This window comes from Rhamphochromis longiceps, linkage group LG16 (assembly GCF_057381845.1).
Source record: "Rhamphochromis longiceps isolate RC_006_pf linkage group LG16, R_longiceps_female_GT1.1, whole genome shotgun sequence".
Classification (NCBI taxonomy): domain Eukaryota; kingdom Metazoa; phylum Chordata; class Actinopteri; order Cichliformes; family Cichlidae; genus Rhamphochromis; species Rhamphochromis longiceps.
This window is the reverse complement of record NC_140572.1, coordinates 30,470,326-30,613,966: the sequence shown is the minus strand read 5'-3', so window position 1 is coordinate 30,613,966 and position 143,641 is coordinate 30,470,326. Positions and strand designations below refer to the sequence as shown.

General features: G+C 41.3%; 2 protein-coding genes across 3 annotated transcripts; one reads left to right on the top strand and one right to left on the bottom strand.

Moving 5' to 3' along the window:
• The first annotated feature begins 25,166 nt into the window (after positions 1-25,166).
• gli2a (GLI family zinc finger 2a) lies at positions 25,167-108,426 on the top strand. Its single transcript, XM_085385578.1, has 14 exons — positions 25,167-25,676; positions 43,659-43,798; positions 72,044-72,149; positions 79,546-79,751; positions 83,439-83,636; positions 93,687-93,888; positions 94,594-94,789; positions 97,038-97,148; positions 97,455-97,595; positions 99,931-100,080; positions 101,482-101,646; positions 101,742-102,023; positions 102,815-103,181; positions 103,789-108,426. Exons 2-14 carry the CDS (start codon positions 43,684-43,686, stop codon positions 106,101-106,103), a joined length of 4,554 nt encoding a protein of 1,517 aa, XP_085241704.1. The 5' UTR covers positions 25,167-25,676; positions 43,659-43,683; the 3' UTR covers positions 106,104-108,426.
• An 18,616-nt stretch (positions 108,427-127,042) lies between these two features.
• Positions 127,043-137,423, bottom strand: LOC146651421 (sterile alpha motif domain-containing protein 9). 2 transcript variants are annotated; one of them, XM_085384960.1, is made up of 4 exons: positions 136,782-137,423; positions 132,460-132,517; positions 132,308-132,372; positions 127,043-132,128 (listed from the first exon to the last, which is right to left on the bottom strand). In XM_085384960.1, the coding sequence occupies exons 3-4, from the start codon at positions 132,329-132,331 to the stop codon at positions 127,656-127,658; spliced, it is 4,497 nt and encodes a 1,498-aa protein (XP_085241086.1). In that variant the 5' UTR covers positions 132,332-132,372; positions 132,460-132,517; positions 136,782-137,423; the 3' UTR covers positions 127,043-127,655. The 2 variants fall into 2 exon arrangements, with proteins under 2 accessions (XP_085241086.1, XP_085241085.1); XM_085384959.1 differs by having other exon boundaries at positions 136,796-137,423.
• Between the last annotated feature and the right edge of the window lie 6,218 nt (positions 137,424-143,641).

The window sequence follows — 143,641 nt, the reverse complement described above, 5'->3', positions numbered from 1 at the left end:
TACATTTTTGTCCCTCAGAGAGATTTAATCACACTTATGATGTCTCTCCCCCAGAAGGACAGATGTTGGATCTCTTCCCACTGTGCATCTTTAGGAACCACATTTAAATTAATAAAACCCAGCAGGAAAACATCTTCTGACTCTGGTCAATAAAATATGATGTGCAGCTGTTTACACTGAAACAAGTACTGTTCAGGTTCAGTAGAAAGCAATAGCAATAATCAGCTGCAACTGGGCATCTGTCACAGACGTTTTAACAAAGTAAACTTTTGTTTGCAACTTGAAATCTTCTGCCCGGTTTGTGTAAATGTAGTTAGTAACATACTCAAAAAGTCAGACTTCACAGAAGTTTTAGATTTTTCTTCTATTAAACATTTTTTTATGTTTAAATTGGTTAGAATGTATCTAAATGTTAACCAGATGTTAATGTGAACGACTCAAGATGAATTAATTAAAAAGAAAAAAGAAAGAAAGCAAAGAAATCAAAGAATGTGAAGTTGGTGCGCCAAATGCTTCAGTGTCTCCTATCAAGAAAACCGCCAGTATGTCACAAACTACACATACAGACAAATAAGGAAGACTGATATGGCTTCACATATGATTTAAATAGAGACCACATTAGAGAGAAAGCAAAACAAATAATGTGTCTCAATTCGCATGCTTCCGTTGGTATGCTTTCATGTTGTACAGTACATGGCTTTTGGTAGTGTTGCCTTTCATCCAACATTGTCAAGACGACCTGCTGAAGTTCAAAGCAAGCATCAGAATGGGGAATAATGGCGATTTAAGTTACTTTGAACATAGCATGGTTGTTGGAGCCAGATGGACTGGTTTGAGTATTTCAGAAACTGCTGATCTGCTGTGATTTTCCCACACAATCATTTCTACATACATACCTTCTGATGGCTGCTTCCACCAGGATAACATATTTGCTTGGTCTCCCCTGTCTTTCTGCTATGTAGTTAAGATGGCAACCACTGGGAGTGCAAAACGTGTACAGTACTACAGTGTCAGCGTTTTGAGTACACAATCTGGGTGCTTGTAGATCACTTCATGTTATCTTATTTAATAGTGTGAATGTACAGGGTGGGCCATTTATATGGATACACCGTAATAAAATGGGAATGTTTGGTGATATTAAAGTCCTGTTTGTGGCACATTAGTATATGTGAGGGGGCAAACTCCTCAAAATGGGTGGTGACCATGGTGGCCATTTAGAAGTTGGCCATCTTGGATACAACTTTTGTTTTTTCAATAGGAAGAGGGCCATGTGACACATCAAACTTATTGGTAATGTCACAAGAAAAACAATGGTGTGCTTGGTTTCAACGTAACTTTATTCTTTCATGAGTTATTTACAAGTTTCTGACCACTTATAAAATGTGTTCAATGTGCTGCCCATTGTGTTGGATTGTCAATGCAACCCTTTTCTCCCACTCTTCACACACTGATAGCAACACCGCAGGAGAAATGCCAGCACAGGCATCCAGTATCCGTAATTTCAGGTGCTGCACATCTCGTATCGTCACACCATAGACAATTGCCTTCAGATGACCCCAAAGATAAAAGTCTAAGGGGGTCAGATCGGGAGACCTTGGGGGCCATTCAACTGGCCCATGATGACCAATCCACTTTCCAGGAAACTGTTCATCTAGGAATGCTCAAACCTGGCACCCATAATGTGGTGGTCCACCATCTTGCTAGAAAAACTCAGGGAACATGCCAGCTTCAGTGCATAAAGAGGGAAACACATCATCATGTAGCAATTTCAAATATCCAGTGGCCTTGAGGTTTCCATTGATGAAGAATGGACCCACTATCGTTGTACACCATATACCACACCAAACCATCACTTTTGTTGTTCCAACAGTCTTGGAGGGATCCATCCAATGTGGGTTAGTGTCAGACCAATAGCGGTGGTTTTGTTTGTTAACTTCACCATTCACATAAAAGTTTGCCTCGTCACTGAACAAAATCTTGTGCGTGAACTGAGGGTCCTGTTCCAATTTTTGTTTTGCTCATTCTGCAAATTCTGTGCGCTGATCTGGGTCATCCTCATTGAGATGCTGCAGTAGCTGGAGTTTGTAAGGGTGCCATTTGTGAGTAGCTAATATCCGCCGAAGGGATGTTCGACTAATGCCACTCTCCAGTGACATGCGGCGAGTGCTACGCTGTGGGCTCTTGCTACGCTGTGGGCTCTTGCTACGCTGTGGGCTCTTGCTGAATGATGCTAGGACAGCCACTGATGTTTCTTCATTAGTGACAGTTTTCTTGTGTCCACATTTTGGCAAATCCAACACTGAACCAGTTTCACGAAACTTAGCAAGCAGTTTGCTAACTGTAGTATGGGAGATGGGTGGTCTCGTAGAGTGTCTTGCATTGAAATCTGCTGCAATGACCCGGTTACTGCATTCACCAGATATCAACACAATTTCGATCCGCTCCTCACGTGTTAATCTCTTCGATATGTCAATGGCTGTGAACAAAGAGAAACTTGTAAATAACTCATGAAAGAATAAAGTTACGTTGAAACCAAGCACACCATTGTTTTTCTTGTGACATTACCAATAAGTTTGATGTGTCACATGGCCCTCTTCCTATTGAAAAAACAAAAGTTGTATCCAAGATGGCCAACTTCTAAATGGCCACCATGGTCACCACCCATCTTGAGGAGTTTGCCCCCTCACATATACTAATGTGCCACAAACAGGACTTTAATATCACCAGCCATTCCCATTTTATTACGGTGTATCCATATAAATGGCCCACCCTGTATTTATGCTTTCAAATAAGCAAGTATGCAAACTGAGACACAGGAGATGGTTAGCTAGCGAGCTAGCAGCTTTGCTGGATGGCCAGCAACTGGTCTGCATTAAGGATGAGTACCGGTATCGGTTCTGACATAAACGGTAGTAACCAGACCGAAAAGCAGCACACATTTTGGTGCTTTATTTCTGTGCTTTTTTTTTCTTGAGACGTCATACACTTTGGATTCTAGCCAATCATTTTACCTTTCCAAGGATAGTAGGCAGGCCCAGGTACGTACGTTCTTTTAGAGCAGAGCTAAAGATTAAAAATGCCCAAGGCGAAGCAGTCAAAAGTCTGGCTGTACTTCACAGCAAAAGATGTAAACTCAGCAGCCTGCAACAAGTGCTTAAATGTGATACTGTGCAAAGGAGGTAACACCTCAAATTTGATTAAACACCTGGCGACGCATAGTGTTTTTTTAAAAGCCGAGGAATGCACTGTATTTGATAGCTTGCTGCAAGAGCTCATACCGAGCACATCTACTGCAGGTGTGGTGCCTGTTATCGGACCCGGAGTTAGCAACATACCCCAAGAACCCGAAGAGGAGAGTCTTGGCCCCTAGCCCTGCCAGTGTAGCAGAAATGATGACGGATAATGATGGCAGCAGCAGCCGTTCTTCTCGGTGTGAATAGCTTAATGTTGTTCGTGTGTAATTTACATTGAGTAGGCTAACCACATTATTAAATTAAAGAATATTTTTTAATCACAGCCCGAGTGATTTTTTTATTAACCTGAGGACGACAAACTCAATTTTATCTAGTCTGGGCAAACATTAGGTTGACCGATGTTGCAAGTGTAAAACTAGTGTTAAGATTAGCATTCAGGGACCTTTGTTTGGTTTGGGGATCTTATACGAGGTACCACAATTTCATCCTAACCTCTAAACTCTAATTAAATCCGAACCTCTATGAGACAACGAGAAAATAGACACTTATAAAGTTATAGTGTGTGTGTGTGTGTGTGTGTGTGTGCATGAGTGCATGTGACCATCCATAAATGTAGTTATATGTGTTTGTACATAATAAAAGTGTGCATGGACTCTCCGTGTGACTGTGTGTGAAAGCTTACACCTGCTGGTCCTCAGGGGGGTAATAAACACTACCATGACACATGAGGAGTTACTGTGTATTGAAATCTGAAATATGTGTCACATCATAACCAAAACACAGAACAATGCCTTTATAATTCACATGTTATGGATACTACAGGGACACAAAGGAACAAGAAGCCAAATAATCACAATATAGGCGATATAAGCTGAGTTCCATTTCACAGCAAGGACCTCTCTGGCCTCTCACACGATTGGAACAAAGAGACAGAATGTATTAAATGAAAAGCACTGTACTCCAAAAAAGGCTGAAAAAATAAGGCCTACATTCATGTTGGATGACATACGTATTTTATTTTTATCAGAGGTGTCACTGACTGTGGAAAGATTAAGAAATTACTGTATAATCTGTAACTACAACAAGTGAGTTTTTCCATGACACCACTGATACCGGGAGGGCCCCCACTCTAATTTTCAACTAAACATCCCAAGGTCCAACACAGTGAAACCAGCCCCAGGCAAAAATGACTGTAGGAGAAACTATTTTCTGTTGCCCTGGTATCACCAGCACAGAGCTAATAGATAGCAGGTGAAGGATGAGAATGAGCAATGTCAACACTGCAATCGGAGCTCCCCTTTGGCATGCCTCCAGACCTGCTTAGCTCTTTAAATCAAGTGGTACTTTAGGGCTCAGCAATGCCAACATGTGCACGTGGGGAGGGACCACTGCAAGATATCCAACTCCATCATTTAGTTTTCATTTAAGCCTCCTCATGTGGAACAGATTGTCTTTACAAATCCTACCATGTGAATTCATGGATTCTTTTTTCACATTCTGTCTCTCACAGTTGAAGTGTACCTCTGGTGCAAATTACTGACCTCTGTCATCATTTTAAGTGGGGGAACTTGCACAATCGGTGGCTGACTAAATACTTTTTTGCCCCACTGTACACCAAACTCAGCTCAGCAAAGATTGAAGAGTGCGGACCATACTGGATTAGCTGGATGCTGGGACGCTGCTGGAGGTTAAACAGCAGAAACAGAGCACAAGTGATTATGAGAGAATTTATGCATTAGTGAATGTTACACTGCAGGCATGCTTGAAAATGACCCATGTCTTTTCCTAATCACTTTTTCCCTATCTCAGTTGAAAACAAAGTGAAGAAAAAGTAGGAAGGAGTATCGGACTTCATTTCATTCAGCTATTTAATGACGCAGGAGCAGATGTATTTGACGTGAGTCTGTCGTGACTAAATTACAATGCTCCAAAGACTGACTACATTTGGGCTAATGCATGAAGAGTCTAGCTCCATGTTTGAAGAGTCTTTCAGATACATACAAAGGCAAGCCAGTGATAAAGTCACTGGGAGCATGGTGAATGGTAACATTAATTACCACACTGTATGTCCTAGAGTATTTAAAAATAGAATAGGAGGGAGAGCCTTCAGTTTTCAGGCCCCTCTTCTGTGGAACCAGCTTCCAGTTTGGATTCGGGAGACAGACACTATCTCTACTTTTAAGATTAGGCTTAAAACTTTCCTTTTTAGTTAGGGCTGGATCAGGTGACCCTGAATCCTCACTTAGTTATGCTGCAATAGACGTAGGCTGCCGGGGGATTCCCATGATGCATTGAGTTTTTCCTTTGCAGTCACCTTCCTCACTCACTATGTGTTAATAGACCTCTCTGCATTGAATCGTACCTGTTATTAACTTCTGTCTGTCTTCCACAGCATGTCTTTGTCCTGTTTTCCTTCTCTCACCCCAACCGGTTGCAGCAGATGGCCCCACCCCTCCCTGAGCCTGGTTCTGCCGGAGGTTTCTTACTGTCAAAAGGGAGTTTTTCCTTCCCACTGTCGCCAAAGTGCTTGCTCATAGAGGGTCATATGATTGTTGGGTTTTTCTCTGTATCTATTATTATAGGATATACGGTACAATATAAAGCGCCTTGAGGCGACTGTTGTTGTGATTTGGCGCTATATAAATAAAATTGAATTCAAGTCAATTCAATTGAAATTGAATATCTACATTTGGACAACTGGCCTGTTTATAAACAAAACACACCATGACATGAAATCTAATTATTTGCAGATATTAAATATTTCACAGTTAAGTAGCTAAGGTGCTGCTTCATGCTGCCTGAAGGCTATTTACATGTGGAAACATAGCCTGCTGCAGAGTCTGCACTTAGTAAAAAAAAAAAAACATTCCACTTCATTATCAGTGCTGGAATAAAAAAAACAATACAGCAGTTATGCTCCAACCTTCACTTAACTTTGGTGATTTTATTATAGGTTATTATCTTTTTTGTAGTATTTCTGAATCCAAGTTAAAAGCATGTATAAGGTATAAAAGACAGTCATTTTTTCATGATCTGAGAAGTGAAGGCGACGTGGAAGTGCCCAAAGCTTGTATTCTTTTTAACAGCCACCAGGGGGTGACTCCAGGCGTACAGAAGTCCAGGGTTACTTGTACAGAAGTCTATTTTGTAAACTATCCTCAGCTCACTTGCTCTGTGACCACACTCAATACTTTACTGATGAATTTACAGCCTCAGCTGCTAGTTTCAGTTCATAATGATTAAAAGATGAAGTTGATTTTCTAAATTATTATCCAGAAGATGCACATGAGCATGCACATTGTGGTGGTTTTTGTGGAGCCATTTCCCACTGTGCTGCGTTTTGCAGATTTGAATTTTGTGAAGGAGACACTCTCATGACTCATCAATTGACGCCAATGACTAGTCAACTGAAACATTTTCGGATCGACTCAGATCGCTTGAAACCCCGGTCAAGTAGGTCTTATAAAAGTACCTGGAATCAGGTCCTCCCACCTACTGGCAAACCCTAAAAACTGAGTCGAGCCAAGCCAAACCAAACCAAGTAGATACTAAAGGAAAAGGGCTAAAAGATGGTCTCCATGCTCACACTGAAGTTTCATAACAGGACTTCAATAATTCATTAGCCAATGGGTGATGTCACAGTGGCCACATCCACCCCCTACTCTGTCAGCAGCAAAAAAAAAAAGTAGTTATGAGAAGAAAGTGTTACAAAGTAATGCTTGTGAACTTTACAAACTATTTAACATTCAGATCAGGATGTTCTAGTGCAGCGGTCCCCAACCTTTTTTGCACCACGGACCGGTTTATGCCCGACAATATTTTCATGGACCGGCCTTTAAGGTGTCGCGGATAAATACAACAAAATAAAACTAGTACCGGTACCGAAAAAAAGAAAATTTATTCATAACACATGTGAAAAGACCCAGGAAAACCGAGTAAACGATACAAACGATAACAAAATAACGCTGAAAAACAATAAAAACCCTGAAATCTATACATTTCACACCTGAGCCTCAACTCTCGCGGCCCGGTACCAAACGACTCACGGACCGGTACCGGTCCAAGGCCCGGGGGTTGGGGACCGCTGTTCTAGTGTATCCCAGATTTAAGGAGTTAATAAGGGCACCACTGAAGCACTTTCATGTAGTGTAACAGATTTCAACCAGCTCCAGCTATGGCTGCAGATACCTATGGGTCACTCCATTCAGTTTTCAGTCAACTGTAACCCTAGTGTTTGTTAAAGGACTTTCAAAAATACAAAGGATGCCAAGAAGTATCATTATGCGGCATTCAGGGAAGCATTCAAAAGATCTTGGCATATGACACGAATCCAAATAGTTTAGACTTTAAAAAGCTCTCAAATTTCTTAGAGTTGAAGCTAGTGTAATCTGAAAACATGCCAAGGAGACTAGAATGAATAAGAATCACTAAGGAAAGATTTTATATAATAAAAGGCCCTCTAGCAGAGGCATAAATATTCATGCTGGCTCAAACAGATGATTTAGAGGAACAAAAAGCCTCTTCTGCAGAAGGCTCATGACTGACCTTTAACATCCAGCTTTAGCAAAAAGCAGCTTTGTAGAAAGACTGCAGTTATGACAAGGTGTTTGTTCTGAGTAATATATCACTGTAGCGTGTGATATAAGCTGGATCTTCTCCAATATGTCAAAACTGATAACTGATACTTCAGTTTGAATTTCATTTTAGGGAAAAAAGAAGGGAAGCACAGGCAGCCCAGTGTGGAGGGTTGAACAGGTGATGAACAACAAACGTGCTTGTGTGTTCTGTAAACTACTAATTAATAATTAATATTCATATAATATCCAGTATTCACTAATTAGAGGTATGTCTTGTGGATTTTTTTTTTAAATAGTAGCAGCTACACAGATTGTCTTGCAAAGTTTTTGCAAAGATGCAAGTTTGGTCTTGTTTATTTGAATTAAGGTGCAGAGATGACAATGTTTCAGTTAAGCAGCAATTTGTTTTATCCAATAACTGAAGAAAGACAAAGCAACAGACACGAACTCCTGGAATTAGTCATAAGGTGATATAAGAAACAAAACAAAACATCCATTTAATTATACTTAATTGGTAGTGTGAGCTTGTTGTTAGTCCAGTGTTTCTGGTACAGCTGGCATGATGAACATGACAGGATCGCCAGTGGCGACAAGCAGACAAAGAGAGAGACACACACATTAAGACTAAGCAAGCTTGCATGTAGAAAGAAACGTAGAAGTGAAACTGAGACGTGAGTTTATTTTGGATGATGAGTGATTGGGTTTTTTTTCGTTTTTTTTTAATATAACATCAGAAGTGATAGCAGTCAGGAGATCACCTGATCAAATTTCATGGAGCCGGGCCACACTGTGCAGGCAGGCTCATGTGTTTCCTACATCTTCCATTCATTTCTGTCCAAGACCTCCCTCATAATAAGCGGTCCATAATCACCGGGCATAAAGTCACACTGTGAGACAATAAGACTGTGCTATACGTGCTTGCTACACTACACTACACTGCTGCCTGTATTTAGCAAGGGATTATTAATTTTCTTTAAATTCCTCAAGCTTCAGACTGCTCTAAGTGCTGGGTTGGGGTTTTTGTTTGTTTGTTTGTTTGTTTTACTCTGGCTTAACATGATGTCAAAGAGATGGGATGACCCAAGTTTGGTGATCTCAGGCACAGAAACTCCACCCACTGCTTTGACAATGAAGGGCAGCTAGCCAGGAGAAAGTTGCCTAAAAGTGGAAGGAGGTTCCTTCAAACAGGATGAACAGGATAATAGATGGCATCAAGATCTAAAATAAATTATCATTATTTTTGAGCTGTGAATCATACAAAGTTAGAGTTCTAGAATAAAAATATGGAAAGAATAGTGAGCAGTAAAAGTCTGTTTCAAATGTTGTGTTTAACAGTGTCCACTAAGCTTATCTTAGATTTGTTCCAGATGAACACCTGATGAATTTCACTCACCAAATTAAAATACAGATTTCAATAAAAAGTTGTAATCTTCAAAAATAGAAACTGGCTGCTACGTTTAGCTAGAATCACAAACCTTGGTGTTCTTTTCCATCCACTATCAGGGCTTCACATCTAAATTTTCATTTCCATCTTAAAATATGGCTGCTGCACTGCCATTCCTCTCTCTGAGCACAGTTAGACCCAAGTATGTGATACACTGAACATTCCAAGATGAAACAATTTGCTTTAGTGCGTTACATGATGCATATTAAGGACTGGAATAGTTAACACTTGTTTCTCATGGAGTTTCGAATGTGGGAGAGGTGGTTTAAAGACCTGAACTACCTGAAGCAAAACCCGGCAAACAAGACTGCTGACTCAGAGCCTTTCTGATCTGGACTGGTGCAGCATCTGCAGTGATGTGGGTGCTGTACTGATCTGTGGAAGCTGTGGATTATGGTCCATCTATTGCCCTGCTGTATGTCTTTTCCTATGACCACGAGCTAGTGGCTGAAAGAATACATTTGTGTATCTAAGTAGTTGAAATCAGCTTCTCCGGATCCAGACAAGAGGCAAAAAAATTGATGGATGTGTGGATAACTGGAATGGTTAAATCTGAATGGGAGTGTGACTAGGCCAAAGTGTTTGCCGGATGCATTTTTTGACCTTATGACATCACCTGAATTACTATGGATTAGGGATCAACACAGACATTCAATCTGCAGTATTACAGCAGCATTATAAAAGAGTAGCTGAGTCCTGAAATGGACTTAGTCAGATCACATATTTGAACTTCCTTCTGAGGACATTCAACACTCATCATCGTCAGGGTGGTGATGCCCTCAATATAAGAACAGCATCACCGTCATCATCATCATCATCATTAGTGAAAACAGAAGGCCGTGTTCATGAGGACAGTTAACTTCAGCTCGGCGGAGGAAATCCAAAACAACATTTCCATCTGCCTGTGCTCGGGTTACAATGTGTCCTTGTGCTCTCTAATCCACGTGTTTGTCTGGAACATGTCCCGCCTCATAAATCAGACTGTTCAGGCACAATCATTCTACTTTGCTGAAAAAAACAGAAAGCAAAGTGAGAGAAGATGGAAGGTGAAAAGCTGAAGAAAGAAAACAGAGTTGGCAAAATGAAGGCAAAGCATGATCACAGACAAAAGTATAATACAGCTTAGTGCGATGGATTCCCCTCATTCAGCTCAATATTTTTAGAAAGACTGTAAATCCTCTGTCCCTTCTGAATGATATCAGGCAGGGTTACTCTGCAGTTTGATTTAGGTGGATTACTGGACTGGGAGTTGGCGGTGGGTGTGCTGATGGAGGGCCGTCTGTTTGGAAGTGTGTGAGAGATGGTACAGTATTCACTGATGCCATTATGACTGCAGAGTTTAGGACACTGCAGAGATCATGCTGTCTAGACTGGTAGTGCTATAATGGGATTCAGGCAGATTACTGTGATTACACTTGTAGTTGTAAAGCAGGGCAGCTTTCTGGGTAGCCAGAAGGTTCCAGTTTCATTCACTGATGAGCCAGGTTGAATTCCTCAATGGCGAAGGCACATGCTACAAGGAGGACTTCCCTTAAACAATGAAAAAGGTGTTTCTTCAGATAATCAGACTTGTTAGAAAACATTTGATGCATCTTGGCATCTGGTGCCAATGTTTACAGCCTGCTACATAAAACTGTTGTAGCCCCCTATAGCTAATCTGCCCCTTCATAATAATTGTACAGTGGGAGAGTATTTTTATTACTCACCTGTATAAACTGTGTTAACACTTTTTGTTAACACATTTGTATGTTACTTACCAAGTATCTTTGTCTACATGATGCTCTCATACAGTGAATGGATGCACCTTGAAAAATTCATCCAGTTTGCAATTCTAAAATTGTCTATCTTTGATATCATTTATGGTTGCTCCACTTGTGAAAAAATATCAGAATGTCTTCGAAATTGAACTTCTTTAAGCTTCAAATTGTGCTTGTTAAACTTTAATCTTTTTCCTGCATCCTCTATTAGCTGCACATGAATTTTAAGTTCCATGATTGGATCCATAACCACGCCTCCAATATGTTTGAATGTAGATGTTCATTTTTAATACTGCGGTGACCCCTCCCACTCTGTCTACCTTTAATCTTACACCACTGTTTGTTTTCCAGGCACTAGAACTTGAGTTGGAGCTGTGAGGGTCCTCTGCTCACACATCTGAGCAGGGTTCCATAAAGGCATGAAGGACTAAATCTCTGTCTCTGTCTCTCTCAGCCAGGCCTCCTGGATTCCCCTCATTTTATTTTCCATGGTTTGGTTTCCTGCCACAGTCAACGAGCAGCTTGAGGTGGCTCGTGTTTAGATGAATATTCCTACGCAACTAATATTAAGTCAATGTGTTGACATTTTGACTTGCCTCTACGTGTTCTACTGTAACACAATATTCAGTTCCAGCCGGAAAACACAGTGGAAAATATGAGCTCTGGTGAAATATGCTAAGTGTCAATCCAGTCTTCTAAAGCTGTAGGGAAAAAAGTGTCATATAGTTACTTAGGAAACATTTAACAAAGCAATGCAAAAACTTCTTCAGATTATCCACAAAACTTGCTATCAATACCCATTTCATTTGAAATTGTTTCAAAGAGCACCACAGAGGTCCAGTTCCTCAGCGACCCTGAGTCGTTGAGAGGAAGCCTAGCAAACAGCTAGACGCTATAGCTGCCTCTGCCATCATCCAGCTGTTAGCTAAACTTTAAGCTTTAGCAATATCCACAAATAAACTGAGCTGTTATGTCCATAAGCACTAGGTCACTTCTGGACACTGGAGTAATGTCACTGAATTTTCCAGCCCTGGAGGTTGCTGCTTGGATACCATAAGAGGTAAGTGAAATACCCTCTGACCCTTTAAGGCTAAAGTAAACGCAACAGCTAAAGCTAGCGTGAAGCCACTTTCTCACAAACACACACAGACACATGACACTCAGGTGAGCGACTTACAGTGACTCTTGCCAAGCAACGGTCTTAAGATTCCTAAATGAGGTCGTCCAGCTTCCCGTGGCCCTCGTGCATGCTGATTGGACAGCCTGTCGGCAACTACGGCGATGAGGTAAATAGGGTTAGGACAGTGGAAACAGTTAAGTCAGAAATTACATGAAGTTCCAGACGATGCCCCAGACAATGCTCCTGGTCTTAAAGATGTCTGCGGCCCACATGTCAAGTTGTTTGAGGATTTCAAAACTGCCCCTTCACTCTGGCTTCTTGCTTTAAGGGGAATAACTTGCTTGCTTCAAAGCAACTAATTTCTCACTATAAAAGATCTTTTGTTAAAAGAAATACCTGGTAACACACAAAATGCCACATGTAGGTAATGTGATCAGGGGCTTGTGTTTGCTTTGTGTATTCGTATCAGACACCAATACCGCGTGCTTAAGTCACTGCAGGCTGATCTCTCTGCCATCACTCAAAATAATCCCTCAAGATATTTTTTCACCTACATACTTCAAATGGAAATGTTCCCCAAACATCATTAGTTGAATGGCTGTCTGCACAGGTGTACATAAGACTCAAAGCATGGTCATTTGGGCTTTGACTCAGGAGGTTTTAAGTGCGCTCTTGAAGCAAATCCCATTTGTTACTCCATCAGATGCTAAAGGGTGTTTTTACAGTAGACCTGCAACTGTTGACAATACAAGGCCTGTTGTCTGTCATCATCACTCGCCCGTCTGAGAATGATACCAGTCACCCAATACTCTGTCACTTTTAAGCTCATCTAATGGTACTTCAAAGCACCTTTACTTAATCACCAAACCTAAAGCGAGAGCCCACAACAAAAGCAGGAAACAGTGGGGAAACTCCCCAACCTCTGACCTTTTTCCTTATGAGACTCCATATGAGGAATTAAAGCTCTCAGATGTGGCACACATGAACCCCTTATTTCTGTCCCCATCCCCCAAACCCAAGCCTGTGAGCTTTTCTTGAATTTAACTGTAACCTCCCTATATGACAAGGGCTGCAGATGGAACCAAGGAGGGGGCAGTCATGGCAACTGGATCATATCTGAGAGAGAACAAGTGGACCTCTGGAGACCACAAGGCACAGATTTCAGAGAGAAGTCAAAGGCATTAAGTCCAAGTCCAATTTCCTTGTCTGTCTGGACACTCGAGGTTCCCAGACGGTTTGGTCATATGGAAAAAACACACGGGTCTTTGATTTGAGAGGAAGCACCAAGCTAGCTACTCATAGAGGTTTACTATGTAATATATCACAAGCTGGTTATAATAAAGGGGGAAAGACATGTCAAAAAGAATAGCCTTGATCATACGTCTGCAGAGTGTTTAGGTACCGCCATTCGGACAGGTGTCTGAGAGCTCTTGCATGAAGTTCAGATTGGAAAAGTAGAAAACTAACAGCACAACTACAGTTTAATGTCAAAGGCTAGCAGTCCCTGTAACAGGAAGATTTTTCTGTAATATGCACAACTCACAAAACAAATTGAAAATATTATCATGAATGTTGTGTAAAGATACTGTTTAACATTTTCTAATATAAATATAATTGATTACAGAGGCCTTTCCAGCAGTGTGTGATGCTTCTATTGCATCAGAAGTGGCTAGTGTCACAGAGATACAGACAAGGTGTGTGTAGGTATCAGTGCTTCGAAATACTGGGCACAATAATTTTCAGTGCCTAGGTCCTGCCTAGGTTCCACTAGAAGTTGCCTAATTCAACAGACATATGGACATGAATCACCACAGTACTCTCACTTATGGTGAACCTTTGTTATAACAGATTATAACAGATTCTTCACCATTTAAGGACGCCAAGAGCAATTTGAAGTGCTTGGCATCTCCTCAGCCAACAGAATGAATTGGATGACTAAAAAAACAATCTATTTTTAAGTAGTCAAAATATGAAATATCTGGGACAAATCATAAAGATGGGCAGAAGAAGAAAAGTCACGAGGCAACCAGAGAACTGAAAGAGTTACAAAAAGGAAGTCAAAAAGCGGCCGATATGGGAGAGCGATGTAGAGATGAGGGAGAGTTTATTCCTCTCCCCTCCTCTGCTGTCCTTTTATTCTCTGATGCTCAGACCACAGATGTGTATCTGGATCTGATCTGCATCTTTTTGGACTGATCCCTCGCCGGAGTTCCTCAAACCAACCCTCTGTGTTTGGGCAAGCTTGAAAGAGCGCTGATAGTATTCAAAGTGTCATGACAAGAGAGTGACGCACACAGCCACAGAGCGTTATCTCGTCATCGGCAGCTGCAAGTGGAGTCCCAACGCATGCCCGCCGTCTCACATTTCTTCAGCAGCGATCCCAAATGCAAGACAGACCATGAAAGGCCCTTCATAGGTCAATGGCTAGGTGATTTATGAGACAGTGAAGTACTGCACAATGACAACACAGTGTGCCATGTCAGCTGAACAGATGCCTTAGAGATCCTGAAATATTATCAGTTGCATCTCAGTCATACCCCTGAGCCATGGATACATAGAGAGATAAAATCCCCAAGTCTTGCAGAAAGCCTTAAGAAGCAACCAGCTGATAAATTCATTATGCTAATGTGCCCGTGTGGTTGGTCTAATTTCAAGCAGACTGCTCTAGTCGGAGAACAACAGGATGCAAGTTTAGACCAACCAGGACGTTTTCCTGCTTTATTGTTAGCACAACTATCACCACACAGAATGGAAAAACTCAGCGGATATCTCTGAAAAAAAGGCCTCTGGTAAAGATGTGCCTCACTCATATCAGCACCACAGATCAGTAAGAACTGCGGGGAGGTCTTTCACATACAAGGCAGATGATTGTTCCTTTTACTGCAGTTTTTCTAAGCAGTGTTTGCGCTGGTTAGATACGCACAGAAGTGATTCAGCAATATTATCATTTATTTTGTAATGTTCTATATGTTACTTCTACTTGTTTCTACTTGTATTCTTGGTCATTGTGTATTTTTTAATTCGTTTTGATTCCCTTTTTAATCATTTTTAATTTATCACATTTTAATCACTTTGAATCACTTGGACACTGTTTGTTTTTGGCTTTTTTTGTTTGGTTGGGGTTTTTTTGTTATTTCATGTATTTTTAGTCACTCGATGTGATCATTTTCCATCTCTGCACTTGTTTATTGTCTCTTTGAGCTTATTTTCATCCCCTTTGGGCTGAAAGTGAAGCTGAGCGATCATGTAAGCATTTAGAAATCCATCCATATTAACTTGGGTGCACTCAAAACTAACTTGTTCATACATGTGTAGTCTGACCGTCCCTTAAGGGGGTCAGTGCTGATACCTGTTATGAACAGATGAACAGCCACACTTGACCTCTGTGAGATCAAAGCCATCATTGGTAATAGCTCTTACCCAAACCTAACACTGAAAAAAGACAAGGATCTTTTTGGAAAAACTGTAAAAAGTCATTCAGGGATGTCAGTTACAATTATCATTATGATTAATGCAATCTATCCATCTTTTTTGGCTTATCCAATTCCAGCTGTCCTAAGTCAAGAGGCAGGGTGCATCCTGGACAGGTCACCAGTCAGATGAAGAGAGACATGCTATCCTTCACTGTCATATTCACACCTATACCCACTTTAAACCTAACATGCATGTCTTTAGACTGTGGGAGGAAGTTCAAGTGCCTGCGGAGAACCTACACAGGCACAGGGAGAACATACAAACTCCACAAAGAAAGACCCCAGGGGACACTTGGACTCAAACCCAAGATCTTCTTGTTGTGAGGCACCAATATTATTATATTTTTTTGTCCCTGGGATAGCATGTCTTAGGGGAACAATTTCTAAAGATGAAAAAATACATATTTTTTTATTTAGACAATTTTTATTTTCATTTTTTATAGCTAATTTATTATTTTTGTAATTTTAATACATTTGTCTGACACAGATTTCTCTTGTAAACTAGACATTGAGTCTCAATGGGAGTAGCTGTATAAGTAAAAGTTAAATAAATAAATAAATATTCTGTATAACACAGGGTTAGGGTTAGATCTCACAGAGGTAAAATCAACCAGGTTATTGATGCCCATCTGAGTTAGGGTTGGGTTTAGTTTTAGCTATCTAATGAATGGGCCAATTTTTCAAAACTAGGACATTTTAAATGAAATCTAATAAAGTTTGGCATTACAGTTATGCTGATAAAAGCTTTTTAATTTACAAAGTATGGAAAAATTCTATAAAAAGGGGGAAAAGTTCAAACTACAGAGGCATGCTGGTCTGGTTGTGGATCTTGGAGAGTTGCAGCAGTGCGTCTCAAACTTTCCATGTACGCCCCACTTCAGAACCTAAAAGATGTCAACCACCCACACCTCATTAATAACAAAAAAGGAGCAAATACCTTCCAAAAATAAAAAATTTTTACTTCATATTTCTCTCCCGATTGTCTACAGCCAAAATTTTGGCAATGACTGAGAATAAAAACACTTATGTGTGTGCATAGAGCAGCAACACAGTTCCAAGATTGGAAAAACAGAAAGTTTTCACACATTCAGAGATGGTGTATAAAAATACTTTTTTAGTAGTTTTATAATTATCTGTTAAAAACCAATAGCATGTTTTTTATGGCCTACAACCATCAAAACATAAAAATCAACTGGCAGATAATTTTCTGAATCAGTGACTGAAACAGCTATTGCAAAAACTGATCACCGATGCCTCCTTGTGTTGACCGCTCATAGTGCAGCTCACACTTGAACACAACCCTTAAGTGAGAACCTAAACCAAGCTACAGCAGTAAAATGACGTTTATTACTTCTATAAAAAACTCTGGCTCCAGCTGTAAACCCTCCTCTAATGTGTGATTTTCCTCTTTACCGTAACAGCAGTGGGACTTTTTACTGGATCATTTGGCGACATCACAGAACTCCCTCACCGATTCCTCCCATGAGAGTGACTGTTCATGTGTGATTAGTGGTCAGCGTGTATGTTGGTGCTCTTTCACAGGCTCTGCACTGCACGCTACCGTGACTCGGGTGGCCAGACCGGGTCGTGATTCACAGAATTAGCTCCACTTACAGTTACAGCTACTGTATCAGCGGCAATCTGTGGTTACCGGTCTGGACCTCAAGTGGCCAGAACTACTTTCTCATGGTGCTCAAAGGGGATGTGAAGGAAAGTCCCAGACAGAGTCATATCCGAAAGTGATTGTTCCTGTGGCAGCTCGCTTAGCATTTGAAGTCTTAAAACATAAAGATGACTTGTCTCCACCTGCTGAACTTGCATGGCCTCAAACAATGACATCTTCTTCACCACTTCTCCCAGTTGAGCCAACAAAATGCCTGGGCCGGATGTTAGAGACCGGGTCCTTTGAGGTTGACCGTGACTCACTGAAATGGGGCAACACCCTCCCTCCCCCGTCTCTCGCTCCCCTCCCACAGCTTTGAAGTGGTGGCAGATTGTGCACAAACAACATAAACCTCCCTGCGACAAACCCTGCGATTTACCACCCAAGGCAAGGAAATGGCCACTAAGACAGATCCATTCAGTTTATAGGGTTGTTTTGTAGCTTTCGTACCTCCGGACGGACTCTCCTTTGTCACAGCCACTTTGAGATCTGTGGTAATGAGGATTCCCAAAGAGGGACTGCGAGAAATGACCTCTCCAGGTGCCTCAATGTAGCTTTGGGACAGTTTTGTCACAGATAAATACACACACTCTCACTGCTGTGCTTGACACCTCCAAAATACTGCAGTTAACTGCTGCTTCTTCAGGTTCAAGGTTCACCCACATGTGAAATCCAGAGCTGATTTACTAACAGTCCCGATAAAGGCTGCAAAGAACTAGATATATTTTCACACCACAATTTTCACTTAAAATTGAGTCAGAAGTATAAACAATTGTGTACCTCTATCAGAAGTATAAGGTGTACTTTGTACTCCACAACAGTTAGTTAACTAACTAAACACTATGGAGTACACCCAAAATAACAAGGACAACATAAACGCTCTAAACTTTACTTCAGCGAAGGAACTGAGTACAGGTAGCGCGTTCCGTCGATCATGCTGTGGCACTGGAAGATTACCAGGTCCGATCCAGCTGTACCTGCGGGTGGGCAATCATTAAGCTCCTGTCTATGCATTCAGGTTTGTGCTTATTGGTTTTTTAAAACAAAAGGAAGAAACACTGACTCGCAAAACTGAAAACATCAGATTTACTTCAAATTTTACAGTGATGATGTATCTCCTGTGCTGGATGACGCACTTGTCTTTTCAGTGTGTTACAGTTCTTTGTTTCTTGTATCTTGCCATGATTCTCAGACCCACTTTTTAACTGCTCTGTTCATGTGCAGCAAGTCTTCAAGCTCAGGTTTTAGAAACCCTCAGTTTAACTACAGCCCATGGGCTCACAAAATATATCAACAATTAGGAAAAGACTATTTTCAGTCTGAATCAGTTGAGACATAGGTTTTGTTTCCAATCTGATGTCAGATTCTACTGATTTTTAACCGAAAACATTGCAACACTTTGGAGGACCACTAGAGGGAAGCACTTTCCTAATTATTCAAGGCACAGTTTCCCTACATATATTGTGACTCACTGAATGCATTACACATTGTGTGTGTGTGTGTGTGTGTGTGTGTGTGTGTGTGTGTGTGTGTGTGTGTGTGTGTGTGTGTGTGTGTGTGTGTGTGTGTGTGTGTGTGATACTGGCCAGCTCTTTTTGCTTCTAAAAACCCATCATCAAATGTTCCAGTAAAAGAAAGAAAACTAAACATCCACATTAAGGGCTGAATATTTAAACATAGGTCAAAAGGTCAAGGTCATGTGATACTGTGTTATATGGTTTTAAAACAGTATTATTTTAATTTAGTCCTACTAATCTAATCTAATTTCTTCTATCATAAGCAAAATGATCAGAGTAAGAAACTATTTTAAAATACATGTTAAATATGTGTTATTTTTAATTTCTTTTTCTCAGCTTATTTGCATCATTAGTGTGTTTATAATAACCTGAATCTTCCGACTGTGCACAGATGACGCTGGAGGAGGTCCAGTGACTGAAGGAGGAGCTCAGCAATGGCAGATAAGAGGACAAAGCAGCCCCTGTACTCCAGCAGAGGGCTGCCTCACTTAAAGCCAGTACCTCATGAAGTCCACCTTGTTTTATGGAGCTGGGAGGATTGAACATGTCACATGTTGCACAGATTTTAATGCCCTCTCTGTTAGTGAAGGCAATAAACTGATTTTAAATGCAACATTAAACTCTGTTCAAAGCAAACCTTTCTATTTGCTTTCATTTTCGTGAACTATGCTGAATATTCTGTACAGATGTGTCTGTTGAAAATGGGCTTCAGTGATAGCAGAAAAGAGAGGAGACCACACTTTAAATATCTGAACAATTACACTTTTTCTGTTCTTCAGATTGCATGTAACACACTTAGTTTGGATGAGACAAATAAGAGACACTTTTGTTATCCCGAAATTTGATAAATTCATTGTTAAAGGAGACAAAACCCCATGTGAAACAGGATAAAGTAGAAGAGTTAAATAAATTAAAACACAATATGACAAAACAAAAGAGCTCATTAACGTAAAATGACTCATTTTATTCTAAAATAAAAGGTGAACAACAAATAAATGCAATAAAATGATTCAGAATAATGTAATATAAAACAATATAGTCTAGCCCTATAGGGATTAGATTTTTTAGTATTTTGCCCATGAACTAAAACCAGTTTAGCTCATTGGTTCAGCTACCAGTTTTATCAACTATCAATAAGAAGAGACAACACGTATGATGTTATGTAAAGGTAAGATTTGTGCATTTGGGCTGAATTCAGCCCACAAAACAAGAAACAGACATAAAAAGTGAGTCTATTTGTTCATGTTCAGTGACACAAATTGTCCGTGGACAGATACTTTCTAACTGATGCATTTCAACAACGTATAATGTGCTGTCCAGAGAAAGCACCATGGTTCACGTAACCACGGTAGCCAAGAAAACAGACCTTTAAAAGGAGTGGCAACTGTGATGAATCTCTAAACCTAACCACATTGTTACAGCGCGTAATCCGAACCAAGTAATTTTTAAAGGCTACACCAAGCAACATATGTTTACCATTAAAAAAGTTATTCATCTTTCAAAATTAATAACATATTAAAAAAAATAATAATGATGAAAGGATGAATGAAAATCGGTCAAATGTGTGACTCAACCCCCTACGAACTTTTGGCCATTAAAAAGTGAAAAATATTTTGGGCACATAAACACAAAATAGTTCATATGTGACTGAATAGATGAGAAGTCATGTTCAGGGAGATGAAAAAATGTATGTTCAGAGATACAAATCAATAGATTTAACTATAACTATTTGAAAACTGCTGTGAGACTGCGCTGGTTTGTTGTGTTGCAGAGATGTACTCCCTGTGTAATGCCACTTGGAACCACAGGGTGGTGCAGTGAGTCATGGCAGTGTTAGTCAAGCATCCTTTAACTCAGCACTGGGACAGAATTTATGCTGCTTTAATACTGAGCTGACGGGTAACCATTAGAAACCTTCTTTCAAATAATAATTTTAAAACAATTATTATTATTCTTTAATAATGAAATTTTAACTTTGATACGACATAGATTTCTAAATATTTGTATATTTATCAGACAATGTGTTTTAGCCACAACCTTTACTGTGTATTTAAAAAACATTAACTTGACTTGTTTCACAGATCTTAGGCTTATTACTTCATTATGTAAAACAATGCAGAAAAGTTGACGTAATGATGAATAATCTTAAATATATAATGCTGCAAAACATCTCGGAGTGATTTTTTTCTAACAGTGAAATCAAAATAGCAGCATGATTGAGCAATGGATCACCGACCTGCCAAGTTATCAGTAAGAAGTATGCTATAAAGACAAACGCTGAGTTTCTATTACGCAGACACTGACCGTCAGATCAAACTGAAATCCACCAGATTGGCCAACAATTTCATTTAAAGCAACATGTGACCTATAAACACGGGCAAATAATAAGCTGCACCATCACGGGCTGCAGGGGTCATCACTAAAGAATGCATGAGCTAATACGATCAAACTATGATCTTGTGGTCAGACTTTGAATCCTTTGCATGTCTTCACCTCACCTCCTTCCTTTTATACTTGTTCCCTCTTTGATTCTCTGTCCAAAAGCTTTGGTGTTCGATCTCTGCCGTTACATTCTTCTGCTGTAATCAGGGGAAAAAAACACTCATTAAAATTCCTGCCTGTGAGAGTGTAGTAGCACAGGAGAGAGGCCTGACACTGGCATTCACCCTCTTTTGAGGACACATACAGGCACAGAGGACGCTCATGTGCACAGGCTGGTTTTCACAGTGGCCACTCAGGCATGATGCAGGCGCAAAGAGAGAATGCCACAAAAGGTGGCACCTTGAGCCCCAAAACTAGCTAGGCCTGACAGCCCTCCTGTGACTCCGTCTCTCCTGGTTCTCTTTGCTCTGGAGCTGAACATGTGCGGCCAGGGTTACCTGGGATGTCCATGTTAGTGCTTGTTTCTCTCACACATGAATGGCAGGGCAGGATCACGAAAACATGCTAAAAGGCCTCTTTTATGGACTGTGTGTGTGTGTGTGTGTGTGTGTGTGTGTGTGTGTGTGTGTGTGTGTGTGTGTGTGTGTGTGTGTGTGTGTGTGTGTGTGTGTGTGTGTGTGTGAGTGTGAGGGGGCTCTGTGATTGACAGGTCCTCAAAAAACAAGAAATCCTCGCAGGGATGAAAAGCCGATGAAGAATGAATGCATCTGTGAGTCGGTGTCTAACATCACCAGTCATTCAGCTTTGAGTCTCTGTTTACTCAACTGCTATATAGTTATAAAACTGAGTTTGTGGCTTATTGTTGGGCAGCACTGCAAGTTTCAGTCATTATGCAGCTGTACTGTTTATAAGGCTGCAGAAACCTGCAGTCAGCTCACAGTCAAGAAGTCACCACGATGAGTGATTGCATCCTGGTATTTAGTTGTTTTTTAATACACAGCAATGGCGGCTCAAAAATCTTGCAATGGCTCCCAGAAGTTAGCACCATATGCAACCCATGCCATAGAGATAGTGACACAGAAGTTTAAAATGCACTTTTAAAAAATGTTTAATGTTAATGTTTAATTAATGAAATCAAATTCACTTGTAGATTTTGGGCATGATAGTTGATGCCAGATTAGGTTAGCAAACATAATAATAACCAGGAGCATATAATTAATTGTGAATTAATTTATGTTAATATTATTTCATCTAACATTTTGGAATCAGTAAAAAAAAAGCTTCAAAATCTGACCTTGTTTTGTTGACCAAGTTAAATATTCGCTTGTAGACACACTTATCATCATGTTAGTTATCACGGGATTACTTAAACCACCATGAAAAAAACTGGCAGGTAGGTAATAAATCATTTTTAAATATTTATTCTGTTATATTAATGAAAGCAGCCGGATTTCTCACTGTAATGATCAGCTCAACTATGTCAAAACTGCAGTTAAAGGTTTGTTAACACTTGCAGTTAATGTTAGAGCTTTAATATTTTATTAATTTATATACAGAGATCTAACTACATGCACTTCACTTTGGCATTACCAACTATTGTATTGCAATGTTTTTATTCACGACTAATTCCTGAAAGAAGAGCTCTGCCTCCCTATATTCACATATTCCAAATCCCTGCACAGCACTTCCGGGAACTATCTGAAATCTATATGAACCACATGACAATCCCGCATTCTGGACCCCACTGAAGCAACTCTTCTCATTTGAGGGTCTCTGTGTGGAACCATTTTGACAGAAAACAGAATAAAAGATAGTCAACAGTGAGATAAAATCGCTTTAGATTTTCTTCGAGAAAACTAGACAACCATTCCTGAAGACCACTTACAGAAATTGCAAGAAAGCTACCTAAGAGAGTTCAGGCTGTGTTGTAAAGGCGGTCATACTAAATATTGACTTTCAGGCTCATTAGGATTGTACACACTCTGTTTTTGCCTCGTATGCTGTGTTTGCACACGTTTCAAAGTGGAAACATATACAAACATATAAGCATGCGATAAACTGCTGGACTTATTTTCCATTTTCTGAGTGAAATATGAAGAAATGAGTGACAGCTCAAGACATTTGTGCAGTGTTGTATGTGACTGTGTCATGAGTGGGGACAGCTCATTGGTAAACTGGTATTTATGTAACACTTTTCTACTCTTACTATCCACTCAGACTTCACACACGCGCTGCACTTCAAGTACTTTTTAACTGCCACTCACATTCTGACGCAAAGCATGCATCAGGAGCTTTGGGGTTCAGTATCTTGCTTGGGGACATTTCCAAATGCAGACTGGTGGAGACAGGGAACAACTCACTTGATGGTCTGCACAGACTGCAGAGAGGACATGAAAACTCAGTTATTATTATATTTTATTTGAAAGGGGAAACTGATGAGTTTATATATATAATTTCTGTTTTCTGTTTTCACACATTCACTGCAACACCCAGCTTTTTAAAAACAGGACTTTTAGTAATGTTGACAAGGCCGATGCTGATGGATCGAGTGTTCTTCAGACTTTAACCTGCAAGATACCTGGTATAAAGTCTGTGCACTGATGTGTGAATAAAGCAGCTAATAACCTGTTTCATTAAGCGCTCCATCAGGCAGCTTCACCTAAACCACACAGGCACTTACTGTAGTAAGACTATGTCCTGCCTGTGAAAAAGGACTACTGATTCTCCTGAAATTTTCCATGCTCCATGTGTGAAAGAGTCAGAATGCACAGAGCTCTGCAGCTTCTGGTAAGCCTGTGTTAAACGCAAATTCACTTAAGACCGGAAGGTGAGGAGGCGAGCTGGAGCACGGTTCTCATTTTCTTTTGCATTATGTTGATGGTCAGGTGCTGCATGGTGTGAACTTGGGGAAAGGATGCCACGTTGGCATCCTTTCCCCAAGTTCCCACTGGGAAGTTCCACTGGGAAGCACTAGGTCCTGCATTCATGTTTCTGTAAATCTAAAATTTTTAGAGACCTTGTGACACCTGCATGGGAGCCATGTTCCTCTTTTTTTAACAAATAAGATGCTGCCTTGGCATTTTGTGGCTGATAAAGTCAGTAAATCAGCTTCACCATGAGGCACTTCAGCATTAAAGTGGTGCTCACATGGAAAAACATCTGCTGGGGTATATATTCTATAAGATTGAGGCCTTCAACTTTGGTTACTATGGGTATTTTTTATTTATTTATTTTATCATGAATCTGTACTTAAGCAGGATTTAGAGTTCAGTCTTTTTACTCTTCAGCTAAATTCAGATTTGATTAAAAGTAAACTTCGCGCACTTGTGCAGAGTGGACCTGGCTTCCCTCAGTTTCTGTCTCCTCTTTCCACATCGTCACTTTCCTTAAAAAAGAACATCTAATATTTTGAAAAAAGAACCACAAAATGAGCCTTTGAACGCTCTGCCACTGCCTGGGTTATGTGAGGTGAAATCTACTGTACATGCATCACATCATAAATGCCGTTTGTCCGCACCGTGCTGCCCCCGCTGCACCGCTCAATAAAAGGTTCCAACCAAGATGAAAAAGCCTACATGGAAGTAAACAAAGCATGAATTATGAAGATTGCCTGTTGTCTACTTTTTAAATCAACAAGCTGTGACTGGAACTACAGGCTGTGGATGTATCTGTTGCTGAATGCGCGTTTGGTTTGTTCATGATAAAAGAGCGCTTTGATAATGTGTCCACCCACTCAAAGAAATCACTGCTCCCAAAAGGGAAAATTACCAGGCGCTTATTTCTTTTCCAACATCAGCGCTTCAGCTGATGCAGATTTGCGCATTTTAAGCGTGAAGTCTAAACCCGGCTCAGATAGACACGCTTAAAGATGAAGCCTGTGAAAAACCGGGCAATAACTGAAACTTAAGCTAACTTTTTCCCCCTGCTTTCTGCAACTGCTGGATTGAGTTAGCCCGGCCCATCTGGTGCAGCAAATGGCCCAACTCACCAGGGAGCACGGGGAGTGAGAGGAGGGATGGTGAGGGGGGGAAGAGAGACAGAGAGAGAGAGAAGGAGGGGGGTCGGATTGAAAACAGATCAGCAGTCTGAAGATCTCAACAGCACCGCATGTCTCTGCAACAACTGCCGTGAGACGCACACAAACCGCGTTTGCTTCCAAACTTTTACGCGCATCAAGGAAGAAACTTAAGCATGAGGTTAGTTAGCTGAGAGCGCGCACAGCACAGCACGCACGCACAAGCGCACCTCTTCAGGAAGATGGATTGTAAGAAAAAGTTAGACACTGCGCTCTGAATCGGGAGACGAAAGAGAGAGAGCGATCGAGAGAGAGAGAGGAGTGTAATGTCGCGCAAACTTTGCGGCTTTCCAAACTTTTCTTAACTCGGTTCATGGAGTTTTGCGTCCAGCCTGGAGAGCGTCGCTCAGTGCTGGTGCCAGCTCGGTTCTAGTTTACGGGAATCTCGACTCCTGGCACAGTCCTCAACCCCCCACCCCCGGCAAAAACACGGAGCTGGAAGAGCTTCGAGGAGAAAAAGAGACGTCAGTGAAGGTAGGAGAAGTTCGTGCAGATGCTAACTGGAGTCGCTTTAATGTTGCTGGGTTTTTTTTCCCTCTCTTGTGTTAGAAAGTGTTTCACTGCTGTTCCTCCTCCTCCTCCTCTTCTTCCTCTGTTTCGGCTGCCTTGCGTGTCAGCGGCAGATGAAGCTTTTAGGGCAGCTTCACATCTCATTTGCACTTTGAACTTATCTGACACAGGAATCCAAAAAATTTTTGCTCCTGCAACTTGATCCATATGGGAAGAGATGTGATCAGAATACCCGGCGCCAATCCTCCTGCTTCACTTTTCACAGTTTAGCACTAACGTACCCAAAGTCGACTGTATTTTTATCTTCTTTTCATTTGTTTCATTTCAAGCAAAAATAACCTTTGATATATATTTTTTTCCTGCTTCATTGTAGTTATTCTGATGTCAGCCACACGCTCCACTTTTTTAATCCTGTAATGGTACAAAGGAGCAAAAATCAAACAGTGAGCTGAGGAATGGTGGACACATCAGTGCCTTGGACTGTGGGAGATGTGTACTTATTGTTGAAAGATTCAAAGTTTACTGTTTGCTCTGCAGCCTGAGCAGTCAACAAACACTTCACGCCTTTGTGGGGCCCTTTAGCAGCTATATTTGCTGTTGGCTTTCCCTCCTATCTAACAGGCGCTGCTAATGATCTCCAAAGTCATGGGTGGACTTTTATGAGTCCCCCTTTTTTCTTACTTGCTTTGGCCTAAATGTTAGTGGGAAAGAAGCCCCGTCTTTGGTGGGAATTTTTCTAAGTCACATTTGAAAATCTGCTTTATTATTATTATTTATTTATTTGTATGTTAATGAGACACAGATTTAGGAAAATTGGGATTTTTTTGGACTTTAAGGCCAAAATGAAGCTTTTTCTAAAGAATTTTTTGATTTTTTTAAAGGTTCAGATGATGGCAGCATTTGTGATCCTTTTTTAAAAACTGAGAAGGTTCATGTGTGTTTTTTTGCTGCACATGATGACACTGGCGGTCAGGGCTGAGGTGATTTGCATGAGAAGAAAAAAGAAAAAGTTTTAGTGCGTTTGGCCATTGTGAGGAATGAAGAGTTCCAACAGTTCAGGCCTATGGAGAGTGAAAGGAGGGAAGAATGGATGAGCCTATTCAGCTCATTCAGCCTCAGTTTGGGGGCTCCGCTCTGTGCCGTTCATAGACCCTATAGTGGCCATGTCACTTTCATCTCTGCAGCCCCCGTGTGCTGCTGAAGCCCCCCATTTCACACAGGCCCTATTTTATTGATCTGCTTCTTGTTTTTTGTTTTGTTTTGTTTTGTTTTGTGTGTGTATGTGTGTGTGTGTGTGTGATATCTCCCCCACAGCACATCTATCTAAACACGTGTGTGTGTGTGTGTGTGTGTGTGTGTGTGTGTGTGTGTGTGTGTGTGTGTGTGTGTGTGTGTGTGTGTGTGTGTGTGTGTGTGTGTCTTTTTTGGAAGTCTGCAGAAAATTTAATGAACCACATACTGGTAAAGGAGTCAATGTGTGTGTGTGTGTGTGTGTGTGCGTAGGTGTGTGTGTTGGAAGAAGAAGAAGAGGAGGAGGGGGTACTTTTCTTTTTTCTTTTTTCTTTTTTTTAAAGCAAATACCGATGAAGTCTAGCGTACAGGGGCAGAAAGGAGGGTTTGGAGGGTGAAGTGACCCTGAGGAGGGGGAGGAGCACCCCTATACCACCACCACCCTCCTCCTCCTCCTTCTCCAACACCACAACCGCTCACTCCTGCTGAGTAAACTCAAAAGTTGAAAGACAGAGAGAGAATGCCTCTCACAGTCTGCACTGTACCAATGAAGCCATTCAGCGGCCTGTCACCTCGTGATGGCATAAAGTGCAGCCAGCGTCGGGATGCAGTAGCTGTGGGGGGGGGGGGCTTCTGAGGCCTCTGTGGTTGAGCGGAAAAATGTTTGCACTGGAATTTAGCTGCTGTGGATGAAGGATAGCTGCTGCTTGCTCCCTTAAGTGCCGTGTAAACCCCTGAACTGCTGCAGGGAGCGTCAGACAACACTTTGCAGACATACTGATGAGCACTTGGCCATCAAATCTTTGAATATGTGCCTTCAATCACTTCAGTTAGTTGATTGTAATCCAGATTATAATCCAGAAAGTGTACAGAACCTCCAGAAGATGAATGCGTGGATGCTTGGCTGTTGGTGGTAGATCGGCAGAAGAAAAATAAATAATGAAAAAGCAATTTAGGCTGACAATCTGACTCCATTTAGGCTACAATTTTTAGAATAGCCATGGGAATTGGGACATGGAAAAAAAAATAGGTGTCCAATTCATCTTTATGTTTATTATGCCTTTTGTCCCCCCCGATCTGCACTGAAAAAAAACAAGTGCAGGGAGTTCCAGGGAAAGGCTGTATTGTGAGTGTTAATAAATCAATACTTCAATACATGTCACATTTTCTAAAATGACAATATTTCAAAAATGTTGTTTTTCGCTGTTACAGCATATGATATGTAATAACAGTATGCTGATCAAACAGGCACTAGACACCTCTTTTGGAAAGTTATGTGGATTAGAAAACTCAATTCCAAGGCTGTGGAGGCACCAATAAAAAGAGTCAAGAGGAATCTGGCGATATTAGCTAATCGACACAAAACAATTACTTGATTTTATTTTATTTTTAAAAGCAGATGAAAATACAAAAGTGAGCTAAATGATTATATTAAAGGATTATGAAAAATAGTTGAGAACGACAGAGTGTGTGTGTGTTTTTGCTCCTGTTTTCACTGAGCTGGCCTCAGACTGTCATTTCAGTCTGTAACTGCATCTTTGGGCCTTTTTCATCTTCTTCTTCTTCTTTCCTCTCTCTCCTCCTCCTCCCTTCATTTTCTTTTGAAAAACTTAAACATTACTGGCAGAGGAGCAGAAGCATGTGCACGCCTGAGCGTCGTGGACATGGTAGTGAGAGAGTCTGTGTGCGAGAGCGGGAGTCGATCTTGATGAGTCGGTCGTGAAAGGCCTGTTAACTCCTGCCTGCCTGTTGCTTTATTACCGTTCGAGTTTGTAGCGAGCCAAAATGAGCCTCGGGCTACCGGGAAATGTCCTCCAGGCTCCTGACAGGCAGTCCGTCACCAGCTGCAGCTCTTTTCCCTGACTGATGAACTAAATGTAAATAGAAAACCGTGAGTCATGTTGTCCCTGCTCAGCTTTGCAAAGTTGTTTTTCAGACATTAATTTTGGACCGAGTCAGGGTGAGATAGTTTCAGTTCAAGTTCAAATTTTTAAATTGAACTTTAGGCCCAAGAACCTAAAATTTAAGAGCTGAAGCTAAAACCTAATCTGCTGCAGACAACATCCTTCCTTCTAAAACTTTTATTTCTTGTTGATCTCATTGACCAAAGGGTGTTTTAAACCATCTTGGCTTGAGCTGAACTAAACAGTGATTAGATTTAAGCTTTTAGGGAGAGGTGAAAGCACACTACTGTAGGTGCGCTAAGGTGCACAAAAAAGATTGAATCTTTAAAGAGAAAATTGATTTGATTGATTGATTTTCATTATGATTGGAAGACAAATCTAAGTGAAATTTTAATATTTGAATAATCGACCAGTCTGAGCGTAAAGCAGGAAATACTCAGCTTCAGATGCATTCACACTCCATGTGCTTTAGGTGAGTGATCTGCCTGAACAGAGCGTGGAGGAGGCAGCACGCATGATGCTCTGTAAGGTTCTGGAGAAGCTCGGTTTGAAACCAGCTTTTAGTTATCCTGCTAAAATCTTCTCTGAGCACGCCTTAAAACCTGAAGCGACCGTCTCTGTGAGAGTCCCATAACTGACAACTTAAGATTACTTTCTGTTTTAATTTGTTTTCACTTCAGGCTGTGGTGTCTCAGGATTTTTGTCCATTCTGAGTCTTTAATGGGGTTTTTTTATGCCATTTCTACTTATATATTTTCTTTGAGTTCTTCTGCTTATCATATCGACGTGGCTGTTATGGTTTTATTTCTCCCTCTTTTTCACGCTGTGTGGTGTGCTTTTTAAAAAAAGGGTTTTGACTTGAAATTTGAGGGGTCAAAAAGATCAGGAAACTCACAATTCTGTCTTCACGTCTGTCACGGCCATTGTGCTTTTTTAAAAATATAGAAAACGTGATATCATCAGTTTCATTATCAGTTTCTCTTTCTCTTTTAAAAGACAAAAAAACATAATTGTTAAATATTCACATTATTGAGGGGATGATAAGTGCGATCACACACCCCTTACAGAGCAAGATGTGTGTTTGTGTGTTAGTATAGGTTTGTATGCAGGGATTAAATATATAACGACTGATTTTCACCATCACAAAAAAATGCTGTAAAATAATTAATTTGGTTTGTTTTATTTCAATTTGCTGAACCCGAAGTTAATGATTATGATTTAGAAAATAAAACATAATGAAATGTGTAGCTCAAAGCTGACATGTGGACCAAGTGAGAAATATCTGATATTGTATTAATGAAATCTGTTAGACACTCTGATTTGGTGATGATGAGACTCACTGTGAGACCCGCAGCACACAGACAGACGGGGTGGGGAGGTGTGCTGAGGACTAAAATGTGCAGGGATGAATTGATGAGACTTTAATGGGCGTTTAGAGCGGCAGTAAAAGGCGGCGTGCAACCGCCATCTTTCACAGTCAGCCTGCACTTCAGACGGAGGGGAAAGTGTGCGAGCGAAAGAGAGAGATGGCCGCTTACATTCATGTGTAGAGCCCTTCACTCAATCCCGTCTCCTTTGCTTCTGGCATGGCGGGCGGCGCAGGACAATCCCCGCTTGTTTTAACACTTGTTGTTTCTCTCCCCTCGAGGCGTCCCGTTCAATTCTGACTCAAGTGCGTGAGGTTAAAGAGGCTCACATCATATCCGGGCTGGGCTTCGTCCTCTTTACACTAGAGCGGGTACGAGTGGCCACTCGAATCCCGGCACAGAAACAGAGGTCACGCCACATTCAAAAGGAGCACACATGGCCTGTGAGAACACATGTGAAAATGCAGGATAATGTAGTTTTAACAAGCCGTTTTAAGGGCTGTGCAGTAAAATAACTGACAAGCTCATTACAGGCCGATTGACCTCGTCAGTCACTGCAGCCTTTCTCCTTCATCTTCAACACGATTGCGGCGGAAATAAGTTGTTTCAGGGAAACTGAGCCAAACTGAGGGTCTAACGATCGCCTTCCTCTGTCATGTAATTCTACCTCAGCCAGCTCGAGACTCTCCAAAGAGGGAGGAAAACTTAAACACATCCACTCTTGTATACACTGTACTTGGTGTGATGCACGATGTGTCATCAGCAGCAGCGGTGGACAAACACACAGCCCGGTCAAACTCTTCACAGACGCTTCTCCACTGACTCATCTCAAGCCTGGTTTCCCAAAAGTGTTTCAGGTCTAACATCATCATTGTCTATCAGCTTACAAAGGAACAATGGTGGTCACAGAGCGGGGGTCTTGCGGGGAAACCCTACCCAGGTCACCACAGGTCAGTTCATTTGCAGGAAGGGAGGGAGGGGGGGTGGGGTGGTGAAACTTATTCTATTATCTCACCGCAAGATAAACTCTGTGGACAAAGGAAAGTGACAGGTTGGATGTTTTTTTTAAGCCGAACACTGAATATTTTTAATTTAGTCCTGTGACTAAGTGATGAAGTGTTTGTCTCTGGCTTGGACCGTTAGAAAAATGGTAGATTACCAGACATTATTAGCCTGTATCAGCTACAAGCAGTAACCTCAAGAGCTGAAAAATAAAACCAACATGGAAACAGCAACAGGTGCAGTTCCTTTAACATCCACTTGAGGCTCCAGCAGTCTGTTAGTGCCCATAGACGTCCATGTGATGTCCAACTTCACATGAGAGCAACAAATTATTTTCCGTCTCTATAGCTAATTTTCCCCTTCGCAACAGCTTTAATTGTGTGATATTTTTAACTCACCTGTTTAAATTGTTTTGCATATTTTGCATCATTAGGGGGCGTGGTCTCTTTGACTGACAGATGGCTGTAGTTGATAGCTGTCTGCTAGGCTTCACCTCGTCCCTGACCTGGACCTCTGGATTGTGTTTATGCTGCCTGAGCCTTTTGACGCATTTTTAATGAAATTATCGGACCAATAATATGGCTGCTGTGCGGTTATTTGTACTAACTGATATCAAAGAAGTCCAAGCTCCAGTGAAATTCTAGAATTTTATTAAACTGTGTCTGTATGCTCCCATACAGTCTACAGAGGCAGACTGCAAAGCATTTCAGCGATGATCAGGTGAAAACTTACCACTTCATTCAGATATGGTCACTTCCTGTTGTAGCTAGCATTTATAGATGTAAACAGAAAGTTGGCACCTAAACTGCACTGCACTCTTCTGCACATGTACAGAGAATCAGCTTCAGATATTGTCCACAGTTGCTTTTTATTAAATGTAGCACACAGCACAGAGAAATAGTCGACCTTTGACCTGTTCACACTTTAGGAAATAGTTTTTTTTACACGGGCACAATCAAATGTTGTCAAGGTGTTTAATATCCAGACTAAAATTGGACATTTGCATTCTCATATTGTGCGTATTGTAAATAAAAAAAGGTTAAAGATTGAACTTCACATCTTTAGACTAAGTCGAACTGTCTTCCCAAAATATTTGAGTCTGTAGAAAGTGATGATGGTGTCCTGTTTATTGTGAACAAATGGAAACCACATGGGAAGGCAGAGTAATGTTTCCAAGCTCATGCATGCTTTCTTCAGTCCATGTTGCCCCCCTGACTGGCTGTGGAATCAGCTGTTAGTGCCATTGATGAGGAGGATTTCTGATTTCCCTTCACTGTATCATTGTCACTTCCTCATTAAACACCCAGCAGGCTTTTTTCTGTGTGGTGGAGAGCTGTGAGATAGACTGACACAGGCTAACAGACAATGCAGTATTGTCTGTGTTGTTTGCCGTTGGCCCTAATCTGATGCAGAGGCAGAGATCGGGGTTTGCGCAGAGGCCACTCGCAGCAAAATGCAGCCATCGTGCTCAAAGAGAGAGAGGAGGGGGATCTGTTTGTGCTCCTAACTCTGGGGTTTGTGTTGGGAAGGGGAGAGGGCAGGGAGTTTGTAAGTTGTGATTTACACCAGGCCCTCCCATAGCTACAAAGTCAACGCAGCCTTAAGGGCAGGGCAGCTGGGCTCCTTTTCTTACATTTCCATATGATGGGAAATATTAGATTCCACATCATGCTGACTCAGTGCCAGGCCACAGTCTCCTCTCAGATAGAAGCCGGAGACAAGAGTCGGAGCTCAGAGTTGAGCTAGGATATAGAGACATGTGGTTGTCTTCAGCAAGTTCCTCCAAACCTTCCCCCTCCTCCCTCATGGCGTTTCTGTTGCTGCCATCCTCTCCTCTCTCTCTGTGGCTTGGGTCCAAAAAGAGGTCTGCTTGTGTTTTGTAATCAGCTCATTAGAGAGAAAGTAGGATGAAAACCTCGCCGTGTTAACTCAGAAACTATTGATAGAATTGTATCATGTCTCTATAAGGGTCTAATGGATTTGAAACCACATTCGACTTCATATATTAGAACAAAATGGGAGAAGGAAGGAGGGATAAAAATATTAGAGGAAGAATGGACGGCAATATGGAGATATCAGTGGATGTGTACCAGCTCACAAAAGTGGAGGGAATTTGGCTGGAAGTGCCTAATTAGATACTTTATAACACCTTCTCAGAAGTCTCATTATGATGATAACCCCCCTGCTTGTTGGAGGAACTGTGGAAATCAAAGTGCAAATCATTACCATATTTTCTGGGACTGCTCAATCTTGAGGGATTATTGGAGAGAAATACATAATGCCTTACAGGATATCTTTAAACGTGAAATACCTCTCGAGAGTAAGACTATGTTCTTTGGATATATACCTCAGGAATGGCCTAAATATGATAAACATTTAATAAATATTTTATTGGTGGCCTGTAAAAAGAATATCACCAGAAAATGGTTATCCCCAGAGAGCCCAAACATAAGTACATGGATGGAAGTCACAATGGAAATTTATAACATGGAAAAGATAACAGCTTCTGTTAACCACAAGCTGGAGAAATTTACATCATATTGGGAAAACTGGGTTAAATATATCACGCCTCATAGGCCAGATTTTACTATTACAAACCAATAATTATGATGTATGTATATATATTTATAGGATCACCCCATACCAACATATCCGTGTTTTTTTTTTGTTTTGTTTTTTTGTTTTGTTTTTTGTTTTTTTGTTTGTTTTTTTGTTTGTTTGTTTTTTTTTTTCTCTTTTCTTAGGTTTGTTAGTTTTGTTTTTTGTTTTTTGATTTTCGGATTATGTGATGGTTTCAATTACTTCTATCGTTGTAAGTATTCTTCCCTTATGACTTGGATGTAAATTAAAATACTATTTCAGTATTTAAGGCAGATAACCTAAGTATGAAGAATGCTTACATTATGTACATACTGTGAATGCCTGCTTTTGAAACCTTAATAAAAATATGAATTAGAAAAAAAAAAAAGAAAACCTCGCCGTGTTATCTTCAGGGCCCATTTTTGTTCTAATTTGTTTCACATGCAAAACTTCTGTAATGTCAGGCTGCTCTGAGCGTGAACTCGGTAATGCCAAAACATGGTCGCAGGGCAGCAGTGGATTCCAGGGTGAAAAAATTCAGGTGAAGACGGCAGAAAAAGGTTGTTTAACAGCAAAGCGCATGTTACCTTTCATATGGGCCTGACATAAGAAGGTCACGCTCTAGGTTAAAGAATGCAGCTTCATTAAAGTGGTTTTTCTAACACTAAATCTAATCCTTGCATTTAGAGGACAGTGCCATTTGGCTCACCTTGAGCTACACATTTAGTACTTTTAGAGTTTGTAGCAGCCACATAAAAGCACACGGGAAAAGGGACGGTCTACCATTTCTACACATAAGGATCAATCGAGAACCACAGCTCAGCTTCTCAGCTTCTTGGAAAGTTTTGAGGCTCTTTCTGGAGCAGAAGAGATGTCTGAGTAACTAACTGAAAGTCTGCAATACAAACTGGGAGTGTGGAAATTAGCAGCTAATGGTGTAATTATTAGTTTTAGTGAAAAATTTAAAATAAAAAATTAAAATGCACTTTAGGTCCTGATAACTGTTACTGGTCAACTAGGATCTCATCTGAAGATGCGCTTTGACAGCTGCTTTGGATGCCTGCATAAACACACATGCACAGCAAACTTCAATGGGAGTCCCTCTGCTGTGACTAAAGCTTTGACTGTGAATTGGCAGCAGCTGGCATGAGTGGCCGATGCAGACACATGCAGACTGTCAGCTATCAGACACTTCTACTAAACTCACCACAACGACGTGGAAGCTGCACCACAGTGAAACCTGAGTGTAGCAAATGCCAACATTGGCTCGTTGGAGCGTCCGAACACAGACGTGCAGAGTGGCAGTTTAGCTGATGTCGTGGTCGAGGTCAGTGACAGCTGGAGTGGTCGAGAGTGAGTGCTAACAGCACGTTTAGGATGAATGGCCCCCGGCCAAATGCTTCAGAGAGGGAGGCACGACTCAGCAGTGTGCATGGTGGCACCAGTGACAGCTGGGACTTAAAACACACATTACATGGATACAGACTCAGCTCAGCTTCATTCAGCTGAGATATGCAAGCAATGAGAACTTTCTAACTCGTCAGCTTATCAGTTAATGGTTTGATTAATGATTTGCATGCTTGTTGTAGACCAGCGTGGTGGGGCCACACTGGCTAAAATAACTTGAAAATGTTAAAAAAAAAAAAAAACTTGCTGTGAAGTTTGGCGCGGGCATAGTTGTTCCGTGAATTGTGATAAATTCGGCAGTCCTGTGACATTTCTTCTTGCAAAAAAGTGAATACTTGCAAAAATAAAAGCATTCCCACTTTGCAGCTAAGGTGTAAGGTTACACAGCAGAAGAATGCGTGGCAAATATTTTTTTTGTCCCTTTTTCATGTAATCATTCAATAGAGATCAAAACAATTCAATTCAGTTTTTTAATATAGCGCCAAATCACAACAGCAGTCACCTCAAGGTGTTTTACATACTATATATTTTATAAAATAATATGGTGAAAACCCCAGCGATCAAAGGCTGACTTTGAGAATGCATTTGGTGACAGTGGGAAAGAAAAACTCTCTTTTAACAGGAAGAAAATGTAAGAATGTGAGTGACACCTAAATTTGCGCCAAACTCTTTTTTTTTTTTTGTGCCTTTGACAGTGTTAGGACCATTACAAAAAAAAAAAATAATAATAATCACATTCATATATCTTCCCCTCCAGCTGGTGACCGTGTACTATATAGGCCACGAGCTCCACATCTGTTTTCTGTTGGTTGAGAGAGACAAAGAGATCAACCACAGGATATTGCCTTTACTAGAAGGAAAGGTCAGGTTCAGGGGTGGAGCAAGAACTCATCCACAGGGCTTTTTTCTCTCTGCTGTTTTAGATGCCTTTTATATTACATCAGTTGTTAGCTTCTCATTACTCTGTATGATCTGCAATCCACTGGATACTTGGTCTTTGGTGAGGGATTTGGTTCCCCCAGTGTGTTGTGCACATTGTAAACATTTGGAATGGATAGTAGATTCATACAAACATGGAATGCAATGGAGAAAATAGTTCAGTAATCCCCGATTTACATGCCTGTGATTGAAAACAGGGCTCACACATATGAGCCATAGTGGTTTTAATTGATATAAGAAATTATTTGCAGGCTTCCTTTGATTCACTGCACGTTAAATTGCTCTTAAAGCAAAGATCTTAAAGTAGCTCAGCCAAGTTAAGTGCTTAACCCTTAAAACAACCTTCACCCTGGCAATGAGAAAGCATATTGTGGCAATCGTCTCCTTTCTGCTTGGCTGACCTGAAGCTATACATGTGAGGCAGCCTGTGGTAATTTCGACCACTGAATCAAACTAATGGATAACGTGCTACTGTCAGGCCTCTCACGTCTCAACTGCTTTCATGATCCTTCAGACCTGAGCTTCAAATCCTCAAAGGGAGACATTTCTCCGCACAGAAGTGATTCACCCATGGAGAATGTGTCCTGTCCTAGTCTAAACTTGTCTTTTCCCAAAGGTCTTTGTAGTCGCCGTCCATTTTGGCATATCATCTGTCAACAAAAACATTCCTAGTCTGATACAGACTGTTTTGCACTGATGGGGTACAGATTTTGCCACAACAACATCAACCACATTAAGTAGTTTTATGGTGTTATGAAAGGAGTTGAGGGTTTGTTTAAAGGTGCCAAGGTCACATCTTCCGTTTTACAAGACATCTGCATTTTGCATGATGTCAAATATTTGTAATATTGTATCCTAAGAGTTTTTTTTTTTCATTTGTAACAGATTTGTAGCTACATAGGGGAAGAATAAAGAAAAAAACAACTCTGACATGTTTTCATATTTTTAATTTTATATGGTGGACTACAGTTGAGCCACGTTACCATTCAGTGGTCATCCCAAAGTTCAGTCTTATCCTGTTTACCTTTGATCTTCGGTCTCCACCAACTCTTAAGGGAAATGTTGGATTTTTAGTTCTTAAATGATGAACTGTTGTTGGGTTTTTAGAGATTTATCACTGAAAACAGCATGCTGCCATGGCTGCAAACCCAGCCAAAACTATAAATTCAAGTGAAATAAACTCTTGGGAGAAAGAGGGCCAACGCAGTTGAGTGACCCGTTTTATTGGTATTGGTTATTATGACTATAAAGGTATAATACCTGGTCAAAAAACTCTAAGTTTTCCACATAATCTCAAGATTTAGTACCTAACAAGCATATCTACGGTGGGTCATTACCCCATGACTTTACTTTCACATGACCATGACCTAGGTTCTTTACTCTGGCACCGAAAACAACATGCAGAAATCAAAAAGTTAAAACAATTAAGTAATGGACATTTGCCTGAATACAGTCTCAAATGTGGTGAACCAAAGGTGAAAGTTTTAGAGTGTGGTTTAAAAAGTACTGCCATTTTACTGTTAGGTAGTGTTGCAGCCAAGACCAAAAATGAGCTGAATAGTCTCAGGAAGGAAGCATTTGGTAAGTGAAAAATGCTCTCATGGAGAGAACATCTGGGAAGTTAAATTAAAGGTTACTTATGAAACTGTCACAGAGTCAAGGAGAAAGTCCAGCCAAGGTGGTTAGAGCTGGCCATGAGAGGGGGAAACCATATGTTTTTATGTCCACATTTTGCCGTGAGCTCTCTGAATACGCAGGGGATGCAACAAAAGCACAGTAAAAAAAAAAGAAACTTGCGGTGAACCTGTCACCAGCACTTCCCCTCCGTGCACCGTACACCTGTCTACCTGTAAATTAGATCTGACAGCTGAAGAATTCCTACGTAACCTAAAAATAACATGAAACTTATTCTGTTCCTACGGAGAGTAAATAAGTAAAAATATAAATTATACAATTATCAAGGCATCAGTTAGATGGTTTAGTGGTCATTGTGTGTCACTGCATTTTAAAAGATTGTGAGTTCGATCCAAGCTAGCCAGCCTTATTGAAGCATGCTAGCATACGGTGTGTGTGGTGATCAGATTCCAACAAACCAAATGTGGGTGGGACAATGTGAAACACCCTAATATGGTAAGAGGTTATATGTAATGTAATTAACAAACTATGCAGAATATAGATTGGTCAAAAAGGTAATAACTAAAAAACAAATGGATTCTTTTTTTCCCCCCAGATTGACTATTAAGTAAATACAGTAAGCATACGTGAAAGATTCTTATAAAATAGCCTTCCTTCACCCATGTTTTACCATTTTGTGTCTCAGTAGTTGTTCAGCCGTTATTTGAGCTGCTGTTCTGTCTGGTAACCATCTTTAGGTTTCAATAGGAATGCATCTGTACATCTGCAGGTCTCTTTTTGAGCGGCATGTTTCTTGTTAGAGCCAAGTATTCTGACTTCTATAAAGTAGAGCAAATACAAATGTGGGACACCGTCCCTGTAACAAGAAATAAAAGTGCTATCCACCGCTGGTCACGCTATAGAGCTGACTTTTAGTTAAGCAAACTTAATGGTTTAGCAGTTTTTTCAGCTTATGTGAATTATCCCTGTCATAGGACAACTTTAATCTAATAGGCTTAGTCACCTAAATGTAACCAAATCTGAACCAAAAAGATGGCAGATCAGGAGGTACTCATAAGGGTTAAAGATGTTAAAGGTGACAAATAAGAAAATATGAAGAGTAGTATACAATCCAAAGTCTACAATACCTCAAAAAAAAGATCAAAAGTCTTTCATCTTAATCATGGCTCCAAAACAAAATGTGTGATGAAGATCCAAAAATATGTAAAACAAAACCATATTTTGGCTCATTTTAGTTGTTTTGTTAACCTGCATGAGTGTCACCGTCAGAAACCCGAGCAGAGAGGTCTGCAGGTGGCATAGGGGCTGGAGACCTCACTTATCCGTCTGTCCCTTGTTTGCCAAGTGAGCAGAGTGTGGGACAGCAGTTGGTGTGAGAAACTGACTGTGTGTGTGTGTGCGCTGCCAGGAAAGAGAGCCTACCAGCATACGGATCGCATTCACTGAAAGATAGGAAGGAAGAAAGTAAGAAGAGCAAAGCCTGGAAATCTTCAGAATGAGAGGGCCTCTTTTGATGTGTGTTTGCATTCCTTTCAGTGTTGGTGAAAGGGGAGCTGTTGAACGGTAGTGGAGGAGAGGAACACTTGAAACTGAACGAGGCGCTAAGAAAAACACACACCGGGTCTCATAACAAAAGTCCTGCACGTCTGAGACGAAGGGGGCAGAAGGTAAATTAACAGAGAGCGGAAGAGGAGTTCAGACAAAAGCAGGCGAGACCAGGGGAAAATCAATCCTGACGTGAAGAGCAAATTCATTAAGCAGGCGATTTTTCTCACTACTGCTTTCATCGTTGCTCCCACAACAAATGATTTTGCTCAGAAATAAATGGAATGATATGGCTCTCCTATGATCTTAGGTCACTGGCAGCTCATCTAGGGCTTGGTTTGGTTTTAGCCACATGCTGAATAGCCTTTTTTTTAAAAATATATAAAGTAGAAGATGATACATTTCAAATGAGGTGTTAGACATTTTGGGGTTAGTTTTTTTGTGTTAAAGTTTTCCATTTGATCTTCCAAACAGGCAAAACGTCAATGAAAATGGGGGGACATCAACTGAACACTAATCCTAGGTGACCTGATGGATCTTAAGAGGTTAAGCCTCGAAGCAGAAAACATATCAGTGACAACTCCCCATTACCTCAGTCTTTTTCCGGTGCCTTGTGCGGTTACTGGCACGCCTGGACCGTCCATCGTAGCAAAGTCCTGGGGAAGGAAAATCAAGATGTGCAATCTCTCCTATAAACTACTCCTTTTCTATGAATCATCAAATACAATAATTTATTATAAATCTAGAATATGTTCAGCAGACTGCATGTGACAGGAAAGGAAGGATTTGGGTAATTAAATAAATATAAGATGTTTCTTTGTGTCTGTGCTCACTTCTAAATAGCAGTTTTGAATGTTTGCAAGATAATTCACTAAAGTGGGGAAAATCATCCAGTTTTTTGTGGCAGGAAGGAGCAAGAACAAAGATGAAAGTGAAGCTTAAGGTTTCGGATATGGTTAGTCTGGCCTTAACCACAGGCAAAGAAAAGCAGCTTTGCATTCAGATGAACAAAATAAATCATTTAGAACTGCAATCTGCGTAAGTCTTGTTTTGGGATTTTGTTGTTAGACTGACATTGCTGTGGTGTTTTTAGCTCTGCACTTCCAGGAAATCATTCGATCATCAGAATTTTGAGGCCGTCTGTAGAGCATCGCCTCCAGTGACCGTCCTGTAAGAGACCAGATAAATTTAAAAGCCTGGGTTCTGCTCAGGTGTAACATAAAAAAAGAAGACTCAATCAGATGCCTGCTCTGCCCTCTGAAGTCTCTGAGCCTGTGGTCACATGACACCAGAGGGTGGATGGGGGGGGGGGGGGGGGACGCTGCTCGTCCTGCGACAGGCTGCCCAGCCAACCAGAAGATGAGTAAAGAAGTGCACCCTTGTTGTTTGTTCGCCTTTGGCCCCTGCCATCTGTCCGCTTAGTTCCTGACACCTGTACCAGCCCGTCAGAACTGGGCTCCCCTGTCATTGGGGGCAACAGGGTCTTGCCTGTAGGGAGAGATTGGTTAAGGGGGGTGGAGGGTGTAATGTAACAGCTCCAAGGTATTAAGGAAGGATGAGTGAGGGTGAAGTTGGGGCCACTTTTTCAAAAATGTGCTCAAATTTTCCAGTTATTGACAGTTTTTGCACCTGTTTTTTTATTTATTCGTTTCTTGCTAAACGACCTTTAAAGGTGTTTGCACCCCCAAACCCCTCTTAATCTAAGTATTGGCTCGAGGTTCAGAGGCAACTGGAAACCAAATAGTTGGCTTGCTGTAAAAGCATGGAAACGGCCATTAATGCGATGCCAGATGTTCATCAGGCGGCAATGTTAAGGGGAGGATTCTGTCAGGCTGCTTGAAAGGCGAACACGGTTGCTCCGAGCTCTGGTCTGTTCATGGGCACATCTTATCCGAGCCAACAGGGATCACCACCAAAAACTAGTCGGCTTTTTGGCCAACTCTAAATACGATAAAGGCCCATGAAAGAGCAAATTAGATTCTATCACTAAGGTGATGTCAGAGTGACGGACTTCTCAGAGACGAGATGGCTCGCTGGCGAGCTCAGCGACATTTTTGGCAGCAGAAAAAAAGAAACAGATGTAGCCTAAACCTGTTAGTCGCCCACCTCTAATCGGCTTACATTGGCTCACTGACAGGCGACTGGCACCTCCGAAGGGTAACAGACATGGCTGCTAGTACGCACACCTCACAATAAAGCATGACATGTTGGAAATCCACATGAAACCGAAAACAACGCTTCACACGTTTGCCTGGTAGGAACCAGATCACTGAGCAATTAGGTTTCCATTTGAATGACAGTATCATTCTCCACATTCCTAATTGTGTATTTACCTGGTGTCACACCATCCCGTGTTTTAATATGTTACAACATAGGCTCCACTAATGTAATTTATTATCATCAGGCTGCTCTGAAAGCTCCCTGAAAAGCCTTCAGTCGATCCAAAATACACAATGAGACAACTAACTGGGACTAGAAAGAGAGATCCGTGTTCTTCTATATTAACGTCTCTTTTTTGGCGCAATTTAAAATCCAGAATTGAATTTTAAAATACTTCTCCTCTTGATTAGGCCCCATCTTATCTTGAAGACCTCACAGTATCATATAATCCCAACAGAGCACTGGCTTAGTTGTGGTTCCTTGAGATTCTAAAAGTAGAATGGGAGTTAGAGACTTCAGCTATCAGGCCTCTCTTCTGTTGAACCAGCTCCCAGTTTGGATTCAGGAGACAGACACCCTCTCTGCTTTTAAGATTAGACTTCAAACTTTAAGATATAAGCTTTCTAAAAAAGCTTATAGTTTGGGATGGATCAGGTGACCCTCCCTAACACAAAGTGAGCCGGGTGTTGTTGTGGATAGGTGCTGTATAACTGAATTATTTTGTGGTTTCTTTGCAGCCAAAAATCACATTTGTTTCTCGTATATAAGCAACAATTAATATCCTCTGGATGTTGTTTGTGTTCTTTGGGCACATATTAGGTCATAAACACATTTGGTTTATAAGATCTGAGGTTGTTTTAATCAGCTAGCTGCAAACAGGTGTGAGGAGAGGACAGAAACCTGCAGACCCAACACCCCCCTGTGATTACATGCAGTTGTTCATTCTCTTGTCTTTCCAGCATTGTGACAAACGTTTTCTCACCAGTGTCTGAAAGCATGTGGAAGAGCAACGACCACAAGCTAGCCAGAATGACTTTTCCCTTCTAGGCCAGCCCGGTGGTGGGGGGCTGGTGGGGGAGGTGGATGGAGAGACTGGGTCTTATTTGCTCTCAGCAGAGGATGATCTTGTAGGTCCCACCAAGTCAAACAAGTGGCAGGTTGCCAAGTCATCGAGCCTTTCACACAGACATGAGGAGGTATTGACACAGTGCGTGAGGCTAAAACCTCAGCGCTGAGGGCCACTCACATTTACAATTGGAACAGAAGGGGCTCCATGAACTCATTACATCAAACTGAGAAACCTGAGGGTGTGTGTGTGTTCAAGGCTTTTCGGTTACACTGGCCCAATAAACACATATGCACACCTATGGAGATATGCTACAAACACACTATAGCAAGACAGTTTTTGTTAGTTCAGTATGAAAAAAAATTCACCTCTCTTGCTTCCTGTGCCGTCTGTTATGTCAGCAGTAATTGCTGAGAGTAATTTACTTATTTAATGTTTGGCTTCCTGAAAGCCCAACTGTGCAATTCTACAATCTCCAGATTTTAATGTTGGGTCTTTTTCCAACTTAAATTCTATTTTGTAGCTTAAAGATTGTTGAAATTTGTTTGGCTTGTGAATGGAAACATTTGTGCTCTGTTAAACTTAGCTCTGTTTTTGTTAGTCTAGTGGTTCTCAAACTGTGGGGTGGGACCCTCTGTTGGGGTATTTGACCCACTGTAAGGGGTCAGTTTTTTGTTCTTTGCTTTTATTTTTTTGTTACTATTCATGTTAATAATTGAAGATAAATGTGGACTGTAAAGTGGGAATTAGTCTGAGTTTCTGAAGAGGGGCATGCAAGAAAAAGTTTGAGAACTGGTGTGCTAGATGTGAGAATGATGAGTATCTTTTTCGCTCGTTAGAAGAAAAGGACAATGTTTAAATATTTTTCAATGCAAGAAAAAAAATGTTTTGAGTTGATTTCCCAGAATGACAGAACACTAAATACATTACTACAATACATTAATACAACTGTCTGACTTTTCTGTATTATTATTATTATTATTATTATTATTATTACGCTGTTTTTGCTTCTGCAGGACTTTGAGTTCAGCACAGTACTTCCTTCACCACATGATGTTTTCCTTGATCAGTTTTTTGACCTTATGTTCTTATGTGTGTCTTGCCTCTGCAGCTTGTGACAGAAATTGAAGAGCAGCATGGAAACTTCAGCTCCAATAGCAACTGACAAGAAGGAGTGTAAGAGTTCTGGTCTGGATGGAAGCAGCTTCTCAGAACTCCCGAAGAAACCCTCGCCCACCACTCTGACCAGAGGTACATCCGTATCCGTTTGCTCTTTCCTCATTGTAAGGTGGAAGTACAGCAGAAGAGATGACAGATTAGAGCTTTGACATAATACTTGTCAAAGTAATTTGTTAAAAAAAAAAAAAAATCAGCTTCTCTTTGGCGCCTTCAAACACCAGAATCTGGACCTTTGTCTTTAGGTTTCTGCACTCTGCACTGCAGTGAACTGCTGCTCACTAAGTAGTTGGGTGGCACATGAAAATGCTCAAAGATGGGGGCTGCGTGTTTCAGAGATGTCAGAGAATGAGTGATGAAAAAATGTTATAATGAGGTCGAAAGACCTTGTTCTCACCTCCCGAGTGTAAATTTCATGAATTACTAAAAAAGGCTGGCACAGCAGTGGACGACATGGTGTATCAGAGGCCGTGGATAAAGAGGAGGGAGGAGGGAAGCACCTTTGAAATGCTAACAAGATGTCGTATGACATTGTGGCGTTAGCGCTATTTCTGCTTAATGATGGGCTTGGTGGCCTGCCACGAGAGGAGCCATGAGCATTAATTGTTTAGGGATGCGTGGTGAGAAACTAGGGCGTTTCAGTGCGTCCTCTCTGGCACCTCCACAAAGGGTCCAAAAGTTTTTCAAACCAGCGATAAGAAAATATTGCACTTGCCATAACATGAATTATTCAGTCGTTTACACAGTTGTGACCATTGTGTGTCACGGAGGCTGTGGGGGTTGAATTTTCATAACCTTGCCCCATTGAAAAGCAGCAGGCTGCAACCATCAGGGGTTATTTGTGCTTGTGAGGTAACAGTGAGGGTGCTGGGTGTCCAAGACTTCGTCTCATAATTAAAAGATGAGAGCTCATGTTTTCATTAGTGAGTGTGTGATGAAAACTCATCATAACGAGGTTGGAGGACCTTGTTGGGGCCTCTGAGGTACAAGTGTTATAAATTACTAACGCCGGCTGGTGGACACTGAACCCCATCAGAAAGATGCTCTGGCATCAAGTGAGAGGCCACTGCAGTGAATTCAAGTTGTTTTACTGTTTAATGAAGTGCCTGATGCCCTGGCATCACAAAGCTCACTTTGTCACACAGGGGAACCTTTAAAGTAGGACATTAGTATGTCATTAGATAGTTTTAAGGCTTTTGCTTTCAATTTGGATTATGCCTCCTTTTCGTTTCTTATATTAGTATGCAGATTCAAACAAAAAATATAGGACGATTGTGAATACATCAAGTAGTTTTGTACTGGTAAACTTTTAGGGCCTTGTTTGTTCTGCTTAGTCGTATTTGAAATGGAATTTTTAAGTACTCAAACTACATTTAAAAGTACCCGCGTCCTACTCCTAACCCTAACCCCAGATGGATTTCCGTTGACCAAGTGGGTGTAAGGTTTAGGTTTAGGTTCAGATCCACTCTTCTTAAATAATTTCTTCCTCTTAGGAAGACCAAAATGGAAATGCTTTTTAAAGAAAAATTACCGATGTGGTCTCATTACAGGACATAAAATGCTGCCAGTCTTCCACAATACCATGATAGCACATGGTGTGTTTTAGAGTGAGTAGCTTCACTCACTGCCTGTGACGCTATTGGATGCACAAGGATAATAGTTCAATTTTAAAAGAGCTTGTGTTTCATGGAGACTTGCATTGCCTTGTTGAACTTGTCTGTGTCTCTGAGTGTGGAAACATAATGGAAGTTTGTGTCTGGTTTCTAATAGAGTGTGTTAGGATCCAAGGGGAAAGAAGAAGTAGGATGAGGATAAAGGGAAAGGGGAATGCTGGCACAAACGCCCAGATCAGATTGAGTCCATCTGATAAGAATCAGACTTGTTTCTCAGGGTCTTGTTAATGGTTTTAAATGGGCACCCACATTCTGTGTGACAGCCTGCATCTGTCTCGGTGCAGGGCGTGCTTCCACAGGCTCGCCTCCCGCAACCTGATTCCCAGGCCCAGGGATTTACGAGTGCTTCAGCATGTCAGAATAACATGTGTTCAGATTAGGTGCCCACTTCCAGGACTGTAAAACATCTCACAATTTCAAAGGGAAACCTGTGATTGATACAACCCCCTCCCCACTTTGCACCAAAGTGTACATGCGCTCAGATGTGCTACTCTCCTCTGACCTCGACTGACGAAGAGTGACGGTTTCAAACACAGACCTGCCAGAGTTCTTTTACGACTCCCGTTATATTCAGAAAAAGTTTGCCAGAGAGAATTTTTCCATCATCGCTCATTTTTGTGTTGACTGTACGAGGCCAGTGGAGCAGACAAGCTGGGTAATGCTGATTATTTCTGCCTAACCACAGTGTTGTCTTCATCTTTCTTAGAATTTGCCAGAGGCTTGTGAAGCCTTTGCAAAGATCGATGATCCTCAGCATATAAAACGTAATGTCCACAGATAGTTATTCGTAGCACTGATGTATCTAAGGAGAGTGCCAATAGAAGAAAAATGACTCACTTTCGAGAGACTCACTTTCGAGAGCCCTTACTGCAAAAGCATTAAATCACTTCTTCCAGTCTTTCCTCATGAAAATAGATCAGAAATAAGTCTTACTACTCTAACTCGAAATATCTCTGAAACAGAAATCCAAAAAACGTCTGTTTCTGTTCCTACGGGTATTTGAATGTAACTCCTTGGAGCCTTTTATTAGGGTAACTATGAGTAACTTTCTGAAGGCTAAAAATGGATCATATATTACAATAAGCAGAAAACAAATTGCATCTGCAACTTTTCTTCTAGATTTAAAATGCTGGAATCATCTGATTACTAAGTTTGAGTCCATTTTATTGGACTAAGAAAATTTTATTCTGAATCAGGTACCTGTCAGCAGGTGAATCTCTTGCTTTTTAGCCCTATGCTGAACACAGTTTCAGAAACTAGAAGATACAAAGATCTTTAATGTCAAGATCTAAGATCTTGACATTAAAGTCCAAAATTGTCACCAAAGGTTCAAGACTGGTTTCTGGTCTCCACAAGGGTACAGCTGTAGTACCATAGAGGTTACCACCCATGAGATAAGCTGTTTTACACGTAAAGGTACCGAAAGCATAGCATAGATGGATGAAGACATGGTGTGTAGTATAATTGGTCTTTCTGGGAGTGGAGGGTGGATTTGCGATAAGGAACTGGGTGTTAATTATGGTTATCATTGGGTAAGTCTCAGAACTTGAGTCTGAGGGTCTCTGCTGAGGTCTCTGCCTTATGCACGGGGCCTTTCTCTGGATGGTGCTCTGGAGTGGGTCACGGCCCTCCCTGGCAGAGAAAAATGTCCCAGAGAAAAATAGACCTCCCCCCATCCCTCCCCGTCCACAGGGCTACTCCAAAGGGACAGCCACTAATCTTCCTGAGAAAGAGATTTCTGCTTTTCTTTCTGTGCTCCTAAATGAGGCTCTTACACTGTTGTGGTTCCACCGAACAGTTCAGAGGTGGAGGAGGGGTGGGGGCACTCACTGGCCAGAGTTATGCAGGGATGACTCCATTCATGTTATACCCCTGTGCCCCCCTTGGGGTTCAACTCCTTGGCCCTCCACCTTGGTTGAAAGAATCACAGAATTCATCTTGTGATGCCTGAAGAACTCAACTAAAAAAAGAAAAATGCAGTTCCTCACAATTCTTCCTGAATTATTCTTTGAAGGAGGCAAGTTAAGTTGGCAGTAAAAATTCAACCTTATGTTATGTGTCCTGTTTAAAGAGGTGCTGTAGATTGAATTACATGGCTACACACAAAAAAAAACCCCACCTCCCCTGGGTCTGAAAGCCACCAAACATGTCACGGGTTTCATTTTTAACAGTATATATCCCCACTGAGGAGAGGGAATCGACTCTTATCAGTTGTCATTTACAGTAACATTTTGTAACATATCAATAATGCCTTCCCTGATACTTGAGAAGACTTGCAAGCAACAAGCTTACAGGAAGGCCTATTGACCAAGTCCCAGTGTTTATTTTCCTGTCAGGGTCTATAGCAGCACACTATCAGGAACTCACTGCTGTCCTCCAAGGATGACTTCAAGAGATGCCGATATTGTTTCTGTCCCGGAAAGACTTTCAATTTACAGCTTTTATTTCCAGATTTATAGCTTTGTTGTCTGCAGGATCGGCTCATACCTGTTTAGATTTCATACCTGATAGCTCCAGTATGTGTTTCAACCAAGTGACTACAGGCAGAAACAAGTTAAATTCAAGACTTCTGATGCTACTTTACCAAAAGTGCAATGGAAATAGATGAAATTTAAAAAATGTACATTTTTCAAGTAAACAGACTGATGTCAGTTCAACATCAAAACAAGTGATCTGATTGTCTGGAGAGGTCAAAAACACTAGCACTGTGTGCTTTACGTGAAATGACATAAAGCATTTAAACTGAATTTAACATCACTTAGAATCTTTCAAGGCACATTAGAAAGTGTGTATTAAAGAAATATTAGGTTAAGAACCTGTCTTAAGTCTGCGCAAGCTCAAGCTGGAAACATTGAATTTGTCTTTTTACACATGGACATGGACATGAACAGCATCTTCAGAAAGAAGCAAGTCAAAATCTATTTTGCCAATTTCCAGTTCAAGTCATTGATAATATGATATGATCTCATGGTAAACACATTAGAGCGTTACCTAGGCAATGAAGATGTTGGAATGGCCAGAAGCTCCTAGGTGTAAGCTTCAAAGCAATGTGTGACAAGTGGATTGCAACATTTTGAGCCATGAATTCATCCCCTAAGTTGAGACTGTTAGCAGAGCTTTACACTATGTTGTTTCTAAAAAAAATTTTTTGCAGAGGTCATAAAATGACTTCTGTGAAGTGATCTAAACATAGCAGCCACACTGAAAAGGGTCCAGAGGTCGGTGTGAAGATGATCTTGAGCTGGTGATCAGCCAAATTTAAATTTGGTTTATCTTTTGATTTTTAGCAACTTTTTTCAGTAGCTTCTTTGATCGCATCTCATATTCACATCTTCCCACCAGCTAGCATTCTTACAATACTTGAACGGTTGACTGGCTTTCTGGGCGCTTAAGTTAACTGTTCATAAGAGCCACATGAATTAAGTAATCCTGATGTCTATGTCTGCCTCTCTGTCTTATCTAGTGTTTCACTTTAGGCCTCTGGCTGGCTAAGACAGAATTCAAAGATTAGATATGCTAAGTGAAAGCAGAAGGAGGACATCTTGTTTTGTTTTTTGGCCTTGCTGATTGCTGTGCTGTAGCCAAAAACACTCATTTCTGATCCCTGAGCTTTTGCTGAAGCCTTTATCATTAGTTATTGTAGGCAGTTCTCATCACAAAGTGGCTGGCCTACAAAATAAGTACAAGAGGAGGCAATAAGAAGCAATGGTGTGGCTGTCCTCCAGAGACTGGGATCAATTGGCTACAAGGGTTTCCAGTCTAATTTATGGTATATAATCAAACATTTGGGTATTTTATGTAAAACTGAATTATGAATACATTCCCAGTATTCTTTTTTATGTTTATAGCAAAGAAACCCCAACTTGAGTCCAACCAAGGAGTTCAGAGGAATTCCTAACGAGCTCCAAGCACCACAGAGACATTTCTTTCTACTTTTGAAAAAGAATATCACAAGACAAATGTTTATTTTACAGATTGCTTAGAAGACAGCCGGAGAGAAAAATATTAAACAGCCCAATGTTAACACTGTATTTTCTGAATCTATTGTATGCCAACTCAATGGAGGGCTAACAGCCTTTGGCAGCTCTCTAATGTGGTTAGGAAACATAAATCAGGCTCAAATGAGAGGACAATTCTGATACTGGTTGTTTCTTTGGAGCTCCGCCTCTGCTTCAAAGCCTCCAGAATTAAAAAAGCAATGTGGTATGCTTTGGGCAATGTCTGTGGATATAAATCTCTCTGTACCAGAGGTGTCTACACGCACAAGAACCAAAGACAACATGCTACATTCCTCGCAGTTTACAAGTAGAGAGAGAGGAGGTGGAGGCAATATATGGATGCTTTAGGGGATTAGCCAACACCCCGTCAACCAGCTTTCTCTCCCTATCCTTCAAGTCCCTTCCTTGCACTTCCCTTTTTCTTTTTGTGCTTCATCCTCTCTTAAGCAGAAAGCCCTTTCCCAGCATGCAGAGTGTAATCCATGCCCCCACCTCTCAGACACTTCCTGCCTGTTTTGTTTGTGGACTCATGGAAATCTGCCCAAGAAGGTGCCTATAACTCTTCTCTAAGGTGTCGGCTCAAGCAACTGCTTTTTTTTTTTTTTTGCCATGGGAAGATGCTCCATGTTATCAAAGAACTTGTTGAAAGTCAGCGACTGCGCTTTTCGACCTCTCCGCCCCAGCGTAATCCTCAGTATCCTTCAGACTAGAGTTCCCAGTCTGCCAGCCTCGGCTACTTTCATCCGCTAATGTAGCCCTAACACTCACAGTTCAAGTGAAGCCAAATAAACGTCCGAGGAGTTTAGACGTGGTAAAACAAAAATGTGTGCTAGCTGTAAACACAGGCGGGAGGTGCTTATATAAACAGGCCCAGTTCATATGGCTGAGTTGTTCTCGGGGCGGACAGTTTGTGGTCAGGCTCTTCCGGTTCTTATCCCCTAACCTCCCCCTTGACTGCAGGCACAGCTGTGGTCCGCCCTCGTAGAAACACTGCTGGAGGAAAAGGATTAAGGGGGAAGAAAGCCCACTGACCCATGATGAGACAAGCATGTCTGTGGTTAAGAGAATATAGGACCTCAGAACGTCTGCATCCACATAACAGCTCTCTGGGGATAATGTTCTCAAATGTTTCACACAAGACCCCCTCGACTCCGACCGCCCAACAGATAAGGTATGTGCCAGCCACAGTAAGCCGCTGGACAAAAGGTGTCTTTAAAATTAATGCCTGGTGTAATTGTGTTGTAGCTGAAAGCAAGAGGAGGAAATTGATTTTTGCCATCAGTGAAATTCCTCCTGGGGGACACACTGGTTCTTTTAATTACAGCTATAAGGTTTCAACACCTCAGTCTCTTGCCTCTGGTAGCGTTTAGCAATTAGCCTAATCACCCACAGCTCTGGGGAACAGTCACACTTGTTCATACACATCACCTGCCAGCCTTTGGTTCAAACTTTTAAATAAAACGGTCATGGATGGAAACAATCTCAGACCATCCTGCCCTGTCAGCAGCAGCTGGGTTTGCAGCGGAGGCGGAGGAATTCCATAAACATTTATGAAAAAATAAACTTTTACAATATTTTTCGTAGTCACATCCCCAGGAGGGAGAAATCTTCCTCCAGACGGAGCGTCCAGCCATGAGTCCGGCCGCCCCCAGTGGCCTCGTTTGGGCAACCAGCAAAATAAGTAGATATCTGAGTCAAGAGTGGATACAATTTTCATAAAATATTTATTTTCACTGATGAATATTCACTGTGTGTGGGATTCAAAGTTCAGAATAAAGACAAGTTTCTAAAGCTATATACCATATAAACAATTTCTTACTTCTGGGCCTGGAAGTAGTAGTCCCATTTTATTTTATTTTATTTTTACCATAGTGCTTTTAACTGTTAACGCTTTGTAAGCTTCTATTACTTTACCAGCAGGAAAAACTTGTGCACTAAACCTTAAACACTCAAGAGAATTATTGGCAGAATTAGTTTTTAATTGATGAAGTTTTCAACTCTAGTGAGAAGTGGATGGGGATTGTCTTTACACTGTATATTACTACCAAACAGACAGCTGTTGAGGTACACATGCACATTTTTGGGGAGGTGTCTGTGAGGCCACAGCATAGATTTAACACAGTGTTATAAATTTAATGACTTTCATATTTTTCTAATTACATAAAAAACAGAGTATCTTGTAATTACATTACATCCAAAGGATACAAGTAATGCCCAAGTCATGAAACCAGCCCATTAGCTTTCAAGTGGAAGTTGTGCCTTACAGCTGAAACCAACATGTCTCAAAAGGCACAACTTTTTCTCTCAAGCCAAAGGATCTCCATTTTTGGTTTGAGCCACTCTCCTCACAGCTTGTTGTTTGGCAAATAGTTGTTGAGAGTTTTCATCCAGTCGGCATCTTACGTACAAACTACAGGGGACTGGTGCAGTGCTGTATTCCTCTTTGCAAACAGTTTCATCTAGTAACAGCAAGAAATGTCCAGCATTCACCAACCAGTCGAGGAGTAAATCTTTTTCCATATTTTTCCATCCAAGCTAGGATACACTTAAAAATCTATCCCCAGTTCCTCACTACCTTCTGTTTTTAAGCTAAGCTAAGCTAAGTTAAGCAAAACAAGTCTCAACTTGAGCCATGAGCTCCATCTTTTCATCCCACACAGGGGAAAAAAGCAAAAGTTTCCCAATTGCCCACCTACTTCTGTAAGATCACTCCACTGATATATCACCATATATCAAATGGAATCATATATAGCCACCTGCTATCATAACATTTGAGTTGTCTTGTCATATGAAACAAAAAAGGCAATAAGCTGAATCTCATACAATTTTTTCATATATAGAATAGAAGATAAATTCCAGTTGGGGACTGGTTTTCCTGTACAGTTCTTTATGTCGCCTTCTTTACTCCAGGATTTAAAAAAAACACAACAACAACAACAAAAAAAACAAAAAACGCTATAATTTGGAAATATATTCTACCAGCCATAAGTATCCATTTGCTACATCCTCTTATTCTTTGTGAGAAAATTCTTCAGGACTTTGTTTCTATTAGTTGCACTGCTCTGTAATCACAGCTAAGCCTGTCATGAGGCCCCTGGATGGTTGTCATGGCCCTTCGAAAAGAAAAAAAGCAAACAAAATGCTGCCATATGGAAAACTAATTTGTAATGTCATTCATCATCCAGCTGCAAGAAAAATGCAGGAATAAAGTCAGTCGTTCTAACAGCTGGGTAGCAACACATGATTGAGTGGTATTCCTGGCTAAAAGCATCCACCCTGTTTCTAGAAACAGGATGTCTGAGATCTGAATCGTAAATTCTCCTCATTTTGACTCATCCTAACACGACACATGTCCCTGCTTTTGGTCTGTTAACCTATCACTTTACGCTTGAATTGCCTTAGTGTTCATATGTATAGCAAACAGATCTTAGCTAAGCTGCCATTGTATTGTTTATTGGGTTTCTGAATACACTACACACCAGCGAGGCAGCTGTGCAGATTAGGAATGCAACCTGAGACTCACAAGATATTAAATCTCATTTGGCAAACTCAGAGAACCTAAAGAAATGACCACTATTAAGTTGCACATGAACTTAAAATTGATGGAAAAAGTAGAAAAGTATCTTCCCAAGGCAACACAAGCAGCAAGGACTAAGCAGTACATAGATATTTTAAAATACACTCATATATTTTCAAAAGTGGTTAGAAATTATCCTTCATAATGTTTCTCCTTTCAGTGTTTTGTCAGTAAAGTCGTGCTGGTGGTTTCATTTAATGTTTTGCATTTTATGTGAAGAGCGTGGAGGGGGACACAGTGCTAATACATCACTGAATAACACGCGGCTCATAATACCTTAATGTTAAAATTTAGATTTGTCAATGAAATTTGTTCATTTGGGGGAAATAACGCCCTCTTTGTAAAGCCTTTAGACTTTGCTGACAAAAAAAAAAAGTAGCTTTTCTACTTTGTGAGCATTGGTGTTTACTGGGTCCATTTGGGTCTGAACTGAAACACTTAAGACACAAAACTAACCATCATTCATGTTCTGTGAGGCAGAATTGCCACTTTTGTGAGTGGAGTCTGGTGGAGTGTAATGGCAGAGGTGCTAGTTGGAGAAAGTAAAGTGAACAGTTCCCCAGTATCTTCAAGCTAAGCTAAGCTAAACAAGTCTCGACTTGAGCCATGAGCTCAATCTGTGTATCCTGCACAGGGCAAGAAAGCAAATATGCTTCTCAGTGTGTCCACCGAGATATCTCCTCTCATATATAGCCAGCTGTTATCATAAAAGCTAACATGTCTTGTTACATAAAGTGCAATGAAGTGTAAATATAATGGCTTCACTTCCTGTCTGACATCAGGTAAAAACTGTGATATATGTCTAGAGTCTCTGTCCAAGCAGTCCATGGCTTTAGTTTGTGTTTCTGCTTTTTATTACACGTAACATACTGAAAGAAACTCGATCCTCAACCGAGTGAAATTAATCACTGCTGTGACTTCTCACTTGTTGCTTTAGTAGAAAGTACAGAGATAAATGCATCATGTAAATCATCCTAAAAATATTAAGATAGAATTTCTTTCTATACCGTCCAGCCCTATAAGCTGCTTGGGATGCTTTGGTACATGTACAACACATGAATGGTGTTCAAATTCAGCTTTTACATTCTTAGAAAATACCAAGCATATTCCCAGACTTACCTCTGCCAAGTAAAGATAATGTTTTCTTATGCAAAGCTATAATTACACTTGTACAGTGAAGTTTCCCACTTTTTTCCCCCTACATCTAATCAATAGTCTGCAAATGAGCGTTTATTTAGCTGAAGGCTGTGTGTGTTAGGCATTTGTGTTAGTATAGTATGTAAGCTTGTTGTGTTTTGCTTGCCAGGTGATTTCCCCTGATGGTGTCAGCTAAGCCTGAGAATTCCTGGTTTGGGCTTCAAAGGATACTGGGGTCATCCCCTGACAGCAACAAATACAGACATGTTCAGGGCAGACACAGATCTGAAAAATATCCCGTCTGTCTGTTTGACCGCTTTCATCGCACTTTGCACGGGCCTGAAGATTTGTATAAACTATTTCACAAAGAAACTGCAATGCTTCAACTGAAAACCAGTCACGAGTCCAGTGCTGCCTCACAAACACAGACTCAGATATTTGCCAAGACCATTTGTTTACACTGGATAATTTTATTCTTTCCTCCTGCTTTAACTTTAGAAATTCATTACTCTTTGAAATCAAACAAACAAGAGAGAGAGGGCTTTTTTTGAAGAGGTCATTCAGTAAATATAGCACATCCACTCTAAACCGGTCTAAACTTTAGCAACACTGCAGAATTACAAAGTAGCACTTTTTGTTTCCATGATCCAGACATCCAGACTTTTATTGTCAAAATCAGAAAATTCATACAGTCAAAGAATTGGGCTTGGTATGTGATGCTTAACTGTTAGCAAAAGAGAAAAACAAAGACATTTAAGAAAGTATAAAGAAGTGTAAACATGAATGGAAAACATTATGTAAAATGTAAAAATGGTATATAAGGTAGTGTTTGGAAGTGGTCATAGTGGTAAGTATTTAGTATATGTTCTGGGGTTTTTGCAGGAATTATAAGAAAGAATTTAATATTCCTGCAGAACAACAGCACATATACTGGCTGCTCAGCTCTGCAACATGTGCTGCACACAGTACTGACACGATTAAACAGAGGAGTTGGAACTGCACTGCTGGGCAAGCTGTGTAATTATAAAATTAAATTGCCTCAGTCATCTTTTCCTTTGTATTATGTTCTGTAAAAGACAAGTTTCCATAACTGGACAGTTATCAGTCGTTGATATCCCACATCATTTTTATGTTCTAGTATTAACTCATCTTTGGTAGCTTCTTTGTTCTTGGGTACAAGCTGTCTTGCTGAAAGGCAAGTGTGTGTGATATTGTTGTGCAGACTGAGGCACTTTCTTTCCAGGTGCACAGCAGAAAATACGCACTGCTTTTTGAATGCATACATGATTTAAACTGTTAATTTTGGAATCATGACTATCTTCCTGTCTTTATTAGAAGTGAAAAAGAAGTTTTGGAGAAGATCTAGTTAACCTCAGATAGTTTAAACTGTGTCTATGCTCTTTGCATGAGTGCTGTGCACATTCTTTAAGTGTTAGCTTTGGCGAAACAGGTTTGAGATGCTTAAGCGATAAAGGTACTGTAAATCCTCTTTATTCAACAGAGTTGTAGTCTTAGGGAGAATCTGGCCCATCTGAAATTCCCACGGAACAAAGAAGGAGGGAAGGGGTGAGGGGGGCGACTGAGGGGAAGAGAGAAAGAGAGAGGGAGAGGGTACTCAGCTGAAGAGGGGGTATTGTTTACATATCAAGACACTTCCTCTAACGCCGAGGAAAAGCTGTAATTTGCCTTGCAAGGTTTTACACTTTAATTTCTCCATTGTGCAGGGGGATAACCCCTTATTATAGAGAAGGAAGTAGCCGTAAGCCTCGGACAGAGGCTGAGGGCTCACAGAGAGCCTCAGTGAGTTTTTGACCCCCTCTTCTTCCCTTGCTCTCAATCTGGATTTTTTACTTTTTCATTTCTGTGGCCATTTTGGCTGTTCATTAGCACTCAACGTCGTCTGGGCACTTTCCAATTAACGCTCCGCTCCAGGTAATATTTCCTTCCTGTGAGGCCAGGCGAGCTACATTGGTGCAGACTCATAGGCGTCGTGGCCCAAAGAATGGAGGGGGGGATGGTTCAGGTTGCCAAAACCATGGGGTCCCTTACCATTTACAGACTGGAAATCACTTAATAAAATCATCCCAACTTTTGGAAAATTGAATGCAAAAGCCATTACATGACAAGCAAGCCAATTAACATCCAGACTGGGTGCTTGAACCTTAAGCTGTAATGACAGACGTGAGCAAATATTGACCTAACCTATAAATGTTCCAAGAAGGGTAAAATATATGGATACTGCAGAGCTATCCATCAACACGTCATTAAGTTGTGTATTTAGTCTAAAAAAATCTGCACATGGTTTATGTTTTCATATATTTTCAGTGCTGTTTAAGTTGAAGTGACAAGTGTCCAAACATTTTATGGAAGCTGATTAATCTCAACACATTTTCACACAAGTTCCAAAGTCCCTGAAAGACAGCAGGGATCACAGTACCTCAACAGACTGGAGCTGAAATAATTAGAACATGACTTAATCAATTGTGTACATCAGTTGAAGTTGGAGTTTCAGGATGGGTTGATTTTAAACTATTAGTTGTGAAGGCTAGCTAGCTGAAAAGTGCACTTATAGGCTAGCTCATCCCCTGCTTTAGCGTTTTAATTTATGTTTATTTCAACACGACTTCAAAAGATATCATAAACTCGTCAGAAAAGAAATCACTGACATTATGAAGAAATCAGATTTCAGGCTTTTTCCATCCCTCTCATATAAACTGAGGTTTTGATCGCTGAAACCAAATGAAGCTCCCTCCATGACTAAAACCCGCAGCTGATGCAGACCCTAGTTTTTCCAGTACATCATTCATATTCATGTTTGGGAAAAGGGTTTCAATAATTAACACTGGCTTTCTTTTGATTAACATCAGCTAACATTTTCCTACTGTTAAGATATATACGACTTTCTAGATGTCAAACATAGCACCAAGCTGGCATACTTAGCTAGCCTCCTCACTAGCAAAATCAATTATGAATCCACATTGTTATTTTAGTCCTGACATGTAGTTTAGTCTAGTGTTTGTGATCTGGTTGTTACTGCTACTGATTAGTGGATGAGATTTTTAAGCTACTAGCTAGTGCTGCTAATCAGGCCATGTTAAACCCATTTGTAAAAGCTTTTCTTAGTATATTTCAAGGTAAATTATGACTTTGTTAGGATACGCTGACTAGCTCATTCACCAGCAGCGAAGCTGTTTGTGCAGGTGTGCATTAATGTACCAGGCTGTTGCTGATTCTGTTCAATGGGTCTTGTGGAAAATTGTGTGTGTGTGTGTGTGTGTGTGTGTGTGTGTGTGTGTGTGTGTGTGTGTGTGTGTGTGTGTGTGTGTGTGTGTGTGTGTGTGTGTGTGTTGTCCTGACTGGTTAAAGTTTAGCTTTGGCAGTTTGTCACAGTAATCGAGACGGTGTAATTGCCCCTGAACTTCTCCACGGGGCAGATGGAGAAAAAAACAATAATACACAGCTTTTATTTTGGGTGACTCTCACGCTCATATAAGGACAGGATATCAGAGCAGCTCACCATACTAACCTGAATATTTATGAATTCTTTTCTGTAATTTTAAAAAATTTGTGAGAGAGTATGGAGCACATTAGCTCAACTCTTCACACTAGAAATTTCATACCTATTACATACAGTGGTTTTTGTTGGCCTCGCTGGGTGTTTTTGTAGTCTCATGTTCACCAAAAATGCTCTGAAAAATATTTTCCTTCAAAAAGTTACAGATAAAAGTAACAACTCAAACCACGCTGAACATCCTCAATGACATGTCAAACACTGACATTTAAGATATTCTTGATGTTCAAAATCTTATTAATATCAAAACTTCTAAACACATGCAGGCTTTATTTCTTTAAGCACCACTAAACTCTGTTTTTTATGAAGACCAACATCTGCATGCACATTAACCTTCATCCTTCTCGTCCACTGTCTAACTAACTTTCTCTCTTTCACTCGGCTGCCACATAGTGACTAGCACTATTAGCCTGTCATAACACGGCACATATAACCGGAGGTGATCCGAGGTCTCACTGAACCAAGTGTCCCTGGGGGCCTAGAGCTGTAGCAGTTGAACCCGATCACTACCTCGTGGTCTGGGGTGATGGGTACCACATGTAAGCAGAGGCAACCGCTAGCCCTAATAGTAGCTGACAAGTGGCGGTCTGATGGGGGGGGGAGATCGCTATAGAAACATAACCCTGTTTCAATAAGACCTGCGGTGGCGGGCTTGCTTAAAATAAAGTCTTTGTATGGTAGAAAAACTGAGCTTATGGATTGCTTGGTCTCCCCAGGTTTGGCAGACAGTGTAAATAAAATGTGTTCCACGACCTGTTGGGTCAGTCAAAATCAAAGTTTATTTGTTCCACTAGTTATCAAAACTATGAGCCCAGTCTCACTACCAAAGTAGCACATATAGGTGCTTGCTGAGGCTCTATCATATTTTAATTGGTACTCTTTAGCATCCTTAGACTAGATAGAATAAATATAGTGAACGTATATTCTAACCTCTTAAAGTCCACCAAGTCGTCAGGTGCATTCAGGTTATTAGCAGGGTTTGAGTTCAGATAACATACCCAGAGACTTGTGCTTTTTTTTGCAGGACATTACCTTGAAGCACAGTCTGGCTTTCTTACCAGGCTGTGTTGTGTACTGAAAAGTTATCTTCATGCTAACTCTAGTAAATGTTCCTCCTTGTCTGCTGTGTGACTCACAACACCGCACAAGAAGAAGAGCTATCACCAATTCATGGGGGAATATACAAAATTCACAGCTCTGCTGGAGTGTCAAATGGTACTAATGCTAGATGGACAGAAATAGGACAGTGGTGTTTTTCGTGACACGGTACGTCTCAGGAATGAATGCATGCCTCAGCGCCACTGGTGTGCGGGCTCACACTGAAAAAAGCAGAATGGATTTTAGATATAATGAATACTGTATGCCCCGCAAAGCTGTGAGTGTTTGCTGTAAGACTAACCCTTTAGCTACCAGTCTGGGAGAAGATGACAGAGAAAAACCTAACTAGCTACCTGAGACATACATACAAGTCTAGAAACATTAATGGGTTTAGAGAGAACATGGACAGGAGACAGATTTTTGCTACTTATACCACTGAGAAGAGTTGTACGGTCAAGATATGCCCCCAAAATTCTCTGTTACACAAATCCAGCAACACAGCTGGCATTTGGCCCATATGAGGTGGATGTATGGCTGAGTTGAAACAGTGAGTCTCTGACTTAGCAGTAAAAACCAAATGTGGTCCAAAAAACTGCAAATATAGGCAACATTTGGGCCAAACACAATCCGGGGTGTGAACTAGTAGGCACTGGAAAGAAAAACACTGGATATTAGTGGAGCTGCCAAATTCACCATCGTCTTTATGGTTTTTTGCCGCAGTCATGATTCATTCCCCAGCACCCAAACCTCAGCATATGGCGTCACTTCTCACAGTGTTTGTTGTGAACTTTAATGTGGAGCCTATAAAAGTAGATTAAGAATAATACAGTGGCAGCATGTGGCACCCTTTTCTCCACAGAAAGAGCATGGGTTGGTTGTTGAACATCACAACTGTGCCACATGTGGATCATTACGAGAGCCAGGCAGGGATTGTTAAAACTTCAATGTGCTTTTATATTAGTGCTTTGAAGCAGAGCAAAGGAAAAATACTTTCTAATCAAGGGCCCGGAAGAACAAATGCCACAGTGATCAAACTGTAGAAAGACCCATCTCCAGCTCAAGACGCCAGTCATGTTTACTGAAGGAAAACCCAAACTAAATAGTAAAAGATTGATAAAATAGGTCCATCTGTATTTACTATTTGTTTTGTTCAGTAACTCGTTCTGGAAAATTCTTTAAGAAGGCATCAAATAACACTTTCTCATTACGATAAATGGAATTCATATCTGGAAACAGACGGTAAATACAATTTAGCAGGCCCTCCCTTTTTGGATCGAGTCAAGATAAGCATACAAGAGTTTGCCCTGCATTATTTCTGGAGTTTGGCATGAGTCCACACTGTAATTGTTTCACTATGTCGCTAGTCAGTTGCACAATCACTAAGACATTAGGGCGTCTTATTTTAGCCCTCCAAAACATCAAGGTCTGATGAAATGCCACTGTTATCACCACGTTGTGCTCTCAGTAAAAACATTTGACTGCCAGACTCTTAAATTTGTTCTCCAAATGTTTCATTTTCTATGTTGATGGAAGCTCTCCAGCACTGATTCAGTCTACATGTGGGCTCAATGACAGAGTGCGCATACAGTCCAGTCAAGTATGGCTAACCCAATGTTTGTATGCAAAAACATTTGGTTTGCAATTTAACAATGCAGTAGAGATTTTAAATTACAGTATAAAAATGACAGAGTTTTACGATATGATGACACAACTTCAAACATCTGTGTCACAAATAATGATGTCAGGCTTCAACATGGTACACCCAGAATGAAGTATTCCTTCTCAAGAAAAAACACAACAAAAAGTGTCAAAAATTCATGAAGCGGAGGCCAAGTTGTCCTGACTTTGAATCACCAATAGTAATAGGGTGTCTACCATTAAAAGACTGACGATCTTAGTAAGTGTAAAAGTATCACCTAGGAAAACTATTAACTATTAATAAAGCAAAAAGATGGAGCATGGTTTGCAGCCTCCAAGTGAATACACAGTTGGAGATATGATCAGGTCTGCAGTAGCACTGATGATAAAACTAGCAATGTGCACCCAGCTTAGTGGCATAGGATAGCTTGTTAGCTTGAAAAAATACATGAATGGAGACTTCTGCATTTTGTTGTATGGCACTCAACATTCAGCGCAAAATGCCAGGTTTCCACGGCACGACATGCCCAAATCATACTGCTGAGAATCCCTGGAAATTTGTGTGTACAGCTGTTAACTTGGACACTCCACTTCATGGCATTATTAACTTTATAAGTTACCAGCTCGTTGATGAACAAGTAAAGTTTGGGTATTTTTCTGAGGAGCTTGTGGTGGAGACAGTCTTAGAGCTTAAACAAGATCTAAAAACGTTGTATTTTAAATATGTCAGTATTGTGAAGTGCTTGTTTATGAGGTTCATTCCACCAAATTAGCAACGTTAAAAAATGCACACACAGAAAATGAAAATTAGCCAAAAGACATCATATTCTTCCAAATGCCCATCCTCAAACTCTTATATGGGCAAGAGTCCTAAAAGAATACATAAAAGTGTACTTTATAGCCGTCCTGATCGCATGCTCTGTGCACAAATTCTGATGAGTATGACATCGGGGATTAATGTCATAATGAAGTCATTATGCTAACACTGGATGACGAGTTCTTACCACAACCATGAGCTGAAAGAAATGACAAATATGTTATAGACATGGGATCCTTTAAGAGAAAAAATAGTTCAAAACAGAATTTTAAATTAAATGCAGCTCTTTAATTTGGTCCTTTATCCTCAGAATGTAAGGTCTGTCACTCTGAGATGAATTTCCGATACGAGACAAATTTCTGCAATCACTGCTCTGCTGCCTGGATCTCTTGTAGTTTCAAGTTACACACATCAGGGCTTTAGAAAGTTCAGAACACACATGCTTTTTCTTCATTGTCAACTAGCTGATTGTATGGCTGTCGTCACCAGTTCTCCACCAAAGCAGCCTTGAAGTTTCCACTCACTGTGAAAATGCTTATTTTATTTTGACATTTGCATGTTTTGACATATTCACTGAAACACTGTAAGGCTACATATGTCGAGTGTAGAGTCAATGAAACCACAATGGAGTCCAGATGCTGGGTGAAGAATGCCAATAGGAATCTGGTGGATCAATTTAGAAGTCAATTCCTTTTTCCTAGATGGTGCAAACTAGATATCCTCCTTTAAATCCACTTTCCCTTTAAGCCACTTGTGTTCTGAAAGTAATCTGAAGGCTTGAACAGCAAATCAGTGGTATTCTTAGCCTGAGATGACCATATTAAGAAGTTCCTCTCTTGATGACATCATATAGAGTCAAAAATAGGACATTTTATGACATTTTATATATACAGATCTATATAGTATTTTATGATACAGTCTGTGTCATATTAAAGTTCTGTCAAGTTATAAGTTCAGGTGGTGCAAAAGTGTTTCAGACCCATGCGTGATGTTTGTCCAGCCTGCCTTGAATCAATATTTCTCTTTGCCACCATGGCGTTGTGTTTAAAGGAGGTGAGCTGAAGACACGTGTACAGCCCGCTTTGACCCCCTGACATGTTTACTATGCTGTTAAGATTGCTTTGAGGAGTGTGTGAGCAGAATTTAGCGATGGAGTCACAGTTGGCTGTGCTCCAAAAATAGCGCGCAAAGGCCTCGGTGTGCAGTCCTATTGGCAGTTGCAGCTGGGCTTCGGGTGTGGCCGTTGCTTTTCTTATGACGTATTTTTTGTAGAAATACAAATTAACAGGATTATCCCCTATTTTCATATTTGAGTTCTGGGAAAATCTGTTGCAAAGTAAGTCCTCATTCAGCAGCTGGTACTGAAGTGGGTTTGAGCAAGGCATCAGCTGAAGGCTGGTCGCTCGGGTCAGGCGGCTCAGTGGAGGTCTGTGGTTAAACTGGGCAGATTCTCAGTGTTAATATAAACAAGGAAGTGTGAAAAACATTTTTTACACATGCAAAAAAATCTTTAAACGGCACAAAATAAGTGGTCAATTTATCTTCCTGTTTGTTACATTTCATCATTTATTATCATTATCATTATCATTATTATTATTGTTCCATCAAAATAATTTAGACTGAAATAGAATTGATACTTCCCATTCCAAAGGAAAGCTCCTAGTATGTAAAAGTTACAAAACTCTAGAGCCACTTCCTCATGATTGAGAGCCCTTCCTGTCTGTATCCATAAAGGTGTTTGTCAGATAAAGGAGATTCCCCTGCAGGCTCACCCCGCTGTGACTCAACTCTCAGAGTGTCACACAAGGGAAGTATCGTGTTAGCTAATTTTATCACACAATGCACGCTGCTGTCATTGCAGCTCCGGTGACAAATGACGCCTTATCTTGAGGGCTGTTGTTTGTTGTTGCTGAGTAATGTCCTAGCCACTCGCTCCCGTCTCTGGAGCTTTCATCTGCTCGCCTGTCAATTGTCACAAACCGCAGTCACGTGCGCGCACACACACAAACAGCGACACAATCGAAAATGCTCAAGTAGCGCTCTGCAGAAACAACGCAAACTTTCTTTGATATGTACACAAACTCAAGTGTCATTTCCCCCATGGGAGGGTTGCTTTCTATGTTCGCTTTTTCCTCTCTGATTTAAGCTTTCCACCGCTCGGCTTCATGCCCTTCGCATTTGCCCGTGTATAATCTACTGAAGACAGACTTGTAGTGTAACACGCATCAACCTCCTCCTCTTTCCTTTGTAAATGGTTCGACCCCGTTGGCAGCGAGGCCCTGATGAAAGGGACATGTGTTACTCATAGGGATTCTTGTTTATTTGGCTTCCATACTTGCATTAAGGCCAAGTAAACTGGCCTTTAGGCTGAAGAACAACTGGAGAGACGTCAAGCACTGTTACGCTGTTTGATCACTTTCACTATGGGGAGGAGATCTGAACCACTGATTGATACAGTATCTAACACTGATAGCATAATGCCTCTTGTGCACTTCTAAAATCCAAAAGTGTTTGCACATGGAGAATGGTTTGCACAAAGAAATGCTTAAGGAAACAAAACACACACACACACATCAGATCTCTAACAGTGCCTGAGGAATGAGGAGGCACCTGCAGGCCCCTTGTCATACAAAGGCAGGTAACCAGTGGCTCATTCTGGGGATGGGGTTGGGTTTTGTTGTAGCCACATGTTACCTGGGCAAATATTCAGAAAGTAGAAGATGTCTAATATTTTAGCATTTCAATTTTCCTTGTAACAGCTTTTTAATTTAGAGGTTCCCAATAGGCATAAACCCCTAACCCTAGCAGGGTTCACTGCTGACCTGATGATTGTTCATTTGATTCTGAGTGTTTATGCTTCGCTGATAAGCCTATCCGGTTACACTTTTTGAGAAATACAATGAATAATCTGCTAAACCATGTCTGCTACATTTTTATGTAAGACTGAAACAAGAGCCGCATCACAAAAAGAGGATGAGAAGGGCAGCATTATCAGACTGTGGATCACCTGCGAGCCGATCCGTTTAGTTGGAGGCCCTCTGACCTCCTTCACAGCTGTTTCTTGTTAGTGCTTTAAAACCAATTCACAGAGTTTCCACGCTGAATCCTGCCCCGAAGAAAGAGGCCAGACAAGAGAGGGGTTTGTGAGATCCGGCTTGTCTGTGTGTATATAAACAGCGCAGTCTTAATGTTTTATCTTATCAGGATAGCTGACCTGAGAGTGCAGGGGCTAGCACTTAAGATGCTCATCCCTGTGTTATGAACCACCAGCAGTCAGCTGTTGCTTTTGAGCTCTTCAAAATCTTTTTGTTTAAACCCTTTAGCATCCACCAGCAACTCATCTAAGGTTAGGTACTGAGGGTTTAAGTTAACATCCTGCCTCTTTGGAACATCTGTGAGACTTCATTTGAAGGAAAACGCCTTACGGCTTCATGAAATTTGTCTATTTAAACATGTGACTAAAACAAAACTTAACCCTAACAAATAAGTACAGTACAGTGAATTCTTTATACTGTGTAGCTTTCTAATGCAAACATGCATTTAAGCAAAGTGGAAGGATGTTGGCTGTGTCCTGCAGTCGAGGCTGAAATGGCCCACCTGCTTTTAGAGTTGTTGTAAACTTTGCTGCTATTAATGTCTCAATGAAACTAATGGACATCAGTCGTTTATTTAATATAACTTCCACGCTAATGGATATAAACATTTTCAGCAGTGTAAATTATTCTAAACATAAATTATTTTTCCTCTGAAACAATTTACCTCTGGCCTTTCTAAGCCTATGTCTTCAGTAAGGGGAAGTGTGTATCCTTCTGGAAGACCAAAGACAGGCAATCTGATGGAGACCAGGTCCGTCCAAGAGATACTCCCCAGCCTCCTCCCGGGACCTGGGGAGCAGCTTACCCATGGGGGACACCTCACCTCGGGGTGAACCCCAGCTGGGACAGCTTTAGATTGATGTCCGCTGCCTCCTTCTCCCACACATTGTATGCCATTTTGGGCACTTCCTCTGTCTTTCCCCTTCTTTCCTTTAAAGAAAAAAGCCCAGTTTGTAATTCAGGGGGGTCGGATGGCTGCTTTTGGGTAAAGGATGCTGTCATAGAACCGCTGAGGATGCTCTTTGTGTGAACTGGCAGCCTCTTCATCAGCTGTGTATGAGAGGTTAAAGGGCTCATGGGAGACAGACAAAGCTTTCCTGCCAGCTCTTGCCATTTGAGGTTACTTGGCTTGATTGGTGCTTGCTAACACTGTTTGGACCGGACAGAGGTCGTGCATAAACCCAGTTTTTGATAAGTAGGAAAAGCAGAAAATGTGGTCGCGACACCTCATTATGTCAAGTATCACTCCATTGGATGTTAAACACATTTACAGGGGGCCTTCCGGTTTTTCCTTACATCCTCCTGACCTACAGAACGGTGACAAACCCAGTGTGTTAATTACCTGATCTGCCTCACACCTGTGCTCTAAAGTGACCAGGCAATAAATCAGAAGTCTGTACAGGAAGCTGATTATCCCGACACCCCATCAGTCTTCAGAGAGAGGCCTGCTGTAGGCTACCTGAATGTTAGCACAGGATACACCAAATCCTGCTAAATCTCACGATTCAGGCTTAGTGGTGCATATCATATTTGTGTTTTTAGTCCATTATAAGTCTCAGTGGGTGGAGAGCCAAAAATGTAGCCAGTGTTCTTTAGAAAAAGAGCTAAAAATGGAAATTTGGAAAAAATCTGGAGGTAAAACTGACAAAATTGCTCCTGTTTCCCCTCAGCACCTCTTTTACACCAAAGAGAGATATTAGCTCAGTAGCTAATGGCAACCCAGGTGAGGTAAGGTCTTGGTAGAGCTCAGTCTTTAGAACAATTAGGGGAGGCGGTGCAGCACCTTGTAGCCCAGGTGATGGATCATACTGGTGGTGGGTTCGTGGGGTTAAAGCTAAGACTGAGGAGTGATTGGCCGAAGCAGACGTGCTGAACTGACAGAGACTAATCACAGCAGAGAGGAGCCAGCTGGGCCTGAGAGGGATCTGTAAACACGCCGGGACAGGATCGGAGGCAGCAGAGGTCTGGGCGAGTAGATTCAGCATATGTGGGGGTGGGGGTGTCATGGCAATGAGACATAAACACAGGATCAGCAACAGACTTGTTAAGATTTTAATCACTCACTGACATGCACACAGTACATCATAAAAAAAAATAATATCAATAGATGTCAGCCTATTTACAGAAATTTTAATATAAACAATTATCCAACTGTCTATTGTTTATCTTGGTTTGGGTCATGGGGGCAACAGTATCAACACCGTACCTACACATCTCTCTCCTCAGACCCTTCCTCCAGTTCTTCTTCTGGTGGGATGGACACTGAGGTATTACCAAGGCAGCTGAGAGACATAATCGCCCAGTATGCTTCAGGCCTCCTCCCAGTACCATTGAAATTCCTGGGAGCCATCTAGGAATCATCCTGCTCAGATGCTGCACCACCTCAGTTGGCTCCGTTTGTAGCAGCTCTTCGCTGAGCCTCACCAGCTTTTTCTTGTATCACTATCCTGATCAGCAAAGTTTAGGACCCAGCTCAACCGTTTTTGTCAAGTCTACCTAAGGATCCTTCAGCTTCAACTTTAGAGATTTCTGATAGATGCGCATGATTCATATGTAGAGCAGTTCATATGTAGAGCAGTACTGCAGTTCCCCTGATTCGGTTCAGTTTCAGTTCAACAAACAGGAACCTATTATAAAAGCCTTGCTATATTTTTAGGACTTGGAGACCCAAACAGAGCTGAAAGCTGATAATGTAATTTGACCAACCTATTATTACATCCCTCCTCTTTTTTTTCTAACCAGCTTTAGGGATTACAAACAAACCATACGATTAGCAGAATTTTTAAATGCTGCATATTATCTGATCCCAAGAATCAAAACTGACTAAATTGTCCAACCAAAAAAACTTTAGTCTACAGTACAGAAGTATTAGGATCCAGCAACAAATCTAACCTGTACTGGACATTATTTCGTTTGAAATATCCAATATCCTGATGTTCCATAACATAGTTACACTGATGATTCAAAACCTCTGGAAAACAATTGTGTCAGTGCTTCCAGGCTGCGAGCGTTTTGGTGTGTACACCATAACATCTACAGACTTAGCAGGAGTTCACAGGGACTAATGAATTTCCGCTCAAACCATCTTGTGTCATTACGGAGACCACTGGCCTAATCCACTTACCTTCTGCCCAGAATCCCCCTATCAGTAAAAAAGGTATCATTTTACCTTCCCTGAGGGTAGTTAAAAGTAAAGAGCCACCCTGTTAAGACTTCCTTTTAAACATGGCAGTGGTTTTCGTGCTCTCCTGTAAGCCTCTAATCCTTCTGTCGCCATCACTCGCCCATGTACTGCCCTAGAGGAAGCGAAGTCTTGCAAATTAAACCTGCAGGTTTCATGTTGTGTGTGTACTGCAGGATTCCCGGATTAGGCTAAACACACACTTTTTTATTAACCTTGAGCATAGCACTTGCTGCAGTGTGTGTGTTTGAAAAGGGCAGTTCTGTTGAAGCTCCGAGCGGCACGTTTGTCTCAGTCACTTTCTGGACGTCTGCTTACGGAGACCGAACTGCAGAACAAATCAGTGTCTGTGTGTGTAATTGTGAATGTGAGTGTGTATGCAAGCACATGAGCGTTTGTGTATAGCCGTTGGCACGGTGCTGTGTAGTTAGGACTCGGGCCAACTTTTTCTAGTGGAATTTCCTGTCTGAATCGCGCACCCCCACCGCTCCTACTCCTCTGCTTTCTCCCCCCCATCTTTCTCCCCGCCTCTTTCTATCAAAGCACAACAGAAGCCTTTTTCCTGAAAATTATTCCTGGCCTGCTCTGGCCTTTCAGGGTATTATTATTATTATTATTATCATTGAGTACTTCCTCAAAGATATGAACCCACTCCGCTCTCCACTTCAGCGTAGTCCTGATCTGGGACTTCATAATGCAAAAGTGCTTTTCCTTCTTCCTCCCCTGAGTCATGAGACTCGAAGTAGCCTTTGTTGATATCGAACACCTGCCATTGTCTTTAGTGAGAGATCAAACCGAGGATTCAAGATGCAAACTAAAAAGAAGGGATGGATGTGGGGCTCTTCCTGCTGCTTGGCAGGATGTTTAGCATGTCTGGAGCCTTCTTATGGGGGTCATGGGGGAGCAAAGATTTGTTCAGTTTTAAAACAAACATGTTACCAGAGTTCAGAGCAGATGTGAAGACTGAAAACGACTCCAGGTCAAAAGTCCCTGTGGCCGGGTTTGATTCATGAGATAAGACAGCCGGGTCTCACGGCATGAAAATGGATGTTTGTTCACGATAGTTTGTAACTTTAGTATTTTAATAGGAAGTTTGTTTAGTGTTTGTTTGTGAGGGGTTCAGTGGGACATGTAAATCCTGGCAAACAACTCTAAACTGGCAACGATTGCATTTTAACACATATGATCTTTTTGAAACTCAATCATACAATTCTATTAATAAATCATGTGGTCACTCGTGTTACTGTTATATCCTTAACAGTGGAAAACTGTTAAACGGTGAATAAGTAGATATGAGACCGATCTGATAAAAGATCATATTCAGGTGAGTAAAAATAAAAAGGGGAACACAACTTAATATTCCAAATGTCCTAACTATTTTCCAGTCTCCAGTGGGACTGTATTGCATAAGACTGTGCCAAAACAAAAGTCCCTCAGTGCTCTGTGCACGACACGCTTATTGCATATTGAGAATGATAATGAATGCTATAATAAAAATAGTTGACTCACAATCCTACGGCTATTCCATGGTATGTGCTTTTATATATAATGTTAGATGCTGAGTTCTAAACTGTTTGCAATGACACAGCAGAAGCAAAACACTTGTGATGTCAGAGATCCACTAAATGTGTGTTTGTGCAAACACTCAGAAACCACAATGCAGTTAAAATACACAAAGGCTTCTATCTGAATAAATAAATGTGAATAAATCACATTTTAAGCAGTAAATCCATGGTACAATCTTGCTGTGTAAGCAAATCTAAAGTTGTCACTGTGATTATTTTATCCTCCATGTCTCTGGCACACTGATTGCTTTTGGGACACTGTGCTAATGCCATCCACACAGTTTTGGCTATATGAAGCCCAGGGTGGAGTAACCCCACATGCCAGCACGCCCAAAGGGGACAGACGGACGGTAAATCAAGAAGCTGAGGCGTGTGAATCGTCCCAGCCGTGTACCTGTCGGTAGTTGTCCCTGCAGCCCAGCAAACAATGCAGCTGTCTGGGTGATGGAAGGTCCTGCTCAGCCCTTATAACCCCCACATCCAGCAGCACCATCCTGGGAGGGGGTGGGGAGAGGCTTCATGCAGCCTCTGGAGCTTCTGCTTGGTGCTGGTTCTTTTAGTGTTTGTGCATGTATTTTCTCTAATGTCCTGGGCATTAGTCCTTACAGAAGAAACACCAAGACTTCTTCCTGTAGAATGTGATACATTATCCAAAAATACTTAATCACTGTACATTAGCTTTGCAGAACCGCACAAAATATAATAAGTAAAGAAAAAGTAAGCTTCATCATCCTCTTCACCAGAGATGTGCCAGGAAGCACAAGCAGGGGGCACCCCTCACACAAATCACCAACTTCTGGCTCCACTTGTGAAACAAAGCTCAAACTTCTTTTCCCCAGCTCTACGTTTCTCTCTCTTACTGGGTGCCTGTTTTGGCTTGTTCACCAGAAGCTGACTTGGATTTGTCTGACCGTCTTGCTCAAAAATAAATAAATAAATAAAATGAAGGCGGGTCAGTGGCTGAGAACCAGCAACTTAGGTCTCAATAGAAACAACAAGCCCTTGGCCTTTACAGTTCAAGGAGGAGAAGAGGCACCAGACAGAGTTTTACAACTCAATTTGTCTTCTAGATCAGGTCTCACTGTTCTGGGCACATTCAGTGATTAATAAAACCTACAGGGGTTTTTTTCACTGCTCTCTGAACTAATAATTTTTATTATTTGCTAATTTTTTACAAATGAAAATCTTGTAGCACAGTATAGAACATGTGTATATGTGTGGCTGCTTTATTTTGACTACATTATTACAATGGCATAGACATCAGGACATTAAAATGTCAGTTGGAACCAGAGGGTAAAGTCTCGTTAGCTTTACTGACTGCCACCATGTTGGTTTCTGGGAGCCAGACTAACTATATTTGGATGACAGATGAGATGAGTTCTGTGTTATCATCTGCTAGCTAGCCTGGATATTAAGCCATATCCATAGACCGTATGGGAGAGATACATATACATGCTAATTGGTGCAAAGTAAGAGCCTAATAAAATCCAAGAATTTAATTCACCAAAAATTGAGCATTTTTTAAAACAATTTCTGAGCCGTAAAATTTGAGATATGGGTGTGCTGCACTGCAGTTAAAAATCTATTTAAATTGTTTTGTACAATTCTTCTCTTAATTTCATGTTTTCAACAGCGTCACTAGGGCAACGCCTCAGTAAAACCGGGCCTGTCTAAAGTCTGTTTTCAAAGGGTAAAATAATCGCTGAGCGTTAATGCGTGGTCTTAAAAAAATTCCACTCCTGTCAAATGTTATACAGTTCAGAGCTGCCTTCAGGGAACCAATCCAAATTAACCAAGAACAAGATGGTGCAACATCACAATGATTGCCTCAGTCACACTAACAAAAGGCTCTATTAGGGTTAATGTCTGTCTTTGTAACTGCCGTCACCTAAAAACAACATCCAGTATTTAGCCATAGCCTGCAGGCACAGAGTCCTGTTACACACCTTGTTTTCACAGTGATGGCTAAAGTGAATTAGCACACCTGAGGCACATCTCATAGAGAAAGGTGTTGTTAACAATGCAAACACTGAATGAAATGATATTATATTTATACACTATACACACAACTGTTGCTCTTTTTCTTAAAAATACAAAAAAACAAAACCCATAAATACTAATTATTCCCAGCTGCTGTCACGGCAAGTTTAAAAAAACCATTTTTCACTAACAGGTGAAACTGCAGAACTAAAAATAAAAAGTTTAGTAAGTTTAAGAAGTGAAACAAAGTGAGGAAGACGTTCTTGCACTGGTTAAATTTGGGCTGAACATGTGTGAATATTGCTTTGCATCCCATTGGTGCTACACCAGTTTCCTCCTGACACTTGATGCCAGTGTTTTTCTTAGGCTGAGATAATGATCTGCTTTGACCTTTAACCCTTCTGGTCTTGGGCTTACTTGTCCTTGTGAGGACAGAACTCTGCTGCACAGCTCTTTGTCTTTTTCCTCTTATAGTGAACAAACAACTGGATTTGCCAGTCAGATTCACAAAAAGTCCCGCTGAGATACGGCATATTTTTCTCCATCAAAGATCTGAGATGTAAACATTTTAAAGTGGAGAGAATTAGCCAGCCTTTATGTGTGATTAGACCTCTCCTCCTCCTTAAATCATGACGGTAAAGTTTCCTATGATCTGCTGCTCTAATGACAGTAATTAATGAAAAACAGCTGTTCTAATGAGACTTCCCTTGAGCCATCAGAGCATTTATGGCAGGAAATGGCAGATTCGTGCATTTTTGGTCTGACACATAAAGCAGCATTCATTGTTGTGTAAAACTTGCTTTGGTCTTATTGGGCGGAGAGGGAGCAGTTAATGAAGGTTCTTCAGGCACATATGGGTCGGTTTTAATTACTCCTGCATTATGGGAACTGTAAAATGGAGCGGCCACTAATCAGTAACTGTATTCCAGTTTTTCGGCGAGCGTTAAGAAATGCTGTTCTCTAACATTTTTCTGTCTTTTGTGTTTGCAGGGGCGCACCACCTTTTCCCCACTTTTCACACACCTATCCCGATTGACATGCGGCACCACGAGGGGCGGTACCATTATGAGCCACACCCACTCCATTCAATGCACGGGTAGGTATCTATTGATGTCCTCTGAAACACTTTATTTCCAGCCAACTATGGGGGTTGGGAGAAATTTAATGTTTAATTCAATGTCTAATAGCCAACACATTCTGTGTGGCATTAGTAGCGGAGTCTTAGTAAGTGAATATCAGCTAAACAGGTAAAATGGGGTAAAGTCATAACATTTTTCTGGCTCTTAATGGTTCACAGTTACAGCTTATGTCCCTGGGCTTGTCATAAAGTTTGGGAATCATGCTGTGTAACAAACCCAAATTAAAAGGACTTGTATTCTATTTATATTCTTTTAAAAAAAGAGAAAAATACAAGACATACATACTATTAAGGAGGGCTGAAAATAAGCAGAGAACAAAAAGAAACAAACACAAACGCTTGCTCATAACAAGGCTCGTTATCTTAGATCACATGAATCATCAAGCCGTAATAACTCTTTACACAGTGCAACTACATTAGCTCAGTAAGTCATCACCTGTGGATGGAGTTCAACATGGAAAACTCACATTCAGAGTTTTCCATGTTGTAAAAGGCTACCAGTCTAAACAAACGACTAGTGTGATTTAGTTGGAGGACTTGGTGATATGTAAAGTTGTCTCAGTGTGACATGTCAGTTGGTTTATCTCACCACCACTCCATCCAGCAGTCTAGCTGTGGCAGTAAAAAATATACCGTAGGTATCTTGGTGTTATGTATGCGTAACACGTGGGACGTCACGAGCAATTTGAAAGTAAAGCCAGCTGCCACTGCAGACACGGTCAAGAGAATCACCCCATCAAAGAATCTAATCCAGTCTACTAGATGGCTTTTAAAATTGTGAATGTGTCATTCTGTATCTGCCCTCGTGGACCATGGTTTAGGACTTAGCTCTACCAAGAAAGTGGTCCAAACATTGAAAGAAAGTGTTTCTGCAACACAGCAACATCTTTGTTGTATCCTTTAAATGAAAATAAGAGCACTGACTGATTGAATGGTTTGTTATAACAGGGTGGAAGTTTTTTTCCCCTCACTTTTACCACATGTATTCTAACCTGACCTAAAAACAAAGATTCATTTATTTTGTGACTTATGAGTGTAGCGTACCATAAAACTCTGGCCTGCTTAACATTACCACGCCTTCATCCTTATCTAAAATATTCGAACCCTAGAAGGGAACCCAGGAATAAGATCAATAGAGGTTTTGTGGGAATTGTGCTGTTACATTTAAATTCAGCCAGATCAGGTGATACACAGTGCAGGCAGAGCTATTCATCACTAGCAAAGTGAGAGAAAGGAGGGGGGCAAGAGTGTGGCTCTGCACCCGGTTTGTTGTGATTAATGTGATGTGACTCTGTCAGATTGCTCCCACTAATTCATCAAGGCCTTGATCTAGCTGTCTTTGCCCGGCCCGCACCAAATTCACCTAATTACCGCGTGTCGTACTGGAGAAATGGAGCAGGCCGTCGGCGCAGGGCACCTGGTGGTGGAACTTCGTCGGTCACGATGGTTCCCGAGTGTCAGCGTTGCGCATCCTTTTTGATGGATCCTTCATTACTGTTTGCATATAACATAATGAGGTCTGAAGGCCTTTCTATAAAAGCTGCCATCCTGCAGTACTTCTTCCATCCTGTGATTCTGTAGGTATCGCAGGGCTGAACACATTACACTGCCTGCTCCTTGCTGCAGTCACTTAGGATATTTGTGCAAGCTGGTATTGTGATCTACATTGGCTACATTGGAATCACACAAGTGATCCTTTGCTCGAATCTCCGGAGAACAAAAGACTGTTATAAAACAGTGTCTAGGCCAAGTATGTATCAACTTTCTATTAATTATGCAGGCTTTCAATGTCATGTGCATTTTTCAGCAAATTTCTAAAGGCTTGGTCCAAAAATTTAAAAGTAGCAACCGTCACACTGTGGTCTCCGTGCCATATCCGAGCTGGCTCTGAAACACATTAGGAAGAGCTTCTGGTGGGCGGACAGTAGAACTTGGACTTTGATACAGTACTTGTGTGCTGTTTGCTGCATATGTGCATCTTCTGTGCAAACCCACAAGCCAGGAGAGCCAGCCACCGTGCCAGTACGTTTGACCGAGTAATTAGCATCTGAAATCCAGCCTTCCGTTCCCAGAACCTCAATGACAACGCCGTAGATGAGAAAAACAGATCCCCCGCTCATTCCACAGCCTGTATTTATGCTTTTTGGGAAGCAGTTGGGGGCAAATTGCAGCACTGAAAAGTTGAAATATGCCCAAGGTTTTTGTGTGGCAGAGCTGTGGCCTACACCGCCCCTGTACACAAACAGATGTGGTGCTGCTCACCAGGCAATCAGCCTGCTGACGGCCCGCAGCCCCACAGCTCGGAATGTGTTGATTAAATACAGTTTACGCATGAGCCATTTGGGCTGCTGTTGTTTTGTTTTTTTTGCCCTTCATTGTTTTGGTTTGGGTAACATGGGGCGAGGCGGGGTAGGGTGGACTTTGGATTTTCGACTCCGTCGATTAGTTTTCGGTGGTTTTGACAGACATGTTGGTATCTTGTGTTGTTTCTTGTTGGCTCCAGGACCTACTCATTGTCACGGCTCATGTTTGAATTCGGAGGCTCCCCTGAGTTGCAGCCAGGAATGTGCGGCTGAAAAGACAAGAGAGCCATCAATCAAAAGAGCGGGATGCTGCGAATCAATAGGCTGAAATTTGCACGGTTTATCGCATGGTTTCAGTGTAATTTTCTTACACTCAGAAAAGACTAAATGGTATGTGACAGTAGCGGAGCCGAATAATGGATAATTACCCACTGTAAAATCCCATCTCGTTTTAGTTTATTATCCAATCGTCTGACATAGTTCCACAAGGCTTCTCCTTTGTGTGCACAGTGCATGCTTCTCAGGGAGTGCAGTATCACATCAGCTCCAAATCCTCAGCATCCTGATCAGGGCCCCAAAAACATCCAAGGCAGGATCTCACCACATCCCCTGTGGGGCAGCATGGTGATTTATCTTGATCGCCTTGGCTGCCCAGAAGTACAGAAGGGAGTGTGGTGCATCATAATTCATCCCACCCTGAGCCAGTAGGGAAAATGCCAGAGAGGCAAACACTAACTTGTTGGGCAGCTAAAAGGGCAGGGAGTCAGAAGGGGAGCTGACTCTATGTGACCTCCCCGGGAACACAGAAAGCATCCTTTGGTAAAGAAAACTGATCATTTTCAGAATCTTTATTTGCTCAGACAGTCCAGATGGAGACATTCATTCTTGTTCGAGATTTATCAGATTGGTTGAATGGCTCTTTTTGAGTTCTGGGTCCTCTTAATTAAACAGGGTTTCCCTCAAATCCTTTAACAGTCAGAACAAGTATATTTCTGTTCAGTTTAATCTTTTCACTTTTTACCTCCGCACACTTGACCAATCAGCGCCTGTTGGGTTGTTGGTTTGTGAAAGTCTGACATAATAAATTCATCTGACCCCACAGTCTTAATAAAAACTATAAATTTTTCACATTTGTGTTTAAAGGCTGAAATTGAAGGGAGACCAAAGCAAAAAGAGCATGTTTGCTTAACTTATTGTTTCTGTATGATATTGGACTGGAACTGTTCTGGCCCGTAAAAACGATCCACTTTTCTTTACTTCATAACTAATCGTAGTGAAATCTGCCACCACCAGCGCTGTAATGTACATGCTCTGTGGTATGCACTTACTCATATGCTCAACAAGCCGTACCTTGTCCAAATCACTTTTTCTCACAGCAGCGTTTTAACAATGGAACAACAGAGAGCATGTAATCACACAGTACAGAACACAGAGACAAATAGCAATTACCTGCTTGAAAGCATGTCATCTACCGGCTCACACTGGCTTCCTATCCCTCTGTCTCTTTTTCTCCTCAAGTATCATCATCACCAGGACAAATGACAAGACATCTATATTAGGTCTGTTTTCCATTTCTTAGTCTATTTCCACTGGGTAGCCACCCATAGTGTTCAGGTATGATGGAAATCTCTTTAAGTGGCAGCTCCTGATTAAGACGCAGGGCTCCTCCAGAGCTCAGAGCTCCTCGGAGAGCTTGCTATTAAGCCTCTGTGATTGGAGCCTCGGGAAAACACACAGACTTCAAGTAACATCTTGTCAGAAAAAGGGTGGACTGACAAGGCTTCAATAATGGTACCTGCCAAGCAAGACTATTATTTGCAACCACCTGACAGGCAGGGGCAGTAAATTTCACCTTATTATCATGGCCTCATACACACTCTTTGGCTGTTTGAGTGATTTACTGCAGTTCGAGTATTGTGTGTCAGCACGCGGGTTTGCTGTCAGCCAAGAAACAAATAACTTTGCTGATGGATAAAGGTTTAAAGTAAAATGTGGGAAAATAGGTGAGAATAAAGAGTTTGGCATTTTTATTATAACCGGAATTAAATACATTTATTTTCAAATCAAGTTTGAACTGGATAAGTGGAAGAGGATGGGTTGAAGTTCACACTTGAAACTTTGATTTTGCATTCAGTGAACAACAGTGAAAACACACTGTGGTTACAATTAAAGGCAGCTCATTTGACCTTATGTCTATAAACATAAAGACACACCTACAAATGACTGTGCAGCATCAGTGGCTGAGATATTTAGTACTAAAAAGCTTTGTGCTTTAACTTTATTCGTGTTCTGATCATGTTTGCATTCTTTGGTTGCAGGTAAGTAGGTAAAACAAGTGCTTGAAACCATCAGTTATCATCTTTATGTAGTTTTTAATTTAATGCATTTGTATCCATAAACAAAAACTGTCAGATATCTGCAGATTTTGGCTTGGATATCTGCCCTCTATTGCAGATAGAATATAAACTATTATATTTTAAGATTTAATGAGACCTAAATGAAATTGACTATGTTTCATTATGGACTCAGCTTCGATCCAGGATGGAGGTACAGATGCAACATGCTCAGCAGAGTCCTGTGTTGCATTGAGGCAGGTATTTTTACTGTTCTGTCCATTCAGGACACATTGGATTGCCTTTTTATTTAGCTAAAGGCTGGGATTCCCAGTTACTATGATGGACTTTGAGTCCGCTCTGAGACAGCACCAGTGCCAGCTTACCCAGGTAGTCCTTCAGTGAAGCACCCAGGCACTAATCTGAGGAGGCAGTGCCAGCCTCTCTGTATGCTGTTTACAGGCAGATCGGGCAAAGCGTGTTTTTGTGTATGGAGCGTCTGTTTCTTCTCACTTCTCCCCTCCCGTCCAGAACAGAGGGCTCTTTATGGTTGTTTGTAGGGGACGGCAGAAAGTTGGCCCTCATACAAGGCCGGCAGTCTGCAGGCGCTTACTGGAAATGGAGCGAGGGCCTGGGCAGGGCTGGGCCCGGGTGCAGGTTGGCGGCTGCACAGATACACTGAAAGAAAGACTGAGCAGGGAAATTCTGAAGGGAGGATGGGGTGAGGGGGACGTCTCAGCCTTACCAGGTCCCTGGCCCACCTTTCATAGCCACAGAATGGAGTTTCAAACAGGAGCAGTCACATTCATTTCATCAAATCCTGCCTGATTTTTGATTTTTTCCTCATTAACTTTGATTTATGCCATAAACTTTTGATAAATTAGGTTATACCTCTATAAAAGATTAACCATTCCTAACACACACACACACGATGTGTACCCAGCCTGCAGTCAATGCTGCCAAAAGTCAAAACCACACATATAAACACTCACTTGTTCACACAACAGCCATGGAGATGCTGAAGTGTCAGAGTTTGCTTGCCGTCACTCGTAAAGAGAGCATTTCTGTTATTTTTATTACTTCGAATTGTTCTAGTGAGTGCTGCTGACAGATGCATTTAACTGAAAACGAGAAGATTATGTGAACGAGAGAGCTAACTCGAGGCATTTAGCGTGTAATGTTTGACAGATTTGAACAAGGCCAGCATAAAATCACTTCAATCACACACTTGAACATGTAAAGTAAGGCCTAATATGGGAACAAAATGACCAAATGGGAACATTTCAACATTCAGTTTGAACCTCTTAACATCCAACAGGTCATTGGCAACTCATCTGGGGTTAGTGTTCAGTTACACACCACTCCTTTTTATACACTTGCTTAATCGGACCACCCAAATGGAAAATCTTATATAACATTGTATAGTTTATAGCCAACAAAATTTGCTTATTTAGTATGTGGCTAAAACAACAGCAACAAAAAAGCCCAACTCTAACCACAGATAGGTTGCTGAAGACCTGCGGGATGTTAGAAGGTTAAAAGCAGCCTTATGGTGGCCAAAACTTTAATCATTTCTTGCTCCGACTCATTGTGCAAGGCCCTCCTCAAACTCGCTGACAGTTTTAGTGAGTCATTAGTCTGGTCATTTCTAAGAAAGGGAGGACCCCGCAGTCTTCAGGGCTGTCTTACAGTTATTACCCACAGCTTCCTCCCAGTGCCTGTTTCTGTCCTGACTGTAGTATGAATGACTGATGACCTATGGCTGCGATGCTCCCACGTGATCACAGAGAATGAAACTTTTCCAATGCCTTCTTCGGCGTTCACGAAAACAAGTGGATACAGGGTCTCACTTTGATTTCTGCAACATACTGATGGACAATTTACTAGCTAGTAACATAACCACCCTCTTTTATTTAGCATTTTAGTAATCATTGCTTAGGCTTAAGTGTGTTTCTGAGGGCTGGATCTGTGCCAGGTTTTCGTACCACACACTCAGGGGAAAAACAAGCCACTTGTCATGCCTAAAGCAAACTTGGCCGACATAAATACTAGTGCCCCTTCAAAGGGCTGTGTCGTACTGCCAGCGGCTATCAGACAGTTTTATCTAGCTCAGGATTACAACACCTACTTGTCTGCGTTCTTGCTAGCACAGCTGCCAATTACCTGCCACAGGTAACAAATTTACTGTATAGGCCAATTTGACCGGCAGGCTGACGGAGAACTTCAGACAAACTTCGAGCCGAATGTGGAATGTGGCTACAGGGAACCACTTAAGGTTTTAAGCATCTGCTTGTGTCCTCTTATCACACTCCTTGTAATACTTGATTTGAGACACCCAGCAGTTTTGCCCACCCGAACAGATACAACACACTTCATCGTAGCGTTGCAGTTGAAGTCCTGGTCTCAACTTGTCTGTAGCTTTAGGGCTTAATGGGAGAAGGTGAACAAATGGAGATTATTATGTATTAGCTGTGTGACTGGGGAGAGGAAAGGGTGTAAATGGATTTGGACTGAAGACACAAAAGTTAAGGCATGTCTATGAACATACCACTGGAGATCATTCAGGAGATAACAACAATGCTAATATTCAAATGAACGCACTCTATTTTCTCTCCCTTGATCTCTCGCAGTCTGTCTTGCGCCTTCCCTTAATCCACTCTGCCTCTAAATCTTTCTACCACTATTTATATTTGTCCAATTTTTACTTCCTTTCCACAGGCCTCCTGGACTGACGGGCAGTCCAGTCATCTCAGATATTTCGCTGATTCGCCTGTCTCCTCACGCGGCAGCCGGGACCGGCGAGTCACCATTCAGCCCTCCACATCCGTATGTCAGCCCTCACATGGAGCACTACCTACGCTCAGTACACAGCAGTCCCACCCTCTCTATGATCTCAGCGGCCCGAGGACTGAGCCCTGCTGACGGTAAGATTTTCCCCCCTCAGTGGATCTGATGCACCACCACAAAAATGTCAGTGAGCAGTGGAGCTTAAGCTTGTTGGTATATTTGAATAGAACTTGTGCTTTAAAGTTTATCAGAGTACATTTTTCTCAGCATTACCTTGTGAAGCTGTGTGTCAGGATGCAAATGTGTAATTCTGTAGACTAAGAAGTTAAATGGGATTCCGACAAAGTCTGTGTGATACTTTTTATAACTTGAAGAATATGTGCGAGTAATCAGCCTGCAGACTCAAAGTGGTGTGCTCGTCCCGTGCCCTCCATCACAATCTAACCAGAATTCTTATAATAGTCAGATTTTTGCTGCTGTGTTTGTAAGAAAGGACACGTTGGACATTGTTTAGAGTTTGTGTCTGAAAATGGCTCAGGTTTCACTGATTGTCCTTCTTGCATTCTGGTACAATTCAGAATTAAGTTTATGGTCCATTTAGAATAAACTTGCATGAGGTGTTTGCTCACCAAGTCAAAAATCTAAAGCACTTATAGTTGTTTCAAGCCATAAAAATCATCATCTTGTAGTTTTCTGCACAATTAGACAGTATGTGTGGTAGGAGAGGGAAAGGATGAGAGCACGTGTGCATCCAAGTGTGTGTGAACACGAAAGGAGGCACGTACACACTTTCTCAAATTAAGATTTGTAACAATAAATATCACCACAATAATAACTTCATTATCCCATGGATGAACTGCACCTCCACTATCTTGCACTGCATCTTGTTGACTTTGTTTTGATCTGCAGCCTTAGCGAGCTACAAGGGGAGCAGCGTCAGCCACCTTGTGCAGGTTCTGGTTAAAGTGGACCTCCAACTTTTAGAGTCTCCAGAGCAGAAAAAGGACTACTCGTACAAGAGATTTGTTTGAAAGTCTCCAGTCACTCTTCTATGTAAATTCAGCGTCTAAGAATGCAAGCTATAATTCTGGCAACTTAAATCAGAAGCTTATAACAATTTCTTTGCACCTTTATTACATTTATATCTAAAATCTGCTCAAGTAAAATAAGATGAGACTACCTTCTGTTGGATTACAGTCACCACCATGCATCTGCAAGATTTAAACACTCAGTCTTCTTTGCTGTACGTAATGACCACAGACTGAAGAGTAAACTGGAAACTCGGCTTTAAGGAGGTGAGACAAGAGTTGAGCGGGTTTAGAATTTATGTATCCTGTGAACTATAAACCAAGTGTTTCTGCTCGGCTGCAGTTTACACAGCTGATTATTTCACCAGCAGTGATAATTAGTCTTACACCTTATACACTCCCCTACATAAGTCCTGACCCACACCTTTCATCAAGCATGCTCTGGTGTTTCTGCATGTGTGCGCATGCTGGTAATTTGTGGTTGTATCAGGCACATGCTTTGCGGTGCCCGCTCGTTTGTATGTGTGTTTGGAAAGGGGGGGACCGTGGAAAATTAGCACAGACACAAACGCTCCGTGCGCCTGAACTATTGAGTTCACACAGTGACAGAGCCATCCTCCACAACCGATCGGAGAGGAGAGGAGCCCAAGGCCTGCAACGAGCTCCAATAAATCACAGAGCACACGCTGCTGGCAAAGCAAAGCCTCCCCGCCTTTCAGGAGAAGCAATGCGGAAGAGATGCTGTCACTGATAAACAGGCGGGGAAGTATGGCACCAAATGGAGGGCACTCTGCAGCTCAGCAGAACATAAATAAAGCCTTTGGAAGCATGGAGCTCAGTGGAGCATGTGTAAACTCCAGATACAGTTACCTAGGTGTAATGCATGTGTTAAAGACTGTTTGTAAAACTGCTTTTGGTGTGATACAAAGTCTGTGCTCATAATGCCAAACGCAAATGTAATTAGTAGCTGGTAGTTGCACTGATATGTATCTCTGACATTTCTACAGTATGTGTGGAGAGGTAAAAGGAAGGACGTCCTAACGTCTGACTGCATGTAAAATAGCCTCAGCCGTGTTAGCAGCATTCCTCTAGTATTGGTTGGTCTCCAGAGAATAAAGTAAACTGCCTGTAGACATCCATGGATGTTTGCTCAGCACTGAACTGGAAGACTTTTGCTTTTCACCAGAATATTTCTGAATGTCTGTTGGATATATAGATGGGAAACATGGCAGCTATGTGACAATGACTCGCTGAGCTTTGGAGCGGTTTCCAAAATGACTTTCTACCTTTGACACCTTCTTGAAGTCTGGTTTATTGTAGGGTTTTTACTTGACAATATTGGATTGAACTGGTTATGTGCAGGAAATGTATGATGCCTTTAAAAGTTACCAGAATAAATGATTAATTTGTTTATTTCAGCTGATAATAGTTTGAGTGGTAGCTTTAGTTTTTTTCTGTAGTATTATTATAATTTTCTGTATTATTTGTCAAAAGAAATATATGCGTTTGCAATTTATTCATATAGCACTTTCAGAAAGCTTTCTTAGCACTTTCAACAACAACACAAACAGGTGACTCACACTCATGTAGACACTCAAAATCCTCTCACGCTGATCTGTTGACAAAGACTAAAACAGCAGAATTACAGTTCTTTGTTTTCTACTTTTTCACTTAACTGAAGCTGGAGAAAGCCTGGGTGTGCACGGGTAGAAGCTGAGTTTGGAAAACATTTCAACTTTTGACCAGTGTAACTTTCTGTCTGCTTTCTCTGGGGCTGTGGAGCGTAGCCGCTACCCCTCATCCCTCTGTGTTCATATGTGAGGTCACACACATACACCCAGACACAAAATGCTTCTGTGCGGCGGTGGTAACGTGATCTGGCAGCCGTGGAGAAACCAGGAGTATGCTTGCAGCAGCACAAACATGCTGCCTGTGCGCTGTTACCACAGCTATGGCCTAATAGTTTCTGATGGACCCACAGTTTTGCTTTATGCGTCTGTGCGTGCAGAGGGTACAACCCCAGCTTCCCCCGTGTTTCCATTAGGGTGCATATTAATCCATTTTCAGCCCACACCCCTGTCTCCTCCAAATACCCACACCCACTGGAGGAATAGGGAAAAAGTAAAAGCAATCTGTCCCTCACTCTTATAGTTTATGACATTTTTAAACATTGCTTTACTGGATGCAGGTGTTAACACTTTTTACGTCAATATTACTTTTGTTCATGCAGCGTTTAAGGCTTCCTCAGCATTGCACGGGTCCGTGAGCACCTGCACTCTGTGTGACTTCAGCCTGTCAGACACAAGAGGTGCAGGAATGTGGTCCCCCCCCCCTTCCCCCATTTGCCCTGCTCCCCTTCTTCTTCTGCTTCCCTTTAGTCCCCAGAGATTCTTCCCCAAACCCTTCAAGCCTCAAAGACATCAGACTTGTTTCATCAAAAAAAAAAAAAAAAAAAAAAGCAAGCCTCACGAACATGCAGGAACGAATCTTGAGTCTGTGAAGCAGGGCACTCGATTCCTTCGCTGTTCTCCTGTTTGTTTTTGTCATTCTGTCGAGGGATATGTCAAACACTGTCTGTGAACATATCACTTCATTACAGGAAATCCATTTTGCTCAGCCCTTCTGACTTGTCAGAATTACTTTAGCATCACTTCACAGGTTTACAACGACCTCTGCACTGGGGGATGAGCGGGAATTCTAACAATTTCTCTTACTGATTGCGAGTATTTGCTTTGATCTTTATTTCCAGAAAGAGAAGCTGATCTATTCTCCATTTGTCTCTGTTCTCTGCCGCAGTAACCCACGAACACTTGAAGGACCGCGCCCTATTCAGTCTCCCGCCACCGCCTCCGGGAGCGAACCCTGCAGAGTACTACCTGATGGCCAGCGCCAGCCAGAGAAGCCCCTACGGTGACCTGCTGATGCAAAGTGGTGCGGCGGCGGCAGCTGCAGCGGCCGCAGCTCACCTTCCCGATTACATCAGCCCTGTGGATGGTGAGGAGAGAAATGCTGAGTGTACTGACACATTTACTGTACCCATCAATGTATGCATTAATAGTTTAGCTGAGAAAGAATACTTTGAGTTTAAGACAGGGTCATTTTAAGGAAGCTAAATGGTATGTTCAAAAAAATACAATATTTTATTTCAAGTTTCCATAGTGGAAAAAAGTCTAAAAAGGAAAAATGGGGTAAAAAAGAAACCAAACTGTGTAAACCAGTAGACTCAACAGAGACAGGAAGCCACATGAGGAAATAACCTTCAAAATAAAACAGGAAGAAAACTGAAAAGAAAAGACACTGACACATGATCAGAGCCTATTGTCATATATGTACCACTTTAAGGTCATTGTCTAGCATCCAGGGCTGTCATAAATGGACATGATGAGGAAATGAAAGGATGCATGCAAGAATAGGTATACCTGTAACTCAGGAGATGTTGGAGAAGCTTATTATAGATGGTACTAGACTTTTAACAAATTTTACATAAAGGTGTATTTTATATCAACCCAGGGTTTCTTCTAATTGTAACTAGAGATGGCACGATACCACTTTTTTATGTCCGATACCAATATCATAAATTTGGATATCTGCCGATACCGATATGAAGCCGATATAGTGTTTTTTAATCAATAAAACAGTTTTTTTAAATATCTTGCTGCATTTTGTATAAGTTCATACTCAAGTTTAAAACAACAACTACACTAAAACTATTCTGTTATACCTGTATGCAAAAAAAAATATTTCATAGTTCAGCAATACTGATCAATCTAATAAACTTAAACCTACACCATCCTCCCTATTCTGGTATTTTAAAGAGTACTTAGCGTAAATATTAAGCAACCTAACTAATAGGGTTCCAACTCCCAGCAACAACAAAAATAAATAAATAAAAAATAGGGAACCACCCCTCACGCTCCACCTCATGATGCTTAATCGACGTAATCAACCTTAATTTGATGCAGTGTGGAAAAAAAATGCACAGAAATCAATTATTTTTCAAGAAATATTAAATAGATTCAACATCTTTCTTCAACAAAATTGCAGACTGCACAGATGGTACCTTCCCAAAGGAAAAAGTACTATAGCTTACTAGGGTATATATATTAGACTTAATAGTCACTATATACAGTAATGGACTTCTATTCATTTTACATCAAATTAAAACTTTGGGTGTCAGATAATTATTTATTAAAAGCTAGACATTTTAAATGAGAATAAGAAAGAAAAGTATGTCTTTGTGCCCCCTTTTCCTTGTTAATGCCCTATCGGCCCCCCTGGGTAAACTTTGCTAAATCCGCCCCTGCACAGTTACCAGCGTCAGCTACGTAGAAAAAGATCCTGGTGTAGAAATTAATATTAAATAAATTCTAACAACAGCTGATCAAGCTTAAACGTGCTGCTGTTGTTTATACACTGGTTTCCTCTTTCTGGTGCAAAGTGGGCCAAAAACAAACAAGAAAGACGGAGTCGCGACAGAAAAGCCGATCAGCTGATCATTAAGCAGTTTCATGATTGAAGTAGCAGCAAGAAGAGGCAGTCGCTCCATATATCGCTTGTTAAGCTTAACGCAGGAATGCTTTACAAACATTCAGAGATGGACTTACACACTTGCTTTACTTCTCTCGGGGATAACTTTGTCGGAGATGAAATGCCGGGTTGCTAGCGAAGCTCCACATCCTCAACCAGACCACCGACAGGTCCCGCATGCCACAGCCGCTCCATCACGTGATGCATACTGCTCCGACGTGCTAACGTTCTGAGGCGAGTTACGGCGTGTTGCAAGTTTTGTGAGGTGCTTTCGTCCAGTAATTTAGGTCAGTATCGGACGGATACCGATACGTAATATCGGATCGGTCCATCTCTAATTGTAACTAAGTCATTTTAGTGCCTAAACTGCTTAATTTAGTGTGTTGACCTAATCAGACATCAATGAAAAAAGGCAAAGACATGTTCAGGACTGGACTTTTGGAGCTCTGTGTGAGCCTCACATTGAAAAGTGACACCATGGGGGTAGCATGGAGAGAAGAAAAAAACCATGATTCCCACTGTGAGGTCAAATTTCAACAGCAATTCGTCAAATTATTGTCCAGATTTTATCTAACAGAATGTTTGGGTTCACTGGGAGATTCTGACATGAAAATCAGTCACTGGAGAAGATAGATCATTCTGTTTGGTTCAGCTGAAAATCAGCCTGCAGACTTTTATTTCATAATTAGGCATTTTTGAAAACCTCAAACCAAATCAAAACCAGAACCTGTGGAAGCTCTCGGCGCTTCCAGCATGATATGTCAAAATATTATCAACCATCTTGATACGGAAACCCAAGCTTGTCTTTTATCACCACTTTAACACTAAGAGGCAAATTTAACAGCCACGTTGTCCTTTGTTCTCAGCACCAGACATGTTGATACGGTCCTCTTGTTCTTCCTCTTGAGGCTTTTTCATGGCAGTGCTTTCAACATCAAAGCTAGTGGTTTTTAGACTTACACGTATGGGGGCCGAGGCTAGTTGAGGGTGTGTAAACACTGAAAGCCCAGAGGCCAGGATCTCATAAAACCACATTACCTTAAAGTCTCTAATTCTGATTGTGTTTCAGGTGTGTTTGTGATGTCGTTATGAGTAACAGCCGACAAAAAAGAAAAACGTCCGGGGTAGCCAATAAAGAGGCAGCATGGAGGTATACCTTCATCTCTGCTCTGTATCAGGCAGGGCTCAATCCTGCATATACTGCTATGTAATAGCAGGGAGGTTATTGCTGACACACACACTCACACTCAGTGGCAGGCAGAAATTTAACCGCCAGGCTAATGCTCACAAACTCGTACACGTGTTTGCACACAAACTCACAGAGGCCAGCCTGTTCTTTGATGCCAGCCAGAACCTCGGCCCTCTATCAAAGTGACAGTCAGGCACCAGAACAGACGTTTGACTTCAGCAAGGAAACGCTTCCAAGAAACCTTCAGCCCTCATGAATGAGAAAGAGAAAGCTCACAGAGAGGAAAGTCGGCCTTTTCGATGCCTGATAATCAAACACCCTGCTTGGCACTGACCCCCTTCAGGAGCCCTCATTCTTCCTTTCATTCCATCCAACCACCCACCCAGAAAAAAAGAAAAAAAACCTGCTGCACTGTCACGCTTCCAGAAGACACTAAAGCTGCCATCCTCACACACAGGTAGGAAAACTCAGCAGAGAGGAGAAAATCAGGTACAGGATGGCTTGAACATTAATCTTTTAAATTACCTCAATCACTTAGTCAAACAGAGCTGAGCTGAGCTGCAGGCTGAGGCGGGGTTTCAGAAACTGTAGACCACCGCCTTCTCCCGCCCTCCTCCTTCCTCTTCCTTCTCCCACCACCTCAGTGACCGCCGCTGTGCTGCCATGCCCACACTTGTTTGGGTGGTTGTTTACTTGTGTAGCCACAACCCCCACCCCAACACCCCCACCGCCTGCTTCACTGCAACGTCCACACTAGCTACCAGCTTTTATTTAGTGTTCTACCATCCTCGGAGTGATGTGGTCAGGTTTGGGTCACTCTGCCAGTCTCGAGGCACAGGGACCACATTGACCGAGGCGGCCAACTAATGGTCATTGCGGGCAGCCTCAGCCTGAATCAATAGCCTTATTTACTGCTAGAACATGGGAGAAGGAGGAGGAGGAGGACGTGGCAAATATGTGCTTCACCCCTGCCGTTAGTTTTGGAAGGCAGCACAGATAAAATCCATATTAAAAATCAATTTATGCACTAATATTCAGCAGACCCACCGCAAGAACTGGGAGCACTCAGTGACCCTATAGTATGGCTCGTCCAGCCCATGTTTTCCCTCTGGATGAGTGAACAGCAAGGCTCAGAGTAGAGCCCCAAACACTGGGTGCTGCTGTGAGAAGGGTGCTGCTGGAAAAGTTGTGAGCACACGGGATTTCTGGCAGGTCTGCAGGTCTTGCTGGTCCACTTAAGAATTTTTAGGATTTGCTGTCGGGTATACCTCAGACGAGAAACTTAAACACACCAATTTCTCCCCGATGAGGATGACAGCATTTGAAAGACACTGCTGTGGCGCTGACTGAAGTGGCACAGACTGTTAAAAACACAAACCTAACCAGCAAAATGATTGCTTTTTTTCCACTGTTAAGACTCTCCCTTCCCTCAGGACTGCCATATGACAGGGTGATGGACAGGTCTCCTAAGCAAACAGTGTTAGCAGTGGCCGTGAAGGCCTCGCTGCAACGCTTAACTGCTTCTGTAAGTTAGTATCTGTGTTTGCGGTATGTTTTTCACGCATCAATCACTGTCGTTATCTGGTGAGAAATCGACTGGGCTGAAATAACAAAAGTACATTCAAGTCCAAAGACACATTCATGAAAAATGTGCATGTTTGGCAGCTTGTTTAATTTAGCATTGTTTCCTAGAGTTTCTTTAATTAAAATAGCTCGGCTGGTTTAGAGTTAAAGAAAAGTTCCTTCAGTTGCTTCTTTAAGTGACAGCTAATCCCACGACTAACCTACTTTCAGTAGATTTTTACACCAGCTCATAAGCCAAAAAGGAAAAAAATGAATAAATCAGAAAACATTTTTGTTGTTACGCTGACCTACACCTGCCAACCTAAAGATGTGTGCAGCTAATTGTCACATCCCATCAGCAGTATGACCTATGTGAGTCAACATAACTGGAAAACTCAGGTACTCAGGTAATCATGGTGCTTCTCTCTTTCTCGTTCTTTCTTGTTATATTCAGTGTAATATTTGTAAGGAAGCTATTTTATTGCATAATAGTAATATACAGTTTTATCAGCTTCCACAAGAACTATTTTCCTTCTCCCGTCTCTTTGTGCTCCACTCTGTGTGTGTGTGGAGGTCCACTTGCAGTGAGGCTGAGACCTGGGAAAGAAGAAACTAATATGAATATGAAGTAATGTGTAACAGTAGGGAAGTAAAGGAGACCAGGGGGACATTAAAATAAAAATAGTACTACATTTAGCATTTTTTAATCTGTACAGATCTGTACAGATGCATCTAGTTGTGTTTGAGGCCTAAGCTTGAATGAGGTTTAAGTGATACTGGGTATATGAATATTATTTTAAATGCCCTTTGCGTATTTTAAGGGTTTGATAATGGTAAAAAAAAATAACAATAATAATAATAATAACAACAACTTAGATCTGTATAACACCTTTCAATAAACCTAAAGACAGTTACAAATAAATATACCAAAAAATAAATACTAATAAATAGGGCAGGACAATATGGACAAAAATATTTATCATGATATATATTTGCAAATTTGCGATAACAATAGAACTGATTACATAATTGATGCGAGACAAAATACTTTACAACTCCACAACTTTATCAGTGCAAAAAAACCCATCAATTTATTTTCACTTAAACAAGCAGCTGTTGCTGAATTCTCTCGCAGCTGCTCTGTTCCCATGTTCTACTGTGTGACTGATAGCCTTGAGTTTAAAATCCGCTTCATACGCATGTCTCTTAACAGGTGTCATTTTGGGCTCCTTATACACACACAATACGGTAATATTATGTTGAAGTGCAGTACGTATTACTCTGCGAGGCTCCTGACTACGGTAGCTGTAATGCTCCGACAATCCATCAAGCGGTGCGGATTCATAGATTACCAAAGTCAAACTAGACACTTTTTTGCAGATTTTCGAGCACCGTGTACCACATAAAATCGGTTCGAGGTCAGTAAGCGCAACCAGAATTCATACATAAGGCACACTGGATTATAAGGTGTGCTGTCAATTTTTGAGAAAATTAAAGGCTTTTAAGAGCGCCTTAGCGTCCGAAAAATACAGTAATAACGACGGCCCGCTTGCATGTTCTACAAAAAACTGTGCTTTGGTGCCTATCTGACGGACAAAAACCAAACCAGTTTCACGTCACTGAAGTTGCACCATTTTTACCAACCAATTCTGGTTCATCTGTTTCATTCAACGATCTGCTTATGCCCTTCTCATTCGCCGCCATGTCCGTATGAAAACAAAGGCACTGCGCATGCACATTTTACCCATATTCTATCGCGATATTTGATTTTCTTATCATTGCCTAACATTGTACCGGTATTACTGTGAATGGTATAATATGGCCCAGCCCTACTAATAAATAAATAAATATACAAAATAATAAATATATTAAAATTACAAAAGATAAACTAGGGCCCATAAAACCAGTTGCCCGAGCTGGTCTTAGCCTCTTAATCCCAGTAGAATTAAGACTAAGGAAAGTAAAGTTAGTTAGTGAATAGACTTTAAAGTGTTATTAGCATTGGTACACCGCCACTGCTATGGATGCAAATAAAGTCACATTATGGTATCACATTGGGAGGCTTTCAGAAGGCTGTTTGTATATGAATGCACAGGTATGTGAGGGGTGGGTGGGCAGAGAAATATCAGAGTAGTTTGCTGGAAAACCTTGAAGCTCCCATGACAAAAGCAGCAGCCAAAGTAAATGTCTGCCATCCTGAGGAAAAAGATTTCAGTGTTGATTTAGCGGGGTGGGGGGTGGGGGCCATAGATTTGTGTACCGATGTGGTGGTGAGGGGAGAAGGAGTTGATGGGGTGGGGGAGGGGGGGGGGGGGTTCCCCTCAGACTGCTTACACAAACACTTAACTATATGTTAGTTCATGAGCACATGGGTTGGAAGTGTGTGCATAAACACGATGGCAAACACAACGCTGGCTTTGGGCTGGACACCGGGGGCTCGTAGAGGATACAGTGCGAACCCTCTCGCTAATAAAATTCACAGTGTTCGTATTAGTGCGATTTAACAGGAAAAATAAACAGTCCCCGTCTCAGGCTTGACTGGGGGGTGGATGGAGATGAGGAGGCCGACTGGCAAAACCTTAGCTTTGGTGTAATGGTGGTGTGGGTGGTGTGGTTATATCTCTATTCAAGGTCAAGGTGGGTAAGCTCAAGATTATCTGCTCATTTAAAAGCGCTTGTCAAAGCACAGAAACATTATTAGAAACTCTTATTTGGAAAAACTAGCATGCTTTGGTTCGCAGATTTGTGTTACTTTTGTATCTAGATGTTACTGTTTATACACATTAAATATTGAAAAGTTAAGCCACTCTGCACTGAATGCATTTTATTTTACCAATAACCATTAAAATCCAAGTTTTTACATTGATCTATTTCCCCTAGAAACATAAATATTTACTTGATATTTTCCCCTTGTGTATGTGAATAGATCTTTGCTCTACTTCCATATTCATATGATGGTGCTCACTGTCCAAAGCTGAATATCTGCAGAATACTATGCAAACTAAAATCCCTTAAGAATTGTTTAGAGAACATAAATGTTAGTTCTTAATGAAAACCTTTGACCCACAAAGTTAGTTGCAGTAAAACACAGTGAAGTATGCATGTTCTTGGCTTAGCTTTGCTGTCCTGTACTCAAAACAGATGCTAACCCTTTTTTTCGAAAGCAGAGACAGTTTGTTCACACGTTCAAGGATGTTAGAAGGTTTGCATTTCTTACTACGTGTTTGAGGATTTATTGGCACTGAGCTGAATTTCTTGGCAGTCTTTGTGGGTCCAACTCAGCTGCAATCCTCACCACTCCTCGTTCTGCTGTTGGCTAACTCTGCATTAGCTTAACTGTCTCCATGAACTTATCAAGAGGCCAGTGGATTCTCAGAGAACTGTTTTCACTCACATATTGGCCATGAATACAAATATTTTTCAAACACTGCTGTTTTGTTATCAGTGTTACACAAGGAAAAGCTGCAGACCTATTCTTTGCAGGGCTGCAAAGTGACCCTCCATTGGCTCCGGCTGCAGCGACACCGAGTGCTAGCAACTTCTGGAGATCAGCACAACCCTCCAATTAGAGCATTTTCATTTTCCACAAAACTATTTCGGCAGAAGCAAATGCTTAAAATAATCACGCACACTCCTCACTCGGGTTCTTTTTTAATATTCCTTTTCTTTACTGTATCAGTGTGTGCCTGTAATTATGCCTCTATATAAATCCAGATCCCACAATTACAACCAGCCCGGGATTCAGGCCCACAAAGCACCGATGCACATGCAGACACTCGCATATATGTACGCACAAACACACTCACACACGTTACCACACACTGCTGCGTCGCCACGGCCTGCGCAACATCTGTTTTCTCACTCCCTGCCGGAACCTGTTCACCCTTTCAGTCATAACCACCACCTATAAAACGCTCCTTTACCAAGTGGTGAGAGTTTCAGAGTGAATGAAAGTTGTTCCAGGTAAAATTAGGAAAGATTACTGGGCTAAACAAGAGCTTGCTGACCAAACATTGTTGAAAATTTGTTGCTGGAGGCACTGAGAATTCTTTTGAGCTGAATTAGATGTACAGATTGAAGGCGGCAGTTTAAAGATGGGGGTAGAGGGCGGCACTGTGGGCGCCGTGCCCAGAAGGGTGAGGCTGGCGCCAGCCTACCAGGGCACCAGGCTGTGAGGCCTGTTTCCTGCTTTATAAAGGGGAATATTAATACCTGTATCTCCCATTAAATCTGTTGGCAAGGGTGCAAGTTCACCTTTAAAAAAAAAAAAGTCCCCATTCATGATCCCAGTTTTGCTTCAATCCTCCCGCCTCCCTCCTTTACTCCACTCCCACCCCTCTGTGTGGCTGGGAGATGATGACATATTTATTTATTAACCCTACGGAGTCGCATTCCTGAGCAGCGTTTGTTGTTTTTGCCAACTCTTTGATACATGTCTATATCATCTCCACCAGCCTTTTTTCTCCTTTTCCAGGCCCCCAACTTCTGTTGTCTGCCATCTGAAGCTCCTGGGAGCCTTTTAACTGAGTGCATATGCCTCTGCTTTACGACTTGCCACCTCCAAACATAATAGCTTTGGAAGTAAGCCCCTTCTTTATGGCTGCAGGTCTGGTGCGGTGATTATGGCGGTGCCTGGATTAATTTCGCTAGAGGGGTTGTGAGTTGTACCAGCAAAGAGTCGCGATTGGCAACATATTGGCAGCAGCGTAGCTGACATGCAGGAAATGTGTGTGTGTGTTAGGTCACTATGCACGTGCTTAGGTGAGCCGTGATGGGGCTATTATGAGTATCCTGCCTCTCACACCTCTGATGATGCCTGTTGTAAGTTGTAATTGAACGCACTCAACTCAGCTCTGTCCCCTCACACTGGGACCAGCACCTGTTGGTCCCCACCAGTGATTTGTCTCCGTCTTATGTGGGAGTGAGAGTTGCATGCCTTTAAAAGAAATAAATACACATCAGTATGTGTGGAAAAACAAATTGCCTTCTTTAAGTTCATGGGAAAGTAGTGAACCCCGTCATTTTCTTGTGCTCTTTTTGAAAAGAATGAGAAAACAGTACAAGAAGCAGGTCTAACAGGAGGCCATTAACTCTACCTTTGTGAGTCAGCCTTGTTTTTTTTTAAATGGGATTCTGAAATCAATTTGTTCAAATTGCCTCTATTTAACTTCCCCAAGTACAGCGGCTGAAAGAGATTCCTATCAAAGTAATTACGGAGAATGATTAGGCCCAGATTCATTATGCATAAGAGGATGCAAATGTTAAATAGGGGAGCTGTGTGTGAGAGAGATGCAGGAGATAGGGTTTAGCTTAGCATGGCTGTGACCTCCACTAGAATGCCCGCGGCTCAGCATTTCCTCGAACATGGTCCAGGATAACTGCTGGTTTCTATTGAGGCCATGCATAGTTTTTACACAAGGAATTTGCACATTAAAGGCATTCAACGTGAAATCCAAAAAAACATATTGGGACAATATGTGTGGAGTGTTAGATACTGTTAGCTAGCTTGGGTGTATTCAGTGCTCTGGCTTTGCAGCATTTATTTTTGCTGCAAAGCCAGAAATTTTAACATTGGCGTGTATGTGGATCCGGTCACTTTAGGAACCAGTATATATTAGGGGAATGGCGGTTTTGTCATTTCCTCACAGTCTGCATTTTGCTGTCCATTTTTCAAGCAGTTAATTTATTGGTGGCAAAAAACTCAAATATCAAAAGGCAAAATTGGTGACATTTCTGCATTTGTGTCTCTTGTTGTCTGTCCCCAGTATCCCGTTTTTCCAGCCCAAGGTTGACACCCCGGCTCAGCAGAAAAAGGGCGCTGTCCATCTCGCCACTGTCAGATGCTAGCATTGACCTGCAGACCATGATTCGTACCTCACCCAACTCCCTGGTGGCCTACATCAACAATTCACGCTCCAGTTCAGCCGCTAGCAGCTCCTATGGGCACCTTTCAGTCGGCGGAATCAGGTATAATTGCAGTTCATACAAGAATACTGTATGAACATTGACAGGCATATTTATAGTTTCCAGCAACTGTAGTCTGCAGGCGTCTGTTGATTCAGATCTACCACAGTTATTAATTAGTCACACTTTTAAAAATCACCATTTTTCTTGAAATATCCATTATAATCAAGTTCCTTTTTTGGGTGGCTAGTAAATGTATATATTTTCTATTCACAGCTATTAAAAACAAATGGAGCGAATTTATTGTATTCATACTGTTACAACAAACCAGTAGACATGCAGGGTGGCTTCAAGTTAAGCAAGATTGCTTTGAAGAAAAGATGACACATTCTTCTCCAAAAACTATTAAAAATACATCAGTGAGCATTTTACAACTATCACTTAAAGTGTAAGGTTGCACTGGAAGTAAAGGTGCAGTGTAAGTGGGGGCTTGTCCGGGATTTGGACTGAAACCACACAAAAAAACAATTCTGTAGTCGTTGACTTGGTCTTTATGAGGCATTTTAGATTCAGAGTAAAATCGACTTTCCTGCAGTGCCAGGTTACACTACATGGTCCTTGCTTCAAAGGAGAATGCTAGCTTATCTATTTTCACTTGGTAGTGAGGGACAATGCGACCATGATTCCAGTTGCTTTAATGTTAGTAGACAAAAGTCTCCAGCCATGTTAGCCTTAAAATATCTTTTTTCCTCTCACCCCCTCACTCAGCCCGACATTCAGCTTCCCCCATCACATCAACCCCGTTGCCTACCAGCAGCTGTTGTCCCAGCAAAGGAGTCTCAACGCCTTTGGCCACACGCCTCCTCTCATTCAACAGTCGCCATCTTCGTTCTCTGCTCGTCAACACCCCCTCACTGCATCACCTATGTCCTCCCACAATAGCACCAACTCCGAAGCAAACCAGGTAACATTCATGTCTTTATATTTTAAAGTTATACCTCAGATTGCATTATACGGATATGTAAGCTTGGGATGAATACAGATTTTCTCTGATTACCAAATTTTCACTTTTTATGTCATGATTCTAATGTTTTGTGATCACTAGGTCACATAAACATTAATAGAATAAACAAAGTTTAAGTCTTGTGGTTCTCCAACAAGCAAAACCTTTATAACATTCACCGGACACTATCCCCTAGACAGTTGCCAGTCTTCCCAGGGAAGGGAACTTCACCCTGAGCTCAGAATGTGCAATGCTCTGCAGCTACACCTCAGATTCTGCAGGCCTCAGTTGTTATGCTAATGTTCATGACAGTACAATTAGAAAAAGACTGAACAAATATGACTTGTTTGGAATTTCTGGGCTGTACTTAGTTTTTACGCTGTTACTAATGCCACGGTCTCATTTTTCACATGTTGTTGTTCATCTAATGTTTTGTCTTTAAATAAATTTAAGACCTAATAAGGAGCAAATGATTATTTTTATTTTGTCCTGATACATAAAACATTGCAAAGAGTTTAAGTGTCTCTTGAACTTGACCGTAGATAAAGGTAAGAGAAATTGTAAAATAATACTTTGAAAAGAATTCTTCAAATGTAATAGCATACACATTTTAATTACAGATGAAAATAAAATGTAAAAAACATACAAACATAGCAACCATAACAAGTAAAATAAACCAAACACAAGTTGATATCTCTGCAACACGATACGCAGACATCTTGGACAAAATGTCCAAACTGCTGTTTCTCCACATTCTTTTGATATTTTTAGATAATTTTAGAAGCTATAAAACTCCAACAAATAGTCATAAAAAGAAGATAGTGAACCGAGACATAGATTTGAGGTGCTGGAACAAAGCCTAATTGCATGAGTTATCATGAAGTATTTTTACAAATGATGTCTCAGGTCAGAAAAATGTTTGAGGCTCCTTCCCAGTTACATCTGTCTTACTTCCCACTGTCTCCTCTGCTCCACTTTATCAGCCCACTGTCAACACCGCAGCCCCTCGTAATGTAAACTTCCCACTTGGGGAATCACTCCGTCTCACACTACACGCCACTGCCTCCAGCTCTGTTTCAGCACTGTGTCTGCTGAATCCAAGTGTGCTGGAGTGTACTGTATATTTGCACCTTTCTGCACACACTCACACACACAGCTTTATTTCTGTAGTGATCAGAACCATATTTCCCTCTTGGTTTCCAGCCAACTGAATGAATCATCGAGGCCCCTAGAACTGCACTGTAGTGTTCTGGGTGGGATTAGAAGACCCCCCTCTCCATTGTTGGACTTCCTCCAACGAACCTCAATAAACACACACACACTCATATCCATCCTTTCTTTTCTTCTCCATTAGAGCTTTAACAGGCCTTCGTAGTCTTTGTCTTTTCAGAATCAGTCGGCAGATCAAAGCCCTCTCGTCGCCCCCACATACACTCACATACTCCTCTAGCCCCGACCCTGCCTCCTCCCCCAATCTGTAGCGAGGGTAATAACTCCTCTTCTTTCATATTTCCTTGCGGCTTTGGCGATCATAAAGCAGTCTAAACTGTTTAGTCTCGGCGGCGGGTCCTAGTCTGACTTATGAACCGTGGTGCCTGGTGCAACCAGGACTTGTCACATCTCTTTGCAGCGGCACAGCGTAACTTTGTGACTCCCCTCTGCTCCCTGTGGTGTGGAAAGCAGTAGAGTCTGGTGCTCAGTCGTTGGTTTAATTAAAAGGTGAGGGAGTGGGAAGATTAATAGTTCACAAATGAATGAATGGTTAGGGATGGTTTGTATTACGAGTAATGGAATGGTTGGCTGATAAATTATGAATGAGATATTTCCAGTGTCAAGGGATGGCTGAATATTTAAAGAGACAAACTCAAAATTTTAAAATCAAAACCTGTAAAAATAAGGATTTGGGATTTGTGTTTTTTGTTTTGTTTTGTATTTTGTATTTTAAGCACCAAAAAGTAATCTCCATTATATTCAAGGGAAGGCAAACATCAAAACACCAAAAGCTTGATGTAAACTGGGCATTAGGATTGACAAGCAAAACTAGTGGCCCAAGGATAAACGTGTAAATAAATAAATATATATATATATATTTCTAGGTGTACTGTCCCTTTAAGAACGATAATTCTAACTAATTTTCCTTCAATAAAAAGAAATGTAGGTAATGACAACCAGTTAAAAACACATTCCTCTGTTCCTTCATGTCTTTCAGAACGCCAGTGGAGATCCAGCAGTCAGCAGCACTGTCAACCCACTGACCACGAAGAGGTCAAAGGTGAAGACCGAAGCAGAGGGTCCACTGCCCATTTCACCATCGTCTCAGGTGAGAAAATAATAAGCTCCTTAAAGTGGGAGAGTGGTGCACCTTAAAGTTAGGTTGCTAATTAGTCTCTAATTGATTATAAGTAATGGATACAAATGCAGCTTTAATATGTGACAAGAGGTGTGTTTTTTTACAACTCTTCCTCTGTAATAAAGAGGTTGATAAGATAAGAGAAATGCAAAATAGTGCGGAATGCTTCTTAATGACTTGTGAAAGGTTAAGTCTTGTTTTTTGTTTTGTTTTTTTAACTCATTTAAATTGGATGCACGTATTTGATATCTGAAGTATCATACACTTTGTCTCCAGGACCACGGTGGGGGGATCCTGGACCTGAGTGAAGATCTGGATAAAGATGAGTGTAAACAGGAGCCAGAGGCCATCTATGAAACCAACTGCCACTGGGATGGCTGCTCCAAAGAGTACGATACCCAGGACCAACTCGTTCATGTGAGTTTTTGAGTACTCAGTTGGATTTTTTTGTTTGTTTGTTTTTTAATGACAGCCAGCCAGCAGACAGAGGACATAAATCCAGCGATTCCCACAGGATTAGATTATATTGCAGTGGTGAACGGGGACGTGCAAGCTTTCTTAATTAGATTAATAAGTAATATAGACTTCAGGAACCGGCCCTGCAGCCTCAGTCAGTTTAAACCAGTTGCACCTGCTGCAGGTTCTGGACTGCTCATCCAGAAACAGATTTTAAAAGCAGAACAGGAACTCCAAAGATGGATTTAGAGTCTGTCCCAATACGAGACATCACAGACCACAACAAGAACGACCTTGTTAGCATGTCTTAATGCATCCTCAATCATCAAGGAAAGGAAATCCTAAAAAGCTGATTCTGTTCTCACACTGAAAACACTGTCTAGATGGACAGAATCAACTTTTGGGGACCTTGTTAGCAGTAACCAACTTTTTCAAAATAAGAGCATTGTCTATGAATTTAAAATATATTCTAAAATGGTTGAGAGTTGCAAAAAAAATACTCAGTTAACGTTGGGAAACACCAAAACTGCTAAATTAGAAATTCCTTTAAAGAAATACATACTACCCTCCTTAATCCCTGGTGGTTGTTAGGGTTCTATGTTGTGTTGCTCATTATGTTGTCAGTATCTGCTGTTTTGTTTGCAATGACAGTGGATAGACTACTGTTGTTGTGTAAAAACTCAAAAGTTCAGATTCCTCTTCTGCTCCTAATTAAATCCATGCTGATTGGGTCCACTCAGAAAGCTGAGTAGTGACCGGTCTCTTTCTGTTGGGTCGACACGCGTAATGTTAATGAGCCTGCTGGCTCTTGCCAAATTCAAGCCCAAGCCCTGCAGCTGTGCCCACCCCTCCACAAGCCCAGAGACCCCTAACCCCTAACCTCTTACTCCCAGCAACACCCCCAACCCCCGAAGCCCAAAGGGCCGGCCATAAATCCATCGTCATGCCAGCAACTTTGGGGTTATGCACCCTTGCTTTTTCCAGGCCAACTTCTCTTCTCTACACTTTCTGACTGGCAGTGAGTCACCTCCGAGTAGCAGTAGGAGAGTCATATGTCAGGTCCATAGACCTACAGACCAATGGGAGGAGGTGGACAGGTCGCTATAAGCTGCTACACGCAGGACCAGAGTTACCTTTAACAACTTTGCAAACTCTGTGGACCAGTAGAGGACTGTGCTGATAAACAGTGCCAACAGTGCGTTTATGTTCCTGTTTTCTATAAAGTATAAATTACATGGGTGTGACCTCTAACACCACCTCTCTGAGCACATCTGGGGTTTCACATGAGGTTCAAACATCATCAGCGAAAAGAGACCAAAACAAACACACATACACACCACACACACACACCTGTGGGTTTCTTGTGGTTTCTGTTTGACCAGAGTAATCCTGTTTCAAGAGCCTCCAAATTACGGATTCACAGTAGTGTGTAACCTGAAAATAGAGACCTCTGCGTGGGCCACACACTTTTTTCCATTCCTCCTCCTCTTCCTCCTTCCTCCCAGAATAGCCCTCAGTAGAATTGCTAACCACAGACCTTTTCTGCTGGTGAAGAAGTGGCCACATAAGTGGAGCATTGTAGGCTTGGATGTCCTCAGGAAATGAGGTGGTTCCTCTGGGTGTGTGGATATTTGAATGCGGTGGACGGGACAAGTGTTTTGAAATGTGTCTGTTCAGAGAAATCATGTTTGACTGCAGCAGAAGTCATGTGACTAAATATGCTGTAGCTGAGGACATTTTGCCTTGAAGTGCTCTAGGCTGTATGTACGTTGGACTCCAGCATGCCATTCTTTTTTCTCTTCACGCCTTTGATAATTGAGTACTGTCTAATTTCTCTGAAGACTTTCTGCATATTTAAAGTGCAAGTTAAAAAGTCACATAGAAACTGTTTCGATTGACCTCATGATCCATGGAAATGAAGGAAATGAAGGAATGCAGTCGGAAATCCTCTTCTTGATCACTTTTTACAAGGATCCGCTGTAGTTCCTTTTCCAAGAGAAATGTGAACACAAACACAGCCTGAAAAAACACACACACACACACACACACACACACACACAGCCTTTGTAGCTTTTGTCTACTATTGACAAAGGCATAATAACTGTCAGCTATAATGGATTGCAGAGTGATGTCAGTGAGTCAAGCATGCATGGACACATGAGGCGGGAGCCTATTCTGGTGGGAAAAAGACAAGAATTTGCTGACTCTTCTTTAGCATTTTGTTACGTTATTTTCATCTTTAGGGAAAAGTATCATAGAACTGTGACAATTTACTGGAATCAATCTGTATGTACAGCATATCAACAATGACCACATCCACGGTGAGAAGAAAGAGTTTGTGTGTCGCTGGGAGGAGTGTTCACGGGAGCAAAAGCCCTTCAAGGCACAGTACATGCTGGTGGTCCATATGAGGCGACACACGGGGGAGAAGCCCCATAAGTGCACGGTAAGCGCCTCGTATTCTTGGTAATTTGCTGACTGGTATCACAAGCCATCATCTCCCATAATGCAGCCAGCACCATTTTCCAGCTCGGATTGCAATGCAAGCTATTTGGCATAGTTGGTGACATCCAGAGAAATACAGACATACAGAGAAAACCTAACGATCCACTATAAGCAGCAAAAGGCAACAGGGGGGAAGAAGAATTCCTTTCATAACATATATGGCATAGGTTATGGCACCCACCTGTTAAGCAATGATGTATTAACTTTGTTTCCAAAACCATAAACCTAGGTGTGATCTGCAAAAATGCTTTTTAACAATGTGTGTGTGCATAACAATGAGAAGGCAGACACAAAATCTCCTCTCACATTCACTAAAGTTCCTGCAGAGCCACAGCAGACATGATACAACTAGTTATACACACTGACTTTAATTCTCACAGTTGGTTCATTGATCTGTGTAAAAACACTGGAGAGGCCCTTTAACCTTCTTGTTAACATGTTAACCAACTAGTTGAAGTTGGAATTTATTCCGCCGCTTTAGCAGTCAAAGAATGTCAGCCCTTTAGTGCGTCAGTTTCGCCTGTGGAAAAAACTCCCTTACAAAAAAACTTGATATGATTTTCTTTGTGCGTACCACCACTATATTTCCCGTGTTTGATAAATCATGGGCTTTCATTGAAGCCTTCATTTGCTGTGTGAAGATCAAATTGAGGGGCCTGTTTGCTTGGCTTCAAAGCTCACTCTGGGCCTCTCATGAATGTATTAAAACAGATGACTTGTGAAGGATAAAGTTAAGAAAGCTGATTGACAGTGTGGGTGTGTAATTAAAATTTGCAGACAAGCAGGGGGCCATGGGTCCTTATTAAGACCAAGCTGTATATTCTGCACACAAATCCCACATGCATCTTCTCCTAACTCCCCTTTAGTCTTTTCTTTTTAAGGATGAGTCTTCGGACTTTTTCATCCCCTTTCTGGGCTGCTCTAATTTGATTCTCTTTTAATTTCAGAGCCAATTACACTCACAATGACTGCTCAGAAGGAATACCAAATTATAGCTTGTACAGTATAAGTGAATACAAAGGCTAAACACAGACTTCTCTTTGTCTCAACAAAGTGCACCAGACAAAGAGCTCTACCACACCTCACACTTAGTTTGGATTTTTTGTGTAATAGCCCTTTTTTTACCAAAAGTGTAGCAGAGCTTTGCTTTTGTGTGGCACACCACAGTAGGTGGGCAAGAGTCCAAGAGTAAATGACATTTAAAAACTGGAACAAAAAGAGCTTTTTCGTGTTGTTTTTGTTGTTGTGTTCCGGCTCTTTTCTCTGGCCAGCTGCAGACAAAACAACAGCACTCAAGCATCAATCTCATTGTCCGTCTGTCCCATTGTCTGTCTCTCTGCAGTTTGAGGGCTGTTCTAAAGCTTACTCCCGCCTGGAGAATCTCAAGACCCATCTCAGGTCCCACACTGGGGAGAAACCCTATGTATGTGAGCACGAAGGCTGCAACAAGGCTTTCTCAAATGCCTCAGACCGAGCGAAGCACCAGAACCGCACACACTCCAATGAGGTAAGTTCACACATGGATCTCATCTGAGCAGCCGGAAAGGTCAGCTAAGATTTAGATTTGCCACAGTAAAAATCATGTTGAATCCATCTTGGCAGAAACCATATGTGTGTAAAATCCCGGGCTGTACCAAGCGCTACACGGACCCAAGCTCTCTCAGGAAGCACGTCAAGACGGTCCATGGACCCGAAGCTCACGTGACCAAGAAACAACGAAGTGACGCTCCCCCAAGGCTACAGCCACCCAAAGGCAATGGGGAGAACGAGGCAAACTCCAAGCACAGCGCAAGAGCCGTAGATGGCAAGGTGGAGGCCAACAGCACCTCTAGGGGAGGGGAAGACTGCCTACAAGTCAAGTCTATTAAGACAGAGAACTCTATGGTGAGTCCTGTTTATCGGTTACACGAGACAGTGGCTCTGGGTGAGCTTTAAAACAGGGGAACAACAGTTATCTTACATTTTTACTAACATTGTTAGTGAGAGGTTCCCTGCTGGACCTGCATGCGTCCTTTCAAACTCACTCTCTGTTTGTTGTCTGAACCTGCTTCTCTCTTTCCTTTGAAACCCTGCTAATGGACAGACTTCACTGAGGTGAGCACGCAGCCTGTTTCAATGTCTTTTTTTTTTTCAAATTCCTGTATGGTGGAAATGTATGGTGCATGATAATCCATGTTCATATATTTTCTTGCTCCTTTGCATGTAAGACAGTCTTACGCTGCCATTACACTGGATTTTTATATCTATGAGCTCAATATTCAACCAACGATAAAAGTCATTGTCACATTAATACTGAAAGGCAGGGACTTGTGTAGCATGTGTGCTGCTCACAGAACTTTTCTATTATCCACTTGTTTTCTTAAATAAATAAACCTCCTTTATAATTCACAAGAGTATGAAGCCATAGGGCTACATTAGTTATTACAAAACACCATCACAATCAGAATTTTTTAACTGTGGTAATTATTTAATATTGAAGAATATCTAATAGGTTTTTTTTTTTAGCTTGGCACAAGGCTGTGTTTTAGTTTTCTTTCATTTATATTCATTTTTAAATTTCACTTTTTAATCATTTTATTTTCTTTTTCATTTACTCAAACAGCAAAGTGAATATTTCTATGATCTACTAACCTCTTGGATTTTGATTCATGACACTTTCGTCTGTCCTCCTCCAGACGTATCAGTCCAGTCCTGGTGGCCACTCGTCATGTAGCAGCGAGCCATCGCCTCTCAGCAGCGCCAACAACAACGACAGTGGGGTAGAGATGGCCGTGCACAGCGGGGGCAGCTTCGGGGACCTCAGCGCACAGGACGAGTGCCCCATGGTTGACTCCACTGTTCCCACTGGGGGCCAGCAGGCTGGGATGGGGCTTCAGTTGAGGAAAGCCACGGGTCACGGTGGTGCAGTCACCATCAAGCTGGAAAACATCAAGAAGGAAAGGCTGAAGACGGTGAGGGACCCCTGCCCCTGGGTTAACTCTGCGCCACAGCCGCTGCAGGGCCAACGCATTAGCATGAAGCTGCCTCCCATACCTGCAGTTGGTAAGGACTACATGTTGAAGAAACACCTCATATTGGGCTGTACTGTCATAGACTGTGAAGTTGGAGATGGAGATGGAATGAACCATTTATACCCATCTTGAAGCCTAAGCTTTAGTTATATGTGCTGCTTAGTTTTTTCTTAAATGAGTGATCATATTTCAATTAAAGGTTGGAGCAGTAAACTAATGCTAGCACTAATAAGGAACATCCAAAACTTGTCTGTCATACAGAAACCTGCTAATAAATGCTCAGTACATTCCAGTAAAATCCCAGAATTTTACTACCCAAACTGGAGCACAGACTTCTTGGACAGTCTGTCAGTACAGTTAACTACACAACAGCCGTATTATTTGTTCCAAAAGTGATGGTGAGTTTAATCAGGTGAGGTTAAGCCTTGCAGACAGCTAGGAGCTACAGCTCCCTGTACATGTAACAAAGCGGACAGTGCTCTAGCTTTCAGTCCCTGTACAGTTGTTATGAAGGTGGACACTAGCTATAAAGACCAAAAACAGCGATGCTGAGAAATGCTTCCTCTGTAATCATAAACTCATGTGCATATATAATGTTATAATATAATAATATTTATTCTAATCTTTTTATCTGCCAGGGTCCCTGCTGGAGAACTCCAACATGAGTAACTTAAGTGGTTCGTACCCTGGCCAACGCATGGATGACCTGTTGTCATGTGAAGTGACGCTATTGAACCAGCTGAACGAGCGCCGTGACAGCACCACCAGCACCATCAGCTCTGCTTACACCCTAAGCCGGCGCTCCTCTGGTATATCCCCGTGCTATTCCAGCCGTCGCTCCAGTGGGACATCCCAGTTTGGCGCTAATCGCCACAACAATATCAGTTCAGCTGACTCCTATGACCCAATCTCTACTGACCTGTCTCGTCGATCCAGTGAGGCCAGCCACTGCGGAGGTGGCGGTGTCAGCGGAGGAGGTGGAGCAGGCCTTCCAAGCCTTCTCAGTCTTACACCAGCACAACATTATCGGCTAAAGGCAAAGTATGCTGCTGCCATTGGTGGAGCACCACCTACTCCTCTTCCCAACATGGAACGAATGAGCCTAAGGACTCGCATGGCACTCTACAGCGACTCCCAAGAAGGCTCATCGCATCCCTTCCATCAGCCACCCTCTGGAACTGTACCAAGACGGTGCAGTGATATTGGATATGGCACGCAGAGCATGATGCCCCACGAAGTACCCACCAATCTGCCACGCCGTGCAAGTGATCCAGTGCGTCGTACGACACTGGACCCTCTCTCCCTTCCAAGGGTCCAGCGCTACAACAGCATGAGCAGCATGAACCCCATGAATGCTCCACCAGCTGCAGAACGTCACCAGACACTGGCTACACAGGGCTATACTCGCTCTGATGGAAGCCTGCAACGCTACCCATTTGCCCCCAGACCACCAAGCATTTCTGAGAATGTAGCCATGGAGAACATGGCGGTAGATGGAATGATGGTTGGGGGTGAGCAGGGTGGAGAGGATGATATGGTGCTTCCAGACGATGTGGTACAGTACCTCAGGTCACAGAATTCTGGCCCCTCTACTCACAACTTGGGACAAACCGACTATAATTCCCACGGTCAGACTCAGGGCTACCAGACAGGCGTGGCTCCACCAGCATCATTTTTTGCGCAGAGGAGGATGGCCATGGTGGATACCATGATGGCTCAGTCCAATCAGGATGTGCAGTCCTGCCAGATGGGTCCGGGAGGTGCTCAGCAGCCTTTTGCAGCACCATCAGAAAACATGAACAAGAATAACATGCCAGTGCAGTGGAATGAGGTGAGTTCAGGAACAGTGGACACCACAGCCAAGCTTCCCAAACAGCAGCAGCATCCTCTCAGGGGGAATCTAGCTGTTGTACAGCAGAGGCAGAACTTTGGGTCCTTCCAGACGCAAGGTCAGGGCTTGAGCAACAACCAGCAAGTTGTGCCTATGAGTCAGAATATATCTATGCAGGGGTATGCAAACCACAGCAACCAGAGGCTGATGAACATCTCTCTACAGCAGCATCCACAACAGAGACAATGCAACAGCGTGAACTTTAGTAACCAAATGAGTCCTCAGCAAGGGTTTGGCCAAGAAGCAATCCCAAGTTCTATATCTGGAAGCACTAGCATGAGACCTACGCGCAACAGTATGGCAGATCAAGAGGTCCAAAGTTACAGATCAAGGACACAGACTGATGTCTATTCTTATGTCAGCCAAGTGGATCCTCAGCAAAATTACGTTATCTCCCAACAGCAGCACAATGTCCAAAATGGAGGCAGAGGAATGTTACAACCCAGGCCTCCCACAGAACCCAGGTCTACTGCCAGACCACACGGAGGGTCTAGCATGACACAACCGAGCCGATTGCTCAAGTCATCGGATGTTTGCCCCGGTCAAGGTAATGATACCTCTGAGGCAAGCCCAAAGAGGCCCAGTGGGTCAGTAGCCCATGACAGCAACTCAGAAAATCCAAACTCCGCTGTGTTCTACACAGGTCAGATTCACGTGTTTGAGCCACCTTCTGTCAGCTTTGATGCTCCCATGTCCCCATGTGCCAGTCAGGCTCCTTCCAGCAACAACACTTCTGCAGCCAACATGGCTTCACCAGGCGTCAACCAGGTCTCCAGCAGCACAGTGGATTCTTCCACCAGTGGATCTGGGGCCACAGAGCACGCCCAGATCGACTTTGATACCATGCTTGATGACGGAGACCACTCAAGCCTAATGTCGGGCACCCTGAGTCCAGGCCTTCTGCAGAGCCTCTCTCAGAGTTCCTCACGTCTCACCACCCCCCGCAACTCTGTCACCCTCGCTTCTGTACCGGCAGGGATTGGCAACATGGCCATCGGTGACATGAACTCTATGCTCACAGCCCTGGCTGAGGAAAGCAAGTTCCTCAACATGATTAGCTGAGAGCAATCAAACACCTCATCATCCATCCATTCTTACCATGAATATCAGGAATATAAAGACTATACAAGAAAGCACTGATTGTACAATGCAAAACTGCTCATTACATAAACTTTTTCTACACTGTTCATAGTAATATGCTTATCCTGTAATATTTGTTTCAGATTATATGTTACATTAAAAGGTTAATAGTAAATATAGATACGGTTAAGGACCATTTTCTATCATTTGTTAAAAAGCCATACTTTTTAGCTACAAGTCTATGATAGCCCAGGGTATATAAACAGATCAAGAACAATTGCCATTCAGTATTTGCCAGCGTAATAGGCCTTTAAAAAGTGGTGCACTGATAGCAGTTCACATAGTGCCTTGATGAGGTCATCAAGTGTGAGAATCTGAATATGACACAAAAACCGAATTATCAGGAAATGGACACAATATGTGGATAGACTGTTATGTTTGTAGATGATACTGTATGGTACCTGGTCTAAGATATGTTACACACTTGCTGTTTAAGCTAGAGCTGTCAAACAGTTTATAAATGATAAATTCATTTTGTATTGACTTAACTAAACGATAATAGGCAGTTGCAAAAACTGATTATGGAAGCGTGGAGCAGTTTCTTCAGCCCATGTTATGGTTCTTTACTACAACTAACTGGCAAACCTCACACAGGGTGATCTGATTAAGTAGCTCTACCTTCTACATTTTCAACACATCTGCAAGTTGCTTTTAACCCACCCCAGTCCCAGCTCCTTGCTTTTAATACTTTGTCTGACTTCATCAGTGTCATGCTCAGTGCCTCTTCCTGTTGCTGACATCCATGAATGCGCATAGATGGGAGGGCATGTTGAGCTACCATAGCACCAAATAGGCGGGGCAGGGTCTAGCCTGCAGTACTACTTTGACACAGTGACCAAATAAATTTTTAAAAAAGCCTGAGGCCAAATTATACACCAGGGATGGTCATGATTTTCAATAGTCATTCAATTATTTTTTCTTCTATCATTTTCTTTTCTTTTTTTTAATCAGTTGGTTATGCTAAACTATATTTTCCTTTGGCTTTACCAGAATCTGGGTGGATATATAACACACTAATACTCCCAGAGGTCATAGTAATGTAGCCACAGTAGAAACTGTTTGCTGACAACCATTAAACAACGGAAACAGGTTAAATAAGTTATGAAAAATAACTGGATAACAGAAGCATGTGTAGTACAGCAAGGTTAGACGCTGCTGTACAAACAGGAGAAACATGCCAAGCCAAAGACAACCACAGAAATCCCAAAATTTAAACAAAATAAAAAATAAAAATGAGGTTCGGTGCAGATGTTGTCAGGTAAAGCTAGCATGTTACTACATGTGCGTGCACTCATTTGAGTATTTGAGTCTGGGAGTCGAATAAGTTCCAGTAAATATCAGCGTATCTCTGCTCCCTAATAAATGCCAGTATTGGAAAAAAAATAAACTGCCGTTGTAGTTCATATATGCACTTAACCATCCTGCAGCAGAGGAAATAAAAGCTGTGTTTGCTGGAGCATGTCGTTATGTAATAAATGTTTACCATCTGAAATGTTTTGAAATGTGTTACCAACATGTGTGTGTGTCATAAAATTTCACTGAATACAGTTTACAAAGTGAACATATTTGACAGCCCTAGTTTAAACACATGGTTGTTAGGCATTGTGATCCACAGAACTGAAGTGCTTTCTGGTCATAATCTGAGATTGTGAGGATGTGAAATGTGATTTCCTTCTTTGCCCTCTGGATCAGAGACGTTCATTCTCCATGGTCCCATCTCACAAGGGTAAATGATTGAAAAGGACAAGGATATGCATCAGTGTTAGTCCATCAGGGCACATGAACCCCTGCGCATCTAATGAGGAGCACTCTCTGAAAGAATATACAAGTACCTCTGTGTGTTCTCAGTAGAGATCCAACTCTAATTAACACATTCATACCCCCGTCAGTGCACCCTGTCTCTCCCCTGGGTTCTCAATGAACTGCAGAGTCCAGGAAAGGACTCAGACTTTGATAATGAAATCCTGTTTTCGGACAGGATGGGCAAACTAGGTCTGCAAATTCCTCTGTTTTATTATGTTTGCTGAAATTGCTGAAAGTAGCCTTTTAAATGTTTGTGTGTATGCTACCATCCACTTTTACTATGCTTGGTATGTGTGTGTGTGTGTGTGTGTGTGTGTGTGTGTGTGTGTGTGTGTGTGTGTGTGTGTGTGTGTGTGTGTGTGTGTGTGTGTGTGTGTGTGTGTGCATGTGTATATAGCTTTTGTACATTTCAAATAAACTATCTCCTCTTTTTCTGTCTAAATCTGCTTGCTGTGTCTTCTTTGATCTGTGTTCCCTGGAGACAGACCATGAAAGTGAGGCTACACTGCATTCGAAATCTCATTTAATGTGTATTTTCTCAGACTGTTCTTGAGAAAAACTGAAACCAAACACTATCACATATTCATCCATACAAGTTACTGAAAACAGATATATCTTAAATTGGGGGGGGGGGGGGGTGTAAATAAGTCACCTGTATAACTCATACCAAGATTGAATTATTAGGGGTTGCGGCTTATTTCAAAAACAGGAAGACACTAATAAAGGAAAGAGGAGTGAAGCTTGCTAGCAATTTCAACTCATCTCCTGAAACATGAATAAGTACTGGACCTGAATCTGCCTACAAATCACCCCCAGTGCCATACTTACCCTCAGCGCAAAAAGTAACACACATTAGACTCTAATGTGTCTATTTTCTGCGTCTAATACAGCAACGTCTGGCTCTAGAAACCAAAGTGGCAGCTATAAAGATGAATTCGATGCTTCAAACACATGCCGATGGGTGACCTCACCATGGCTGCATCTATCTTTTATATACAGACTATATGAGAGCATTTTAATAAATGCCTCACATGGTTATTGGGTTTAAGCTATTTTCATAAATACGTCATTTGATGTTTGACATCTGTAAATACTAATTAAGAAGAGAAATGGACCTGTAGCTTTACTTTTTAACACACTTCACATAGTCTGTTGAATTTGTGCTAAAAATGATTCATCATCAGTGATTTAATTGTTGGTTTTAAAGGATATCAGTTTTTTGCAGGTGGTGTTTTCATCACCAACCTGGAAGTCCAGCATATAATCCAGCAAGGATTTTAACGGGCAGGATCAAATTTGGTGTGCTCTCTTTTTTATTCTACCTTCAGTAAAATAAACAAATTCAATAAATTTTACTAAATACAATGTTAAATTATTGTCCATGATGTTACGCAAAATGCCAAACAGACCAGATTGATTTTTTTTTTTAAGCAGTCATGATGGTTTTTCAAATCAAGACACAGGATCAAGCGAGCAACAGGAACAATCAGTGACTTTAACCCAAAACTTACTTCATGATACAAAACGGAAGCAGTTGAACAACCACAAGGAGGTTGAAGAATTAAGAATACAGAGTGACCGAGAAACAATCAGAGAACTGATTGGGCGCAGGTAAAACTAATGAAGACGGGGCACACAATCACAAAGAAAGAAAAACACAGGCAAAGAAAAGAGGAAAAAATGCCCAAAGAAAGTCACTACCAAAAAACAGGAAGCAAATTTAAACAGTCTAACTCTGAAGTTAACTTCTCCTCAGATGGTCACAATCCAGGACCTGGGACGTAGTTGCTTTTAATTCTTACTGGAAACAAAACAGCATTTAAACCATGTTGATAACTATCTCCATCATGTAATTCCTTTAACCTGACTGGTTTTCAGGGTTACTTACAGTCTACTTCACTATTTGCACACGTCAACTATTTTCTCAGTTGCAAACCAGCAACTAGGTTTTCATTCAGTTTCTTTGCTTTCAGAAATCTTCATCGGTTAAATGCACCAAACCCACAACCCATAGAGTCCAACTTTACAGCAAAACTAAACATGTTTATATGAGAAACCAAAGAATGGAGGAGAATATTCTTTAATTCACCTGTTTAAAGTTTGTTAATTAGGGGCACGGCCACTTTGACTGTTTTTTTATTAATCCTTTTTATTTATTTTATTTTGTAGTATTATTTTCAGCCTGTAATTGTATTAATTTTTCATCAATTTGTCATCCTGTGTTTGTTTTACTTACTGTGCAGTGTTTTTATGTCTTATATGTTTAAATGCTATATAAATAAACTGATTTGAATCGACTGAGCAGTAATCAGCAGGTATCTCTGTCTAATAAAGCCAGCTGGTAAGTTAGCACTCCATTCTCTCATCCAAAATGGTCACTTTTAGAAATAAAGAAACAACTTGGTCGAGCCAAAACTTTGTGAATGTGGAGTCCAAGATCGATGGGTAACATCACAGTGGCTATATGTACTTAAAGGTATATATTTTACATAGTTTATGCTTGCAACTCAGTTTTCCAATTATTCAACATCACACAAATGCACAACGACACAGACAAACAGGAGATACAGATGCAGCATAAAGGGAAAAACACTAAGAACATGAGAATGAAGCAGCCCAAGGACAGTCTACATCTACAGTTGTATTAAACTCAAGGTTTCTGCGTACTCCATCCATAAATTTTCTCTGGGCTTTGTTAAGAACTTTCACCAAGTAAAGAAAATGCTTGTGCAAATGTTCCTGCTTTCAGTCTTCGAAATTATTCTTCTTATGTTTCAGTTTAGATTTCACACTCTGTGTCAGGTTAAAAAAACTCCTGAGGTTCTTCAGCATAAATATAACATCACAGTTAATGTGGTGTCAAATTAAACCAATTTTCCTTCACACTTGTTTCCTTTGCCTTTAAGTAAGGTGTCTTTAGACTGCTGTGTGATAGCTTCAGTGCATATGCTTCAATAATAAAGGAGCAGCATTTGTTTTGCTTTGAAGCCCTGTCTTTCCTCTGCATACATCACTGTCTGTGTGCCCCTCTGCTAATGAAAAGATAATGGATTATTTTAGTAGTTGCACTTTTACACACAATCCTCCAGCCTTCCTTAGAACAAAAGAAAGAGGGGGGGAAAATCCCATCTGAAAAGTCAGGTGAAAAAGGATACTCCATACAGCAAAATGCATACAGCGCAGTTTCTAAAGTTAGATGGTACACTGGCCAAAATTAACAGTGGCAGGCCGGCCCTGAAGAAACAGGTCTGAGGGGCAACATAAAGCAGGAAAGAGGAGGCGGGAGAAAAGGTGGCACAAGAAAAGGAACATCAGAGAAGAAGAGGGGGCTCTTGCAGAGAAGAAAGCAAAGCCAGTGAGAGATGTAGAGCAGAAAAGAGATGCCACATGAGGGGCCGGGGGTAGAAGAAAAGATGCAGAAAAGAGAGCGAAGAAATCACTTTTAATCTGACAGTGAATTCAGCTGGGGACTGCTTCGAAGTGGAGCCCACTGATTGCTTTTGCCACTGGAATTCCTTATTCTCTTAGAGAGAGGATGGGAGAAAAATAGCCCCGGGGTAAGGAGCCTCAGCAGAGAGGAGAACAAGAGGTTAGTGAGGCAGAAACGGATGATCAGACAAAGCACACAGCTGGGGAGAAATGGTGTGTTCTGAAGCACACGACTTCACATCATAAACAGGCTCCAGGACACACACACATACGCACACATACTGCCTGTTTCATTCACACAAAATTTGCGTTTTACAGTAAAGACTCAGTTTCCCTCTCGTACAAACTTGTTGGACGGGCTGTAAATAATAATGCTCCAAAAGGCAGCGAGCGTAGCATCAAGTATCAATCAACGTTATCGTTTCACCAGCTGTTCATATAAAATTATTAGCCAGTGATGCTTTAAAGTGCACCTGTTGTGCTTTCTGCTGTTCCATTGCAGGATGTTCGCATGAAACCTGCAGTAATCCACGTGAGCCAAAAGCTCAGCTCTTAAATCTCATCTTTTTTAATACTTAGTTTTTTTCTACGTAATATCTCAAACAAATATGTCCCATCCACCTGCTGGTCAAACCTCTTGTTTGTGAGGGGCAGCTAATCAGTAGAAAATTGGTTTAAAGAGGGGGAAACTAAAGCTGTTTGTTTCAGACAGTTGATGAACTGAAGGGCTGCAGCAAGACCCAGAATGAGAGAAAGAAGGATTATTTATGACTCTATAAATGAGCAGAAAGTGTTCTTTTGAGGAAATAAGTAGCTTTCTGGGAAGTTACACTCCCAAACACAATGATTTTTAATAAAAAAAATAATTTAATTTGATGAAAAGACTGAGGGGGGTTTGGTTGTTGCTGCCAGGTTTGTCAACAAGTTCTTAGAGGAAAAAGAGGGACTGACAGCAAAGAGTTGCTAAACATTATTTTTGTTTGGCTCAGCTGTTCTGAGGGTGGACAACATCTCTTTGCTCTAAGATACAACTGCTTATGAGGTCGAATGCAATTAGGAATCAGCTGTTGGTCGGTAGTATTCACACCCTGCACCGTGGCCACTACCAGACAAAACAACTTCCATCACAGGGGCAGAGGGTCAAGTGGATGAAAGACGGATCCCCTCAGTTGACCCACATGGAACAAATGGAACTATAAAGCCTTAAAATAACTTCTCAGAGCTGCAAACATAAAAAGCAGTAAATTATAGGGACTGTATGGGCCAAACAATGCCCTGTAAAGGTTAATGACAAATAAGTGAAATATAATATATCCTTAAAGAAATGAAGAGGAATTGTTTTTAAAGGACTTGACAGTTTTATAAAAGCTTGTCCTTCTCTTTTAGCAACACAACTGTTGAGGCTTGAGGGAACCAGATCAGCCTGTGACTGCATACCTCCATGAAGGCAGAAAATTCCCTCCACTCCATGCATGAATTGAGTCCATGGATCCAGAAGGATATCTGGACCAGGATTACTTTGCAGGGATTTTCCTGCATAAAAAACTCCCACTCAAAACCCCCCCAGAAAAAACAACACATTAGGCACCCCCAAAAAGGTTTTAGACTCAAAAGAAAATCACCAGGACTGTAATAACTCTGCAATGTAATACACACACACATCAGATACTGTGGATGCCATTTCTTTACATGCAGCTTATCTTTAGGTAATTTTATTATTCATGAATCATTTTACAATTTATACAACTGGTTTTAAAAAATTACCTTTAGGTAAAACAGATTCATTGCTTTAACTATATGTGGCGCAATCCTCCATCAGCGCATCATCACCTGTAGATGCCCATTTAGAACTAGAAAAAAAACCCTTTATTTATGGAGGAAGATCAAGATAGTGTGCCATGATTTTTATTATTTGAGATTTGACATAAAATGTCTATTTTTGCCCCTGGGGGGTAAAAAAAACAATGGGGCCAAACTCAGAATAATGTGGGAATGTTGGATCATCCCCAACTTTGAGCCAAATATCCCAACAACTAGGGACTGACATGAAAACCTTCAGATATTCCTGGATGCTGACCCCCTGATTTTTCCATCAGTGGTTTTAATGTTGGTTTTTAATGTCTTATCACCAACGGTGATGAGACGGCTTACAGGGAGGAGGTCAGCGCCCTGACCCACTGGTGTCAAGACAACCATCTCACCCTCAACGTCGCAAAGACAAAGGAGTTGATAGTGGACTTCCGGAGGTGCAGAGAAGTACACACCCCCATCACCATCAACGGCGCTGCTGTGGAGAGAGTGAGCAGCTTCCGGTTCCTTGGTGTACATCTGGCTGAGGAGCTTACGTGGTCAGTACACACAAACAAAACAGTGAAGAAGGCGCAGCAGCGCCTCTTCTTTCTCAGGAGACTGAAAAGATTCGGCATGAGCCCCCGCATCCTCAGGACCTTCTATCACTGTGCCATTGAGAGTATCCTCACTGGATGCATCACCACCTGGTATGGCAACAGCACCGCTTACAACTGCAAAGCTCTCCAGCGAGTAGTGCGGTGCTCTGAACGGATAATTGGAGGTGAGCTTCCCTCCCTCCAAGACATCTACAGGAAGCGCTGCCTGAGGAAAGCGGGGAGGATCATCAAGGACTCCAGTCACCCCAGCCATAAACTGTTCAGACTGCTTCCATCAGGAAGGAGGTTCTGCAGCATCCGGTCCCGTACCAGCAGACTGAGAGACAGCTTTTTCCATCAGGCCATCAGACTGCTGAACACGTCATAGACACCTCAGCTTCACTACTGGAACTTCAACATTATGCACTCCACACTGTATATAAATGCCACTTGTTTTGCACATATTCAACTCTGTATATTTTATATATTATATTATTATTATTATTATTCTTTTTTTTTTCTTTTTTTTTTTTACTATTTAATTTGTAAAAATGTGTATACACACACACACACACACACACACACACACACACACACACACACACACGTAGGAAAATATTTAGTATACACATCCAGAAATGCATACACTATTATATATTGTACATATATTTATTAGTTTCAGGTTGGCCATTCTTGTATTTTGCTCGTTTGTGTTGTTGTGTTTGCACATCTCTGTTGCTTGTGGGGCTCGCACACAAGAATTTCACTCGCATGTGCTGTGCCAGTGTGCCTGCACATGTGATGTGACAATAAAAGTGATTTGATTTGATTTGATTTGATTTGATTTTGTAGCGGATCAGTGTATATAGTGTGTTTCTGGCTTATAAATGTGTTTCTCCATCTGGTTAATTTAATTATCAGGGCAGTGAGATGAACATATGTAATGTTTATAAAAAATAATTTAATAAAATACAATAAAAATAACAGACATGTCACCAAGTGTTACTAAGGTCACTAAACAAACTGCAAAATAATATATCCATCATTTCAAACTCTTTATACTACGATGGCGCTCCTGTAAATAAATCTAAGCCCAAAACTGTCGTAACATGTGTCCACAATGAATCCACAATATATTCCAAACACATCTGAGCCCTTCTGAAGCTGTATCGGAGTGTGTCACATTTTGCTCTTTGACCTCTGAGGCCAGGTCATCATAATAAAGCGATTCATTGGCTTGAGCTGCTGTGCCTTTCTCTGGGGGCTTTGCTCAGTTTCTCATCAAAGGTTTCCTGCTCTGAGCTCTATGCCTACTGAGATCAGAGGGAAATGACCCGAGTCAGGGTTACCTACTGCTCCGACAGAGCTTTGGCCCATCCCGCCGCTGCTGGCCCAAGGGCAGGCGTGCCCTGCTAAACTCTGGAAGTACAAGAATTATGATCAACTGGCAGAGAGACCAGAGAATGTCTGTGAAGAAGGGCAGCATTGTGGACCTTCCTCCGGGGTTTGAGAGCCCAGAGTCAGTCTTTAACCCAGATCATGACCTCTCCTTAGTTATTCTCTATTAGCAGCCAAACTGGAGGTCAGATGGTCTGAGAACCTCGTCATGAGTAGGCCGTTGAGGAATGCCATAGTTTGATTGAAGTTAGGAGGATTCGTCTGATTAAAGGCTTACGTGAATGAGAGAGCAGGCATGTGTATGACCTTGTGTTAGTTATTGCTCAGAAGCATTTTGATTGCTTCTCTTTTATGTTTTCTATACTTTTCCTCTTCCTGTCATAACCAGCACAAAGAATGCGCCCACTCATCTCCCTCACTCACTGCATCCTTTAAAATGAATGCTGTGTCATTCGGATTACAGGGGCATGATTGTACACTTGTCTGCTAAGTTGAAATGAAGCCTTTCCTAATATTCTTGTGTACATTGAAATGATAGATCTGTTATTCTGGCAAAGAGAAATGTACTGGGTAAACACCACAGGGAGAATGGGCAAGTCAGTTCCTACCAACGTTCCTTTGGTTAGGCTAACTTGCATTTTTGTGTAGGCCACACTGACCTAAGCATCTTTCCTTTCTTTTTTCAGAGAAATAAGCATGATTTTAACTGGTTTCAGCAGATGGCATCACATCACTTCAGCCCTGGCTCCTCTCCACTGACTTCCTGTACATAATAGAACTAACTTTAAGATTTAAAGTATGCCTGCGTCTGGCTTCCAAGGTTCATTTCAACTCTGTGTGAGAAATTTTGACCCCATGAGTCAGTTCACTTTAAATCCTTTTTGGGGCTCTTAATGATGGTTCAAAGTCGGGGCTTTATGCAACTTCTTCTCTAATCTTTTAAGGACTTATCTGATTGTCTTGGTTTCCTCGAGCAGCCAGTGGAGGATTTATATTTGAAGACCTTGGCTTTCAAAGGACACTTAAGCTAACTGTTGAATAACAGTACAGACATGACATGAGTTCCACATGAGGATTTCATCTACCCAAGCCTGTCTAACCAAACAGCATTCGACTATCAGTGAAAACCAGAGATGGGCAGTAACACGTTACTTGTAATGCGTTACTGTAATCCGATTACTTTTTCGAGTAAAGTAAGGGATTACTATTGCAAAAACGGTAATTAGATTACTGTTACTTTCCCGTAGGAACGCTGCGTTACTGCGTTACTAAAACCGTGATTTTCTTGCAAGAGTGTCTCATGACAATGACGTAAACGAGTGCAACGTTGGTGGCAACAGCTGTGTGCAGATCAACAATGGATAATATATCGAGTGCAGGAGCGAGTATGAGCGTGCAGCGTTTAAAGCGTGGAAGTACTGACCTTGCTTTGAGTTTGATTCCATAAAAAGTGACAAAAACATTTGCGTCTGCTGATCGCTGCATGGGAAGAAAACTTCTTTTTACAGCGAAAAAAACTCCTTAACTTCTGAGCAAGCACCGAGTGCGCAACAAGGTAATGATTCTTCAACTGACCGCTGCGGCACACCTGCACCAGGGTAAACCTACGCCTACGCCACTCCTGCTTTACAGGTGAAAATAGAGCCAAAGGACCGCTAGTCTTTGATTTTATTTATTTTATGCTGTGTTTTACTTGCATTTATTTGAAAGACTGAATGTAAACACAAAAAAATATTTTATTTTATGTGCTGGAATGTGCAGAAGATAGGTTTAAATGTTAAACAAATTTCTTCCAGTCAGTGAATGTTGCATATAATTAAATTTTTGCTTGATGCATAAAGCTAAAAGATTAAAACTAATAAAACAAGTTTTAAAAAGAGACTTTTCCATTTGATTACATTTTGTATGATGGATTATGCAGAAAAAGTAGAATTGGGCTGAAAGATCTATCGCTTTATCACCTATTCAGGTTATAAATCGTGTTTTTAAAAAGTAACTAAGTAATTAATTACTTTTGAAAATAAGTAATCAGTAAAGTAACGGGATTACTCTTTTGGGCAAATAATCAGTAATTAGTTACTGATTACTTTTTTCAAGTAACTTGACCAACACTGGTGAAAACTACAGTCAGCGCCAGTCCAGTAGGATGGTTTATTCATGGTAGATGTTCCACAGATCTCCTTTAAGTCTGACACCTAGTTTTTGCTTGCCATTTTCACCCTCATGATGCAACATGTGCACAAAGTGACATCACAACTGATGGTGCACTCCACTTCTTGTGTACCAATTTTGTAACCTGGCTGGGTGTTACATGTGTTATTATGTTGGCCTTTCAGTCATTGGTCAGCACAGAGGCTCAGAGAGTCTTCAGAGAGAGAGGCTGACTTGACTTTGTAAATTGTGAATTAAAAGATCTACAAAAATAAAGTTTACACAAAATATTCCAAAGGCTGTTTCTCCACCCTGAAACTGAACTCTTAACCCTTTGGAGTTGTAGTTGATGAGTTAGTATTTTCAGATCCCACAACACTGTAATTATGTAGTGGAAATGCCATCTACAAATACAGTCTGAAAGTCTGAGCACAGCTACAGTGGAATGATTGGCCTTCAAAATGAGTTCTCTGCAGTAGAACTTGCCCTTAAAACCTTGCAAATAGATATTTCAACATGTTTGTTTTTCCTTAATCATACAGTCCTGGAAGCACTTAAAAGAGCCGAGCACCGAGATAATCTTCATCCCATCATAAATCAGTGGAGCAAGGAGGAGACTGGTGCCATACGTTATTTTAGAGAAACCAGCCAGCCACGCAAAGCTGTGGGGTCAGGTTTCTTTGAGTTTCACCTAGTGACATAAGAACAAGGCCTGAGCATCTCACAGATATCATATATTCGTTATTCTGTCCCTTCAGGCAAGGAAGGAGGTCTGCGAACATAAACCTGCTTAGACAAAACACAAATTGTTTCCTTCCATTCAATGCACAATGCCACATAAAGTTTGCTCACACTGCAGGTTTGTGTAGGACAATAAAACCAAGCAGTGCTGTTAGAAGGAAGGAAAAAGTGTTGTGATGTTTTGGGATCTAATTCTTTCATTCACCATCAGCTTCTTGCATCAGTTTAAACCACTTGAATTTGACTGCGCGTCATCCAAAAATACACTGAAAGCTGCTCATCACTGTCCACGTCGAGTGAATTTTGGTTTACTAGGTAACCATCAAAGGTTCCCGCTTATTAAAAATGGACAAGTGTCAAATGCCTCTTCAACTGCAAATTTTAATTAAGCCGATTTACAAAAGGAATTCAGACATTGAGTCATTATCACTGTGCTGATGCAAATTCCCTAAATATCCCACACAGCCAGTATGGCCATCAAGTAGTGAATGAAAAGTGAGTTATGTTTATGTAAAGTCTTTATATTAATTTAAATACAGAAATAGATCAAAGATAATGATAAATGATAAAAACCCAGTATATTATTCCTAACACTGTCACTGGGCCATGTAGCTGATCACTTGGTAATGAAGGAAAATGAATTCTGTGTGAAAATATATTTAAAATATCATCTTCATGTCAGGGTGGTTGATGACACTGTGATAAAGACAGAAGGAAGACAGTACTTTTAGCCATATGGGGTAATCAAGGAAGTGGAGACAGCTGGGTCAAACTGGACACAGGTAGGACAATCAAGACAACAAGACAGGGAAGGATGAAAACTGAACCTAAACAGGAGGCAACAAACTACCAAAATATAATAGGAAGTAACTCAAAGGTTAACTACTACACAGAAACAAACTACACTGTACAAAAGGGCCACTGAGGAAACTCAGGCTCTATAAACAGTGACTAGGAGTCAAATACATGAACTAAGGGATCAGAATTCTAGTGTATAAATCAAAATCTCAAGTTATGAACAAGAACAATGAAACCAAACAAAATATCTAAAGTTCACCAAAATACAAAACCCAGAGAACACACACTAAACATGATATCAAAGGGCGCAGAGAGGTTAGAGTAACAAACACAAGGAACCACATTTAAATAACACAACAGTGAGCTGATTTCTAAAGTTACAAGAACAACACCTAAAATACTGAAACAATATCAGGTAAACAACAGGAAATCAAAACTTTAACCTAACATTAATCAGAAACTATGAATAAACCAAACTGAAAACACCAAAAAAGAAACAAAAAGACTAGAAACAGACTTGCTAAGCTAATTCTAGCTACATTGTTAGCAAGTTCCATCAAAGTTTCACAAATGCAAATCCCTACTAATTAGTGTTAAATAACCTTGTAACAACACACTTTATTTTTCAGGCAAATCCATCATTAATGATCTAAAAGTAACCAGCGGCACTTCAGTGACTTAAATCAGTAACAGTTGATCCCCGAGACAGCTAGTAGTTCTAAACCTGTTATCCAAAGCAGCACATTCCCAAGTCCTTCCTGTATCCAAATGGAGTTTGGGGTTCTAAAAAACACATCCCGTGAAAGGTTTTGTGAACATTTCTGTTGTAACAACCACAGGACTATAAAACAAGTACTGCATGAAGTCTTTTACCCTTTTTTTTAAACTTTAGAAGCCAGCTTCAAGCAAACATCAGAAGTGCTGCAGGTTTCTGGTTTATTTTTTAGCCTGGAGGTTGCCCATTTCTATTCAAATACAAGCAAATGAAGATGAACATCTCTGAAAGTACTGAGAGCAAAAGAAAAGCATGCAGTTGAGTGATAATTCCCAGTGTGTCTGTCACTGAAACTGAACCCTTTGAAGGTCAGCAGAGTTCATGTAAAAGTGACATAAGCAAGTAAACTATTTAATACTTGTTTTAAACAATCTTAAGTAAATAAAATTGTTTCCATAAGTATGCAGCCATAAATTTGTCACATATGTTCTTTTTTATAGTTCAGGGCTGACTAAGAATATTTTCTGTGGTGTTGTAACAAGGTTTATACACATTTTCTACAGGTACTTATTACATGTATGTGTGCACAGTTAATAGTAGCAACCTGTGGTATCTTTAACTGAAAAAATAGTCATCTAATAAATCATAAACAAATCAGCATGGGGTTGAATCCTCCAAAAATATGTATAGAAAAAAATATTTTCTCTTAGTCTTGTCAAAAAATCCTGAAGAAAAATCCAGGACGGGCTTTTAGTGTAACTCAGGTACTGCACAGAAGGCCTCACTGATATGTCGGCTTTTAGCACTCCAAAGTGTCAAAATGTCCCATTTTAGGTGACAAAGCATTATCACACATCTAATATCCAGCTACATGGGTGGGGGTGACTAAGAGCATCTTTTTGACTCGCAACGGGACACCCCTGCTACACACTTAAATATCCAGCACAGCCTCTACAGCTGCACAGCTATTCTGAGCTAAACCTGAGAACAATTCTCAGCAATGTCACGCGTTTAATTATTATTCCTTCAATAATGCATAATATCTACATATCCAGTGAATATTACTGAGCGTAAATTGTATATAGCTTCAATGGTGTGTTTAGCTGGAGGAAAATCACAAGTAAAAGATTTATTCCCATATTTTTGCCAGCCAGAAAGATTTTTTTTTTAATTTTCCTGACAAAAAACTTCAGTTCCTAAAAATATTTCTGTTTTTTCTGTTTCTACATAAACTTTACAGGAGAAGTAAACATGTTAACGGACTTCTATAAATTTTAGTTTTAAACTTTAGCGAATTTTACCTTTCATAACAACTTTACAGTGGTGAAAATGTTTATGACTCACCTGTTTAAAGGTTGCATTATCAGGTTATCATGGTCTCGTTGAATGACAGATGGATGGTGACACAGTTGGCTGTATGTGGTAGGTATCTGCTAAGTTTCACCTTAGCTAAATAGAGTTCATGAACTGGACCGTTGGACTGTGTCTGTACTGTTGGAGCCTTTTGGAGCATTTTTAATTCAATTAACTGACCAGTAACGTGACTTCTTTTGCACTTAATTGTACAAACAGGCCAATCCAAGAAGTCTGAGTTTCAGTATTGGTGAGTGAAATTCTAGGATTTTTTTATGGTTGTTATCTGATGCTCCCATACAGTCTATTGATGAAGTCAAGCTAGCTAGCCTTAGTTGATAATCATATTTAGATGATTAGGTTGGATGTTATTTTTAGTGCTAAAAGCCCAACATGGCAGAAGTCAAAACAATATCGAGAGTCCAAAACCAACATGTGACGAATGTTTCAACAAAGTGTCAAAGGAGGGAAGAACTTTTGGTTCTAGCCACATATGAACAGCATTGATTGATGTTCTTAGTCCCTAAAGGGTACAAGAATAAGACAGTGATGCACCCACAGCACACATTGTCATTTGGGAAGTGTAATTTCAGGATCAAATAGAATTATTCTGCATCGTAGGCCAGATGAATGAGATACCTACAGTGGCTAAAAAAATTTATATATTTTTTGTCTTAACAAGAAAGTAAAGCAAATGTTCATAACCATCATAGCAAGTGCACTTTCTTCGATCAGATTAGCCATGTTTACACAACATGCTGTCACTAAGGTATAAAAGCCACAGAGTGATGGTCCTGATGCAGACGTCATTGTGAGCTGGCAGCGGTTCAGGGCCCCTGAGTGTAAAAGCTGCTCCCTGTTCAGAGTGAAAAACCTGCTTTGTACTGAATCAAAAACCCCTGGCTGGTTCTGCTTTTCTCCTCTGGCTGCATATCTCAGTGACAGCGGTTCCAGGAGCCAGACCCTCACCACCAACCCTGAAACCCTCCCTCTCACTTCCCCCTGCTCATTTCTGTCCATTAGCAGTCCAGAGGGGGAGGTTTAGCTGAAAACAAACAACAACAAACAAAAGACCAAAGTGGGGCGAGAAGTGCAGCGGGGGGGTTGCAAAGGGAGAACTTCTGTGTGAAATAATTGCGAGGAACAATTTCAAACAGATGTCTGTTTGGACTTGGCCCTGGGCTCGTGTCCCCGTTAAATATAGTGATTTGATTGGAAAACAAGCAGTATGAGATGGGCTGGTGGCCAGCCGCACCATTCGGGGGCTCTCTAATGACCCCCGGGGGTCGAGGGGTCGTTGGAGTAAAAGCAGATCAGAGAGGATGTGGGGCCAGCGGCCAAGACAGGGCCCATAAATCTAACCCATTCTCAGAGGAAGCTATCTTTTTTCACTTGGCCATCAGAATTAAAATACAATCACAATCGTCACATTGTGCTGCCTCCAGTGAGCAAAGGTTATAATTCAAAGGCAGCAGACAGAGTTGGGGGGCTGGGATGGGTGGTGGTGGACTTCTGGGAGAAAGGTCAACAGGGTGGTGTATTTTAGGCTGGATGAGAACCGTGGCTCAGGGGGCTGTGGGAAACTTCTTTATCCATATTTTAAAATCTGCGATTACTGACTTTGCTGAAAAAGCATGACATTACTCATAAAAGCAAGTGTGACAGTGCAGCCTGTAGCTCGCTCTTCCAAAGTTCACAAAAATGTTTATTCCAATCCTCTAAATCTGCTTTATGATCTCTGCAGTAAAGTATCGTGAATGGGATGTATTATTGCAGCATTTGTAAGGGGCAAAATCTCCGATAGCACATCCGACCTAGAGTTTTTCTTCCGATTTTCAGCCGGCTCAGCTTTTCACAGATGTGCTAATGTTGGGTGGACAGCTGTGCTTTATGGCAGAATGGCGCAAGATGATCGGGATCATTTTCACCCCCGCTGACCGCTGAAGGAACACACGTGCTTTTCAGTTCATCAGAAATGTTAAAAAAAATCATCAGGCTGCCAGAGAAAAGAGAGTGAGGGTGAACAGATTTCTTTCTCCTGCAACAAAGGCCTTAGTCAGTCGGGCCTGTGAGCTCAGATTAGTGTTACACAGCTCTAACACGCTCCCTGCAGGAGGAAGTCATTCATCAAAATCACTCTGACACAGGGCAAATATTGTGCAGCGTGCATGTTCGGTTTATATCGTGACTCAGTATTCTTCATGCCTCTTGCTACTTGTTCTAAATTCCTGTGTTTAGTTAAAGATCTTTAAAAAAAACCAAAAACAAAAACCTACGCCTAAAGAGTTTGAAACCTTCTAAATGAACTGAAACGTTCGGTTCCTGGGTGAGCAACTAGACTCATGCTGCCACCTTCTGGTGAAAGTTTTCACTGATGGTTTTTCTTTGCAGCAGAATTGAAAAAAAAAAACAACCACAATGACTTTATGTATTTGTACTGACCTCTGTGATATCAGCTGAAGGTGAACTAGGACCAGTTGTGTTTGTGTAATACCAATATGGACTACAACATGGTGCAGGAACTAAATCGACACAGCATTATCATTGCAATAACAATGGGCAGCATGGTTGCACGGTGGTTAGCACTATTGCCTCACAGCAAGAAGGTCCTTAGTTCAATTCCACCATCAGGCCGGCGTCTTTCTGTGTGGAGTTTGAATGTTCTCCCTGTCTTTGTGGGGGTTTTCCACGGGTCCTATGGCTTCCTCCCACAGTCCAAAGGTTAATTGGAAACTAAATTGCCCATAGGTGTGAGTGAGAATGGTTGTCTGTGTATAGGTGTTAGCCCCACGACTGGCGACCTGTCCAGGGCGTACCCTGCCTCTCGCCTTAAGACAGCTGGGATAGGCAACCCTGAAAAAGGACATCAAGTGGAAGCCGATGGATGGAACATAGGTATGGCTAGAGAGAATTATCAAAGGTTTAAAGAACAGCAGAACAGGTTTGGCAACATTTCAACTCACACGCTTGTAAAACACTGCCTCCAGTGATGATAATTAGTCTTAAAATTTACAGAGGGTAATTGTAAATAGTACCGTTTAAATGTAAATCCTGTGTACATGACCATTTATAATAATGACTTTTTTTAATGAATAAAACATGGTAGTGTATCGTTTTCTGATAGTCATAAGATGAACCTTTTAATGCATTTTATAAATGGTATGATATCACTGGTTGGTGAGGTTGTGTCAGCGTTGCAGGTGCCGCATTGGCTTCGTTTTGCCTTTGACTGTACTGTGATGATATAAGGAAAGTGTTTCACAATTTCACTCATCAAACTCTGCTGCAGGTCTTAGGAATTACTAGTTTTGGATGATGGCAATATTTGGATAGTGGATTATGTGTACTAGCAACCATAATATTACAGTGTTATGTAGTATTATGATATTATTATGATATGAGCGTCTGGCTAAATTAACTTCAAAGTATTTTAAAATGTGTTCTTCACTTTTAGTTCTCTAATTCACATTGTGTGAAGCAGCAGAAACTCCTTTCTCTGGCAGGAGCATCGGGTTTCACTCACATGGCCACTTTGACCTTTTCACCTCCCGTATGCCTAAAGTTTCACTTTGGTATGAATGTCAACGAATTACAGTGACATGACTCATCTAAATGTAACATCTCAGGTTGCCAAGCTACGTCCAAGTGAAGCTGCTAAAAGATTTACAGCATGTGTTCTTCTGAATCTACGTCTATAGATAGCTCACACATCTAACTTGCTCCATAATATGTTAGAGAAAGGCTATACTTATCGCCAGAATGATGACCTTCTGACCCCCAGAAGTGACCTTCTAAAGATTGCTTTCAGCCATGTGGTGCAGGGGTACTTATACTTGGAGATATCGTCTGACTCATGTCAGAAAAACAGAAGAAATCAGGAAGAATAAGCCATCTGTGCATAAAGAAACAGTGGGTACTCTGTCTAAAGTATTAATATAATGCATTGGCGTTATGGTGAAGTTCATTTATAAATTCTACTTGAATTGTATTAAAATTTAAGTTAAAAAAACAAACGATAAAGGTCGAACTACAAACACGTTTACTAGCGCGACAGCCTAATTTTTCTTTTTGTTTATGTTTTTGTATATTTAACTAGTTTATATACCTCTAGGGTGCGAGCAGATCGACTGTTCAAATCAGTTTCGAACCTTGCTTAATTTGAGCTTTAACTTTAGCAGTTGCAGAGACACCAATCAAATCTTAAGCCAGATCCAAGATATTAAACTATTTTTTCTGTTCAGTTGTATTTTAGTTTTGTGGGGTTTTTTAAGTCCATTTCTGAGCTTATGTTGCAGCTCTGTGCTGAGTGGAGGGACAAACTAACAGTGAGTGGGCGAAGGAGAGGGTTTTTTTTACTCAAACAAATTCACACCAAATTCACAGTTTTCACTCAAAAGCCATCAATCACCCATCAGAATATAGAAAAAAATGGTAGCAATTATCCTCTTTAAGCCAGCATTCTCACACTCTTTGCTCTGGAGCCATCCAAGTGACAGGTATCCCACCTAGCTGCTGCATAGAGATCTATTATATTTACACTGATTGTCCAGTAAAGGCAGGGCAGCCCCCTTTTTTGAAATTTTCTTACCATGACGATATTTTTGAAACCATTAACATGTAAAGCAAGTCCTTGGGATTCTTATGGTTCAAAAACCATTTAAAAATGAGTTACGGGCTCAGATTTAGAAACAGTTTATCAAGAGGTGCGCCGGGGCAAATTTAACAGGGATATAGAGTGACAGTGAGTGATGAGAGATGATATCACCGTGGCAACTGACAGCTGATTCAAATGTGGGCAATTATTTTCAGTCCGTGATTTTAAATCAGTTCAACTGGATCATTTGGATTAGCAGATTACATCTCAGGCCTGTTTCTGATTGGTGGATTTAATTTGAACAGGCATCTTATTAGAGTATGGACAATTAATATCAGGATTTTAATTAAATCACCTAAGGGCTCAGACAATTTGATCAACTGGACTTTTTTAAAACCACTTTAATGTGTTTTTACTGTCAGCATACAGTATGGAGGGGGACAGCCACAGAGATGTTCAACTAAAACCCAAAATACCATTATAAAAGCTACAAAATGATTTCAGCTGCAGACACTGTTCAGCTTGTAATTCAGAATTACTTCTCTCTCACACTGTTGGCTTTTCCTAATAAAACAAATGAGTTGCTGCCCCCTGGTGGTACGTTTTAGTTAAATTCTGCAAAAGCTCTACCTCTCTATATTAGTGTACTTAACTACTTATGTAGTTTGTAGACAAACATACACTGAATGTTAGCGTACTAACATTGTACCTATTAATATTAAAATGCCCTTTTAGCAAATTAAACTGTTTTCCATTGCAGGTTAATATCATCCAAAATCGAAGATGCATTAAAGGCCTTCACAGAAGAAATGCAGTGGTGATGTTCACTATCTTGTGTCAGATTTAGAAATGTAATCTCTTATTGATGTGTGTCACATGGTGAGCCACCTGCTGCTTAGCCATGAGTGTGAGAGAGACTAGATGTGTCTCTGGGGGCCATGAACTTATACTCACAAAGCCCAGAAAGTAGCACCCACATTCAGCGAGACTCCATACTTTACCTATCATCCTGACCCACAGGTATAATGATAGGTAACACCATGTGGAGCCCGTGTGTTCACAAGCCTGTGCAGGGCAGGGGGGAAGTAGATGGGAAGATAAAAGAGGGCAGCACTGCCCTGTTAACCATTCACTTTTTAACATATTAGCTGCCTGAATATATGCATTTTATTGTTTGCATGACAATAAACTGTAGTTATCCATTTTTAACTATATATCCTGCATTGTTTAATGTTTCATAAATACTATTTCTTCCTTTTTGGTCTGTCATCCAAAAAAAGCATAAAGCACCTCACACTTTAGGCTGTATGAGGAGCAGTCACAGGGTTATATAATGCAAATGCTTCTTAGAGCTTTTGCATATGACCTAAACTGATCCATTCAATTTCATTCCCCCCTAATTTGAACATAGTTATGCACTTCTTCATTTCTGGAGTCTACATATAACTATTAGAGTGCATGTGCAGTGCATTTTAAAGTAACCCTTACATAGTAATGTTGCAGTACATCTTTATTAGGTAGAAAAGGTATTGCAAAATTCAGTGCTAGATTTTACATGGAAACCAAAAAACAAATCATGTTGCAAAAACTGCAAAAGTAATATAAGACAATATGATAAAACGTCAAGTGTTGGAATTTTAAACGTTAGACAACTTCATATACAACTTAGTTGTATTAATCAAATAATCATTATGCAAAAAATTAGTAGTACAAAAGTACACAAATCAAATATAAATGTACTATAAAAATGATTTAACTATACTATTAAATCCATCATATATCACTTTCAGTCATATAACCTAAAACGCGCCAACCAGTAACAGTTACATTCATTTTCAAATATCACATATCAGTTATTAAAAAAGACTAACATTTGCAGTGACTTGTGAGCTACAGTGTAAATGTTGTTAAGACATTGCTCAAAGGTTTTGTATGACAAATGCCCCCACCCCTTGCAACAATAACAAAAATACAAACATCATTTATGTAAAGTACACAGGAAAACATAATCACATATAAGCCAAAGACGACAATTATGCAGATGTCCAGTGCAAACTCTGCCAGAAAAAGCTAGCGTGTCTCATCTCTGTCATGACCATGCATAATCATTTTTGTCCAATGTCAAATGCAACAGGTCCTCTCATGGAGAAACCTATGAAGAATGACACTTTTGACCCCTCTGCATGCCCACTAATCTGGCTCCGATACATTGGGGTGACTGGAAGACCAGTATCTGCCATTATGCAATCACTATGCACCTCCCCTGTGACCCTATAAAGGAGCTCCTCCACCTTCTTCTCCTTCCATATTGTGCCACTTCCCCACATGGAGGCAAACTGCTGTTGCCCATCCACGATGCACTTTTTGATCTCTCCAATGTGGACCAGTCGTTCATAACCAGGCTTCTTTCCCAGGAGGAAATGAATAACGGGACTCTTGCCATTGTACACTTCCTTCATCTCTGCATGATAAGAGGTTTTCATCTGTGAGATGTACCTTCTAAGTTCTCTGTATACCGGACGGTTTGGCTCTGGCCATAACAGCAGAACTGCAATGAAGTAGAGCGGCAAACTCTCACTCAGTGGGATTTGCCCACAAAGAACTTGGGGGAGAAGATTTACCATGGTTTCATATGGCTGTAACCGATGTGATCCCAGTTTAAGACGACTCAACACAACATTGACATAGATAAAGTTCACTTTCTCCTTTGGAGTTGGGTTACACTGCCAAATAAAGAGATACTGTCTAGCAATCTTTTCCAACTTTGCAGTTGAGGTTTCATTTGAGAGACAGCTCAGAATCCCAGAATAGGTGTCAGCCTTTTCCTCTTCCAGGAACTGTCTCGTCTGGTGTAGTTCCAACATAGTGTGCAAGGTTTTATTCTTCAAAAGAGATGCAGAATCTGTCTTACAGAAAACCTTTGCATAATTTCTGAAACATCTGAAAAGCTCATTTTGGGACATTTGCTCACGGCTATCTTTCATTCCAAATCTGGAGCCCAGATTTACATAAAAATTGTCAAGGAAGTCTATGTTCTTCTTCATCCTGTATTTGAGGTTGTAAAGTACATCCTCAAACTGTTTCAGAATGACATAGTAGGGTTTGTTTTTGGTGTGCCAACGATCCTTACTTTCTAGGTCGTAAAGTTTAAGATCTCCAGAAAGAACCTGGCTCATTATGTCATGACGAAGACCATCAGAAGAGAACACAGGGGTCTTTGCCAGCACATCAGTGACAAGCACACCAACCTGAATTTCTCCCAGGCAGCCAGAGGTGTTGAAAGTACAGTTGTCTGTTTTGATTTGTAATCGTTGGAGTGACTCCTTCTTTGCAAGGTTCTGTGTTTCCTGGAATGCTTCCAATGCTGACTGAGCCAGTTTCAGAAGTGTTTTCAGTTTCTCTGGACGGATGGGTTCTTCCTTGCAGTCTGCAATGGCATTCTTGAGCTCATGCTTGATCACTTGTGCTGATGTATCTGCAATATAGGAGTTGTCTTTGTAAAGATCTTTTGCTTTTTTTGCCCAAAATTTTGCCTCTACAAAATCTTTCTTTCTTAGGTAATAGTACCGGGCGAGTAACTGGGAGACAATGGGATCTTTCTCATATCTCTTTGAGGCATTTTTTAACACCATCTCTTCCAGTCCAGGTGTTTCATGTGCAATGTCCTGAATGAGTGGAGAGAACTGTGATTCCTCTAATTCATGATATCGCTTGACCAAAATGTGGTGAACATCTTGCAGGAGCTTGCTTTTGCCTTGTGTGCTTTCATAAAACGTGTCTGTGTTCAGCAGAAGGTCAGCAATTTCAACTTTTTTCACATTGTGTGTTGCTTTAAGTTCCAACAAACACTGCTTTGCAATTCTTGAGTGAATCATTTTCACAGCTCTGAAGACTACCTTACCCTGAACTGAACAGCTGGTTATAAAAGTAGAAAATTTTCCAAAACCACATTCAACTTTGTTGGATCCACAAAACGGTTTTGGTTGAAGGTCAAGGAATTCCTCACACAGAGAGACTGATAGAGAGGCCCCGCGGCAGTAAACATCCAACAGAACTAAAACTGCAAGAAGCTGGGCATTTTTCTGATTCATATTGAAGCTCTTCAGTGTGTTGCGGACCACACTCTCAATGTATTCTGACTTAAAGTTCTTCTTCATGATCATGAAACCATAGAATGTTTCAGTGTTTTTGTAAGTTTTCTCTATTTCGACTAGTTTTTCCTCAAACTGTTTCTGTTCCCTCTCAGAGAGATTATTTCCAATGAATACAGTATCTGCAGTTTGCCCAGTCGTTTCAGAAGACTCTGATCTCATGCAGTTCAAGACAACCACCTGCGCAGACTTAGACTGAATTTTTTTCTCTTCGCATTCTTTTTCAATGAGCTGCTGCAAGTCAAATACTTTTTCCATATCATCAAAGTCATCTATCATCAGCAAAACAGGGACACTTGGCAGCTGCTCCTGATATTTATACATGAGAAGTTTGGTCACCTGACTGGCTACTTCAGCAAAGTCAGCATTGTTGTTCCTGAGGACAGCACAACGAAATGTGTTCCGGAGAGACCACAATATGTGCATGGCCAAAGTTGTCCCACCACATCCAGGTACATGCATGAGGTTAAACAACACACAGGCTTTTCTCAGAGAGGATAAATCAGGTATGATTGTATCCTTGATGTAGTCAAAGTGGTCTCGTTTGATAAACGGTGTGGATCCGGGCTGCTCCGAGAAATAAAAATTCCACCACGTCACCTTTCCACCCTTGTAGAAGTTCTCCTCTATCACATTTTTTTCCTCATTTCCTCCTTCACATTGGTTCACACAAAGGACATCTAAGGTACTCAGACTTCGCTCCACTTTCTTCTCAAATAGCACTTTGCTTCCCCCACCACACGGTAGGAAACGACTGGATCTGCGATTCTCTGACCAAAGGCTAAGGATAGTGCCATTGACTTCTGCAAAGCTGAGATCATGTATGCATCTACCTGAGATGTCGATTCCACATCGAGCGTCAATTAAGTCTCTCCAGGAGTTGAATGCTTTGTCATTGTCACATATGCAAAGGATCTGATCTGTGCCTCTGAGTTCCTGCCAGAATGTACTGAAAGTCTCCACAAGGGGGTCCATCTTCTCACTTACTCTTGACAAAATTAAAAAAATGACGAGGAACCTCTTGTTTGGAAGGACATCTTTGCGACACAAGAAGGAAATCACATCTCTGATGGAGGCTCCCTTGTCCATTAACCACTGGTCAATGTCTGAGGGCGACTCATGCTCAATGCCTCCATTGCAGAACACCCAGCTGGTGTTTTGCGTTAATTTCAACTTGTTCGCAATGTCTTCAACTCCTTCTGTGATTTTATATCGTGCCGGTGAATGAACATTTACTGGGCTCTGCTGGTCAAAATATTGCTCTAATCCCTCTTTAGCTGATTCTGGATCAAAGTCCAACACCGCTGTTGGGTTCAGATCTACAAGAAATTTTAGATAATCTAACTGGCTTGGGTATGATTTGTTAGTTATTATCACATACTGCTCAACATTTGATTTATCTAAAGACAGAGAGCCACCAGTGATCATGTGACTGAGTCTAGAGCCCTGAGTGCTGTTTTTTATCACACTGAGGTGCTTCTCTTCTGCCTTTTTCCGGAGTTCTAATTGCTGAGCCATACTTTCTAGAAACTGCTCGTACTCTCGCTTGTTTGGTTGCACAAGAAGATCTCTGCTGCTACCACCATCACGGATAAAGAAACATTTTGATGGTTCTGATTCAGTTTCTTTCATTTTGCCTTTTTTCTTGCCCTTTTTTATGGTGTTTGTGTGGTAGCCGTTTTCTTTACAGATCGTAGTCTCTGGAACAACGTCGACTTCTATGACACATTTGTCAGATAATGTCGTGTTCTTGTTGAGAACTTCAACAAATCGTGGAGGTTTGATGCATGTCTGAGCAGCTTGTTTATGTTTATATTCAAAATACCTATCAATGGCAGATTTTAGTTCATTTGCAAAAGCCTCTGTGTCCTCAACAACCACTCCCAACACTTGACCGTGGGTGAACTCCGGTTTGTCTCCTATTCCAAAATGTATGGTGCCGTTGGTGCGGCTGTTCATGCAGGCAGCTGCAAAGCGAATGACCTCAGATGTGAACTTCTTCATTTTAGTTTCTTCTGTTGTGCTGGTGAAAGCTTTGTACTCATGGCAGGGTTCAATCAAATCTGAGGCACCTGATTCTGTAACATCAAGAATGCTGCTTTCCGTGTATCTGAATGTATCGTGGTATCTACAAAATGGATACGGCTTGCACGGTTTCCCAGGCTGGTTTCTAGAACCTACTGGCTCTTCTTTTTTAAATTTCACAACTTCATCTCTGGCACGAATGAGAAGTTTAGCCGGTCCAAAAGTCACACCAATTTTGGTTAAGTCAGTTGTATCTAAAAGCAGAAGACTTTCACCATTGATGTCTTCATTAAACAATATTTCAGCAACTTTGTCATCCACGCGATCCAATTGGAGAACCCATTGCCTCACTTGATGTTTACTCCAATCTTGTATGTCTGATGACAGATCATCTTCCTGGCACTGAAATATAAAGTCCAGTTAACATTCCTAATTTCTAAATTAATTATTAGACACTTCAATATTTAGTGAATATGTCTAGTATTATGTGGAACAGTTTAAAACATGAACCTATGTTTTAATTTATAAAAGCTCACTTCTTAATATTTGTTTTATTGAAGCATTTTTCAATTTTTACTTACCTTCATTTCACCTTGATCTGCCATGACAGTACTGCTTCCTCTTTCACAAATATAGATTAGTGATGCTACAAAATAATTTAAATAGAAATATTAGCAATAGAGGAAAAGTAACTGTATTGATTGTAACTCAAATTAAGCAAGTTCAGCCTCACCTTAATTTTTCCTGATCATCAATGATGGCTGGTCAACTTTTCACACATATTGGTAATGCTGCAAAAAAGTAGAAGTATTATAAACACATGGCTGAGGCAGTTTAGGAGTAACAAGGGAGGGATTTAAGAACCAACGAGACTAATTTATTTAGTTTCAGGGGGAATATGTATGACATTGTTAATCTCAATAATCGTTAAGATGTGCTTTGCTATACAGGATTTCAGTATATATACAGTTTTTGGTCTCCTTTATTTCTGTGGTCTCGATAGGTGCCAAGTATTGATTACAGGGTGGGCTGTTTAGCAATTGGTTACCCAGCAACCACACAATTGGAATTCATGTAGTATATGACTTAGCATTGTCTTCATGAAATAAGTAAGAACTTGAAAAAGATGTAATCTGGATGGCAGCATATATTGCTGAAAACCTATAAGTTACCATAAGTTGGCACCTGTGAAACTAAAAACTGGAAAAACAGTATAGTGCTAAACAAATATTTTGAATAAAATTTGTATAATTTGACTGTCTTTTGAAAGAACATCCCAGAGAAGGTGAGCGTTTTTAAAGTAAATATGGGGAATTCATCATTCTATGAAACTGGGCAATTATTTCAACAATTTAATAAATGAAAGATTCAGAGACTCTAGAGAGGTTTCTGCACACAGGAGCCAGGACGCAGAGCTTAGATCTTGATAGGGTTCAGGCCTGTACTGCATTAGAAACAGACCTGTGTTGGAGATCACTGCATGACCTTACAAACACTTCTGAAAAGTGTCGGCAGTTAACACAGCTCTTTGTTGCATTCACACATGCAAGGAACAAACAGAGAAGCAAGATACAGAAACACTGCTTCCTTCCTTAAAACCAGGAAGCAGCCTGTGGTCTCACCACTTATCCTCAGTTCAGTTCAGTTCTTTTTTATTTCAAAGAGGATGTTTAGTTACATCGAGACAGCAGCCTCGATAATACGTATAATAATACAGGATTATAAATTAATGTGCTTGGTATAGGTAAGTTGTACGTGTGAGAAGGCCCCATTGACGCTGAACTCTGTGTTGAAGTGAAGGTGGTGAAGGCAGAGGAAACGGAGGTTCACTGATCTCAAAGTGAGGAGTAATGATCAGTTTTAAAGAAAAGTTGAATTTTCATGTGCAGCTGGCTTATTGGCAGAAGGCTCTGCTCTTTGGCTCAGGTGCACTATGTGGCATATTACATAGTAAGATGTTTTGAGTCAGTTGTATGGTGCAGTGTGTGCTTGCATGAGAAGCCTCTGTGGAACTGTGTACTGACTGAATTAAAGCAAAGTACATATGTCAAGCCCTTGACATGATCCTGTTTTCCAGTGTGGTCCTTGGTGAAATATATTCTAATGATACAAAATTAAGAAAAACCATTTACATACATTATTAGGATTAAGAAAGCTGCCTGAATTTTTTGTAGTAACCCCGTTGCAATACAATAATCAGTTTTGGAGTCGAATTTGTAGCATGATTTAGTGTCAGTGAAACAGAAATCTGAATTTATTATGTTCAGGACAATTATTACAACTACAATAACAGTAGTTTTGCTACTAAGTTAAATTATTTTTTCATAAATTTTATTTTTGCATTTAAATTAAACATAACATGATTATACGAAATCAACCAAGAACAGCTATTGTTTTTAACATTTGTGAAATTATAAGCATGAAAGGAAAAAGAAAGAAAGGAAAAAAGAAGAAAAGGAAAAGGAAGAAAAAAAAAGAAAAAACGAAAAAAAAAAAAAAACAAATAAAATAATTCACGCGGAGTGTGAGGCATGAATTATGATCAGTTATTTTTTTTAAGAATTCTAGAAATGGTTGCCAAATCATACAAAAACCCGCCAGTTTCCCCTCTCTATCAAATCTTATCTGCTCTACCCTGGCCACAGACACCATCTCATTAAGCCACCTGTTAAAACACGGGGCCGAAGAAGACCGCCACTGTAAAAGAATAAGTTTCTTTGCAGCCAGCATACCCATTGTAATTAAGCTCAATTATTTTAAACATATCTGTTTTCTCTGTATGGAAGAGGATTAGGGCCACTGGAAATCACAAAGAAAAAAATATGTGGTGGAATTTTCAGTTTATAAAGTCTGCAACACGGTCAGCTGTGGTCAAGGCATTTAAATTACTGTAAGCAGGAGAGCTAACACAAATCAAACATCACAGTTCTAAAGTCATGAGAGCTCTGAAACAGAAGTAGTGCTCCCACTTCTTTATCCATTACAAGGAAGAGGGAAAAAGTCACAAACTTATCACACCACACATCTCGAGGCTCGTTGTTTTGTGCCCTTGGCGTTATTAGCACCTGCAAAGGGAGTTGTCTTCTCCAACTACTGAGGCTGAAATAAGTTAATATAGTTTTAGAAACTTACACTGAACAGTCTATGGCTACGTTCACACTGCAGGTCTTAATGCTCAATTCCGATTTTTTGATCAAATCCGATTTTTTTGTCTCCTCGTTCACACTACAAATAAAATGCGACAGCAAACGCGCTCTAGTGTGAACGCTCAAAGCGGCCCGCATGCGCAAAAGAAGATGTCACACACAACGCGCTCTGTTTAGACCAAGAACAAACAGTATTGTTTGACTGATGGCCGTTAATATAAAGACTTCGGACTTTACGTTTCCCAATTTTTGCTTTAAGTTATTTTGTTATTTACATAATAATGTAAATAACCTAATAATGATCCTTATTGCTGTTTAAGAGAGGAGCGGTGCTTCAAAGGATAGCTGCAGATTTCTGTCAGAATCTGCAGATTATACAGTACAAATAAAATGTTTACGTTGTCTTCCCAACAGTTTCACTGACATCTACACTGGATGGCTAGGAAGCGTTCGCGATGTCTTCTCGGGCGCTGATAATTGGCTTCAGTCTTGTGTCGGTGACGTAAAAGGCGGATTTAATGCGACTTGACCGTTCAAACAGCAGTCGCTTTCTAAAACATCGGATATGTATCGGATTCAGTACCACATACGAAAGTGACCCAGATCGGATTTGAAAATATCGGATTTGCGCCGTTCACACTGTCATAGCATGATCGGATATGGGTCGCATAGGGTCAAAAAAATCGGATTTGATGCGCTTTCGCCTGCAGTGTGAACGTAGCCTATTACAGTGTTAAAACTAGGCATATGCATAAGCTACTTAAACACTTTAAATGAGAATAATAGAAATTTTCTATTACAATTCCAAATTACTCCCCACATTTTTTAATGGTTCTAATCCTCTTCCGTACTTCTGATTCAGAAGCACACCAGTGGTTTCAGTGGTGTGCTCTACAATGCCAGCTAGAGGTTAGAATAAAACCAGGAAGTGGCTTTAGTGTTTAATGTTTTTGTTCAACCCACAAATCCAAAAGACTTAAGGCAACAGAACCAACAGAATCATTCAAAAACTGGTTAATTGCTTTCTGGTTAAGTCTTTTTAGATGTGATACAGTAGGTATTAAGTGGAGACAGGAAGATATGTAATGTAAGGTAATATAAGTAAGCGAAGTGTCATCATAGAAAGGCAAACTGTTATGATATTTTGATACCACGGTAAGCATTTACAGGATATTGTTTTATACAGGAAAACTGTTACTCAATAAGGCCAATATACTAGTTGTTTTTCTCTTTCTCTGTGACCCAAGAATTAATGTGTAGGACTCACAAGCTGGTACCCCAAGGTCGAAAACACCACAGAGATGAGACCACTTCCTTACTCCCATCCTCCCTTCCTTATCTCTTAGAAAAAGGCTCGTTAAAGGCTAGGTGGTTTGTTTCAGAATTCACTAATGAAAGAACTCTGTATTTTATGTCTAGGAGTGTATTTTGCTGGGATGATCATAAATTATAGCTGAACTGATAAACTACACAAGGGATACTTTGCTCAGAAGGCAGGAAGACGTTTCCTTATTTAGTCTGTACCGGTTTGAACTGGGAAAGCCGACACACGAACCTTTTTTTCTCTATATAAACTGCTGTGTATCAAATAAACCTTTGAGTTGATTCTGGGAAAGCAATCTGAACAGTTTCTGTATCACTTTGTTCTCCTAACTGCTCCCGATATCGTAACTAACCCAGCTGAACGGCATACCTGAGTGTTACTTTAAATAATTAGGAATCTTATAAGGAAAGGACAAAACTCTGCTTATCGCTCACGCCACGGAGGAAACCCGGGACGGCAATTTCCTTCACAAACCCTGTAAAGTAAAACGAAGAACCACAAAAAATAACTGGTTGCATCCTTACTACGCATTTACTATTTTTCCATTTATCTTTATAACAATGAAGGCTCAAAACAAATACTGACCAAAACTCACTCACATTTCATTCAGTCCGCTCTTCAGTCCTCTCGGTTTAAAGCTGAGCTCCGTAGCCAGGTTAATGTAGCGGTTTTGGAGAGCAATAAAACAAAGAGGCTTCTCCTCCTTGTTTGCGGAGGATACAGATGAGAGAAGACTGAGGAAGAAGACTTCAGCTGGGCGGGTCATTCTCAGGAATTGAAACCTAACCAAAACTGTCCGTGTGTTTCGATTATTCTTTCCGAAACGATACTTGTTGCGAGATGGGTGACTTCCTTCGTGATTTGTCAGCATTGAATCATGTTCTTTTCGTCGTCTTGATTAATTGTGAAACGATATTGTAAATCCTTTGATCCCGGAAACCCTCCCAAATGAGTCAGTGCGTCAGTCCATGAGGTCCTTGAAATGTTCCACTGGGAGTGGAAAAGTGGAAAGATTCAGTTCCAGGGTTGAAAGAGCGCCCTCCTTCTCAACTGAATAGTTAAACTGAATTTTAAAACACATGTATAATATCTAAGAGCTGAAATTTAACTGAGCTGGGAAAAAATTTGTGAAAAATTAAAAACTGAGGGATTAAAAGCATCCTCCTACTGCGCATCACTGCATCTATCTCCGCCGTGGCTCCCAGCAGCGGGTGCCACAGCTGAACGTGAAGCAACAGCGAGGTACTAAAAGTTGCGGTTCCACTTATGTCCCCTTGAGGCTCCAAAGTCCCCATAGATGTCCACGTTGAGACTTTGGACCTATTTTCTACCGTCATTGCTTTGGAGTAGCGAAACACACCCCACCTATCATTTGCTGGATGTTAAGAGATCTGAATTTAAAAACGACTGTTAAATCGCAGTTTTTTTTTTTAACTGGAAGGACTCAATGGGGTATGGCCCTTATTCATATAAAATATATAGTGCTAATGCAACAGCACTTTTCTGTTCATCTTTGACTAACACATGTACATTTGTAGTATAAAATCACCCTGTGTGTTCTCAACAGTGGAAACAAAATCAAAGTATATAACCGAGTAAGTAGAATAACACTTCACGTTTTCTTCAGTTAAATGATCACAGCTGGGCCAAGTGCAATCACCCTGATCACTGATGACTTTTAAATGACTTCTTATGAGACAATCTACAAAAGAAAGCAATCTGTCCCTTCCATTCAGTCAGTGTTTCCACTGCAAACCATTTCCATAAGAAGGGTTTTTTGTTTGTATCTTTTTGTTTATTAAGCTGCTTAACACCAAACTATGAAGCATTCAAGCATAGCAACATGAATCTGTGTTTCTCCACTTTGATGGAAGATTGCAAACGCAGCTCTCGCCCAAATTATATGAGGACCTAATGGCCTGGAATATTGAACCCAAAAGGACATAATCCATAATCCTGGATGGTCCATCACCCATTGTCAAACAAGGGTGAAGATCTGGTTTACTGTTTTGTGGCCAATTCACATTACTCCTGAATCCAGGGATCAGCAGGGTGCCAGAGCCTTCTCGCCACCACAGTGGAATATATTTTCCTGGTGAACGTCTGCAAGGGAAATGATTATGGTGGGGCAAGTTCACCACATATAGCACTGTGGGGAACCAGTGGTTCAAACATTTCATTAATGAGAAAAAATTGATGTGTATTATTAAGGCCAAAAGCAGTAGGTATAGTATTTCACTAAATGCAAAATGTACAGATTATTTACCACCGACATCGACTGAAATAGCAGGAATTAAAACATGAAAGTTACTCAATAATACAATAACGTCTAGTGACCTCCTATATTGATTAATGTAGGTAAAGAAGGTAATGATAAATACTACAGAGAGCACGGAGGTGAAATGACAGTAAATATTCAGACTGCAGAAGAAACATTAACAGCAGTTGTAGAGCGTACACCATGGTCGAAGAAGAGTTGTTATACGGAAGCAGGAGAATTGCGTATTTGGACAGTTGGAAAAGCACCACTTCATAGAAATGTTGATTTATTGATCAAATGCAGTAGCTTGGAAAACTGTAAGATCCATACTGCACATATTAGAAACAATTTTTCACAGATATAGGTAGGGAAAATCATCTGGACCTTCAAATATCAGGGGCTTAGCCCAGACATGAAGTCTTCTGAATTTCTACTCCATAACAGCACTTTTCCAAAGTTATTTACTAGGGCTGGGTCATATTATACCGTTCACGGTAATACCGGTATAATGTTGGGCAACGATAGTGTTGCATCTTCAAAAAATAAAAATACAATAACTGAGCCTTACACCGGGGTATCGTTGCACTGGTTTACTGAACCTTACTTTCAGGGCATGTACAGAACATGAGCATCCATTTTCTACTGCCTCCTACAGGACACACTCTTCTTCCACTTCCTTACACATTAATGTAACACAGAACTAATACTGCCTCTCCTGGCATTACCATTGTAACAACACATTCATTCTGTTTCTTTCAGAAGATTAACAGGAACTTAGGATGTAGGTATCTATGAATAATAACTATTATGTATACTCATATTTATATAACCACTTATTTCTTGCGATACCACATCTCCTCCCCCCTTAAGTCAACAACTCCCTTGACTTACAAAATAACTGTTTATCTAAAGAATGCTTAACAAACAATCAACATGTAATTAAGGTAACCATACAACCATACAACTGTACATAGGTTTCCATGTTTCTCTTTTTTTTTTTTTCTAACTAGGAAGGTACGTCCTTCCTGTGAGATCAGAGCGCATTGTTGCTCTATTTCTGGAAGATCTCACACTACCTAACAAAGTCCTTTAAAGTCTCTGGTGGACGTCTCTCTCTCTGGGAACGTCGCAACACGGGTGTCCCTGAGGAGTCTCCGGGAGCTGGAGTCTCCGGAGCATAAGGCAACTCCATTGCCGGAGGTTGTGGCGATGTGTCCAACTCTGATGGCCAGCAGCACTCAGGCACTGATTCTTTGTCAAGCAATGGCTCCACCTCCCTGTCTGGTGTACTGGGAACAGTGTCAGCCACTCTTGCTCTCACCTGATCCACATGCCGCTTCACAGTTTGACCTGATCCAATGGTAACAATGTAAGACACTGGACCCGATGCTCTCACAATGACTGCGGGAATCCACTTCGGGCCATAGGAGTAGTTTCTGATGAAGACCTTGTCTCCTGGTGTGAAACTTCTCAGTCTTTTCTTGGTGTCATGATTTTCTTTCTGTTTCGATTGTTTGTGCTGCACTTTTGTTTTCACATCAGGCATGAGCAAGTCCAAAACTGATCTGAGTCTCCATGACATCATCAACTCTGCAGGTGATAAACCAGTAGTGGCATGCGGTGTGATGCGATAACTGAACAGAAATCGGGACAGTCTGGTTTGCAAGGTATCACCTTTGACTTTCTTCATCCCCTCCTTAAAGGTCTGGACCGCCCTCTCAGCCAGCCCATTTGAAGAAGGGTGGAAAGGTGCTGATCTTACATGGTCAATTCCATTCTGCTTCATGAATGACTCAAATTCAGCACTTGTGAAGCATGTTCCGTTGTCTGAAACTAACATTTTAGGTAGTCCAAACACACTGAAACTCTGGCGCAGTTTCTCTATAGTTACCTGTGATGTAGAGGATTTCACAGGGTAAATGTCCATCCACTTGGAATGAGCATCCACAATGATTAGAAACATCTCCCCGAGGAAAGGCCCTGCATAGTCCACATGGATTCTGGACCATGGTGACTCCGGCCACTCCCAAGGGTGTAATGGTGCAGTAGGTGGTGACTTGGAGTGTTTCTGACACTCCTCACATGCCTGCACTTCTCTTTCAATGTTCTCATCCATCCCTGGCCACCATACATACGACCTTGCCAAGCCTTTCATCTTCGACATGCCTGTATGAGTCTGGTGCAGGAGTTTCAATATTTTGTCTCGGCCTTTGGTGGGAATAATTACTCGGGCTCCCCAGAGCACGCAACCATCCCTCACACTCAGTTCCAGCTTTCTCTGTCGATACGGCTTTAAACAGGTGTCGGTCTCAGTTGGCCAGGCTTTTAAGGTGTACTCGTGGACTTGCGACAACAAGACATCCTTAGCTGTCCATCGTTTGATCTGTGCAGTGTCCACTAATGTGTCATCCAGTACATCCATCATCAAAACCTGCTCAGCCATCTCTCGCTCAGGTGCTGAGTCTGGTACCGGCAACCGGCTGAGCGCATCCGCGTTTTCATGATGTTTTCCTGGCTTGTACCTGATGTTGTACTCGTAAGCACTCAATGTCACGGCCCATCTTTGTACTCTTGGTGAGCCCATCTGAGGTATAGGCTTCTTTTCATTGAACAGTGAGATTAGGGGTTTATGATCTGTGTAAATCGTGAAAACTCGGCCATACAAGTATTTGTGAAATTTCTTGATGCCAAATATCACAGCTAGACCTTCTTTGTCAAGCTGAGAATACTTTTTCTCAGCAGGAGAGAGTGTGCGTGACATGAACCCCAAAGGTCTCTCGCTTCCATCCTCCATCTTATGTGACAATACGGCGCCTACGCCATATGGGGATGCATCACATGAGAGAACCAACTCACGGTCAGCAGAATAATGAACTAACACCTCTGCTGAGTTCAACAGGTTCTTAGATTTCTGGAATGCTTCCTCTTGTCTCTTTTGCCATGTCCACCGTACCTCGTGTCTCAAAAGTTCATGTAAGGGTGCCAACCGGGTTGCCAGGTTTGGAAGGAATTTGTTGTAGTAATTTAGCAAACCTAAGTATGCTTTCAGTTCAGTGACATTTGTGGGGGTAGGTGCGTCCATGATTGCTTTAACTTTCTTTTCCACTGGGTGGAGCCCCTGGGCGTCCACTATGTGCCCCAAGTACTCCACTTTCTCTTGCATGAAGGCACACTTGCACCTCTTTAACCTCAACCCAGCTTCCTCCAACCGGGTCAACACCTCATCCAGGTTCTGTAGATGGCTTACTTCATCCACTCCAGTCACTAAGATGTCATCTAAATACACTGCTACATGAGGTATCCCCTTCAAAAGACTTTCCATGGTCCTCTGGAATATTGCTGGAGCAGAGGCCACTCCAAAAGGCAATCTGTTATACGTGAACAGCCCCCGCGATGTGTTTACTGTCACGTACTTTTTCGATTCGTCATCCAAGAGGATTTGCTGGTAAGCGTGGCTCATGTCTAATTTTGAGAACTGCTTACCCCCGGACAGTGTGGCAAACAAGTCCTCCATTCTTGGTATGGGGTACTGCTCCAGTGAAGCCACGGTATTTACAGTAAGCTTGTAATCCCCACACAGTCTTATTGTCCCTGTGGGCTTCAGGAGTGGCACTACTGGTGCCGCCCATTCAGCATATTTCACTGGCGAGATGATGCCTTCTTTCAACAGTCGGTCTATTTCCTCGTCGACTTTTGCTCGCATAGCAAAGGGGACAGAACGCGGACGGAAGAAGCGTGGGGTGGCATCACTTTTCACATGAATAGCAGCTTTCATTCCTTTCAGGGTGCCCAACTCCTCTTTGAACACATTTTCATGTTTACTTAACACTTGCTGAAGTGTTTTCTCTGTTGTTTTGACTTGGTGCAGCTTTCTGTTGTTAGGACTGTTTTTCACTTCACCCCAGTCCAATTTAATTTCCTCGAGCCAAGCTCGACCTAGCAAGCTGGGGCCGTCGCCTTCGACCACCACCAGGGGCAGATGTTTTTTCTGCTGCTTGTATTTGACGCTGACTCGTGTTGCACCAATCACCTTAACAGGATCCCCTGTATAAGTTTCGAGCTTGATTTTGATGGGCTGCAGGCTGGGGGGCTTGCTGTCTTTCCCTGTTTCTCTGAATGTTGCTTCGTTCATGACTGTTAGGCAACATCCAGTGTCTATTTCAAAGTTCACCTTTTTTCCATCAATTTGCATATCCACAGTGCAGGGGTCTACTCTTCTTAAGTGTACCGCACTGCCACACCCTAACTTGAACAGTTTTCTTTTGTGCCCTTGACTGCACTTGACACAGTTCAACATAAAAGAGTCATCTTCAGAGCTATCAGTTTTGTTGTTATCTGCTTTCTCGCCCACATTGTGAGTACTGTAGTGTGAACTCTGCTTTTTTTCTTTCTTTACATATGTCGATCCATACTTTTTCTGGTTCAGTTTAGTCTTGCTTTTACAAGCTCTAGCTATGTGTCCCATTTTACCACAAGCATGACATTTTTCTTGTTTGTACTTACAGTCTGCTGCTGTGTGCTTGGTTCCTTTGCAACGATAACACTCTTTATTTTCTGCTTTAAAGGTACGACTCTCCTGTTGTCCTCTAGCGAGACTGAAACATTTTGCTGACGCCCCTGAGGTCTGCAGATCCTGTGCATTTTTATTTGCAGTCTCCATGGCTACTGCAATTGACAGAGCCTTGTCAAAAGTGAGATCTATTTCTGACAAGAGACGTCTCTGAATTCGGTCATCCTTAATTCCGCAGACGATCCTATCTCTCAACATCTGTTGTAACGTGTTGCCATAGTTACAATCCTGTGCCAGGCGACGCAGCTCCGCTACATATTCCATGACGGTTTCATTCGGCTTGCGGGAGCGAGAGTCGAACTTATACCTTTGCACAATTTCACTGGGCTTCGGATCGAAGTGATTTTTCATCAGAAGCACCAGCTCTTGGAAGGTTTTGTCTTTGGGCTTGGCCGGGCTGAGAAGGTTTCGCATCAAGCTGTACGTCGCTGCTCCGACGACACTTATTAATATCGCTCTTTGTTTCTCTGCATCGTCGATCCCGTTAGCTGCGAAAAACTGCTCGAGTATTTCCGTGTACTCATCCCAAGTCTGATTCTTTGGATCGAACGCTACTAGCGTACCAATTGTAGCCATTTCCGCTTCGAGGTCACTGCCTTCTATTTCCAGCTGAAA

Coding starts and splice junctions, on each gene's coding strand:
- LOC146651421 (XM_085384960.1), bottom strand. CDS start 132,331: ATGGCAGATCAAGGTGAAATGAAG. Junction 132,129..132,307: donor CAGATCAAGGTGAAATGAAG/GTAAGTAAAAAT, acceptor TTTATATTTCAG/TGCCAGGAAGATGATCTGTC.
- gli2a (XM_085385578.1), top strand. CDS start 43,684: ATGGAAACTTCAGCTCCAATAGCAACTGACAAGAAGGAGTGTAAGAGT. Junction 97,596..99,930: donor CCCAGGACCAACTCGTTCAT/GTGAGTTTTTGA, acceptor CTGTATGTACAG/CATATCAACAATGACCACAT. Junction 101,647..101,741: donor ACCGCACACACTCCAATGAG/GTAAGTTCACAC, acceptor CCATCTTGGCAG/AAACCATATGTGTGTAAAAT.